We start from the raw sequence: 114,409 nt of genomic DNA, 5'->3' as shown, positions 1-114,409 counted from the left end.
CCATGAGTTATGAGTTCAAGTTATCTTGAAAGGTAATTAGACTGTAAAGAATGTAATAAAGTTAGTTGAACATTAGTTAGAATTACAGTCAGATCAGATACGACGAAATTAGAAAACGTGAGTTTTTTTTTTGTTAAAAAAGAAAGATGTTAATATTTCAACAGCTGCTCATGAAGACTGGATTCAGTTGAGGTAGATTTATTGGCATTCACAAAGACTGCAAACAAACCACCTGGTACCAGGGATACAAGTTTGTCCAGTGGAAGCTACTTGTACCAAAATACCACTAGCTAATGTTCAGACATCCCCTTCTACTGCCACTCCTGCCTTCTCCTTACTAATCAAAATTCAGCTCACGTATTCATTCCGGTGACCTCCAGAAATTTTCCATTATATATAAATGGTCACTGTTTTACCTATATACCTGGTTACCTAAATTTTCCATTATCTTTCAACTTATAGGCCCATTCCTACATCATCAGGCTATAGGCTCATTTCTACATCATCAGGCAATACTGTTTATAAGTTGTCTTCTGTGCTTGTATTCTTTTGCTGAGTCTTTTTCCAACACAACTCTCATTCTGCCATGGGTATGCATAGTCTTCTTTGAACTTGGAAGTTTATTGATTAGCAACATTCTTTCCTATATGATTCTCTTTGTCCTTCCACTGTCCTGCTTATTAAGATAGCATTTAGTGCTGTTGCTACCAGTTGCTTATTAACTGATTGTTTTGAATGTACAGGGACTGTTCATGGTACAGGGTCCGCTTGTGCTTAATGAAATGCACTGAACCTATGTGTTTTTTTTTTTTTCCAGCTGCAATTCCCCCATAGGTTGAGTGATTTCTGGGTAAAGTCGACACTCCTATTCATCCACCTGTTGCTGACATTCTCACTGTAATCACTATTCTTTACACTAAGGATTTGGAGAGTCATGGTCTACTCATTGACTCATCTGTTGCTGAGATTCTTGATGTCTCTACCCAGGCTTCTACTTTTACTACTCAGGCTACTCAATTTTCTCATCCTCATCCACACACAAGCACACAATCTACTCAAGCTCCATGGCATGTTAACAGAAGAACTCAACAAAGTGATGTGTTGTTAAACCTTAAAACCATTTTGGGTACATTTATGTACGTTTATGCTCAACATTGAGCCTTATTTCTGTGTGTGCGTGTTTTTATTCCATAGTGTGTGTGTTGGTGTTTTTTACTTTTCCATATTCATGACTTTTACCTATGTTCTTCTGGGGCCTCCACAAGCTTAATGGTCTGCTTACCGTATAATGTTTAACTACCCTATACCTTATGCTTCTCCTTTACTTTCTCCATACTTCACTCTTTTTCTACTTTATATAATTCTACAAGAAATTTTCCCACAACTATTCTCTGTTTTAGAAGATATTACTAGCAGAAACTCCCAGTCATATCTTCAGGTGAAAATCACTGTGGAGAAATAGGAGTCTTCTTGTCTTTAGGCTCAAACTGGTTCCCTGTCTCTCGAACAAACAAACCAGCTATACAAAGTTGAGGGAGGGATCAACTGTATTATTTCACACAATACTCAACTACATCAATAGAGGTTTTATTTAACCTGTTTGTGAATTAAGTTATTTTGGTATGCAAACATAAGACACGCAAAATCCACATTTATCAAGGACTCAATCCTTCAGAGATTCCATTTAGACCATTCATAGGTACAAACAATTACCAAAAACAAACAAATAACAACAAAGATAATAAAAAAAAAAAATAAGAAAGCACAGCAAGTTTTATAAATGAAAAGAACACTTGTACTTATGGCAAAGTCCAGACACAATGCAAGAAACGTCCCATATGACCTGGCACATCAGGCTCTTCTATAATGACAGCACCTCCAAACTATTCCCACAGCATGCGTTGACATACAAGAAGTGTAGTCCATAAACCAAAAATCCTTCTACAAAAGAAAGTACAAACATTGAGAAAAAAAGGTGTGAAAGACAAACCCTTGCCTCAGAACTACATTCCACACATACACCTCAGCCATGCAAGGCAGAACTATCCAGACTTAATCATTCAGTGGCTACAATCAAATATCTACTTACAATTGAGCAGCAAACAATCAAGTCTCTCGACCAGGATGGTCTCTCAGGGCAGAGAAGGAACACAAGGCACACCATGCTATCCTCTATCTTACTCTACTACCTTCTCACATTTTAATCACACCCAGGGAGCACCTAGAACCCCCTGGTGGTCAGGATGAAAAACTTCAACCATGGAACCCTGTACAGTTCATGACACTGTTACAATATAATACAATACAAATGACTGATAAGGACATTCATTACACTAATTCAATTGCATAAGATTAACCCAAACATACCAGATAATTGTATAAAATGTAAGGAGGAAATTGGCCTTTTCACTGTATGTGGAAATGTTGAGAGTTGCAGGTGTTCTGGAAGGACGTTCTGGAAGTGATCAGTGAAATGACTGGTGGAAATATTCCTTTGGAACCTAAATTGTGTCTATTGCATATATATCCTGTAAGGCCTGTTGTAAATGCAAGCTAACAGAGCTTATAAATTTCAGTTTAATACAATCTAAAGGCGTTAATGCTTTAGCACGGAAAAAAAATTAGAAACCCGCTCAGAGATGTGTGATTATTTATTCCCTAAATATGTTTGTTTGTTTATGCATGTATTACTTTCCTGCTTAAATTTTGTAATTATTAACAGTTTTGCATTCTGTATTGTTCTAAAACAAAATTAACAGTTTGGAACAAAACATATCAGCAGCAAAATGACCATAAACATAGTGGATGAATGGAATTGTGGATGAACAGCTTGTCACCATAATCTCCGTTTCCAATTCCTAAGATCCTTGAGATAGATTATGCTTAAACACACACATACAGTGCATTTTGTATGAGATTCAAAACACATGCAATCATGACAAACAAATAAGAGTATTTTGAGGGTTTATGATTTCCCCACTCTTAACATTATTAATAGAATACAACAGTATATTATGTAATGTACTAATAGTACAATAAAACATGCTGTAATATATGCAAACATAGTAAATACTTCATGCAGGGTCAAGTAATGGGGGTTTCATTTCAAGTATTCAATTAATGTACAATTAAATTAATGTTCAATTATTAAAATGAAATATCAATAAACTATATAAAGATGGCTATGATGGATTTCGGAGCCTTCGAGTTGAGTAAGACTAAAAATTCATTATAATATAGTGATATAGTATTTATATAGTAATGGCACAGGATTTAGATTTTCAATGGCACAGCACAGAAGTACAGAATTAACAAGGTATTAGGAAAAAGAAAAAACAATTCTGACTGTATACAATCATTACTTCTACCTAAATATTAGCATTATCACACTGCTGAAGTACATTTTGCAGATTGTGGTCTAATAAAGTGTAAGTTACTCATTATTAACATTATATCATTATCATCAGGTTTAATCCAATATATTATAATCGTCATCAACATATGGTTAGAAGAGACTACATATCTTGATAAAAGAAAAAAGAATTTAAAAGAATAATAATAAAAAGAAATTAAAGGCAGTCAGCATTATGCATATCATACATCTCTATCTCAGCAAATTACCTTATTAGTCATGGTGCCTGAAACAGAAATCTTCACCACTTCTGGGTTTGTTATTTGATTGATATTCCAATGTGCAACCTTCACCCTGGGATTATAGTTTTTTTTTACTGTAAAGTTTAACATAGCAAAAAATAAGAAATGCTTGCCCTACAGTATGCAACTATAACTAAAATCTAAGGAAGAGAGGAAGCATTGATCAAAATAATCGTGAGAAGAGCGATGCAACAAAACCGACCGCTTTAGGGATGATTCCAGGCACGAACATGGTTGCTGCAGTGCCCAGAGTATCCACTACTTTACTGAGTGTAGAGCGCTTTGACTCGTCCTCTGTCTTCATCTCTCCTTTCAGACTTTCAATCTCTCTATTCATCCGATCCGCTCTGTCCTTAAACCCTTCTTCCAACAGAGCCTTTTGTTCCTGCAACACACACACACACACACACACACACACACACACACACACACACACACACACACACACACACACACAGCTAGACATGTGGCCTCTAAATTCACTTCAACCTTACACTGAGTATATAAAAGCAGATGATGTTATAGACCAAAGCAACAAGGAGACTCAGAAAATAACGGAAAAGAACATTTCTGCTCATCATTTTCCATTTGTCTCAAAGCCATGCAACTGTTACTATGACATAGTAAGACAGAGTGTAATTAAAAATTAGTGTATTATTCATCTGGATGCATCTTAATTGATGATGTTCTGTTATGTTCTATTACCTTGACTTTATATTACTCTAGCCTCAAAGAACTTAACCCACAATCCCTGTACAAGCTGATCAACTAAGGACAAGATTTAACTGATGCTAAAGCAGGACCTTCAACCCGACACCACACTATGTTTAGATGTTCAGCACAATCTTGATAAACAGATCTAAACCACCAAAAGGTCATCATAACTGTCAGGAGTTATTGGGACAGTTTCTGGCCAGATCACTTGAGGGGGATGATTTATTTAACGGTTTGTTTATGTATTATTGTGTTGATTCCCATGCAGGCAGTGCTACACCCTTTTCTAATGTTTTCCTGTTTATTCAGCTGTCCCTTATTTTCCCTTGATGCACGACTCTATGTAAGCTTGTCATTTAGGCTTTATGGTGGTCAGACATTGTTTATGTTTGCATGGTACTGTTGGATGTGTTTTAAGGTTTCTATGATTTTGTTTTGTTTTATTAATCATGTTGTATTTGTCCCATGCTTACTTTTGTTCTTTAATTTACTTTTGTTAATTAAAGCAGAGCTTCTTTTGATACTACATTTGAGTCTGATTCTCTGCATGTGAGTGATTGTGATTACTGTGAGGATCCATGTTTGATCCCCACACGTTACAATAACTATAATGCTTACCTATAAACCATAAATAAATTCTATAAACCTGTAAATGTTGGTGCCCTGTTTGAAAGAGGTATTTTTTTTTATTTTCCCACCTTACACACAATACAGGAATCATCTGGGAACGTAATTTCTATCTAAATATGAGGATTATTCCTGAAGATATTCATGAAGGCAACATAAAGCTGGCACAAGATCTGCCAAGAGATCTGTCAAATATCTGCAGTAACTGTGACAAGAAAAACTATTGTGGATAAATGAATAAAATCCCATTGCTTTGTGATCTTCCCTGCTGTGTGCAATATAACACTGCTGATTAGTTACTGTAATACGATATGGATGTATACTGTATGAATAAATGTAGTGCTGTCACTTCTTACTTTAAGTTTTGCCTCCAGTACTCGTTCATTATCCGCCTTTGCTCTCTCGCTCTCTTGCTTCATGCGTTCCAACAGCTGGGCCACATTCTGCTCATAGGTCTTCTGTTGGTCCTTGAACACCTGCTCTTGAATCTGATTCATCTCCTCTAAAGATTTATTCTTCTGCTCTAGAAGCGCCTTTTGCAAAAGGCTCACTGAGAAATGCATAAACAAATATATATATCATTCATTCATTCATTCATCTTCTACCGCTTATCCGAACTACCTCGGGTCACGGGGAGCCTGTGCCTATCTCAGGCGTCATCGGGCATCAAGGCAGGATACACCCTGGACGGAGTGCCAACCCATCACAGGGCACACACACACACTCATTCACTCACACAATCACACACTAGGGACAATTTTCCAGAGATGCCAAGGAGGAAACCGGAGTACCCGGAGGAAACCCCCGAGGCACGGGGAGAACATGCAAACTCCACACACACAAGGTGGAGGCAGGAATCGAACCCCCAACCCTGGAGGTGTGAGGCGAACGTGCTAACCACTAAGCCACCGTGTCCCTGAGTATATATCAGTACACTTAAAATATATTGCTGAAATATATAGGTATATATTAGTAAACATACTGTATAACATTATTTCCCATTATATTACAATAGGTAATTGTTGCCTAATTTTAGTTAGTGTTCTAACTGATAACAGTCTAATGACAGTCCTGATTTTCTTATATCATGGGTAATCCTTGCTTCATGCCAATCAACCTACCATGCATGTCTTTGGACCGGGGAAGGAAACCGGAGTACCCGGAGGAAACCCCCGAGGCACGGGGAGAACATGCAAACTCCACAGGTGGAGGCGGGAATCGAACCCCGACCCCGACCCCTAACCACTAAGCCACCGTGCCCCCAAATATATATATATATATTTTTTTTTATATAAATATATACGCATATATATATATGTGTGTGTATACACACACACATATATACATACATACACGCATGTGTGTGTGTGTGTGTGTGTGTGTGGTGCATATATATACTATATATTACTATATATATATGCACCACACACACACACACACACACACACACACACACACACACACACACACACAGGCACTGTCCCCGGTTATAATTTGATTGTCCCCTGTAGTGTCACTCTCCTGCTTTCCTGTCACTTGTTGGTTCATTACAGTGTTTATCAACCAAGCAAAATTAATAATAAGTTGCAATACAATGCATTAGCTAATGTTAAGAATTTATCTGTTGCTGAACATTTGTGTCTAATCATTAAAAATCTTAGCTGGTTCTATTAACCAAACCTCTAGCTAACATATATTGAGTAATTAATTGTTTCATTATTGGGGTAATTTGGTAACAACACAACGTGCTGGTTTAGATATTATTGTCTTGTGATGCCCTTTAAAATTTTAATGGTACAAATTGTAATAGACAGCACTTGCTGATCCAAACTGCTGCTTTATATACACACTTACCTTCCTTGTTTCTCTCTGCTTCAGTGAGGCACTGATCACTTAAAAGAATAGTCTTTCCAAACTGATCCTTCTCCTTCAGATACTCACTCAACACTTCCTCACTCTGTAAAAACACACACAAGCACATGTATTTTCATCTATGTACAAAAGAAAGAAGAAAATGAAGTCAAAAGAAAAGTTTTTAGCCATCATACCATCAACTGTTTGTGTGTGCGTGCTTTGTATTCATTTGTTAAGCTCTGGAGTTTATCACGGTATGCTTTGTATCCTCCAGGGAGCATAAATGTGCCGTCATTAATATCCTCATCTAGTGGAGAAAATATCTCGGTCAGCGTCACCTTACAAACATTCAAACACTCCTGTTGATTCTGACCACACAGCTCCTTATACAAAGTCTGGATCTCTTCCTTAAAGGGGGGGAGAGAGAGAGAGAGAGAGAGAGAGAGAGAGAGAGATTGTCTGTGATAGTAAACTAATATAAATGCATTTTTTTGTATAATTAAAGAGACTGATTTGATTTCTCTGTGGATTTGTGTATATTTTGTGTTTGCAGGTTACCATAAGCTTCATCTGTGCTTTTTGCTCAGTGTCATTGAAGGAAGTGCTGATGAAGGCGTCGATCGCTGCCTTCTCTGCATTTATGTGGATATCAGATAGCTCAGATGAGGCAAGTGGAAAGCACACCTTCTCATAAATGGAACTCTGGTAGACCTGCAAGGCCTGTTCCACTGCCCGCTCATTCTGGATCTGGGCCAAAGACACCACTGCATTCTCCAGACAAGGAACCTCACCATTACGAATTGCCCCCACATACACCTCTGCCAGACATGCCAGGGCTGACATAAGAAACAAAACATCCTCGCATTTAAAAAAAAGCAATCTTTGCCATGTTTAACCAGATATTGATTTTATTACAATTATTATCATAATCATTCCAGTGCTGCTGTAATGGGTGAACACTGACCACTGCCAATGAGAATTCGCCCCCCTGTTAAGGTTTTTGGTTTGGCATTGTTAAACACATAGGAGCAGAAGTCATCAGCACGCTGCAGGAACCTTGCATCAAGATCCGTTTCAGATAACTCCTCCATTCTTGACAGATCATCATCTTTAGCTGGCCGTGGAAATACAAAACACCGTCGTTCTGCAAAAAAGTGACGCAGACAGCGCCTGGGGAGGTTGAACTTCTCAACCGCAGGGGAATTACCTAGAAATTTAAAAAGGAATATAAAACAGTTTAAAATGTATAGACTGTACATTTGTATTTGTCATTTTAATCTTATATTTAGTCATTAAGACAGAATTAACTAAAAATATAAACGGTAACACATTTTACAAACATAAAATGCTCAACTCCATTGTGAGCCTTTGCAATAAAAAATTTGAAGCTCTGCTGTGATTTGATGTTAATGGTTAGTTTAATAAGTAATTGTAAAAAGATCACACCAAAGTGAACTTTAAGCCTTGTTATTTGAATGACAGTTACTGTAAAAATTTCATTAAAAACACAAAAAAACAGAAAACATCCTTTACTCCATAAATGCAGGGATATTTATTCACCACAGCACTTGTCATTGCTCACCCGGTTTAAGTTCCAAAGCACTTTCCAGATATTCATCAGCTGTGATGACCTTGCCGTCCTTTTCCAACTTCAGCGTGAAGTCTCGCACAGACCAGATGAAAGAAGGGAAAACTCTCATGAACTCTGCTGACTCGTCATCGTCACCACCTCTCTGTGCTTTCACTCTGATGTGCTCAGTGAGTTCTGTCACATAGCTGCAGGGATTAGTGTTCAAGAAAACATAACCATCATGTGTATCTTGTGTTAGTGTACTGTACATGGTCTATGCTATTTAGTAAAGGATACTGTAGCTTCTCAAGTGCATTGTTGTCTATAACCGAAAGGCTGTTGTAGACCAGAGTGCTGCTGAGCAAGAGAGCCAGGCAGAAGATCCATGTGTCATGCTTCTCATCACCCTGAAACGTCATTAAAACATCCTTTAAGACTATCCTTTCTGCTAAATCATCAATACAAGAAATCATTAAATCCTTCTCATTTTGGTACACCTTCCATTTGATCTTAATTGAAAAAGAAGCCTTACTGTATTAAACACACACACACACACAAAAGAATATATGAAATTCCCTCAATCCTGTTAAAATGACAGGTTTTTAAGTTGTAAAAAAAACTATATAAGATAAATCAGGTTAGCTCTTTTTTCCAACTGTGACTGTGAAAATACAATGTATTTGGGAAAGAAAACAAAAAATAAAAATAAATGTTCTGCACATCCCTAAACTACATTGTCGAATCACCTTTTTCTTCCGACTGAATCTTGTTGGGTAAAAGTCTATCAACATGCTACATGCCAGTGTAGCAATCAAGCATGCTCACACACACACGCACACACGCGCACACGCACACACGCGCACACACTAAAGAGCATGACCTTGAAAGCTGCAAGTCCAGGATGGGGCCGTTTTGGCTGAGTTTTGAACGTGCTGTCGGAATAAACCAGAGGTGAACTAAAAGTCCACCTGTCTCCAAAGACGTTCTCCACACTTTCATGCACTAGGCTCTACACTGATGCAGGAACCCAGCTGCAGTGTGTCAGCCAGACACCCAAAGAGCATCAGTGATGTTGCTGGTCATTGCAGCTCCCTGAAATCAGCCATCCCTTTGTTTACACACAGCAGTTATAAGGCTCCTGTCAATGGTGGTTGATGGCAAAGGACTGGGACATGGAACAGGTAATAAGCTGGTGGTACTGGAGCAATTCTTCAGTCGACTCATGACAGGAATGGTGGCCACCAGCTTTTATATTTAGAAAAAAATTTAAGCTGATAGAGGGAACATTTGAGGGCAATAACTTGTCTAAGCATCTGCTTTTTCCTTCACTCTCTCTCCCACCAACTTGTTCACAAGTCCAAAAACCAGTTGCCCAAACTTGAATGTCCACTAATTGCTAAGTCCAGTTTCATAAACAGTGTTGTCACAGGTGATGTTTTCGGTACTGTGCTCAGTACATTGTCCATACCTTATGCACATCCCCAAGTCCCTCAGTGTCAAGCAGCACCAGAATGTGTCCTGGTTTATTGGGGTGTGGAACGCACCACATCCAGATGCCTTTAGTTTTTGACTCTATGGTGCTGCCCAGAGCAAAGCCTGAAACATTAATAAAACTCTCCTGTAATATTATTCACTAAGTTTAAATATAATAAAATTAAACTTTATTATGAAGACCTCCATACAATCTGTAATAACACTTTATTTGGATAAAATGCTTTAAATACAATCCGGTTGAGAAACCATAATCTAGACTGTTATAACCCAATTTTCAATTTAGAAAATTTCAAGTTTCAAGCTATTTTTCTTAATCTCTCTGTTAGATAATGTGCTCTAATACTTAGAATTCTAAATAATATAAAAAGCTTTTTTTGGCAGATGTCTAGAAAAAATAAAAAAAAAACTACCTAAAAATTGTTGATTATTTGAATCTTTAAAGATTAATATGAGGTCTGTGGTGCCTGTGCTGCAACCTTGGTAAACATGGGCCTCACTTTGTGCACAAGAGGCATTGTCCCCCTTTGTTCTAGTTGGAAAGCATACCAAAACATCCTATAAAATTGCATGCTTACAACTTTGTGGCAACAGTCTGGGAAAGACCTAAATATAGATGTGATGGGCAGGTTTATACAATCCTTTGGCCATATAGTAGATATTGATTTATTCAGTCAGTCATCTTCAGAAACTGCTTTTTTCTGGTCAGGGTTGAAATTGAATCTAGATCCTATTCTGGAAACAGTGGATGTGAGATGCCAATGCACCATGGAAGGGCTCCTAGGCCATTGCATAACACTATTCAGACAAAACAAGAGGCAATTTAGCATAGCCAATCCAACTACTGATATGTATCAGGAGAGAAGAAACATAAAGGAAACCCATAAGAGATAGGAAAACGTAAAATTCCACGCAGACAGTAACCTGAGCTCAGGATCAAACCAGGGATCCGGGAGATCTGGGAGTTAAAGCATTTTTGCAGTGCTTAGAACATGTCTAATGTATAACTTCATTTTTGCATAAACACATTAAAGAGTAACTGTCTGGATTCTGGCAACTTAGCAGTGTTAAATTAACTTAGATTGCTAGTGAGATAATATTATATATTTATATATTTCCCATGTTGATTCTTACCTGTTTGGTGTCCTGCTAGGCGGTTCATGAGGTAAGACTTCCCCGTACGGTACAGCCCCACTACAGACACTACAACAACTGGCTGAATGATCTCATCCAGTATTTGTTTAGCTTCCTTTGCAACGCATAGTTGTCCTTTAGAATCGCTGCTAATCAAACATACTGGTGCATCCATGGCTTTGAACATCTGATCATCACAAAAACACAACAGAACATAATTTTCTTTCTAATACTACACCAAGGAAAAGCTAATTACATTCTACAAATTCTGTATCTCCTTCATACTGTATAACATTTGAAGGCTCTGTCATGTAGGAGTTAGTGTTAAATCTATAATGAACTTTAAGATGTCATGCTAATTTATGAGTTGCTAAGGAGCTCCTGGTTTCTTCACTCCAAATGAATGCATACGATTGCAGAAACTGACATTATTTATAATCAAGAAAAGTGATAAACAAATAAAACCATACCAGGTTACGTATGTAACCCGGTTCCCTGGGAAGGGAACGAGACACTGCGTCAGGGCTGACGCTATAGGAATGCTTCTGTGAGGAAGTTGTGTCTGAAGCTCTGTGTTCACACACGCCAATTTAATGGCTAGGGAAGGACATGTGATGAAGTGATTATGCGCCAGTAAGTACATATAAGGGCATCTACGTCACATTACTCCAGCTTCTATTTGTCTGAAGGAAGCGCGAGAGGACCCCTGGAGCATGGCCAGTGATGCAGCGTCTCATTCTGCATAGGTAACCTGGTGTAGTTCCCTTTTGAGGAAACTAGAATCTTACATGCACTTTTTATACGGTCCCTTACTGTCTAATACAAACCTACACCCCCAATGTCGTAGGGAGAACATATTAAATGTATTAAAATAAAATGTACAAATTGTAGTTGTCTGTCCAGTAAGAATATATACATCTTCTTATTTTATATTTTTTTTTAGAAAAGACAATACCACAGCGACCATGTAGAAAAAAACAACCCAGAAATTTGGGTTAAATGAACGTATGTTAAAAATGTATACTGAAAAAAAAAAGGATGTCAAAATAAAGCAGAAAAAGAAACGCATTGTCACTAATGAAGGTGTATGTGCTGTATGTGTTTACCTGCTTTAGACCCCATACACTGCTAAACAGACCTCAACAGGTTTCAATAGGTTTTTATCTAGGATTTATCTTACAGACTTCACAGAAACCAGTGTACATGCAAGAAATGTGCAAATTCAGTACCACTGCATCTACATCAGCATATTTTATAGTGGAATAAAAGCATATAAACACTGATCAGAGTAGTAAAATAATACAACCGCTTTTTTTAATGCTTATAATAATAACTCATTTGACGCACTTACCTTGGCAGAGGGAACAGATTAATAGTTAGATGATGCTAAAACGTAGCGGCTTTTTTATCCCGCTGTAAAGTGAAAGCTTCAAGCTAGTTTCAGATGTTAACACGAACTGAACGCTTGTGTCTTAAACACGGTCGTTATATAATGCTGGCTGCTCACTAACGCTAGTGAAAGTGAAAGTGCAGACTTGGTTAGTTAATATGGGTTAATGGTTAAGTGCGCACATTTCTAACAATTATAGAACAATTTGTACGCATGATATAAAGAGTTTTATGTTAAAAGAGGAAAAATAAAAAAAAAATCCAAAATTCAAATCCAAATTTCTCAAAGAAACGCTTTAGTTTTGCAGGTTAATGCATGGTGGCAAACAATAGAGCCAGGGCAAAAGGGACTGCCTGGAGGGGGAAAGAAAAGAAGGAAAAAGGGGGAAAAAGGGGGAAAGAGAAAAAAAAAGGAGGGGGTTGTAGTGCACTCACTGTATTTCACCTTATTTTTCCAAAAGCAAGATAATATTCTGTTTTTTTAACAAGAAAATATTTTTAATTAATATTAAATTCTTTGTAGACTTCCATAAAAGTGAAAGATTAACACACAATGCTTATTTCTCCAAACACACGCATTCTGTAATACATGTTATTTCAACAAGCATGCCTTTTAAACAATTTATGTTTTAACTTATTAACAAGACAAGTATTAATAATAACAATATATTTGTTTAATTCAACAATTATTGCTATTTAATTTAATCACAATTATTATATTATACCTACAATAATTATTATAGAAATACTATCACTATAGAGCTTTTCATTTATTACGAAGGTTATAACATAAAAAATGTTAGAATAAATTGCTAGAAAATAAAAGTGATTGAAGTTAAATAAATGTTCTTTGATTGGATTACAAAGAGTCTTTCCCCTGTTCAATGGCCTTCCCAGATGCTGGACAGTACCATTTACCTTTTGAGTATGGCCAGTAAGTTTTTCCTTTGACTGACCAAATAATTTACACTGGTAGTGGTAGCCTTCTTTTGACAGATGCTTTTTTGGTGGCTCCCCTCTTGCCACAAGCTCATTCCATATCTACGTATCCCTATATTATCCTGGATTCGAATGGTCGCTCCACTAAAAAATTGCCTCCTACATGGTGGAAATATCTCAGTCAATGAAGCAGGCTCCAATCTAAACCTCAGTGCAGATATTTTAAACACTTATTCAGCTGATGCCAAGCCTCTGTCCTCTCTTCCTTCCAAACACCAGAGCACTTAACTGGGCCAATTTCATGCCTCCATGCTCAACTGTCCAGTGCCCTGGATTTTGGAGAACTTGTTCAGCTGCAAGCTGAAAAACCCGTCCATACTGTACATTTTTGTTCTTGTCTTCTGACTCCATCCCGACACTCTTGCCTCTGCTGCCTACTGTCGCACGAGCAAAGGCTAAATAGATTCTAAAATGATATTTTCCTTGAAGTCTACTAATTCTGTCTCCTACTAGGGCACCTCAATTACACCATGCATATAACAAAACAAAATGGCTTTTGTTTCTTTTAGACTCTTAGAGCTATCTAAATCCATGCCAAACCTTCATGACAAAATCAATTTAGATTATAGCTGCCTGCTGAACTTTGTACTCGTTTATTTAAAAAAATAGATGTTAATGAATGGATTAATCGACTGATTAATCAGGTCATCATGTGTCATTAAAAATGTTATTCTCCAAGCCACTTCTTTATCTAGTTGCAATAACAATAAAACTTACACTTGGTACCTTTTCAAGAACATGAAATTCTACAAATTTTCAAATCGTGCAGATATGAGCCAACAGCGTCAGTTTGTCTTCCACCCATCAACCGCCAGAATTGGGGGAAAATGTGAACTCAGTTATTTTGAATATGCCATAACTGTTGGTGCCAGAGGGACTTGTTTAAGTTTTTTTTTTATAACTGCTTTACATCCTGGGATTTTCAGGCACAACAGTCTGTACACAGAATGGTTCAATTTAGAAAAAACATCCAATGAGCAGTAGTCTGCTGACAGACATGCCCTATTGATGTGGTCTACAGAAAATTGCCAGAATGTTTAAAGCTGACAACTCAGATAACCAGCACTATGCAACTGTGCAGAGAAGTTCTCTGAAATAGCTCTGTGAACACTGTTGCTAGTTTGTCTGCCCAATTTCAAAGGACCTGATGTGAGATGCCTGGTCCTGTTGTCTTTGTGGTGTTTACTGTCTTAAAACCCTTGTGCACTGAAAAGATGAAGGCATTTCCTGCTCTGACATGCATCCTACCACTAGAACTGTTAACCCTGTGAGCACTGCTAGTGCTGATAGCACTGTTAGTAGTGTTTTACTTTCTAACATCTTTCTTATTGAGATAAAAGTAGTGTGTGATATTTTTTGTGTAACTCTACTTTCACTATTAATACTTCTTTCCAATATCACCCTGAGAGAGACTATGTTCCCTTTTTATTATGGTTACTCTCCAGACGACTTCCTCATGACATCTCATTGAGTTTGTTTCTTTTTGTGATAAAAGGATTGCAGACTGCAAAGAGAGTTATAAGTCACAGAGGTATACAGTGTGTCAGTTTTACAAGGTAGTGAAAAGAATGTCATAGAATTACGGCACAAGTGAAAATAAAGATTCTTCACTCTACACCGATACAAGGGTGCTATTCATAGTTGAGAAAAAATGTAGCATGTATTAGGCTGCTATGAACAGAGGTCATGTTAGATGATTTCCTGTCTTTTGTACTCAAACTTGCTGATGTATTGAATATCACTACCAAGCACAGAAGGTGCTTCGAAATATTGATTTTATTGATTTAGACAATTTTTACACAGTCCATCCTTTTTCAGAGGCTGAAAAGAAATTGGAAAATTCACTAATGAGAAGTTTTATGACCAGGTGTGACAAAATAAAAAGATAAAAGGTCTGAAGATAATTCCAAGTGTTTGAAATCCTAGATATTTTTGGGAACACACAATATGCAATACAAAGTGGCGTTGATGGCAGTAAAGGAGGCCATTATTAGGCTGAAAAGACATATCAAAAAAGAAACTTAGAGAAACTCAGAGTGGCCCAATCAACAATTTACAACATTCTTTAAAAAAGAAATGCTGTGGTGAGCTTCGAAACACCAAAAGACCTGGACGATCTTTGAAGAGATATTGCCTATTGGAAACAATCATGGGTACACTGCATGTGAGGAACACACCCTGAATGGGATGTTAGTGTACACACAGAGAATATACACACAAGTTCTCCATAATCAGTAAACCAGGCTTAATATTGAATCTAGCATCCTGGAGTTGTGCCACCTCATATCAACATATAGTGGACACAATATTTAACATACATTGCAAAGTGTTAGAAGTGATAATTGCCTATTTTAATGCGTGTGTAATATTTGTATATAATTGATCTAAGCCTTAAAATGAAATCTGTTTGGATGCAAAATATATAGATATATATTTTTTTTATAATTTCAGTCTACAGACTGCAGAGAAGATTGTAAACTCCAGAGGAAAAAAACATTATTTATGTCATGAAGTAAACAGCATAAAACTGTAGTATTAGGGCGCAAGTGAAAGTGAAAATAAAACACACTCATTGTGAAATACAAAAATATGCTGCATTGTTAAACAACGTCCCAGCTATTTATGGCTGTCTGACACGATAACATTTCTCAGAAAGGTCCTGACTTCCATCAATTCACCCACGTGATCTCGGTGGACGTGGTTATAGACAAAAACATGTAAATGCAGTCAAATGCCTAGCAACAGCGGCTGCCAAAAAAACCTGTAAAATAAAAGAAAAATATCATCAAAAACTCTACAGAGATGCACTGTTATTGTACAGGCATTTCCCAGATTATTAAGATCAAGCACTTTCAATAAATTGTTGACATGTGTTTAAGATTATAAAATGATTTTATTTTAGAAGCCAAAATAAACAAAACTGTATTAAAGTAATCTTAACTTTTGCATAAAGCATTTAAACATTATACATAAAATTTTAAATAGCACATTTGAACATTAATTCTAAACAATGCAAGATAATGTTACAGGACTAATATTATGCCTTATATAATATACAGTGGTGTGAAAAAGTGTTTGCCCCTTTCCTGATTTTGTATTTTTTTTGCATGTTTCTCACACTTAAATGTTTCAGATCATCAAACAAATTTAAATATTAGTCAAAGTCCACACAAGTAAACACAACATGCAGTTCTTAAATAAAGGTTTTTATTATTATTATTGTTTTTATTATCTTGATTGTGAACAGGTGTGGCAGTAATCAGGCCTGGGTGTGGCTAGAGAAATTGAACTCAGGTGTGATAAACCAGTTAGGTTATGTTTTAACTGGGGGAAAACACTTTTTCACACACCATTATGGTTTGGATTTTGTTTTCTCTTAATAATAAAAACCTTCATTTAAAAACTGCATGTTATGTTTTATCTTTGACTAATATTTAAAATTGTTTGATGACCTGAAACATTAAAGTGTGACAAAAAAATAGGCCAATAGGAACTGTTTCAGCTTGGTAACAGCAACAATTACAGTAAAAGAGAAAAAAAAAACTTTTAAAAATAAAAAAAGAAATCCTCGTGTTTAGCTTTATTTGTAGGCTATGTTACCATACAGGTTGTCTAAATGTTTTTGTTCCATCATGACAACTGCTTGCTGAGGGGCTTCATGTGAACTGTTACTGTAGAATAGTAATGGATTTAGTGTAAGTGAAAGTAAAAGTAACACACTGTGATAAAAACAGACCGCTACACAGTTATTTAACGCCCCGTATCTGCTTTGCTGTGTAAGGCTGCACGGTTTCTCGGAAGGTCCTGATATAAACGAACTCACACACGTGATCTCCTGGGGGCGTCATTTTATATACAGTACGTCTAATATTTAAATTTGTTTGATGACCTGAAACATTAAAGTGTGACACAAATATAGGCCAATAGGAACTGTTTCAGGGGGCACGGTGGCTTAGTGGTTAGCACGTTTGCCTCACACCTCCAGGGTCGGGGTTCGATTCCCGCCTCCACCTTGTGTGTGTGGAGTTTGCATGTTCTCCCCGTGCCTCGGGGGTTTCCTCCGGGTACTCCGGTTTCCTCCCCCGGTCCAAAGACATGCATGGTAGGTTGATTGGCATCTCTGGAAAATTGTCCCTAGTGTGTGATTGCGTAAGTGAATGAGAGTGTGTGTGTGCCCTGCGATGGGTTGGCACTCCGTCCAGGGTGTATCCTGCCCTGATGCCCGATGACGCCTGAGATAGGCACAGGCTCCCCGTGACCCGAGGTAGTTCGGATAAGCGGTAGAAGATGAATGAATGAATGAATGAAGGAACTGTTTCAGCTTGGTAACAGCAACAATTACAGGAAAACAGGAAAAAAAACCTTTTAAAAATAAAAAAAGAAATCCTCATGTTTAGCTTTATTTGTAGGCTGTTATGTTTCATTAATTTTCAAATGGTGTTTTTATCGCAGTGTTTTCATAAAATAATAATAATGTATAATGAATAGAAAATAAAAATAAACACATATATTAACACATAAGTTGTTAAGGACTACTGAGAGGGAAAACAGTTGGTTATTCCATTCCTATATAAGCCTAACAATCAGTTCATCTGTCTCTCAGTCTGTTCACAACTCCATTACACACGCCATTTGCAGGCCCAGTGTTTAGAAGTAGTTCTTTAAACATTATTAATTCTGCAAATATAAAAATTTTTCAGTGTCATTACCTGCACAAGAACCAAAATGAGTACTGACAGTAATGGAGATGGAACAATCAAAAAAATATCTATGAAGGCCTATGAAAAGCTAATGGTTGACATTAGAGTAACATTCATGTGGCCCATAGGATGACCCTCTTGCATTTTAACAAATCCTTGAACTTTCCTTTAGATTCACATTAATGCCAAAACGCTGACTGTGTACACATGACGGTTCCAATTTAGCCTTTTGTGTGCAATGTTACACAAATCAAATCAAATTTTATTTGTCACCTACACATACATACAGGGTACGACATGCAGTGAAATGCTTTTTGCATCTGTCCGGTATATATGCATAAAAAGGAATGCAATTTAGGATAAAAAAAAAAACAAAACCAAAAGGAGATAGATAAATAAAAAAGTATGTGTGCGTGTGTGTACAGTATTTGTGTGTGTGTGTGTGTGTGTGTGTGTGTGTGTGTGTGTGTGTGTGTATGTGTGTGTGTTAGTTAGCTGATGAACTATATTTACATAGTACATGCTAGGACAGTACATGCTAGGATATATTCAAGTACTTTCTAACTTTTTTCTCCATGTACTGCTTTTCCTAGATTTAAATGCTTCACTGTAACTTGCCTCATGATGCCTCACACACTTCTCAAAAAAAGCTAAATTTGTATGCAGAATTGCAGAGTTTGGACGTAAAAATACATCAATATAAAGCTAATAAGATTTACTTTAAAATTACTAAGAAAAATGTTAAATTGTTAGTATGGTCAAAAAACTTTATATAAAGATCAACCTTTTTAAATTAAGAGAATTATTTGAATTTCACATACATTTGCATGTAATAAAAAAAATTGCAGAAAAATACAGAATAAAAAATATAGTACTTTTTTCTGTGGAAATAAATGAGAAAAGAATGTCATTATTAGCAACAACAATATATTGTTAATTGTTGATCAATTGAAAAAAAAAATACAGAAAAATATTCTGTGGGAGAATAGTGATATTTTCCATAAAATTGCAACTGTTTAGCAAGTGAATAAGTATGATTAAGCCATTAAAAAATTAAAAATACATTCATTCATCTTCTACCGCTTATCCGAACTACCTCGTGTCACGGGGAGCCTGTGCCTATCTCAGGCGTCATCGGGCATCAAGGCAGGATACACCCTGGACGGAGTGCCAACCCATCGCAGGGCACACACACACACACACACTCATTCACTCACTAGGGACAATTTTCCAGAGATGCCAATCAACCTACCATGCATGTCTTTGGACCGGGGGAGGAAACCGGAGTACCCGGAGGAAACCCCCGAGGCACGGGGAGAACATGCAAACTCCACACACACAAGGTGGAGGCGGGAATCGAACCCCGACCCTGGAGGTGTGAGGCGAACGTGCTAACCACTAAGGCACCGTGCCCCGCTGCTACACAGTTATTTAACGCCCCGTATCTGCTTTGCTGTGTCAGGCTGCACGGTTTCTCGGAAGGTCCTGGTATACACGAACTCACACACGTGATCTCCTGGGGGCGTCATTTTATATACAGTACGCTTATATATCTAGTTCACTGCATCACTGCATCTCTTCGGTTTGCATCGCTTTAGAAGGTTTCCTGTAAGGTAGGTTTTTGTTTCCTTGCTTTCCTTATTGCCTAATTTTTTACCTTGCAGACGCTCTCTATTCGGTATATTTGTAACACTATTTTTGCTTCATTGAGCACGAGGACAGAAAACATGTGAACTCGACTCTGTTTTTATTTACATGGATGTGATTGGTGAAGTTGACCTGGTGAAGGTAATATTTACTCAATTTTAGCTTTGAAAAGGTCGTCTCTGCTTTAGCTACAGTCACTGGAAGCATGAGACAAATCCTGAGAGCAGTCCACCAATTTGGGGAAATTTCTAAGAGCCCCCTCACATATGCTTACTTTCAGAGTGTCAAAATGTGTGACAATAAAATTTTAGCTGTGGTTACATTAACCATACTTTCAATAAGATTAGCTGGCTAATCAGCCTGCCCCTGCAGACAGTAATAAATGAAGTACTATGGACTCAACAAAAGTTTCATGAATGAACACAGAAGCAGTGAAAAATAAAATTACCTCCCATCCCCTATTTTTTATTACCATGTCCACTTAAGTGCTCTGTAGATATCAAATGCACCACAGTCCTTTGTTATAACTACTGAGGTAGGTTATAAAGGCTGCAGGGATAAGTTGTAACAATTAGACTAAAGAAGAAAAAGCAGCCGCATCCCATGTTATATTCTTTAAAAGAGATTTGATGTCAGAGGCTGGAACAGGAATACAATTAAGTTGTTTAACTGAAGGCGTTCACAAAAACTTTTCAACATTTCTTAGCAAGACTCAGGGCAGGGACTTGCATACAGTAAAAACCAAGGAAAAGACAGAGTAAACACAGGAAAAGCAACTTCCAAAATAGAAAGTACTCAGAGACGCCACCTGGTGGCCAAACAGATTCAGAATACAGTCCACAAACTGACATGGCTTGGATGGCCCAGAAACATCATAAAGCATATTTCTATAGTGCATATTTCCACACTTCCATTTCCATTAAGCCATTTAACAAAAAAAAAAATATTTCAGCGTTTCTGTTCCACATTGAAAAAAGTGTGGTCTGTGTGTTATTGTAGCAATGTCTAACGACTTGCTAACGGCTGCATGTAAATTTACAATGTATTACAACAAGCATATACACTCGACCCTGCAGCATTTACTACTATCAGGAATTCAGTAAAACTGTGACATAAGTAATGTAAGTAATATATATGGGGTAGAATTCAAGTGTAGCTTCCTAGGTGTTACACTGGCTAAATGTAAAACTACTCAGTGAGTTAAAATAGTGCGCAGATTAGCAATGTAAAAAACCTGCAGGGACAAACCATGCACACATCAGGACCATGCACACATCAGGGCCTTCCCACTAGCACCCAGGTCCTGGTTCCAACTAAGGCAGCACTGATGGGGACAGCGGGACCAGGACTATAGCCATTCACTGGTCTGCTTGGCTCCACTGGATAGGGATAAATTTGCATGGATTCCTGTTGAAATTTAGTATTATTCAGGGATACTGTATAATACATTGCTTTACATGGCTTTATTACTGTTACAATTAGCCATGTTAGTGTTTTTTGTCAGGCCTATGCTTTAGGACTTTAAACCATGCTTGCGTTATAGCTGATTGTTTTGTGCACCTGTAATTGAAAGACAATTTTATTTTCAGCATCTATATTGCAGAGGTGGAGAGCATCATGTGCAGCCCAATGCCTGAGCCTATTTGTTTGGTGGAAAATGTAAATGGTGCATTGCATGTAAATCATGCAGCCATAGAGTATCTGAACAGGAATAACCAACCTGTGGTGGTGGTGTCTGTGGTAGGACTGTATCGCACTGGAAAGTCTTATCTCATGAACCGTCTGGCAGGACAACAAACTGGTGAGTTTTGATGAGGGCTTGGTGATTTTTTCCACTTGGAACTTTTTTTTGGAACAACTGGACAGATAAAACCATTGTTGGATTGGATTAATTTTATTTACAAAAAAAAAAATAATAATTTCTTATGGAATTTGTCAGTGGCTGGACCAGTAGAAATCTAAGCACCAAAGACCAAAGTAGCTTCATGAGCAATATGTGAACACTTCTTGTCAGCCCAACATGTCTAGAATACCAAACTTTAATAGAATCTGTGGATGTTTGCAGGCTTCGCTCTGGGGAGCACCATTGAGTCAAAGACTAAAGGTATTTGGATGTGGTGTGTGCCACACCCTATTAAACCACGACACACTCTGGTGTTGCTGGACACTGAGGGACTTGGAGATGTTGACAAGGTGAGGATTCTATAGCAACAGAGTACTTTATTGTAAATGTGTAAATTTACTGCATAAATTAATGTTAAAATAAATACTTGTGTATTTTAAAAGTTTTCTGTAATAATAAAATGCTGGATGGCCTGAATTCAGGGTATTTAATCTGTTGGGGTATACTCTGGTTACTTAGAAGGATTCAGATTTGAAAAAAGACATTTACTTAAGACATCAGAAACAGAAAAGTTTTATAAGCACAATAAAACATCATATCTTTATAAATAATCTGTTGAAATTGATTCATTTGCTCAGGAAAAAGATACCAATGACCAATGTTTTCGATAATAAGTTGCTACTTTTGAAGCCAGACCTGCCCATGGAGTTGGGGCATTTGCATTCTATAGAGGATTTAATTTTTTTTTTTTTTCACATTTTTTTTGCCTTATTGCTGTCCACATGTGTTAATAAGTATAATGTTATGTTTGTTTTGTTTTAGGGAGACTCTAAAAATGATGCCTGGATCTTCTGCCTGGCTGTTCTTCTGAGCAGCACTCTGGTCTATAACAGCCGGGGAACCATCGACAACACTGCAGTGGAAAAACTACAGTATCCTTCCTTGTAAAATATAATTATAAAAAACAGATGTATAGTACAAACAGTCAATTAGGCAGTGCTAAAAAGCCACAGATAAAGTCATGGGGGAAAAAGAAAGTAAACCTTTTTTTTAAACTCGTATTAGACTTGTGTGGTGCTCACCAACCTGTATAAACAAACATATAACCTCAGAAAAAACTCTCAAAAGATTTCAGTATGTAGTCATTTTTCCCAAAACGTATACCAATATTCAGAAGGAGAAAATGTATAGCCTATAATTCAGTAACCACCTTTAGCAACAGTAACGTAAACATTTTCTGTAAGAGTCCCTGTAATCATTGAAATTTGCCCTTGTCTGTTCTCTTTTTTCTGAGATTATTTCTTGATATATGAAGGTTGCTGAGGACCAAACAATTGTTATATTGGCCCTGATACATAAAAAACTGTACTGTCTTTTGCCTATGACTGTATTCCTCATTAGGTCATGAATCCTTAACATGTTGCAGCTATGTCACTGAGCTTGCAGAGCAGATTAAGATCAAATCACCTACATCCGGTGCAGCTGAGACTGATGATGATGAGGCGGAAGACTCTCAGTTTGTGCAGTTTTTTCCTAACTTTATCTGGACAGTGCGTGATTTTTCACTACAGCTGGAGCTTGAGAATAAGGGTCAAGTGACCGAGGATGAGTACCTGGATTTTGCCCTGCAGCTGAAGAAAGGTATAAACAACATTAATACCTGAGATCCAAGATATTGAAAGATCCCTCCTTTTTAATAGCTTGGAACAAATTTTACATTTACTTTTTTTTTTTTACAATTACGTTTAAACATTTACTATAATGTGTACTCTACATTGTAGCACAATAAAACTTCTATTGCAATGTCACACAGATTATCTTTTAACCTCCTGAGTATTTTGCTGAATTTTTAAATCAAACTGTATTGTTCTGTAACTAACATTTTCATTAGGGTGTGTGAATAGATCAAGTATATATTTTTTCTACAATGCAGGTTTTAATAAGAAGGACACTAACTACAACCTTCCAAGGCAGTGTATTCGAAACTATTTTCCACTCCGCAAGTGCTTTGTTTTCCCGTTTCCTACCTCCCAGGAAAAAATGATTATGATTGAAAGTCTGGATGAAAGGGACATTTTTCCCAAATTTCTGTTTGCTACACAGCGTTTCTGTGACTATGTCTTTGATAAAAGCAGAGTTAAAACAGTTAAAGGAGGATACAAAATTACTGGGAGGAGTGAGTACATTTTATCTCCAATGATATAATTCATATGTATAAAATTTCTATTTCAATTGTGTGTCAGTACATATAGATGTGTTAATCTCTGTGCTGTGTTTGTGTTGACAGTGTTTGGTCACCTAGTGCATACCTATGTGGAGACGATCTCTAGTGGGAAAGTCCCTTGTCTGGAGAATGCTGTGGTTGCTATGGCAAGGATTGAAAATGAGGCAGCCGTGCAAGAGGGGCTGAAGCTGTACCAGAGTGAGATGGAACAGGTAACACACACATACCCCAAAACACAGGCAAAACCCACCCACAACATAAATGGCAGTCACACTACTACTACAGTGGTAGTACTTCATACCCCTAGAGTAAATGTATACAATATATCAATATTTACAACACATACAAAATATATGTACTACCAAGGCAGACAAACCAAATCAAGGGCTGGATTACACTCGTAGTCAATATAGACAAAGCTGTAAACCAAAACGGTCATCACCAAAACACCAAAATGAACACAAACACAACCACAATGCTTGGTGTGAACTTGGACCATCCTGCACTTTCATCAAAGTCAGAAGTATACATACACTTCCTTAGTATTTGGTGGAATTGCCCCGAAACTGTTTCACTTGGGCCAAAAGTTTTGGGTATCCTTCCACAAGCTTTCTACAAAAATTAGCTGGAACTCCTCTTGACATAACTGTGTAACTGGGTCAGGTTTGTTGGCCTTCTTGCTTGCACTCGCCTTTTCAGTGCCACCCACAAATGTTCGATGGGATTGAGATCAGGGCTTTGTAATGGCCACTCCAATACCTTGACTTTGTTGTCCTTAAGCCACTTTGTAACTAATTTGGAGGTATGCTTGGGTCATTGTCCATTTGAAAGACCCATTTGCACCCAAGCTTTAACTTCTTGGCTGATGTCTTCAGATGTTGCTTTAATATATCCACATAATTTTCTTTTCTCATGATGCCATCTATTTTGTAAAGTGCACCAGTCCCTTCTGCAGCAAAGCAGCCCCATAACATTATAGTACCACCCCCATACTTCACAGTTGGGATGGTGTTCTGAGGCTTCAAAGCTTCGCCCTTTTTTCCTCCAAATATACCGTTTATCATTATGGAAAAACAGTTCAATTTTTGTTTCGTCAGACCACAGGACATGTCTCCAGAAATTAAGATTTTTTAACACATGTGCAGTTGCAAACTGTAGTCTGGCTTTTTTATGGTGGTTTTGAAGTAATGGCTTTCTCCTACCAAAGTAACCTTTCAGCTCATGGCGGTACAGTATTCATTTTACTGTGGATAATGACACTGTCTTACCAGTTTCAGCAAGCATCTTCACAAGATTTTTTGCTGTTGTCCTGGGGTTGATTCGCACATTTCGCTCCAAAATACGTTCCTCTCTGGGACTCAGAATCCGTTTTCTTCCTGAGCGATATGATGGTTGTACATTCCCATGTTTTTTATACTTGCGTATTATTGTCTGAACGGATGAATGTGGGACCTTCAGGCATCTGGAAATTGACATCTTGGTGGATTTCTCCTGATTTTCTCATGATGTTAAAGAAAGAGGCTCTGTGATTGAGGTGTGCCTTTATATGCATCCACAGGTGTGCCACCAATTAACTCAAATGGAATCAATTAACATATCAGAAGCTTCTTAAGCTCAGAATTGAATCATCTGGAGTTTTTTTTTGTTTAAAGGCACGATAAACTTAGTGTATGTATACTTCTGACTTTGATGAAAGTGATAATAAAAATACATAAAAATTCTCCCTCGCTCGATTCTGACATTTAACAAATGCAAAAAATATGTTAATATTTATTGATTTAAAACAGAAAAAGTTTACTCTGATTTAATGAATGACAGTAAAGAAATAAATGTTTTTGTGTTTTTTTCTGAAGTGTATGTAAATATCTGGTTTCAACTGTACATTAAGATCTGACTCTGATCCAAAGCATTATCAAATGTTGATTCAGGTGAAGAAAATGTTTCCTGTCAGTTTGAATGAAATTTCTGCTGAACACCAGAAGATCAGTGACATGGCCAGCAGCGAGTTTATGAAACGTTCCTTTAAAGACGAAGAAGGGGAATACTTCAAGAAGCTGGCGGTGAGTTCTGAACACATTCCCACACACACAAAAACAAACAGATGCACATTTTACAGTGTCAGTCCTGAGCTCAGTTTTCTCCACTTTCTTTTACCTCACAAAAAAATAATGGTAGATGGATTATTGGATTGGCTATTCTAAGGTTCTCCTAGATATGGAAACAATTGTTGAATGTGTGTGTGCTCTGTGATGGACTACTGTAGTGTCACATCCATGGATTTATTCCTGTTTTGTGTGTGGTGTTCCCAGAATACACTCCATATCCAAGACGACCCTGACCAGGATAATGTGCTAACTGAATATGAAGGAATAAAAAGTAGATTACTTAGAAAGAAATATGTCTACATTATATGTACTACTCTCTAGGTGTAAAAATTACTTTAATAGTTGCAGGCAAAGTAGAAGACCCGTTTTTCTGTTTAATGTTTATTTCTATTACCTGTGTTTATGAACAATGTTATCGTACATGCATTGGTATTTTCAGGAGGCAGTCGATAAGCACTATGCTGATCTAATTGGTCAGAACCTGAAGGCATCAGACGAGAAGTGCAAGCAAATTCTGGCTGATCTCAATAAGGACATGAATCTACATGTGCAGCAGGGGGATTATGCAAAGTCTGGAGGATATCAAGTTTATTGCACAGATAGAGAGAATCTAATTGCAGAGTACCACAGAAAGCCAAACAAGGGAACCCAGGTAAGAATCACCCACTTAAACACACACACATACAGTATATATATATATATATATATATATATGTATGTGTGTGTTCATTGAAAAACACAAAGAATATCAGAAGAGCGCTCCAGAAGAGAGCTCTCTCTCTCTCTCTCTCTCTCTCTCTCTCTCTCTCTATCTCTCTCTCTCTCTTTATCCCTCTCTTACTCTCTCTCGGTATGCTTGATTTCTTGTGTGAAGGCTGAGGAGGTGTTGGAGAGCTTTCTGTGTGAGAAAAGTGTGGAAGCAAAATTAATTCTCCAGACTGATGAACAACTGACTGAAAGGGAGAAACAGCTTCAAGGTAAGCTGGGCATAACCATATCACTAAAATATTCAAATACTGTGTGATAAGAAATGATTGATATTACTCAATTAAACAAAAAACAACCAACTGAAAAAACATCCAACCATAAAAACATTTGTTGGCAACATGCCTACTCACATTTTACAGAGATACTGTAATGATGCTGAAGGATCTATACAGTAGCAAAATCTCCTGGTATGAATACTGGAAAAGAGCCCAGAATACTTAGTGGTGAATGTGAAATTATAAAGACTATTTGGGTAGAGAATGGAAGGTGGTGCTAAATAAATAGATTAAGGGAAGCGAGATATCTATCTCCTAACTGATGGTTTGTAAGAAAAATATTGTAAGGGAGCCAATGAATTACTCAAGCAACAGAAAGGACTCAGTGGATGAAGATTTTTTTGAGTTACTGTTACACAGTGACATCAAACCATAAATGCTAAAGCCAGAATATGCAGAAGAAAGTTGTACCAGCAAGGAGACACACAGATTGCAGCTGTAGGTCAAATTGACACTGAGACGTAAATAATGAATATTAGCATCTACTATAATGTCACTTGGTAATGTTACATGATTTGTGTTAACAACTTTACTAGCCATAATAGTAGACAATATTAGGTACAAGGGCAATGACAAGTATTTGCTGGTAAAAATGGGTTGCTTTTCCTGTCAGAGATCCAGCTTAGTTGATCGGTATTACCAATTAATTCATTACGGATTTGCTGGCACAAAATCCGTGAATTTCACAGTGATTTTCATACTTCACTGATGTGTGAAAACAGGAATCTGAAATAAAATCATGAATCCTGTTTAAAAGCTGAAAGTGTCCAATACAAAAGCATGCAAGAGAATACTACAAACCATGAATGCTTATTAATAACATATATTAATAAACGTTATAATATGTTAAGTATAACACTGTAAGTCGGGTTTTTATACTTTCTCTTTTATATATTTTCTCCTCCTTTGACCATTGATGATGATGCACAGAGGAAAAAGAACAACAAGTTCTCTTAGAGCAGAAGTATAAAGTAGAACATGAAAAAAAGAAGGAGTTGGAGCAACTGATGAACGAGGAAAAAGTGACTAATCAGCAACGGCTGCAGCAGATGGAGAAGAAGTTTGAGGATGAGAAGCATCAGCAAGAGCAGGAGCGGAATATTGCAATGGAAAGCAAACTGGCTGAACAGAGAGACCTCATACAGAAAGGGTTTGATGAGAAAGCTAAGCTGTTGGGCCTGGAGATTGAGCAACTTAAAAAGGAAAAACTAAAGGACAATCCATCTGGTGGTGTTTTTAAGGATTATATCATGCCACTTGTAGACACGGCCAAAGATGTGTTTTCCACAGTCCTTCAGTATAAAATAATGAAGAAAAAATTTGCAAGACTCAAATAATACAAAATATTATTTTTACTAGGGATTAGTAGCTTAGTGGTTAAGGCTTTGGACTACTGATCGGAAGACCATGAGTTCAAATCCCAGGTCCAACAAGCTGCCATTGCTGGGCCCCTGAGCAAGGCCATTAACCCTCAATTTCTCAGTTATATAAATTGAAATAAAAAACTATAATTCACTCTGGATGTCATGCTGTAAATGTACTATTTGATGAAAGTATATATAAAAGAGTTAACTCTTAGAAGCTTGATGTTTTAATTGTTCTACAGTAAATATAGGAATAAATAAGCATGAGCCTCTAAGCCTCAGTGTGTAACATTCACTTCTGACATGAGGTCAGCATGTTCTTCTGATTATACCTGCACATTTTATTGTTTTTCACTGAAGAATCTAAATGAAGTAAGTAATGAATTAAAGCTTTTGTTTAAATGCAACAAAGTGGCATAAATCGCATTGACTTCTGACACAACTGTTGTGAGTGATTAACTATAAACCTTAATGTTATGTGGTACACTGTTAAAACTGATATTGAACATTAAATGCTTATTGAACCACAAAGCTGATATTTCATGTCTGAGTGTTTCATTATAAGAAAAAATATTTTCCATGTTTAATAACATAGAGGATGGAATGAAAAAGTACTTATCTTTTAAATAAAATCTTCTAAAATGCACAAATAGTCTGACACTAAACAGTCACCTATAACACATTACAAATAATTCATGGTAATTCAAACATTTAAATGTGTACAATAAATGAATAATAAACAGAAAATTATACAATAAGACATTAACACACAAATGTACTATACTGTACTGCACAACTAACACAAAGCAACACAGAGCACATTTTGAAAGAACTGAAAAAGATTTTTTCCCCTGCTATTGCTAAGACTTGTATTTAACTATTAGCCCAGAAAGATCTCTTGAATGTGGCTACGATCAAAAAAATAATGTTGAATGGAGCTGGTTAACAATCATTCAAGAAGGAGAGAATACAAAGAAAATACAAAGAGTTTCTATGTACTTTATTAGCTTTCTTTCTTTCTTTCTTTCTTTCTTTCTTTCTTTCTTTCTTTCTTTCTTTCTTTATTTATTTATTTATCTAATATACTGTATATTGCTACATACTGCTGCATATAATGTTCATTATTAGCTGTTTCCTTTAAGCAAAAAGCTTCTTAGAAGTGCAAAGGGTTTAGAAAATATGATGGACATATGAAAATGTTTTATTTTGCACAATAATAAATTCATGAAAATGAAGTGTTTCATGTGTATAAATACTGTGCTAAGTAAATATAATGAGATCACATCAATATGAACAGCAAAAAAAACAGAATTTATTCTTTCAAATAATAAACCAGAATTTAAAAAAATCAATAAAAGGGACATTTTGTAACTGCCATGATTTATGAGTGATTTTATGGTTATGGGCCATGAGTTATGAGTTCAAGTTATCTTGAAAGGTAATTAGACTGTAAAGAATGTAATAAAGTTAGTTGAACATCAGTTAGAATTACAGTCAGATCAAATACAACTTAATAAACCAGAATCCTAGCAGTTATATGAGAAATTAGAAAATGTGAGGTTTTTTGTTAATAAAAATGTATGTAAATGTTTCAACAGCTGCGAATTGCTCATGAAGTCTGGATTCAGTTGAGGTAGTTTTTTTGGCACTCACAAAGACTGCAAACAAACCACCTGGTACCAGGGATACAAGTTTGTCCAGTGGAAGCTACTTGTACCAAAATACCACTGGCTAATGTTCAGACATCCCCTTCTACTGCCACTCCTGCCTTCTCCTTACTAATCAAAATTCAGCTCACGTATTCATTCCGGTGACCTCCAGAAATTTTCCATTATATATAAATGGTCACTGTTTTACCTATATACCTGGTTACCTAAATTTTCCATTATCTTTCAACTTATAGGCCCATTCCTACGTCATCAGGCTATAGGCTCATTTATACATCATCAGGCAATACTGGTTATCAGTTGTCTTCTGTGCTTGTATTCTTTTGCTGAGACTTTTTCCAACACAACTCTCATTCTGCCATGGGTATGTATGGCCACCCTTGAACTTGGAAGTTTAATTATTAGCAAAGTTCTTTCCTATATGATTCTCTTTGTAATTCCACTGTCCTGCTTATTATATAATATATAAGATAGCGTTTAGTGCTGTTGCTACCAGTTGCTTATTAACTGATTGTATTGAATGTACAGGGCCTGTTCATGTGAACAGGGTTCGTATGTGCTTAATGAAATGCACTGAACCCATTTGTTTTTTTTTCCAGCTGCAATTCCCCTATAGGTTGAGTGATTTCTGGGTAAAGTCAACACTCCAATTCCTCCACCTGCTGCTGTCATTCTCACTGTAATCACTATTCTGTACACTAAGGATTTGGAGAGTCATGGTCTACTCATTGACTCATCTGCTGCTGAGAGGGTTGATGTCTTTAGCCAGGCTTCTACTTTTACTACTCAGGCTACTCAAACTTCTCATCCTCATCCACACACAAGCACACAAGCTACTCAAGCTCCATGGCGTGTTAACAGAAGAACTCAATATCCTAAGCGATGTGTTGTTAAGCCTTATTATATAATGAAGAAGTAATTTTGATACATTATTCTTTATTAAAGTTTATGCTCAGCATTGAGCCTTATACATGTGTGTTTATGTGTTTTTATTCCTTAGTGTGTGTGTGTCTGTGTTTTTTACTTTTCCATATTCAGGACTTTTACCTATGTTCTTCTGGGGCCTCCACAAGCTTAATGGTCTGCTTACCGTATAATGTTTAACTACCCTATACCTTATGCTTCTCCTTTACTTTCTCCATACTTCACTCTTTTTCTACTTTATATAATTCTACAAGAAATTTTCCCACAACTATTCTCTGTTTTAGAAGATATTACTAGCAGAAACTCCCAGTCATATCTTCAGGTGAAAATCACTGTGGAGAAATAGGAGTCTTCTTGTCTTTAGGCTCAAACTCAATTCATCAATACTCTGTGAAATATAATACAATACAAATGACTGATAAGGACATTCATTACACTAATTCAACTGCATAAGATTAACCCAAACATACCCAACAATTGTATAAAATGTAAGGAGGAAATTGGCCTTTTCACTGTATGTGGAAATGTTGAGAGTTGCAGGTGTTCTGGAAGGACGTTCTGGAAGTGATCAGTGAAATGACTGGTGGAAATATTCCTTTGGAACCTGTTTCATTGTGTCTATTGCATATATATCCTGTAAGGCCTGTTGTAAATGCAAGCTAACAGAGCTTATAAATTTCAGTTTAATACAATCTAAAGGTATTAAGGTATCTAAAAATATAGATACCAATTAAGGTATCTAAAAATATTTCGAAACCCGCTCAGAGATGTGTGATTATTTATTCCCTTGTTTGTTTGTTTATGTGTGTATTACTTTCCTGCTTTTATTTTGTAATTATTAACAGTTTTGCATTCTGTATTGTTCTAAAACAAAATTAACAGTTTGGAACAAAACATATCAGCAGCAAAATGGCCTTAAACACAGTGGATGAATGGAATAGACGTGACGACACATTTAATTTAATTTAATTTGTCCTTATAAGCAGTGTGTTGTCCCTGTAAGTAGGATTTATTCCCAGCTTGTCATCATAATCTCTATTTCCAATTCCTAAGATCCTTGAAATAGATTATGCTTAAACACACACATACATATAGCTAAACTTTATTTTTAAATGAGTGCATTTTGTATGAGAGTCAAAACACACACAACCGTGACAAACAAACAAAAGTATTTTGGGGTTTATGATTTCCCCACTCATAACATTATTTTTTAAATTTTTTTTTTAAATGTTTTTTTTTTTTTCTAATTTAAGGGGGTTTAAAAATTTTTTAATTTTTAAAAAAAAAATTTAAAATTTTTAAAAAAAAATTTTTTTTTTTTAAAAAAAAAAATTTTTTTAAAAATTTTTAAATTTTTAAAAAAACAAATTTTTTAAAAAAAACTTTTTTTTTTAAAAAAAAAAAATTTTTTTAAATTTTAAAACTTTAAAAATTTAAAAAAAAAATTTAAAAATTTTAAAAAAAATTTTAAAATAAAATTTAAATTTTTTAATTTAAAATAAATTTTTTTAAAAAAATTTTTTTTTTTATTTTTAAAAAAAATTTTTTTTAAAAAAAAAAAATTTTTTTTTTAAAAAAAATTAAAATTTTTTTAAAAAACAAAAAAAAAATACAAAAAAAAAAAAAAAAACCAAAAACCAAAAAAACCCCAAAACCCCCCAACCCCCCTAAAAACCACCCCCCCCCAAAAAAAAAACCCCCCCAAAAAAAAAAAAAAAAAAAAAAAAAAAAAAAAAATTTTTAAAAAATTTTTAAAAAAAAAATTTTTAAAAAAAAAAAAAAAAACAAAAAATTTAATTAAACAAAAAAAAAATTTAAAAAATTAAAAAAAAATTTTAAAAAATTTAAATCCTAAAATAAAAAAAAAAATATTAAAAAAAAATTTTTAAAAAAAATAATTAAAAACCCCCCCTTTTAAAAACCCACCCCCAAAAGTTTTTTTTTTAAAAAAATTTTTTTCCCTTTTTTTCCCCTTTTTTTTTTTAAAATTTTTTTAATTTTCCCTTTTAACCATTTTTTTAAATTTTAAATTTTGTTTTAAAAAATTTTAACCAAATTTTTTTTTTCCAAAAAAATTTTTGTTTGGTTTTAAAATTTTTAAAAAAAATTTTCCCATTTTTAAAAAAAAACCCCCTTTAAATTTATTTTGTTTTAAAAATTTCTATTATTTTTGAAAAAATCTTTCTTTTATTTATTTGCCCACCTTACACACAATACAGGAATCATCTAGGAATGTAATTTCTGGCTAAATACGAGGATTATTCCTGAAGATATTCATGAAGACAACATAAAGCTGGCACAAGATCTGCCAAGAGATCTGTCAAATATCTGCAGTAACTGCGACAAGAAAATCATTTATTTTATTTATTTATTGTGAATAAATAAATAAAATCTCATTGCTTTGTGATCTTCCCTGTTGTGTGCAATATAACACTGCTGATTGGTTACTGTAATACTTGGTATTGACAAACACAAAAAATGTATATGAATAAACGTAGTGCTGTCACTTCTTACTTTAAGTTTTGCCTCCAGCACTCGTTCATTATCCGCCTTTGCTCTCTCGCTCTCTTGCTTCATGCGTTCCAACAGCTGGGTCACATTCTGCTCATAGGTCTTCTGTTGGTCCTTGAACACCTGCTCTTGAATCTTATTCATCTCCTCTAAAGATTTATTCTTCTGCTCTAGAAGCGCCTTTTGCAAATGCTCCACTAAGAAATGCATAAACAAATATATATATATATATACATTTATATATATATATATATATATATATATATATATATATATATAAGAAGAAGAAGAAGAAGAAGAAGAAGAAGAAGAAGAAGAAGAAGAAGAACGGGGCCTAGAAGCCTTTATTATCACCACATGATATCACCACATTATTACAGCACAGTGGAATTCTTTTCTTCACATACCCCAACTGAGGAGGTTGGGGTCAGAGTGCATATATATATATATATATATATATATATATATATATATATATATATATATATATACATTTATATATATGCACCACACGCACACACACACACAGGCACTGTCCCCGGTTATAATTTGATTGTCCCCTGTAGTGTCACTCTCCTGCTTTCCTGTCACTTGTTGGTTCATTACAGTGTTTATCAACCAAGCAAAATTAATAATAAGGTGCAATACAATGCATTAGCTAATGTTAAGAATTTATCTGTTGCTGAACATTTGTGTCTAATCATTAAAAATCTTAGCTGGTTCTATTAACCAAACCTCTAGCTAACATATATTGAGTAATTAATTGTTTCATTATTGGGGTAATTTGGTAACAACACAACATGCTGTTTTAGATATTATTGTCTTGTGATGCCCTTTAAAATTTTAATGGTACAAATTGTAATAGACAGCACTTGCTGATCCAACCTGCTGCTTTATATACACACTTACCTTCCTTGTTTCTCTCTGCTTCAGTGAGGCACTGATCACTTAAAAGAATAGTCTTTCCAAACTGATCCTTCTCCTTCAGATACTCACTCAACACTTCCTCACTCTGTACAAACACACACAAGCACATGTATTTTCATCTATGTACAAAAGAAAGAAGAAAATGAAGTCAAAAGAAAAGTTTTTAGCCATCATACCATCAACTGTTTGTGTGTGCGTGCTTTGTATTCATTTGTTAAGCTCTGGAGTTTATCACGGTATGCTTTGTATCCTCCAGAGAGCATAAATTTGCCGTCATTAATATCCTCATCTAGTGGAGAAAATATCTCGGTCAGCGTCACCTTACAAACATTCAAACACTCCTGTTGATTCTGACCACACAGCTCCTGATACAAAGTCTGGATCTCTTCCTTGAAGTGGGGAGAGAGAGAGAGAGAGAGAGAGAGAGAGAGAGAGAGATTGTATGTGATAGTAAACTAATATAAATGCATTTTTTTATTATTTTAGAGACTGATTTGATTTCTCTGTGGATTTGTGTATATTTTGTGTTTGCAGGTTACCATAAGCTTCAGCTGTGCTTTTTGCTCAGTGTCATTGAAGGAAGTGCTGATGAAGACGTTGATCGCTGCCTTCCCTGCATTTATGTGGATATCAGATAGCTCAGATGGGGCAAGTGGAAAGCACACCTTCTCATAAACGGAACTCTGGTAGAACTGCAAGGCCTGTTCCACCGCCCGCTCATTCTGGATCTGAGCCAAAGTCACCACTGCATTCTCCAGACAAGGAACCTCACCATTACGAATTGCCCCCACATACACCTCTGCCAGACATGCCAGGGCTGACAAAACAAACAAAACATCCTCGCATTTAAAAAAGCAAACTTTGCCATGTTTAACGAGATATTGATTTTATTACAATTATTATTATAATCATTACAGTGCTGCTGTAATGGGTGAACACTGACCACTGCCAATGAGAATTCGCCCCCCTGTTAAGGTTTTTGGTTTGGCATTGTTAAACACATAGGAGCAGAAGTCATCAGCACGCTGCAGGAACCTTGCATCAAGATCCTTTTCAGATAACTCCTCCATTCTTGACAGATCATCATCTTTGGCTGGCCGTGGAAATACAAAACACCGGCGTTCTGCAAAAAAGTAACGCAAACAGCGCCTGGGGAGGTTGAACTTCTCAACCTTAGGGGAAAGACCTAGAAATTAAAAAAGGATTATAAAACAATTTAAAATGTATAGATTGTAAATTTGTATGCGTCATTTTAGTCTTATATTAAGTCATTAAGACAGAATTAACTAAAAATATGAATGGTAACACATTTTACAAACATAAAATGCTCAACTCCATTGTGAGCCTTTGCAATAAAAAATTTGAAGCTCTGCTGTGATTTGATGTTAATGGTTAGTTTAATGTTATAAATAATTGTAAAAAGATCCTTTACATCCATCCAAAAACATCCTTTACTCCATAAATGCAGGGATATTTATTCACCACAGCACTTGTCATTGCTCACCCGGTTGAAGGTCCAAAGCACTTTCCAGATATTCATCAGCTGTGATGGCCCTGCCGTCCTTCTCCAACTTCAGCGTGAAGTCTCGCACAGACCAGATGAAAGAAGGGAAAACTCTCATGAACTCTGCTGACTCGTCATCGTCACCACCTCTCTGTGCTTTCACTCTGATGTGCTCAGTGAGTTCTGTCACATAGCTGCAGGGATTAGTGTTCAAGAAAACATAACCATCACGTGTATCTTGTGTTAGTGTACTGTACATGGTGTGTGTTATTTAGTAAAGGATACTGTAGCTTCTCAAGTGCATTGTTGTCTATAACTGAAAGGCTGTTGTAGACCAGAGTGCTGCTGAGCAAGAGAGCCAGGCAGAAGATCCATGTGTCATGCTTCTCATCACCCTGAAAAATCATTAAAACATATTTGGTGTGCTTAAATGGTCTGACACAAATCACACAAATCATCAAACACTAAATAAGACTATCCTTTCTGCTAAATCATCAATACAAGAAATCATTAAATCCTTCCCATGTTGGTACAACTTCCCTGAAATTCCCCCAATACTGTTAAAACGGTTTTGTAAAAAAAACTATATAAGATAAATCAGGTCAGATCTTTTTTCCAACTGTGACTGTGAAAATACAATGTATATGGGAAAGAAAACAAAAAATAAAAAGAAATGTTCTGCACGTCCCTAAACTACATTGTCGAATCACCTTTTTCTTCCGAATGAATCTTGTTGGGTAAAAGTCTATCAACATGCTACATGCCAGTGTAGCAATCAAGCATGCTCACACACACGCACACACGTACACACACACCAAAGAGCATGACCTTCAAAGCTGCAAGTCCAGGATGGGCCCGTTTCTGCTGAATTTTGAACGTGCTGTCTGAATAAACCAGAGCTGAGCTAAAATTCCACCTGTCTCCAAAGACGTTCTCCACACTTCCATGCACTAGGCTCTACACTGATGCAGGAACCCAGCTGGCCAACAGCTGCTACCACAAATACAGCTGAAGTATTCCAGCAAAATGAGGCAGGTCCTGCAGTGTGTCAGCCGGACACCTAAAGAGCATCAGTGATGTTGCTGGTCACTGCAGCTCCCTGAAATTAGCCATCCCTTTGTTTACACACAGCAGCTACAAGGCTCCTGTCAATGGTGGTTGATGGCAAAGGACTGGGACATGGAACAGATAATAAGCTGGTGGTACTGGAGCAATTCTTCAGTCGACTCAAGACAGGAATGGTGGCCACCAGCTTTTGTCCTTAGAAAAACTTCTCAGATGATGGAGGAAACATTTGAGGGCAATAACTTGTCTAAGCATCTCCTTTTTCTCTTTGAACTTGTTCACAAGTCCAAAAATCAGTTGCACAAACTTGAATGTCTCACCTGTCCACTATTTGCTGGGACATGTTGGCTGGTCCATTTTTGTGTGAACTTTTAAGGAGGCAGTGCTGTGTCTAAATATGATGTACATCAGGGCATACAGTATATGGGGTGTTGATTGGAGCATCAGCCCAGCACTGCCAAGCTGCCACTGTTGGGCCCTTGAACAAGGCCCTTAACCCGCCCTGCTCAAGGAATACTGTATCATGGTTGACCCTGCGCTCTGACCCAACCTCCTTATATTCTATATCTGATGCTTGCACTGATGAACTGCTTGATTAGTTATCTGTGGCTCTTTATTCAACACTGGACTTAACCAAAAGGGTATTGACGATTAACTTCATTACAATATCTTGAGGTAAAAAAACTTTCTCCACTTCATTTGGGCAGCATCAATTTCTCACCCTTGGAAATTATGTTATATGTTATTTATGTTATGAAGGCCCCAGCAATCTTTCAACACCACTTTAACAGAATACTTCACCTAATTATTAACCTGGTTACAGACAAGTTGTTCAATGAAGGACAACCAGTGAACTTCCAGCATGTCTGGCCTGATCCCACAAACAAACGTCTGTAGCACAAATTGCTAAAAAGTTAATGCTAGCTATAATAGTAATGTGTAAGTACACAGTGTGTTTCAGCTAGTTAGACTTGTCAGTGTCCATGCTGATCTTTGACCACTTCCAAAAGTGCCTCAAATGGGCTTTTGAGAATCAGAACTGGGCAATGGAGAAATGAAAGAAGGTGGCCTGGTTTGATGAATCACATTTTTCACAGCATGAGAATACACTATGGGAATTGTCCATTCATGTGGATGTTACCACATACCACCTACAAACTACAGGACATACAAGATCACTATTTACAGAATTTACAGTATTTTTATTAATTTTGTGTATTTTTATTAATTTGTGTAGTGGCATCCATGTAAAAACCTTTTCAACCCCAGTTTCATAAACAGTGTTGTCATAGGTGATGTTTTCGGTACTGTGCTCAGTACATTGTCCATACCTTATGCACATCCCCAAGTCCCTCAGTGTCAAGCAGCACCAGAATGTGTCCTGGTTTATTGGGGTGTGGAACGCACCACATCCAGATGCCTTTAGTTTTTGACTCTATGGTGCTGCCCAGAGCAAAGCCTGAAACATTAAAAAAAAAACAAGTATATTATTACACACGTTAAATACTCCCCTGTAATATTATTCACTAAGTTTAAATATAATAGAAATTAAACTTTATTATGAAGACCTCCATACAATTTGTAGTAACACTTTATTTGGATAAAATGCTTTAGATACTGTCCAGTTGAGAAACCATAATGTAGACCATATGTGTCAAACTCAAGGCCCACGGGTTAAATGTGGCCCGCCACGTCATTTTATGTGAGCTGAAAATGTCTTATTATCTTATAATAAATAAGTCAAAAGGGTGCATTGACCATAAACTACATTTGCCATAATGCATGCTGATCATGTTACCCTTGAAGTGACGGCATCCCACCACTAGATTACAGTGTTTCCACATCAGTGCCATTTTCCGAATTAAGAAATACAATCAATGATTCCAAAATGTCCAGAAAGAGAAAAATTGATGCAGATGGAAGGCTGTTTCAAGAAAGATGGGAAGGCGACTATATGTTTGTGCTTCAAGGAGAAAAACCTGTATGTCTTTTGTGTTATGGGGCAGTGGCGATTGTCAAAGGCATTTTGACACCAAACACGGAGCTAAGTATGCCAAAGTGAGCCTTCAAGAAAAACAACAGATGGTGCAAGAAGTAAAAGGCAAATTGGGATCACAGCAATGGATGAGGACAGGCAGCATCTCCTCAACTTCACCTTAAAACCTGACCAATATAGTTGTGAACTGAGACAACTCTTGTGTTGTTATTTTGAGTTTATTACATATACTACGTTATATGTGTAGCAGTGTATTTAGTGTTTGCAGGTTTATGTGTTTATGCAGACAAATGTTCACTGTAAACAAACCATTAGTTGGATGTTTCCCCTTGCAAGGCTGTGTGCAGGCATTTGTTTATGTAAAATGTCACACGTTCTTAGTAGCTCAAAATTGTTGGTTGGACCATTATTCTGCCCCTCTCAACTATGACAAAAAAGTTTTAAACAAAGTTAATGTCATAACTTGTTATTTATTCTTATTCACTTCGATAGTTTGATTGTTGATTGATGGAGTAATGTGGGTTTCATAAGCTGCCAAATTAAAAGGATTTATGTTATAATAGAGAAACAAGCAAACATTTCTTTTTACATTTATGCAAATACTGTATATATGTAATATTTGTAAGTTGAATAATAAAAATCCAGAGTTATTTAACATTAAGGAGTAGTTGCATTTATTTTAAATTACATTAAGTTACATTTAGCTACATTTATACTGCCTCAAAGTTACATCTGGCCCCTTGAGGGCAACCATTATTCTGATGTGGCCCTCGGTGAAAATGAGTTTGACACCCCGATCTAGACCCTATTCTGGGAAATGTGGATGTGAATGCACCATGGAAGGGATCCTAGGCTATTGCATAACACTATTCACACAAAACAAGATGCAATTTAGCATAGCCAATCCAACTACTGGTATGTTTCAGGAGAGAAGAAACCCAAAGGAAACCCACATTAGAGACAGGCAAAACATGTAAAATTCCACGCAGACAGTAACCAGGATCAAACCAGGGATCCGGGAGATGTTAAAGCATTTTTGCAGTGTTTAGAAAATGTCTAAAGTATAACTTCATTTTGCATAAACACATTAAAGAGTATCTGTCTAGATTCTGGCAACTTTATAATTATGTAAAAGTAGTATTTGGCAGTGTTAAATAAACTTAGATTGCTAGATGAGTTATTATATATTCACAAATTTTATATTTCCCATGTTGATTCTTACCTGTTTGGTGTCCTGCTAGGCGGTTCATGAGGTAAGACTTTCCTGTACGGTAGAGCCCCACTACAGACACTACAACAACTGGCTGAGTGATCTCATCCAGTATTTTTTTAGCTTCCTTCGCAACGCATAGTTGTCCGTTAGAATCGCTGCAAATCAGACATACTGGTGCATCCATGGCTTTGAACATCTAATCATCACCAAAACACAACAGAACATTTTTATTTCTAATACTACACAAAGGAAAAGCTAATTACATTCTACAAATTCTGTATCACCTTCATATAACATTTTAAGGCTCTGTCATGTAGGAGTTAGTGTTAATTCTATAATGAACCTTTAAGATGTCATGCTAATTTATGAGTTGCTCAGGAGCTCCTGGTTTCTTGACTCCAAATGAATGCATACAATTGCAGAAACGGACATTATTTATAATAAAGAAAATTGACAAACATATAAAACCATGCCAGGTTACGTATGTAACCCAGTTCCCTGAGAAGGGAACAAGACACTGCATCAGGGCTGACACGAGTTGTGTCTGAAGCTCTGTGTGCACACACACCAATTTAATGGCTCGGGAAGGACAGGTGATGAAGTGATTATGCACCAGTAAGTCTATATAAGGGCATTTTCTTCACATTACTCGAGCTTCTATTTGTTTGAAGGAAGCAAGAGAGGATGCCCAGGGCATGGCCAGTGATGCAGCATCTCGTTCCGTTCTCTGGGAACCGGGTCACATACGTAACCTGGTGTAGTTCCCTTTTGAGGGAATCAGGCCAGGCTATGGGAACGCAAATACACATGCTGACACTCATGCCTGAGAGAGAAGATCTCTCCTGAAGGTAACCGCCCATGGAGTGATGCCCAGGAGGGAGACTAGGTCTGTGAACCAAACTCTAGATAGCCAAGGAGGAGTAACAAGGAGAAGGTTGACTTGGTCATGGCGCACTCTGTCTAGGACTTGGGGGAGCAGAGCTACCGGGGGAAAGGCGTACAGATGGAGCCTTGGCTCCTTCTGTACCAGGGCCCAGACTCGCTCCTGATGACAGAGCTCCACCTGAGGGTGGAGATGCCACTCCCGGAGCCTCAGCACCTGCCTTGACAGGAAGTTTGCCTCCTGATTTACATGCCCTGGAATGAAAATCGCTCTCAGTGAAAGAAATCTGGTCTCTGTACAGTGCAGAAACTGCTGCACCAACTTGAATAGGGGGTTCCACCTGAACAACTTCCTGTGCTCTGGCAAAATGCCTATGTGTAAATAAGCATTTTTGAGGTCTATCATCACAAGCCAGTCCTCGGGCCTGATCTAGGACATAATAACCTTGAGCATGAGCATGATGCTTGAACTTGTAAGTCTGTAAGTGGGCTGTAAAAGCCGGAGTCCCACTCTGGGAGGGGAACATGTTCCTTTCCTCAGGTGCAAGAGAGGTTCCTCTTGGGAGAACATCGCCTGGTGTTTCTCAACAGTTGTGTGCAACACACCCTGAAAAAGCAGAGGACAGGAGGTAAATTGGATCCTGTAGCCTTTTTCTAGGTATCCACTGAAATACACCTGGCAGAAGTTCCCACGCTGCCTGGGTGATTGAGAGTGGTGTCAACCTTGTGCATATCTCCCAGTTGCCCTGAAACAGTGTACTAGCAGGTACTAACCCAGGGAACAGATATGTGCAAGAAAGAGGAGCAGGCACACACCCTACAACTCCCCAATGTGCCAGAGGCAGCGGTGCAGGCAGTAGGGGAAGTCCACCTGAAAAGGACACTCCTAGAAACCCCAGCCCTCGGGCATAAGGTTTCCTTTTTAGCCCGCCTTGCGGAGATGACAGACGCAAGGTCCCCTCTCACCTGATGGGTCTGGGCCTGGTCACGCTGAAAGGCCTCCCTAGTCTTAGACGGGGGGCATGTGCCTGTCAACGACAGTACTTAGACGGAGGGCACGGGCCGCCACACTTGCCCTTTTTGCTGCTCTGAATGAGCTAGGAGGGGGTTGGGTGCGGCTGGATGATGGCCCAGGCTGCTAAGGTGTAAACTCCCTGAACGCTGCCAACTGGTGTTTCACCTTCTGGTGGCTGTCGACGACAGTACTCACCGCTTCGCCAAACAAGCCCTCAGGTGAAATCGGGGTGACTAGGAGAAAGGACTTATCCTTAATTTTAATTTCTGTTAAGTTGAGCCACAGGTGCCTCTCCATGGCAACCTGCACAGCCATTGAACCGCCTATGGAGCGGGCCGTCTTCTTTGTGGCACGGAGAATCTGCTTTGTCCAACCCCTCACCACCATCGAGCTCTGTCAGCAGGTCAGGTTCTGCTAACTTAACCTGTGAACAAAGCCGCTGATCAAAGCCGCTGCACTGGCTTGGCAGACGCGGAACCCGGACCATGAGGTGCAGCCGAATCTGAAAATGCAGCCAAGCGGGATTGTAGATTGTGCAGAGAGAATGCCTCACAATGCATGCAGCCGGCTCCCTAGAGATCCGACCAGGCATGCTCCTTTCCCAAATTTTTTTTTCTTCCCTGCACTAGACAGACAGGACAGACAATCGACACAAACTTACAAAGAGTAATGTGCTGTAGAAGCTGGAGTAATGTGATGTAGATGCCCTTGTATGGACTTGCACGTAATCACTTCGTCAGGTGTCCTTCCAGAGCCATTAAATTGGTGTGTGCACACAGAGCTTCAGACAGAACTTCCTCACAGAAGCATTCCCATAGTGTCAGCCCTGATGCAGCTTCGAGTTCCCTCGAAGGGGAAATGACTTGAACTTGAATTTAACTGAATTCAAACTATATTGCCAAAAGTTTTGGTACACCCCACCAAATCATTGAATTCAGCTGTTCTGAGTCCTGAGTCCTGACCTTAACCTGATAGAACACCTTTGGGATGAATTAGAGTGGAGCCAGGCCTTCTCATCCACCATCAGTGCTCACAAATGCACTTCTAGAGGAATGTTCAGAAATTTCCATAAACACACTCCTAAACCTTGTGGAAAACCTTCCCAGAAGAATTGAAGCTGTTACAGCTGCAAAGGGTAGGCCAAACCCTACAGATTAAGAAGGAGATGTCATTAAAGTTCATGTGCATGTAAAGGTAGATGTCCCAAAACTTTTAGCAATATAATGTATATGTGAACGCTGTCAACTTCTGCAAAGAAAATGGAATTGTGCTACTGTAGCCATAGGTCAGTGGTTCACAGTACATATCCCCAATTTAAGAAAATGATGATTACTGAAATGGATGGTTGGATAAAGTTGAATCTTGCCAAGATGAAAACTATATATGATATTCCAAGTATTGTGAAGCCTGTTCTGAATACAGCTGCAACACCCAAAAAACACACTTTCCAGCCACACTCTTAATCAGCGCTCCATGCTCCAAAAGAAAGCCAAGGATCAGGATGAAGAGGTAGTATAAGAGACTTACCAATACACCAGTGAAGCAAGCATTGATGGAAGAAGAACATTAAGCAAAAAATAATGAGTACCTAAGGAAAGAACTAACGGATGCAAAAGAAAAAAACAATGTTTTTTTTCAAACATTTTAATAAACCTGTTTTTTAAGCATATCATATGGAGTGGCCCCAGTATTGACACTTTGGTATAATTGTTAAAACCAGTTTTAACAAAGAAACACTGTGTATTTGACACAGGTATGTAATATTCTTGGTTTTAATTTGTGCCATTTTTAGTGAACAAATACTTGGCAGTTCGTCTGTAATATTAGTGTAAAGAGTAGTTTGTGTAACCTACTACTATAACAACCTGAAACTAGATTTGTAAAGTTTGTCATGACAAACTTTGATGTTGGCTTTGACAAAGCAAGTATTCGCAATGGCCGGTGTTTTTTGGAGGCGAGTGGACATAAAGATCAGTGTTACGTTTGGAGGCAAGTGGGCAGAAAGCTAGGATGCCAAAACATTTTTGTCTCCAAAACAAGTGGAGACGAGCATGTGACATCATCCGAATACTCTTGTGGAATTCTTGAGTGTTTTGATATGTCACATGTCCATGTTGTGCTAATTTTTGATTTTCACGTGACGTAAGAATAACCGTGAGGAAGTTCCCCTCATTGTTCTGAGTGTTTTGATATATGACATGTCAATGTTGTAAAAAGTTTTTTGATTTTGCATATTTTGGGGGTGGGGCTGCGGGACAACCGAAAGGCCAGTTGGTACACCAATTTAAAACTTTATTCAGAGTATCACCCTAAAGGAGCTGGCCGAGTTTGGTGTAGATAGTTCGAAAGCTTGCCGAGTTATAAACCTCCAAAGTTTATAATGGGAGTCTATGGGGAAAAAGGCCAATTTGAGACCCGGTACCGGAAGTACCGGTACAGTACTTGCATCGCTTAGAAAAGTAATAGCAGACATGTCAGGGTCCCTTCAGACCAGCGTCTACAACATATCCGAATTTGGTGCATGTGGCTCGAAAGCCCTAGGAGGAGTTACTCTTGATAAATTTTTGTTTAAGCTTAAATAGGAAAACAGAATGTTGGCTTCTACATGTCACAACCGGGATGGAAGGAGACAGACCCGTACGCAGGATAGCTTCAAATGAAGGGGGTTTAATAAATAAAGAAGACATAGACAAAAATGACGATAAATGAAACAATACAACTGACGACATTTAACAGAGACTAGACATGACAAGGGGTACACGCAACTAATGATCCGCGCTGCATTCAGCAACGCGGCTAACTTAAATACAATTAAGACAATGACAACATTAGGAACAGATGAAGAAACAGGGAGGAGCAGACGAAGGCGGGGCAGACACGTGACAACAACAACAGCACATGGCCAAAAGTCCGGGCTGAATCATGACACTACAAAGCCAACATAATAAACATGTAGATTTTTTTGGTAAAACTTCCAATGTCGTAGGGAGAACATATTAAATGTATTAAAATAAAATGTACAAATTGTAGTTGTCTGTCCAGTGAGAATATATACATCTTATTATTTTATATTTTTAGAAAAGACAATACCACAGCGACCATGTATAAAAAACAACCAAGAAATCTGCGTTAAATGAATGTATGTTAAAAATGTATGCTGAAAAAAAGAGGTCAAAATGGAGCAGAAAAAGATATGCATTGTCACTAATGAAGGTGTATGTGCTGTATGTGTTTAGCTTCTTTAGACCCCATACACTGCTAAACAGACTTCAATAGGTTTCAATAGTTTTTTAATCTAGGATTTTATCTTTTATACAGTATCTCACAGACTTGACAGAAACCAGTGTACATGCAAGAAACGTGCAAATTGATTACCACTGCATCTACATCAGCATATTTTATAGTGGAATAAAAGCATATAAACACTGTTCAAAGTAGTAAAATAATACAACCGTTTTTCAATGCTTATAATAATAACTCATTTGACGCACTTACCTTGGCAGAGGGAACAGTTTAATAGTTAGATGATGCTAAAATGTGGCGGCTTTTTTTATCCCGCTGTAAAGTGAAAGCTTCAAGCGAGTTTCAGATGTTAACACGAACTGAACTCTTTTGCCTTATATGGTCGTTATATAATGCTGGCTGCTCGCTAACGCTAGTGAAAGTGAAAGCAAAAGTGCAGACGTGGTTAGTTAGTATGGGTTACTGGTTAAAGGTGGCGTGTACGTTGTTTGAAAGCCAATGTTGACATTTGAAATCACCAAAACAAACACGCCCCTAACCCAAATGGGTCCCACCCCTGTTACTCGAAATAACTCGAAATTCCCAAGTCAATAACTCCTGAGCTAAACTACTACACAAATAACACCTTTTTTATCGTAATAATGTAGAGAGGCAGCTACAACCCAATTTTCCTTAAAATCAGCTTCCCTCCACGGTGGACAAAATACACAAGTCTCTGTGTGCGGATGACTGATGCCCCTTTTCCACCGAGGCAGTTCGAGTGCTGGTTCGGAGCCAGAGCCTAATTTAGAACCAGTTCTTTCTGTTTCGACCGCCAAAGCACCGGCTCTGAACCAGGAAAAGTGGTTCTTAAGTAGCACCAAAACGTTGCTGGTCTAGACTTAAGAACTGCTTGTGTCAGGGGCTGTGGGCGGGGCTACTGTTAGCGCATTTGATAATGTAGCTTAAGTATACTAATGTTTAATACTTTTTTACTTTAAGCACACATGATAGTAAGTAGCTACAAACTTTTTTCTGTGTTAATGAAAAATAACGTTATGTACTTTCTCGGTTTCAACCTCCGTTTATACAGATTACATGGAGCTGCACGTACACGTTGGATTCGCTCCGTTTGGGTGTTAATGTAGGTTCACAAAGCCATGAGCATTAACAGTAAAGCAACATCTGCTATTGTTGATGTGTTTGTGTTTGCCGCTGCTGCGCTAAAGTTGCTGGGATACGTGACACGTATACAGTGATGTCAGACTCGGCTCTCTGATGGCTCTTTAGCCAGTGGAAAGGCAAACCGGTTCTTAGAAGGTTTACCAGTGGAACCAACTTTGAACCAGCACCAGTGCTAGCTCTGAACCAGCACTCGGTTCTTTTTGGTGGAAAAGGGGCATGAGAGACAGATTCCAAGGGACCGTCTGCAAAGTGCAAAACCCGAAAAGCGAATATTACAAAAACAGTCAATAACTTCACTGTAATAAGCCCTATTCGGACAGGACTAGTTTTACAGGGGGTCGTTAGAGAAATTTCGGTTTCACAGACGTACTTTGTGATTTTAATCCTGTCCGAATCTGCCATGTCTGTCTTTTTCTCAAGTCTGTGTCTTCAGCAAAATCGGCGGTCCTCTGAGAAATCTAATCCTGTCTGAATGGGAATGTCTGTGATTGCCGAAAATGTTTTTTTCCAAAACGCGTTTTCTTGTCTGTTTTGGTCAACGTGAACTACCATATTAACCCTAGTGCACCGGTATTTAAGTCTCTCCTTTCTGCACACCAATAATGGATTTAAATGTGTTTGCTACCCTGCGAAGAAATAAAAAAATGAAATCAACAAGAAGAGCCAAATCACGTAAATTGTTAAGACTGGCTACTGTAATATCAGTTTCAGGTAAGAGTACTTTCATTTCTATAGTCAATTACATAACGTGAAAATTATATAAAAAATGTATTTATTCCAGTGGGTTTATAAGAAGTTCTATATAAAACCATATGATGTTAATAAACTATTGATCGGTCATATGACCATACGCAATCCACGCATCCTGGACATGTGGTCTTGTGCAACACCCACATGTAAAACACAGACACTCCTACCTCCGTAATAAACACACAGATGTTAGTCCCATCCGAATCCATACATGAAATGACAGAATTAGTCAAAAAAATTCTAACTCAAACGACGTTTGGAAAACTAGTCCCGTCCGAATAGGGCTATAGTTATACTACAACTTATTTGGGGGAAATGTCTTTTTGTACCATTTTTATGATTTTTTTAAATATGAAAATAATTTCCCCCAAATAAGTGTTGTAGTATGACTATCAGGACATCAGTGATGTGTGAACTGAATTTGGTGACAGTACAGTGTATTACAGTGAAGTTATTGACTGTTTTTGTAGATGCCCTTCCTTACTCAACTCTTCAATTTAATCCAGGTTTGGGAACAGCACTAAGAGATAACTTTTCACTGGCCACAACAACCACCTGGAGCATTACTTACAGTACAAATAAAACTTACTAAAGTAGCGCTGCTACTTTTACTAATTGAACAGTAATTTAAAAAACTTTACTGTCTGATTAGTAAAAATTATTTGTGCAATTCTCATGTCCTCTGGTGGTCCAGCATCAGGCTCCTGTCTCTCATTGCTGCAGTCTGGATTCGGTTCCTGGTCAGGAAAGTAAAACTTTCACTGAAGAGTTAAGCCTTTGTGCTGGTCCCAAGCCTAGATAAAATTGTAATGTCACAAGAGGAAGGACTTGAAAAATATGTGGACCTGCTGATCTGCTGTGGTGACAACAAACAGGGAACTGCAACCTAAAGACACACATTTGTTTTTATATATATATATATATATATATATATATATATATATATATATATATATATATATATATATATATATATTATTGTGTATTAAATTGTTTATTCTTTTTTAAATAATAAAACCACAATCCTATAACATATCACAATATACAATATATGAGTTTTGTTTGTGCTTTTCTGAATGTATCGGTAATTATTGTATTTTCAGGAGACGGTAGATAAGCACTATGCTGAACTAAGTGTTCAGAACTTGGAAGCATCAGAACAGAAGTGCCAGCAGATTCTGTATGATCTATACAGCGAGATGAGAGAGCGTTTGCAGAATAGAGACTTTGCAAAGCCTGGAGGATATAAACTCTACTGCACATACAGAGACAACATTATCATCCAGTACCACAGCCAGCCAAACAAGGGAATCCAGGTACAGTAAGCATCACAGACTTACAGATATACTGTATGCATGTGACCTTCAGTGTTTGAGGCACATACAACTGTGCTAGCTAAGACAAAAATAAAAAAAAGTTAGTTTTGAAGTTTCTTTACTAAAACAGGCCTTTATCACTATATGGCCATGTATGTGTTTTGTGTGTGAAGGCTGAGGATGTGTTGCAGAGGTTTCTAAATGAGAAAGGTTTTGAGGCAAATTTAATTCTTCAGACTGATGAACAACTGACCGAAGCTCAGAAAAAGATTGAAGGTAAGCTGGGAATAACTAATATCAGAAGAATATTCATATAAGAATGAAACTCAACTACTTACTTCTGCACTCAATGTATAAAAAAAGTAATGTTAGTATAATATCTTTGAGGAAGTTTCTAACCAAAATTGTATGATACACTACAGAATTTTTATTGTACTTAATGGGAACACTGTAGACTGTAGACTTTCACTTCCTTACTCTGTCCTTTTCACCTTTTGACCCTTGGTGATTCACAGAGGAAAGAGAACAAGCAGCTCTGTTACAGCAGCAGTGTAAAGTAGAACAAGAGAAAAAGATGGAGACACTTCTTTTTACAAATATTACTATAAGAACTTTGTTAAAACAATAATATACATCCACAGAGCACCTGTACACCTAAATATTCGTGCCAGTTCAGCCATGACACTCTATCCATGCACTGATTGGTTCCTTCAAGACCAGTACCACAGCCTTTTGTCTACAATTCCATATCTACGTATCTCTATATTATCCTGGATTCGAACGGTCACTCCACAAAAAATTGCCTCCTAAATGGTTGAAACGTCTCAGTCAATGAAGCCGGCTCCAATCTAGACCTCGGCGAATAGATTTCAAACAATTCAGCTGATGCCGAGTCTCTGTCCTCTCTTCCTTCCTAACACCAGAGCACTTGACTGGGCCAATTTTATGCCTCCATCTTCAACTGTCCAGTGCCCAGGATTTTGGACTTGTTCAGCTGCAAGCTGAAAAACCCGTTCATAGCATAAAGATTTGCTGACATTTTTGTTCTTGTCTTCTGACTCCATCCCGACACTCTTGCCTCTGCTGCCTACTGTCACCCCAGCAAAGGCTAAATAGATTCTAAAATGATATTTTCCTTTAAGTCTACTTATTCTGTCTCCTACTAAGGCACCTCAATTACACCATGCATATAATTTCACAAGGTCATGTGCTTTTTTTTGACTAAATCCTTGCCAAACCTTCATGACAAAGTCAGTTTAGATCATGGCTACCTGCTGAACTTATGTTTTTGTACTTGCACTTAAAAAACTGGATGTTAATGAATGGATTAATCGACTGATTAATCGGATGCCTCATCCGGACATGTCATTAAAAATGTTGTTCTCCAAGCCACTTCTCTATCTAGTTGTAATAACAATAAAATTACGCTTGCTCTCTTTTCAAATTCAGGAGATAGAATTTTTAAATCATGCAGATATGAGCCAACAGCGTTGGTTTGTCTTCCACCCATCAACCACCAGAATTGGGGAAAAATGTGAACTCAGTTATTTTTAATGTGACATACTGTAACTGTGGGTGCCAGAGGGACTTGTTTAAGTTCTTTTTAATAACTGTCTGTACACAGTATGGTTCAATTTAGAAAAAACATCCAATGAGCAGTAATCTGCTGACAGACATACCTTATTGATGTGGTCTACAGAAAATAGCCAGATTGTTTCAAGCTGACAACTCAGATAACCAGCACTATGCAACTGTGCTGAGCAGTAAAGCATTCAACTTGACTGAGAAGTTGAATAGCTCTGTGAACACTGTTGCTAGTTAGTCAGCCCAATTTCAAAGGACCTGACCTGAGATGCCTGGTCTTGCTGCATTTCTGGTGTTTACTCTCTTAAAACTCTTGTGCTCTGAGAAGATGAAGGCATTTCCTGCTCTGTCATGCCTCCTGCCACTAGTACTGTTAACCCTGTGAGCACTGCTAGTGCTGATAGCACTGTTAGTAGTGTTTTACTTTCTATGCATCTATCTTATTGAGATTAAAGTAGTTTGAGTTTTTTAAATACAGTTATGTAACTCTACTTTTAATACTTCTCTCACTATTAATACTTCTATTCAGTATCACCCAGACAGAGACTGTTTCCTTTTTATTATGGTTACTCTCCAGATGATTTTCTCATGACATCTCATTGAGTTTGCAGACTGCAAAGAGAGTTATAAGTCACAGAGATATACAGTGTGTCAGTTTTGCAAGGAAGTGAAAAGAATGTCCTAGAGTTAATGCACAGGTGAAATTGAAAATAAACATTCTTCTCCTGGATTAATATTAAATAACATTGATACAAGTGTGTTATTCATAGTTGAGAAAAAAACTCAACTATGCTCATAGTAGCAGAGCTCATGTTAGATGATTTCCTGTCTTTTGTGCACAAACTTGCTGATGTATTGAATATCACTACCAAGCACAGAAGGTGCTCAGAAATATTGATTTTATTGATTTAGAAAATTTTTACACAGTCCATCCTTTTTCAAATAATGAAAAGAAAAGGAAAATTCACTAATGAGAAGTTTTATGACCAGGTGTGACAAAATAAAAAGATAAAAGGTCTGAAGATAATTCCAAGTGTTGAATTTGATTCCTAGAATTCCTAGATATTTTTGGATATTTTAGAACACACAATATGCAATACAAAGCACTGATGGCAGTAAAGGAGGCCATCATTAGGCTGGAAAGACATATCAAAGAGAGAAACTTAGAGAAACTCAGAGTGGTCCAGTCAACAATTTACAACATTCTTTAAAAAAGGAATGCAGTGGTGAGCTTCGAAACACCAAAAGAACTGGAAGATCATGGAAGAGATATTGCCTATTGGAGTCAATATTGGGTACACTGCATGTGAGGAACACACCCTGAATGGGATTTGAGTGTACACACATAGAAGGACACAGAAAGAATATACACACAAGTTTTCCTTAATCATTAACCCAGGCTTTAAGTGAAAGTTAAATAAACACACTCATTGTGAAAGATAAAAATATGCTGCACCATTAACAACACAATTTTATGGCTGTCTGACATGATAACATTTCTCGGAAATGTCCTGACTTCCATCAACTCACCCACATGATCTCGGCAGACGTGATTATAGACTGAAAAAAAAAAAACACGCAAATGCAGTCAAATTCATAGCAACAGCGGCTGCCAAAAAAAAAAAAAAAAAACGTAAAATGTCATCAAAAACTCTACAGTGATGCACTGTTATTGTACAGGCATTTGCCAGATTATTAAGTTCAAGCACCTTCAATAAACTGTTGACATGTGTTTAAGTTTGTAAAATGATTTTATTTTAACAAAATTGTATATAACATTAAAATCATCTTAACTTTTACATAAAGCATTTAAACATTATATATCAAACTTTAAATAACACATTTGAACATTAATTCTAAACAATGCAAGATAATGTTATTGTCATGCCCCCGGATACGGATTGGAAGGAGACAGACCCGTACGCAGGATAGCTTCAAATGAAAGGGGTTTAATACATAAGGAAGACAAACAAACATATCCACACGACACGTGGAACTAACGTAACTAATGAATCTGCGGCTCACATATATACACAGACAAGTCAATCACACAATGTGGACCAGGTGTGGAGACAGGGAGGAGCAGACGAAGGTAGGGCAGACACGTGACAAAAACAAACAGACAATAGCACGTGTCCAAAAGTCCGCGCTGATCCCTGACAGATCCGCGCTGATCCCTGACAGAAACCCCCCTTGCCGTCGTCCTTGCTCCCCTCACCTGCCAATCGCCGTGGGCCTCGTGCCCCCCCAACAAATTTTAGTTGAACACCTCTACTGTAGGAGAATAGTGATATTTTCCATCTTTTTTTTTTTAGATTATAAATCTAGCTGCTATCTCAGTCACAGTTTGGTTTCAACTGTTTAGCAAGCGAATGTTAGCCTGCTTCAATTTGATATTTATCAATCTAACAATTGAAAAGCATGCCATATAAAAAATAAAAATACATAAAATTAAAAAAAACATTTCTTGTATCATTCTTTCTCCATTCATACACAATTTTTTTGTCTTAATGTTTCTGTTCCATCATGACAACTGCTTGCTGAGGGCTTCAAGTGAACTGTTACTGTAGTGATATACTGTAGTGAAAGTGAAAATAACACACTGTGGCCTCACAGTGCTGTGTCAGGCTGCAAGGTTTATAGAAAGGTCCTGATATGAACGAACTCACACACATGATCTCCTGGGGGCATCATTTTATATACGCTTATATATCTAGTTCACTGCATCACGGCATCTCTTCGGTTTGCATCTCTTTAGAAGGTTTTTGAAGGTTTTTCCTGTAAGGTAGGTTTTTGTTTCCTTGCTTTCCTTATTACCTAATTTGTTACCTTGCAGATGCTCTCTATTCGGTATATTTGTAACACTATTTTTGCTTCAGTGCCTATGGAGCGTTTTACGGTCAATATTTAAAAGGAATAGCAAAATGTTTGTACATTTGCGTTTTTATCTCCCCATAATATCTGGAAGTGGCGTCATAATCATAATATCAGCCGAGCGCCGTGTTGAGCACGAGGACAGGAAACATGTGAACTCGACTCTATTTTTATTTACATGGATGTGATTGGTAAAGTTGACCTTAGGTAATATTTACTCAGTTTTAGCTTTGAAAAGGTCCTCTCTGCTTCAGCTGTGGTCACTGGAAGCAAGAGACAAATCCTGAGAGCAGTCCACCAATTTGGGGAAATTTCTGAGAGCACCCTCACATATGCTTACTTTCAGAGTGTTAAAAATGTGTGACAATAAAATTTTAGCTGTGGTTACATTAACCATACTTTCAATAAGATTAGCTGGCTAATCAGCCTGCCCCTGCAGACAGTAATAAATGAAGTACTATGGACTCAACCAAAGTTTCATGAACGAACATCCCCTATTACCTCACACCCCCTATTTTCTATTACCATGTCCACTTAAGTGCTCTGTAGATATCAAATGCACCACATTCCTTTGTTATAACTACTGAGGTAGGTTATAAAGGATGCAGGGATGCATATAATGTTATGTTTGTTTTGTTTTAGGGAGACTCTAAAAATGATGCCTGTATCTTCTGCCTGGCTGTTCTTCTGAGCAGCACTCTGAGCACACGGTCTATAACAGCCGGGGAACCATTGACAACACAGCAGTGGAGAAACTACAGTATCCTTCCTTGTAAAATATAATTATAAAAAAACTACACCAGGTTATGTATGTAACCCAGTTCCCTGAGAAGGGAACAAGATGCCACATCAGGGTTGACAGTATGGGAATGCTTCTGTGAGGATGTTGTATCTGAAGCTCTGTGTGCACACACACCAATTTATTGGCTCGGGAAGGACACTTGATGAAGTAATTACGTGCCAGTAAGTCCATATAAGGGCATCTAAGTCACATTACTCCAGCTTCTATTTGTCTGAAGGAAGAGGATGCCCGGGGTGTGGCCAGCGATGCAGCATCTCCTTCCCTTCTCAGGGAACCGGGTTACATACGTAACCTGGTGTAGTTCCCTTTTGAGGGAACTCGATGCTGCGTCAGGGCTGACGCTGTGGGAACGCCAATACTCACGGTCGATGACTGTGCCAGAGGCAGTGAGAGAGCACAAGCAGACTGGGAACAGACCATCAATGGCCCTGCAGGACCTGAGACCCTGGAGTGGGGTCCAAGTCCAGGTTATAGAACCTAATAAAGGTATGCGGAGAGGACCAACCTGCCTCAGAACAAATATCTTCAAGGGGACACCCCTGGCAAAGGCACTGGACGAGGCAATACCCCTAGTAGAGTAAGCCCTGATGCCGAGAGGCGAGGCAAGACCATGCAACTTATAGGCCTGAGTAACGGCCTCCACTACCCAGTGCACCAGGCACTGTTTGGAAACCGGATTACCCCATTCTGTCCCCAAAACAGACAAAAAAAGCAGAGTTACGCCACGAGCAAGAGCAGTGGACATAAGTAGTCAAGACTCTTACTGGGCAAAGCAAATGCAGCCTCTCCTGTTCCGCTGACTCATGGGGTGGGGGACAGTAGGCCTGCAGGATGACTGGACAACCCGCCCTCCTGGGCACCTTAGGGACATATCCCACCCTGGGGGGCAGAATAGCCTTGGACATGCCAAGGGAAAACTCTAGGCAGACGGGGGCAATCAACAAGGCCTGCAAATCACCCACTCTTTAGAGAGGCCAAGGCTAGGAGCCAGTGTTGAAAAGTAACGGAGTACAAATACTTTGTTACTGTACTTAAGTAGAAATTTCACGTATCTGTACTTTACTTTGCTATTTAAATTTGTCAACTTTCACTTTTACTCCACTACATTTTCTAGATAAAATGTATACTTTTACTCCGTTATATTTCCACTAAGCATCTTCGTTACTCGTTACTACAAAATAAAATCAGAAGAAATGTGTGCGACTGCAATAAGGGAGGTTTGGCGAATCACTGCGCCTAGATTGCATTACGCTCCGCACGTTCTACGGAGGCAGACACTTATTTCCAGGGATTTCAGTACAGTATAACAGATATTGCGTCATCGGGTAGGTGTGGCCTATTTGATAATCTAACCCTATCCCTAACCCTAACACTAACCATAACCGGAGTTTTTGGTTGTTTATTTGTTTTCTAAAATCAATCAACCTGTATGACCTGTTTTGTAATTCGTAGTATGCTGTTTTTTTTTGGAAAGAAGGCATTTTTCCAAGACCTCCAGAAACACGGCCACTTTACGTCGTGGTAACGAAACCCCTGGAATTTAGTGCCTGCCCTCTAAAAACGGAGAAGCACAGGCACGCACAGCGTGCACGTGCAGTCAAAGCTGGAGGCATTTATCTACAACGTTAATCGGCGGAAAGCCGCAAAGACGGTAACCAAAAGCAGTGAAATTTGTTGTAAAAGGTAACTTTCACTTCTACCAAAGTCTTTTTCAAGTATGATACTTGTACTTTTACTCAAATATTGCTTTCTAGTACTTAAACAACACTGCTAAGAGCCAACTTCAGGTTCGTGGTTCACAGCGATGGCGGCTACATACACCTTTAAAGTAGACGGGGACAGGCCCTGAGAAAAGCAAGACTGCAGGAACTCCAGCACAGTACCGACCGGTCAGTGAACGGGATCCTGACAGTGTTCATTGCACCAGAGGCGAAAAACCCTCCACTTCAGAGCATACAGCTTCCTGCCTCTAGGAACTGGTCCCTCTCAGGTGCCAGACCCAAAGCTTCCACATCTTGGGGCGGGGGGTGTAGGATTGCCCCCTGCACCTGAGAGAGGATATCCTTCCTGACAAAAACCTCCCATGGAGTGCTGCTTAGGAGGGAGACTAGGTCTGTGAACCAAACTCAAGAGGGCCAACGAGGGGCAACTAAAAGAAGGTTGACTCTGTCATGGCGCACTCTGGCTAGGGCTTGCAGGAGCAGAACTACCGGGGGGAGGCGTTCAGATGGAGCCTGGGCCATGTCTATATCAAGGCATCCAGGCCCAAAGGAGCCGGATGAGAGAGGGAAAACCACAGTGGGCAGTGGGTTGACTCCTTGGAGGCGAACAGATCCACTTCCACCCGGCCGAAAATCTGCCAAAGTTTTGGGGGTGTAGACGCCATTCCCCGGGCCTCAGCACCTGCCTCAAAAGGAAGTCTGCCTCCCGATTTACATGCCCCGTAATAAAAAACGCTCTCTCAGAATCTCTCTGTGATTCTCTGAGAAGGAGAAAGCACAAAATTTCCTGGGTTCAACCTGAGGCCTAGAGACCTCATATGGGCAAGCACAGCATCTTGATGACTACCCATCATAGCCTTTGACTGGGCCAGAATGAGCCAGTCGTCCAGGTAATTCAGCACACGGATGGACTGGAGACGCAACGGTGCCAGGGCAGAATCTGCTGAACGGTGAAAGGGCTAGTCCAAAAGGAAGAACACAATACTGGTACACTTCGCCCCCAAAAGCAAACCTGAGGAACTTAATGTGGTCTGGCAGAATGCTTATGTGAAAATAAGCGTCTTGGAGGTCGATCGTCACGATCGTCTTTGGACTTTATATGGGACACAATAACCTTGAGCGTGAGCATCTTGAACTTGTAAATCTTCAGAGTACAGTTCAGAGCCCGCAGGTCCAAAATCGGATGCAGCCCCCGTCCATCTTGGGGACAAGGAAATATCGGCTGTAAAAGCCGGAGTCCCACTCTGGGAGAGGAACATGTTCTATGGCCCTTTCCTCAGGAATGAGAGAAGTTCCTCTTGGAGGAACACCACCTGGTGCCTGCCAACGATCCCGTCTGCTTTGTGGCACGATGCGCAAAGTCAGTGGCTCGGCGGAGCTCAGATACCACCTGAGGTCCCAACCCCTGGCCACCATCGAGCTCTGTCAGCCTGGTAGGCCTGCAAAAGGGCCTTACCTGCTTGGCCTGCTGCAGTGTAGGCCTTACCCACAAGGGCTGAAGTAGTCTTACAAAGCTTGGATGGAAGGGCAGGTTTCCTCTATGCGGGCGATGTCGGTGAGAGATAGCGTCTCTTCAATCCCAGGCTTCGCCCCATACCCATGGCTTTCAAGCCCTATAATGGCTGAATAGTCAGGCATGGCAGGAGAAAAAATACGCGCTAAAAATGGATTTCTCCAAGACCTCAACACCTCGGCATGGAGGTGTGTGAAGGTGGCTTGCGGCCTGAAGTCAGAAAGCGGTCGTCTAGCTTAGAACGGACGACACTAACTTCCTCTTCACGCCTATCTAAATTTAACCTAGACACAGCGCGTGTCACCACCTCGAGGAGCTCCTCGAACGCCACTGATTGCGTCAGCAGTTCGGAGGGGGAAAGCCCCTCCCCACCTGCACCGAGCTCCTAAGAGCCCGACGTGGAAAAAGCAGCATGTTCTCTTCTGGGTTGGGAGAAATCGCAGCGGATCTCCCTAAACCAAAACCAAAAAGAGGGCATGTCTCTTGCTCCAAGTCTCTTGCTCCAATACCGCTAACTCAAACTGCGAACCCCAGGAACGAAGCCGCTGTGCCGCCTTGGCGGACGCAGGACCCGAACCACGAGGTGCAGCCGAAGCTGAAAACACAGACCTGTATAAGCAAACATATAACCTCAGAAAAAACTCTCAAAAGATTTTGGTATGTAGTCATTTTTCCCAATAAGTATACCAATATTCAGAAGGAAAAAATATATAGCCTATAATTCAGTAACATAGAACCACCTTTAGCAACAGTAATGTAAAGTAAACATTTTCTGTAAGAGTCTTTGTAATCATTTTGGAGAAATTTGGCCCATTCTTGTTTACAACCATTCAGATGTTGATCTACTCGCTGTTCTTGTCATCAATGACAATTGTTCTTGTCATCAATCCACCACCAGTTGGTATGAGGTGTTTGTGGTGACATGCTATGTTTGGTTGTGCTGTGAATAATGACCAAAGCTCTTGGACTCATACATTTTGCAAAAACATCATGCCATATTCTTTTTGTACAACATAAGGGACCTAATAACCCTTCTGTTACTCTGAATGTTGGTTTATATTTTGGAAAAAAAAATACATATTAAAATCTGTTGTCTTTTTTCTGAGATTATTTCTTGATATATGAAGGTTGCTGAGGACCAAACAATTGTTATATTGGCCCTGATACATAAAAAACTGTACTATCTTTTGCCTATGACTGTATTTCTCATTAGGTCACAAATCCTTAACATGTTGCAGCTATGTCACTGAGCTTGCAGAGCAGATTAAGATCAAATCACCTACATCCGTTGCAGCTGAAACTGATGATGATGAGGCGGAAGACTCTCAGTTTGTGCAGATTTTTCCGAACTTTATCTGGACAGTGCGTGATTTTTCACTACAGCTGGAGCTTAAGAATAAGGGTCAAGTGACCGAGGATGAGTATCTGGATTTTGCACTGCAGCTGAAGAAAGGTATAAACAACATTAATGGTTGAGATCCAAGATGTTGAAAGAGCCCTCCTTTTTAATAGCTTGGAACAAATTTTACATTTACTTTTATTTTTTACAGTTACTTTTGAACAATTATTAAAATGTGTACTCTACATTGTAGCACAATAAAACTTCAATTGCAATGTCACACAGATTATCTTTTAACCTCCTGAGTATTTTGTTGCATTTTTAAATCAAACTGTATTGTTCTGTAACAGTAACATTTTCATTAGGGTGTGTGAATAGATCAAGTATATATTTTTTTTCTACAATGCAGGTTTTAGTAAGAAGGACACTAACTACAACCTTCCAAGGCAGTGTATTCAAACCTATTTTCCATTCCGCAAGTGCTTTGTTTTCCCGTTTCCTGCCACCCAGGAAAAAATGATTATGATTGAGAGTCTGGATGAAAGGGACATTTTTCCCAAATTTCTGCTTGCTACACAGCGTTTCTGTGATTATGCCTTTGCTACAAGCAGAGTTAAAACAGTTAAAGGAGGATACAAAATCACAGGCAGAAGTGAGCACTAATTATTTTCTTTCCTGAATATTATTTATCTGTAAAAACAATTCCAATAAATGATGTTCCAATACATATAGAGGTGGTGACTGTGTGTGTTTGTGTTGACAGTGTTCGGTCACCTAGTGCAGACCTATGTGGAGACGATCTCTAGTGGGAAAGTCTGGAGAATGCTGTGGTTGCCATGGCAAGGATTGAAAATGAGGCAGCTGTGCAGGAAGGGTTTAAGCTGTACCAGAGTGAGATGGAACAGGTAACACACACACACACACACACACACACACACACACACACACACACACACACACACACACACACACAATTTCTAATCCTAATTCAAATGTTAATTCAGGTAAAGAAGAGATTTCCTGTCAGTTTTAGTGAAATTTCTGCTGAACATAAGAGAATCAGCTACAGTATATGGCCACCACTGAGTTTTTGAAGCGTTCCTTTAAAGATGAAGAAAGGGAATACTTTAAGAAACACATGGTGAGTTTTGGATGCACACACACACAAACACACAAACACACTCATGCACACACATTGTTCAGTGCTTGGGTTTCCTCCTACATTCCACTACAATTTCCTCCTACATTCCAGAAACAGGAAGAGAAGTAGATCAAAATCCACATATTTGCAGGCTTTATACCAGATGCCCTTCCTGACTCAACCCTTATCCAGGTTTGGGAACAGCACTAAGAGGTATATTTTCACTGGCCACAACAACCACCTGGAGCATTACTTGCAATACAAATAAAACTTACTAAAGTAATGCTGCTACTTTTACTAGTTGACCAGTAATTAAAAAAAAAACAGTTTACTGGCTGATTAGTAAAAATTATTTGTGCAATTCTCATGTCCTCTGGTGGTCCAGCATCAGGCTCCTGTCTCTCATTGCTGCAGTCTGTATTTGATTCCTGGTCAGGAAAGTAAAACCTTCACTGAAGAGTTAACCCGTAGTGCTTGTCCCAAGCCTAGATAAAATTGTAATGTCACAAGAGGAAGGACTTGAAAAATATGTGGACCTGATGATCTGCTGTGGTGACAACAAACAGGGAACTGCAATTTAAAGACAAGTTCTTATATATATAATTATGTATTAAATTGTTGATTCTTTTTTAAACAATTAAACCACAATCCTATAACATGTTTCACAATATACAATATATGTGCAGTATATGCATGAGTTTTGTTTTGGTGCTTTTCTGAATGTGTTGGTAATTATTGTATTTTCAGGAGTCGGTAGTTAAGCACTATGCTGAACTAAGTGTTCAGAACTTAGAAGCATCAGAACAGAAGTGCCAGCAGATTCTGTATGATCTATACAGCGAGGTGAGAGTGTTTGCAGAATAGAGACTTTGCAAAGCCTGGAGGATATGAACTCTACTGCACATACAGAGACAACATTATCATCTAGTACCACAGCCAGCCAAACAAGGGAATCCAGGTAAGCATCACAGACTTACAGATATACTGTATGCATGTGACCTTCAGTGTTTGAGGCACACACAACTGTGCTAGCTAAGACAAAAATAAAAAAAGTTGGTTTTGAAGTTTCTTTACTAAAACAGGCCTTTATCACTATATGGCCATGTACATGTATGTGTTTTGTGTGTGAAGGCTGAGGATGTGTTGCAGAAGTTTCTAAATGAGAAAAGTTCTGAGGCAAATTTAATTCTTCAGACTGATGAACAACTGACCGAAGCTCAGAAAAAGATTCAAGGTAAGCTGGGAATAACTATATAACTGATAGTGTGATTGCAAAAAAAGTGTTATAGGATAATAATATCTTTGAAGAGGTTCCTAACCAAAATTTGATACGACACTACAGAATTTTTCTATTACTTTATGGGAACACTCTAGACTGTAGACTTTCACTTCCTTACTCTGTCCTTTTCAAGTCAAGTCAAGTCAAGTCAAGAAGCTTTTATTGTCATTTCAACCATATATAGCTGTTGCAGTACATAGTGAAATGAGACAACGTTTCTCCAGGATCAAGGTGCTACATAGAAACAAAGACAGGGCTAAAGACTTGTAAGTAGTCTTAGCCACATAAAGTGTAACTGTGCAACCTGGTGCAAACAGTGCAGGACAAGACAAACAAGACAGACAAGACAGTGCAGGACAAAAGACAGTGCAGGACAAAAGACAGTGCAGGACCAGACAGTGCAGGACAAGACAGTGCAGGACAAGACAGTGCAGGACAATGACAGTGCAGACACAAGTTACAAGACAATACAAAAAGTACAAAAAATGCAGTACACAAAAGACAATAAATAGTAAACAGTCACAGAAACAGCGCCGACCGACCAGTGTTAATACTGTATGTGTTAATATAGTATGTGCGAAATGGCTGAGATATTGTACAGTATGTGCAAAAACGGCTGAAATGTTGGGACAGTTTGTGCAAAAAACAGCAGACAAGGTGTGCAAAACAGCATGTAAACAGTTTGCTGGATTGTAAGCAGCATGTAAACAGTATGTTGTGTCAGTGTGTGTGTTTTGTGAGGGTCTATGCAGTCCATACAGATGATGTGTGTGTATGTTGTGCTCAGTACAGTACATTTCAGTTGTTGAGAAGTCTGATGGCTTGTGGGAAGAAACTGTTACACAGTCTGGTCGTGAGGGCCCGAATGCTTCGGTACCTTTTTCCAGATGGCAGGAGGGTGAAGAGTGTGTGTGAGGGGTGTGTGGGGTCATCCACAATGCTGTTGGCTTTGCGGATGCAGCGTGTGGTGTAAGTGACTGTGATAGAGGGAAGAGAGACCCCAATGATCTTCTCCGCTGTCCTCACAATCCGCTGCAGGGTCTTGCGTTCTGGGATGGTGCAGTTCCCGAACCAGACAGTGATGCAGCTGCTCAGGATGCTCTCAATGGTCCCTCTGTAGAACATGGTCAGGATGGGGGGAGGGAGATGTGCCTTCCTCAGCCTTCGTAGGAAGTAGAGACGCTGCTGGGCTTTCCTGGTGATGGCGCTGGTGTGGAGTGACCAGGTGAGGTTCTCCGCTAGATGAACACCAAGAAATTTGGTGCTCTTGACGATCTCCACAGATGATCCGTCGATGTTCAGCGGAGAGTAGTCACTCCGTGCTCTCCTGAAGTCCACAACCATCTCTTTAGTTTTATCCACATTCAGAGAAAGGTTGTTGGCTCTACACCAGGCAGTTAGTTGTTGCACCTCCTCCCTGTATGCTGACTCGTCGTTCTTGTTGATGAGACCCACCACGGTCGTTTCATCGGCGAACTTGATAATATGATTCGATCTGTGCGTTGCTGCACAGTCGTGAGTCAGCAGAGTGAACAGCAGTGGACTGAGCACGCAGCCTTGAGGAGCTCCAGTGTTCAGTGTGCTTTTTCACCTTTTGACCCTGGTAATTCACAGAGGAAAGAGAACAAGCAGCTCTGTTACAGCAGCAGTGTAAACTAGAACAAGAGCAAAAGATGGAGACAGAGCGACTGGTGTAGGAGGAAAAAGAGAGCCATCAGCAGCAACTAGAGCATCTGGAGAAGAAGTTTGAGGAGGAGAAGCATGAGCAACAGCAGGAGCTAGACCAAGCACTAAAAAGCAAACTGACCGAACATAAAGAACTCATTCAGAATGGATTTGATGAGAAAGCCCAGATAATGGCCCTGGGGATTGAGCAGCTTAAAAAAGAAAAAGATAAACTGTCTCAGAATTTTTATATTGATTATTTTATGCCTGCTATAGGTGTTGCTAAAGAATTGGTGTCCATCTATTTCCAGTATAGAGCAATGAAGCAAGGATTACCCATGATATAAGAAAATCAGGACTGTCATTAGACTGTTATCAGTCTACTATAACTAAACTTAGGCAACAGTTACCTATTGTAATATATTGGGAAATAATGTTATACATGTTAGTATGTTTACTAATATATACCTATATATTTAATCAATATATTAAGTGTACTCACAGTAAAAACAGAAGTGTTAATTTAACTCCTAAAGAGTTGAATTTGACTCTGTTTCAGATAACATTTTGTCCCACTCGAAATCAGTGTAAAATTTACTCTTTGGTCAGTGTCAAGTTTTTAGAGTTAATTCTACTCAATATTGTGTAAAAAATAACACTGAAATGTGGTAAAGTATTTAACACTGTAGTATAATCACACTGTTAAGAGTAATGTAATTACACAGTATATAGTTAATTTATCTTCAATTTTACTTGACACTTTAAGTGTAATATTTAATTTTCATTTCTCTAAAGTGTTTTATATATAAAAAAAATATATAAATGTAAAATATATTATGTAAATGTAAAAAAATAAAGCATTTCAATGTCATTGAATTTACATTGCAAACCCATTGCCTTGTGTCTGACAGAAACATGTATAACATCATAAAAATAAGAGAAAGCAATATGGCACGACAAGCAGAGTTGTGTCATTCCCTCCATATGAAATTTTGTATGTCAAAAGGCCTAGGGTAATACAAAAAAAAAAAAAATCCTGCTTTGATCTGATCACCTCATATGCATGGAAATGTTCTTGAAAAGTTACTGTACTTAAAGGCACTGTGGGTAGAAACAGTTTTTCACACATTATCAGAACTGATTCTACTGTATCTGATAATACAAAGGCACTTCAGATTCAACTTTGCCACAGATAACCAAGTTTGGACGATAAACAAACCCATTATGTTTATCCCAAATTAACCTTCATAACCTGAATGCTACTGGGCACTTGTATTGCCATAGCAATTTCAGAACCTCCTTTTACTATATTTAAAGACACCATTTTTCCTGGACCAATGTTTTACTGACTAAAAGTTGTTGAACTTCGCCAACTATATACCTTATGATTCTGAAGCTTTTTTGCCAGCATTTTGGTAATATTTTTAAATATTGAAAGCTGAAAGGATTCTCTAACCCCTTAAAACTCGCCTCAACTTTCTTGCACATTTCCGTTTCTCTTTCAATACTAATTACATGCTTTATCACTGTCTCTTTAGCATGCTGATGGATATCTTGAATAATCTCTTCCATGGAAATCACTACAGAATTCAGTGTACTTTGACCAACACCTGCTGCCTTTAGATCAGAAATTACAGCTGAACAACTATTTACAATGTATGGCGAAGATAACTGTGACTCAGCCTCAAAATATTCAGTCGACTCTTCAACATGAGAAACATTACTTGTATTGACGGTACCTTGAGGATATGAAAGACCATATTCTACAGAATCAACTAAACTGCTTCCATGGCACTTAATAAGATTCTTTCTTAAATCAGAATCAGAATCAGGTTTATTGGCCAAGTGTGTTGACACACACAAGGAATTTGGTTCCAGCTGTTTGTGACTCTCAAAAGTACAGACATAAATAACACTATACTATACAAACTATACAAGACAATGCAGACGATAAGACACAATATAGACAGAATGAGTATTAAATATGAATCTAGAATATGAACGATCAGTTATGTACATAAAGTGTGGGAGTGCAAATAACAATATTGTGCAATATTATGCTTTTTGTACAATATATAGCAGCAGTAATGTGTGTAATATATACAGATGATTTGATGATTGACAGTCCTGATAATGCAGTACTTATTGATATGAAGCAGTGAATATAATTATGGTGAGTTGTTAATCAGGGTGATTGGCTGGGGAAAGAAACTGTTCCTGTGTCTGGCAGTTTTAGTAAGCAGAGTTCTGTAGCGTGTGCCAGAAGGGAGGAGCTGAAAGAGGTTGTGTCCAGGGTGCAAAAGGTCAGTGGTGATTTTTCCTGCCTGTTTTCTGGTTCTTGTGTCGTGCAAGTCCTGGAGAGTGGGCAGGGGGGCACCAATTATTTTTTCTGCTGTTTTTACTGTGCGTTGCAGTCTGTTTCTGTCCTGTTTTGTTTCTGCACCAAACCAGATGGTGATGGATGTGCACAGGACAGATTCAATGACTGCAGTGTAGAACAGCATCAACAGCTCCTGTGGCAGACCATACTTCCTTAATTAATGTAGAAAGTACATCCTCTGTTGGGCCTTTTTGATGATTGAGTTTATGCTGCACTCCCATTTCAGGTCTTGGGAAATGGTAGTGCCCAGAAACTTGAAGGCCTCCACAGATGACACCGGGCTGTTGGATATTTTGAGGGGGACCAACCGTCATTTGGTTTTGATCCTGCAGTGAATGCCGTCAGGGACAAAGACTGCTTAACACACAGGGAAACTGCTTACCACACACATACACACACATTGTTGTAGACCCTATAGAGGAATAATCTATATGATCTACAAAATAATTATAGCTACAGATGATTAAAATGATTTCTATTGCCTTAATTTAAATTTTATATACATGTCCTCTGTCTGACTCCAAAGAAAAGCATGATGTGGATTGATGATTTTTTTCCCCCTAAACTAAATTATGTAAAACAGTGAGTCCAGGCTTTACCTTTTATAAACAGGGTCTCTGTATGTAGGATCATATGGGAAATAAGAAAAAAGAAATGATTTATTTAGCACCTTTTTATTGAGTACGTACTTTCACATTCTCCAATATGTGAGTGATTTACCAAAGAACACTTACCAAAGTTTTTGTTCCTGTTTTTCTTTGGTGTCCATTGCCTAAAATGTATATAAGACTTTTTGTTATAAACGACATACATTTTTTTCAAAACACAACAACAATAAAAATATTAACAAAATATGACTTGATTGTCTTTTAGTCCTCTGAGCATTTTACTTCATTTTGAATTGATCACCATCGTCATTTCATGTCATGTTCACCTGCCACTGAAAAGTCAATGTTGTGGAGACATATTTTAAGCCCTAGAAACAACATGTTCCATCTGCTGCTTCTTCCAGTCCATGTGTGTGGTAGTGAAGGAGTCCAGACCTAATTCCTTTCTTAATGAACACTATAAATTTAAATCAATAAAAATATTTTTCATAAATTTAAAATTATGAAAATGTATATACTATTTTGTGTAAAAGGGACATTCAATCCCTTTTGTATGTCACAATTTGGAAATACATTCTAAAACACAATCTAAAATACAATTTGGAAAAGAAAATGAATATAAATAATCTCTAAAGAGCCCTGAGCTCATTTGACTTGACAGTAAATATTTACACCCTCACTAACAAAAGTATGGATTTGGAGAACTGTAAATAACTGATTGTATAAGTGGGTCTTGTAATATACCCAGATCCAGTAGATGGCAGTGTGCTCCAGGCTAGAAGGATGACCACAATCACAATGACAGTTTCTGAACATCACTGAAAAACCTAGATTGGTTAAATTTGTAGAGTAATACATAATACATGCTGCAGTGCTGTTTGTCTTTAATGTTTTTTGTTTTTTTCAAACAGCAAATGGCAGAATTAATTTAGAGGCAAAGTCGTTAAGAGAAATAACTGCATGACAACTGGGCACATTAACATATTTTTGCTTTGGTTTCAGAGATAGCAATAGTCATTTGTTACTTTAAATCATTGCCATGTTTTAGAAGAAATGCAGGAGAAATAATTATGTCAATACAGTAATGTTTTTATGTCTTCATTCATTCTGCACCAAAGAACCTTTTTCTAAACATTATAGGAAAAAGTGTAGGTTTCACTGACCCTCTTAAGTAACCACTGGACCATGCATTACAAAACACTTTGTACAGGGCTGCATTTGCAACCATGTTAGCTTTAATATGTTACCAACATGTAAAGAAACAACCTATTCTGCACATAGTTCCCATGACCAAATGGGCACATGGGAAAATTCAAATATGGATGAGATGAAGATGAGAGTTCTCATGAAATGTTCAGCGGTGGTAGAGCATTAACTAAAGCTTGTGTAATGTATCTGCTGCATGATTGGCTGATTCTATATCTATGCAATATCATACAAACAAGAGAGTGGTTAAATATTGTCATGACTGTGATTTTGTCTGTATGTAGTCATCCTTATTAATCATTTGTACATTCCTTTCCTCTAGAAGTCCCCGCAAGATGTTTCAAGTGCATGTGTATATTCAGGGGACAGATATATAGTATTTTAAATTTTAAGTTAATCTTTTTTAAATTCAATTTAAACTTTAATTGCATATATTCAATTTTTATCCTTATTTCTTTCTTTTTCTCTCTCTCTTCTGTTTCCATACTTCTGTAAAGCTGCTTTGAGAGAATGTGAATTGTTAAAAGCATATACAAATAAACCGAATTGAACTGAATTGGATTCAGGTGTGAATGCAATAGCCCATAAATCTTATAATAAATACTATGTAAATGGTGTAATATCACCTGTCCATGCAATAATCAAATAACAGGTCTCCGTGAGGTTTTAGCGTAAGGCATCCACATTGACTTTACACACGCTAACATACATTGTATAACTGTTTGTATAACACACGTTGTGCTGGGCTTCATTCACTCGTTCAGCTCCTCGTTACTGATTTGCCCACGCGCACAGCACTCCGTCACTAGCCATGGGTTTCCACGTGAGTTCTAGTCCTGCCTTACATAAATAAACCGACAGCTCTTTTAGCCAATAGTCACCTACGAGCCTTTGCGCCCGCCTACTTTCATTGGAAGCGCAATTTTCCGAGCCGATCTGATTGGTCGAAGAGAGACTTGGCTTGGCGGTGTTTGAATTGAGGTCATCGCTCGCGCTAGAGATTCAGGGCAACAGTGTGAAGAAAGACTGAACCTATACGAGTGCAGTGTGTCAGAGTGCAGAGCTCAGTGACAGCAACGTGAAGAAAAAGTTCACTAAAAAGGTAGGCTGTGTGGTTTTTTTTTTTACTCATTAAAGTGTTCTGATTGTTTTCTACTCAGTGCTGAATGTATAACACTGACATTTCATTGTGTGATGTAGAATGGAAAATTTCCTTATAAGGGCATACTTTTTTATGATGATCCTCCTTGTAATAAGGAACATTATACACTGACGTTATACACTGAGAATATGTGTATGTTTGGGGCGCGTCTTTAACCCACATTGTGTAAACACGCGTGTTGCGTAACTGTGTCACAGAGTGGGTCAGAAGTCTGATACTGTCCTTAAGATCACATCAATAAAAAGAAAAAAATGCATATATACCTTATACGGATCCATTCTTTAATGCTATTTGCATTTAATCACATGATGTATTTTGCCTCTTTACTCCCATGAATAATCTTCCAGTGCAACAAAGTGGGAAACTGGATAATACTTGAGAGCTTGATCCGGTTAGAAAAACGTGTCACAACGAGCTTTCCGTGACACTTCCAGCCCTGTGGGCTCACTATCTGATGGACTGGAAGATCAGAGGTTTCACCGCCTTTCGCACACACTTTGCCCTCTTATACACGGCACATCTTACATGAAAGTAACTTGTTCAAGAGTTACTACATAGTTACAACTATGCAGAGTTCTCGCTTTAATAGATAGATAGATGATAGATAATAAACAGACAGACAGACAGACAGATAGATAGATAGATAGATAGATAGATAGATAGATAGATAGATAGATAGATAGATAGATAGATACAGGTAGATAGATAGATAGATAGATAGATAGATAGATAGATAGATAGATAGATAGATAGATAGATAGATACAACTTGTCATTGCATACTAAAAGTACACAGCAACGAAATGCAGTTTGTCATCTACCAGAAGTATATATAGGTATTTATGTAAAAATATGTAGTGCAGGGCTATTACATTGAAAAAAAAAAGTGCAATCTGTTGTAAAGGAACAAGTAAAAGGTTAAAAGGTTATGGCATTAAAAAATGTGCAAGCTGAATAAACACATCCATTAAATCTCTCTCTCTCTCTCTCTCTCTCTCTCTCTCTCTCTATATATATATATATATATATATATATATATATATATATATATATATATATATATATATATATATATATATACATATATAAACACACATATATATATATATACATACATATATATATATATGTGTATATATATATATATATATATATATATATATATATATATATATATATATATATATATATATATATATATGTATGTGAAATATTAGCATAGCTGTATAATAATTAAATCTGGTGTGTTTCATATAACATCCGTAAGTAAAATATAATATATATATTTTTTTTGCAGAAAAAAGTTTAGAATATTGTAGTAATATTTTTGGATTATGGGTCTGACAGTCTAATTTAAATATTCATTCATTCATTTATTCATTCATTCATTCATTCATTCATTCATCTTAGGTGCCTTGCTTTATCCTAGTCAAGTAATACTAGATGTGACAGGGAAATACACTCTGGATTTATGCCAGTCATTGCAAGGCACCACATACATACAAATTCACACAACTTCCACCTAGGGGCCATGAAGTGTAGCTAATCTACCTAACAGCATGTTTTTTTGGGAAGTAGATGAATACTGGAAATCTGGAGAAAACATTTGCAGAAGATGTGAGAGTCCACACAAACATTGGATACTGTTTATGATTCTTATTTTCTAGATTATTTTGACTTCAGCTGTAAACACTCATATAGAAAACAGCAGTACTTTAGCTAGTTATTTAGCTTGGGGAAATAATAATGAAAGACAAGGGAACTTTGCAAACTATGGCCTTTGCGGGAAGAGTCACTGCAAATCTTGCAAAGTTATTCTGTCTGATCACCTTAATCCTATGAATAAACATTTCAGTCCTGATGGGAGTAGTCTCTCCAGGATGTTCCACCCAACATGCCCAGGGCACAGGAGAATGGTTTAATAGGTATGGAAATAGCCCCTTCCAGCTCCATCGTCAAAACTGCACATGGGGGAATATCTCCTGGAAGAAATATCACCTTGTACAGGTTCAATGTGCACTGAAGCAGATCAAGTGGCTTGTGGTGGACCAACACCTTATTGATTGCTCTCTAATGTGTCACCAGTCTGTGCAACAATTGGTTAAATATACTATATTCAGCTTTCTAGTAAGCTACTTTGAAAGGATTAACTCACAATGAAGAAAAATAGCAGTCTTATAGGTAGCTTACCCTTTACATTACATTGTTATTGGTTGTTGCTGATCACTGTGTTAACTATTTACTGTGTGTGATTTATTGCTAATACTCCTGAGTGTGTGTATGCCTGTGATGTGATGTGTGTGTTTGTGAGCTAATTATTAAAACTGACCTAGTCCTAAATGAGGTGCTCCAAATACCTTAATCTGCCTTTATCCTGTGTGCCTGTGTTTTTGAAACTAATTCAGCAACAACTCCCTTGCCTGCTAATTACTCAGCAATTTTTGGCGATGAATTTTTGTGGTGAAGGAAGCTTTCTTTAGAACACTGATGTTTAGTGGGTTTTTCTTTCTTTAATTTCTTATTTAATTTCTTTCTTTCTTTTTTTTTTTTTTACATATTCAAGCTATTTTTTTTTTTTTTGGTGTCATTAGAATTCCATCCGTGGGCTGTTATTGAAGATAACGATATTGAAGAATGAGTACAAAGACGTTTTCTTTTGAAAAGAAATATATGAGAAAGAACTAATTGCAGACATTCATTCAAGTGCATGGAAACTGGTGGGCGGTTGAGCCATCTGGTGTTTTCTCAATCAAAATTAAGCAGGGACTCGCTTTTAAAGATTTTATCATCTAAATATTTGGGATGATTTTTGGCTCATGTACTCATGTACACTAGAGATATTCTCTCAGCACATCATCATACTTGTACCACACTCCATATCAAGCTACTGTGTTATTTTTGTCTGAAGCTTTTTGCTCTTATCCAACTTCAGTAACTGTTTTATCTTAAATGGCATAAATGTACTTCTGATAGATTTTTTATGTTGATTTCAACAGCTTACAGCACAATTCAAATCCCTTATCTCATTGTGTGGTTTTCTGCACTCACACAGATAGCAGGGAGTTTAGAATCACCAGGGGTTGAATACATGGAAATGTGCACTGGAGAAGAAAGGGTAGATTTTGCCGGCAGTGCTGAAGTGGCGGCTGTGTTATTGCATACCACACAGTTAGGCGTGGAGGAAAGGCTGATGACGCACATTGAGACGGAAAAGCACTTTTTTTTTAGAGAGGCATTCTGGCTATGAGTCACGTACACACATACGCACATACAGTACATGCACAAATGCCTTCTATTTAAATATTTACATGTATATATAATGTATCACTTAAAATAATTTAGCTAATGCTAAAGTTTTGTGTCTTTAAAAATGTTAAAATAAAAAATGTTTTAAGTGGGTTTTTTTTACTTAATAGATTAGATTTTTTTAACTTAAAACATGACATTAGACAAATCTGTAATATACTGTAGTTAGTTATGTTTCTGTCTTTGTTTTTATATCTCCATTTACCTATTACAATGGGCTGTTCTCAGTGTCTCTACCAATTTAATGTGAATAAGTAAATAAGAAGTGATGGAATCAATACATTTATTTTATGTTTAATAAAACTTATTTTAAAATTGAAAAACCTTTCACAGTGTAAAAGACTTCTGATACAAACTATTAGTTTAATCACGTTCACAATTTATTGATAGGTCAAAGAGTAAAGATTATTTGAAAGCTGCAAATCCAGTGGAAAGAGTTAATGTGTTTATCACTGTGCTTGAATAGCCTGGTTTGACCAAGTGACAGCACACACACAGACACACACACACACACACACACACACACTGACATAAATGAGAATTTGCTCAGCTGCTTCTGTCTCAGCAGAATCACTATAACATGACCTGATTTTCCAACACCAATTTACTTGAATTATCAGGACCTTTTAATCTGAAAGTTTCCCAGTGGTAAGAAGGTTTGACTCTCAGTTTTGAATTGTTTTAACATAATGGACATTTTATCAGGACACCAGCAAGAAATTCAGCTGTAGATGACCTTGAAGATATGTTGTATGTGTGTGTGTATACATATATATATATATATATATATATATATATATATATATATATATATATATATATATATATATATATATATATATATACACACATACAACATACAACATATCTTCAAGGTCATCTACAGCTGAATGTGTGTGTGTCTATATATATATATATATATATATATATATATATATATATATATATATATATATATATATATATATACGTATATATGTACATGTGTATATATATATATATATATATATATATATATATATATATATATATATATATATATATATATATATATATATATATTGGGGTCCAGTTGCTGTGGGTTCGTATGACTAATACAAAATTGTCTCTGGAGATTTACGCTCAGCAGATAGTGGGTGGAAATTCAAAAAACAATTTCTTCTTTCACACATCAAGCCAGATCTTGGTAATTAGCATTTAAATCTCCAGGTCTCCAGTGTGCTGAAAACTAAAATAAAACCAGACCCAAAAAATCAAGGTGTGTGTTATTGGCTTTGTGTTTTTGGTATGTGCAAGCTGACTGGAAGAAATTAGGCACTGGGTTACAAATGTAGATTATTAGGTCTTCTACATTGCCAGGGAAATACTGAATAATGGCCTGGAAAAGTGTTGTTGGTTTGTACTTTTCATCTAATGTAACACAGTATGTGGACAAACCATGCTAGACCATGCTTGTATTCATTTTTAAACAGATAAATGTGTTTTGATTACCAACTTCCTGAAACTTAATTTCTTAATTTTCAGTTTGCCTACTAGTTATTTAATCTCTTAACATCTGTGGTAGGGATTTTCTGATTTCTGATCATAAATCTGTTCTGTTTTTTGTTCTTTCTACCAAGAAACTTAACCATTATCCTTCCTTCCTAATAAACATGCATTTGCCATCCTGAGACTAAGCTTTTGCAATATAATGATTTAATCATTGCTTCATGATATTACACTGCCATGATGTCCAGTGACAATTACCTACTTTTACTACTTTTACTGATCGACTCTCTACATTTTGTGCTTCTATTTGAAAGTTCTTTTGCCATGCTGTGAAAGCTACCACTATCCATCTTGATGCTATGCCTAATCCTCTAATTAAAACATGTCTGCTTTTACCATGTCCACTCATAATCCTGCCCTTTCAGTCCTGGCACTATTCCAACCAGCGTGAAACCTGCAGCAATCAAGTTCTTAAAAAGTCAGGGCTTGACCCAGAGCAGCTCAGTAATTACTAGCCTATTTCCAAACAGCCTTTTATGGAAAAGCTACCTATGCTACCACGTGGTAGCATCTTAACCCAAAGAATGCTTTGCCTCAAACACCCTGTGTTTAAAAAGTTTCAGTCATATTTAACCTGTTCTTTTCAGGGTTCAAGCAACTCATTGCTAATTAAAAAGTAATTCTGGGTGGTTGAAAATAGTTGCAAAGAATATCTGAACAACTATTTTTGATATACTATGCCATGACATACTTCTGCAGCTCTCAAAAATGGTCAGACAAATATGTGATGTCCCTGCCTGGATCTAATATTTTCTCTCTGATAGACAGCAGTTGGTTTTAATTGATAGATTTAGGTCAGAATTGTCTTCACACTTTATTATATAAGATTTCCCATGGCTTAGCACATTAATGAAATACTCTACCTTATCAATGTTATCATTTATTGTTATACTAATGATGTTCAGATTTGCATACACACTGAATCCTCACACGGACAGCCTCCTCCAGCCAAAGTTTATAAAGTAAAGCATCTTATCACTTTACACTACTGGTCCAACACTGGTCCAGTAGTGTCATGACAATAATCTCTTCCTCAACGTGGGGAAGACAATAGAAGGAAATTGTCATCTACTTCAGATGAGGACCTCCTCAGCACTCCCAATTAACCATCAACGATGCTGCAGTGGAGAGGGTGAGCAGCACCAAGTTCCTAGAGCTGTATATTTCTGAGGACCTCTCCTGATGACAAACACCTCATCGCTGGCCAAGAAGGCTTAGTCATGCCTTTACTTCCCCCACAAACTAAGGAAAGCACGAGTCCCACCTCCTCTCATGTGCTCCTTCTACCGGGGCAAAATTGAGAGCATCCTCACCAGCTGCATCATGGTGTGGTACATTTAATACAGCCAGCAAGATTATCAGTTTTTCTCTGCCCCCCTTATGGACATCTTTCACACCTCATTAGCAGAGCCATCAGCAGGGCTGCTGATAGGTCACACCCGCCAAACCTCTACTTTAGCCTGCTACCTTCAGGGAGAAGGTACTGGATCCTCCAGGCTCCCTTTACAAGACAGCTTTATCAAACAGCCTTACCCAACAGGCTGTCAGGATGTTGAACTCTGTCCATTACCTCCCCCCTCTCCCACCTACTCCTGAACTCCTGAAAATCTACAGCTCACTCCACACTTCTTCAATGCACATGAGACACTTTACACTCTCTGTAGAACTCTGCACACATGGACCATGGAACATTTGTTCCAAAAGCTTTAAATCTAACACTGTTGCACTTTATACATTAGTCTTTTTGCACTACTGTCATACTGCTGCTATACGTCTTGCACCTTACAAATTCCTTCACACTCAGTATTCAGAATGTTTACATATATTTGGATGTATATTTGCACCTTACAAATTGTTGACATATATTTTGGACGTATAATTGTTAATATATTATCGAATTCACTGTTTATATTTACTCAGATGTATATTCATTCAGATTTAAGAGATTTATTCACTCAGTTTATATATGTCTATTTATTACAAGTACACTGCTGTTTCCTCCATATAAACCTGTTTCTGTATTACACTAACTGCTGATATTCTTATACAAAATTTCTATATTGCATTGACAAAGTAAACACTTGATAAGAGAGAAGAGAAACGATATTTTGATTCCTCTGTATGTCTGCACATATGGTTGCATTGACAATAAAAACTTTACCTTGAACACCAGCTTAAACCTCCTTAAACAAGCCTTGAAGTTACTGAAGTTAATTACACCATGCTGTAGCACAGATGCTTGTCTTTGTGTTTTTCACATCTAGACTCAATTATTATAACACTATTCTTTACAAACCAGAGCACAGACTTTATTAACTTTTATCTAAATGTTTTTCTGGCTTTTCAGCTAGATGCAAATTAAAATTCCCTGAATGGGAAAATATGCAGAGTGTGAAAGATACACATTCACTTCTACTGTAGTAGTTACTTATTAATTAAGTAGTGGTTATAACAGACTGGACTTTTGTCATGATCTACATTGCACAAGAATTGCTGAACATTTTGTACTTGCAACTACAGAGTATATTTGTTCAATCAGTGTACGTGCTACCAATGAAATCTGAATGGCTGCTTGAAAACTTCAACAAGAAAAACGGAATACTTGATAATGGCAGACGTAGTCTCTTATCTGCAGAAAGTGTCGTATCTTTATGTAACTAATTACCATGTTGTAATAATAATAAGGCAATTTCATAATCCTGCTAGGTGACATAAGACAACCACATAATAGGTTTGTGTAAATATTTCTATACTATTATTTATGATGTTTAAATAATTCTATATTTCGGAAATAACACATCTTGTTCTTAATTTATAACGTATAATGACACTATTTTACTTTTGAGAAATAATAGAATTTTAATTAGAGCTATATTTTTTAATATCTATATAGTTTTTAATTCATTCTAGTGCAAGATTCTAGATAGATTCATTTTTAAAATAATATATACTTGTAATGTACAGTGTGAATGAATAGGCAGAAATTAGGCATGCTCTCTCTACTGGAGTATGATAGAGAAGATCTGACTGGAGCGTGGCAATAGTGCCACATGACTACTGGAGTAGATTGGGTTTTCACTGTTGCTGTGGCGGTCATCTGACTGAGAAGACACTAAATTCCATGCTAAGTTCCATCTTTTTCCCACTTTTTTCTCCAAGACTGCCTAGCACTCGGTTTATAATCAGTCAGTGTAGAATGAATGTAGTTGGTGGACCTAACTATCCACCCCACTCTTGCTGGCCTAGCTCTGGTTGGGCCCAGTTCTGAAAACAAATATTATTTTATAACACACACACACACACACACACACACACACACACACACACACACACACACAGAGCATGACTTTAAACTTTGAACTTGAATAGACCACAAGCTGGTGATGGCTACATTTCATCTGGTTTGTTGGTGTTTAGTTTTTAAAGAGTTGCAAAATAAACAGGAGCACGATGTTCTGTAAAGAGCCGCCTGTAACACCAGGGTCTTATCATTGTAATTGTTAACATTTCAAATCTATCTTAACTTTTAAAGCTATTTTACATCCATGTTTAAATGGGCTACAAAATGCTAGTTTGTTCAACAGACCAGTTCTTTAAGGGCTGATTTCACTCCCACACTAGCTTAGGATGTTGTATAAGTATTAGCTTCCAACTAAGGGACTTGGAACTTGATTTATACATAAAGGTTTGGATGACTTAGACATGTCTTTTATTTCAGAGATTTGGGATTTCACTTGAAAAATAAAAGTTATTTTGAATACAAGATTTAAATCTAACATTTTTATAATTTCAGGCCAATTTACAGTATAATTGCTAATTAAAAGCCGTCCATTTATGATTTGTTTATGTTTCTACCTTTTGGGTTTGTAGCTTATGTTCCACTTTTTTCACTGTGGTGTCTCACAGCTTGGATAAGCATGTAATCACTGTGACGTATATTACTCTTCTTTTTGACATTTTGACAATATGACATGGTAGTCTTTAGTAGTAGTTGTAATAGATTTGTTGTTTATTCAAATGCCCATTTCTTGAAGACTCATGAGAAATATCAAACTTTTTCTATACAATCGAATGTGTATTATATAATAGTTTGCATTCTGCAAATACACTAGGTGTAAAAAGTGGGATGAGGTAAACAGTGTATGGCAAATGAAATCCTGGTCAATATATCAGATGAAATCCTGAAAATATTTACTAGATTAAAAAAACCTAATAAGTGACAAAAGCTTGACATATGATTTTTTTTATTATTTTTAAGCTATTTGTAGTATATTTATCCAGATTGGTCCCATCTGATTAGATATTTATTACTCAAATGAATGTGGATTTCCCAGTGTGCGATGGAGAGAATATCTGTGTATGAATGGTGGCCATCTCTTGAGAGTTTTTTTTTTGTTATCATTTTAAATGGTTTAAACAAGCTTTGTTATAACTGTATATTTTAGGGCTGTAACAGCTAGTCAATAAACTAAAAGTCAATAATAAAAATAGCACTGAATATTTTATCAGGTAGTTGGCCTGTGAAGTGAGGCATGCTGTGATGTGCTATATCACTTGACATACACTAAACATTTGATGGCCCATGAAACAGGCTTTTTGTATTCTGTGCTTTATTTTGAGTTGTCCAACATTGCAATACATTATCTTGTGCTTTTTTGTCCAAAGTCATTAGTTTGTTTGACAATGCAGGAGGTTGAAAAATAACATGGTCTCAAATGAATGATTAGAGATTAATGATTAAATGATGATTTCAAATAAATGCTTCTCAGGAAGCATCTGAACTGTACTGTATACATCTGCTCTGCATAACTAGACCAGAAGCTCAGCTTTTCTGATCATTAAAACCTCTCCACCAAATATCTCTCACTGATGTAAAGCGGATCAAGGCGTACTCATGTTGGGGTTGTGCTAGGGTGTAGGTGGAAGCAGGCAGAATTTTATTTTATTAAGCTCCAGGCTTGCTTTTATTTAGTACATGTTTTTCAGTGCACAAGTTTCAGCAAAGCAACATAATAGTTAATGGGTCTGTCCCAGATTTGCAGCTTTTGCTCCATCTGGTTCAAGTTCACACCCCTTGGCGTGTGTGATAAGTAATGACACAAGTGAGAATCAACCCGCGTTGCATGCCGGTTTGACCCGTCACCTCTCCTCACCAGGAAGCGCTATGGAAAGAAGGCAAGCTGGTGGTGGCAGAGAGATATATTTGGATTGGAAACCTTGGGTCCTGGCATTCATGTTGATGTTACATTGTCATGACAACATGCACAATAATATAACTGTAGATCTCAAAATAATGGTTATGACTCCTGTCTTCCTTTTAACAAGGAGGATTTCTATGTAGGAGTCATTTTTGGTTGCATGTGCATGTACTATATTCACATATTACTAATTCACGAACAAGCTTAAATTTGTTACCTGTATGTTTTTCAACTGAGATGTAGTTCTGGCTCATGGGTCTCTTTAGCAGCAATGTTGTTAGAGATATCAGTGTTTGAAGGCTTAAAAATTGTTTGCTACTTTAACTTCTCAATTCTTCTTGCATGTGAAGGTTATAGACGCACGGTGAGAACAAATTTTATCAGCTTAATAATTAACTTAGTTGTTCAGTTGTTCAGTGTATCTATATCACTTGTAAACCATCAAAGGTTGTGTTTGAGAACATTGATGTAGACTTTGCTTTATCTGAGTATTGGTTCTCTAGGTTACTAGGTTACTTTGCATTTCTGGCAGCACATACAGTCTCTTCCTCTGCTATGCTTACAATCACTGGGTACCTTATCTGAAATGCATTGGTTATAAAGGTCTCATAAGAGATATCCCTCTTACATAAACCAGATTTGTCACTTAATTAAAAGGATCTATGTCTTAAGGGTGAATATATTATGTCATTGAGTGGATAGCAGCCTACTTTCCTTTGCTTTTCACTTGCTTCAGTCTAGGACCGTATATACTGTTTAATTATATATTTATATATCATTTTTTATTTTTTGTTAAGCTCTAGAGTCTGTTGTGTGAGAAGATTCCAGGAGATCAGCAGTTTGCAAAATACTCAAAACAATCCATTTTGCACCAACATCCATGCCATGGTGAAAGTCAGAGATTAAATCTTTCAGCATTTTCACCATTCTGATATTTAATGTGAACAATAACTAAAGCTCTTGACGTGTATCTGAATTATTTTATGGATTGTGCTACTGCAACATGATTGTCTAGAATATCTTTATTTGTTGCAGCAGTAGGATTTCCCTTCACAATCTCAACACCTTTGGGATGAATTTTAAAGCTGACTGCACACCAGACCTCTTTGGCTGATATCAGTGCCCAAACTAATGTGCTCTTGTGGTCTACATTCACACTCCAACATCTAGTGGATGGCATTTCAGAAGAGTGGAGGCATTACGCATTAATTTAATTGTAATTAAATTTAAAAAATTGTAAATATAAGGTCTGTTTTTAATATTTGGATGCAAATTCTTTACAATGATTCAGCGACTAATAAAAGTCTGGAACCTCTGGATATCACAGAACATGTGACATTTCCTCCTTTAAGATGCTTTTCCAGGCTTTTACTGCAGCTGCCTTCAGTTGTTGCTTATTAATGGGTCCTTGTTCCTTCAGTTTTAACTGAAAAGTGAAAGTATACTGAGGTCAAGTAACTTTGCCATTTGTGAACATTTAATGTATTTGACCCAGGAGGCTCTTGGGTTGCTTTCGTGATATGTTATGTTTCATTTTCCACCTGTACTGTGAAACATCGTCCTTTGCACCATTTGGCTGAATCTAAACAAAAAGCATAGCTCTATACACTTTACAAATTATCCTGCTACTTCTATCAGCAGTTACATCATCAATGAACACCACTCAACCAGTTCCATGTCCAGGGTTAAAAGTGTTATACAAATAAAACTGAATTGAGTTGAACTGAATAACACCGCCTGAACCAGGTTTGACAGACAATGTGCATCATGAGCCCTTTCTTTCCCTCTCCATACTCTCCTCCACCCATCATTAATTTTGCCTATATCCGAAATTTGTACATATCAAAGTCTAATCTGATCTTTTTGTTCTTGAGTGCTAACAGTAGTTTGCACCACTGCATTCTATATGCCTCTACATTGATGAGGTAGTCTTTGGATTGTACTTTGACAGTGGTACACCTGCCACCTCTAGTGTTCTTGTTTTGCCTAGATCAGGGGTCAGCAACCCGCGGCTCCAGAGCCGCAAGTGGCTCTTTCATCCCTCTGCTGCGGCTCCCTGTAGATTTGGAAAATAAATATTTAAATGAAATTTATTTTATTTTAGTTAGTTAGTTTTTTTAAAAAATGTAATTCTAAATTCTAAGATTATGATACTCTTGTGACATTAAAATAAACCGTGTTTACTTTTTTTGACAATCAAAATATGCGTCATAACTGCCGCCTTGTGAAATCCGACACACAGAAGCAGACACATTTTTGGTTTGGTGCAGCGGGCAAGTTAAAATTTTGATGTCATGAATAAGAAGAGGATTCAATTAGACATTGAACATTTTATTTGAAAGTAACCTTCAACCCAGCGTCTTTTTTGTTAAGGTTAGTTCAAATTGTTCAAAATATTTTTGTTTGCCGGCATAAATAAAATTTTGTTTACTCAGTAGCAGTTCATTGATTTCATAAATGCAACACACTTCAGTTTTTTCTATACTTTCCATAAAGGGAAAAAAACATATATATATGCAGTGTTATCTTCATTTTAGATGTCAAAGGGGTTTTGTGGCTCCCTGTGTATTTTTTCTGTGGGAAACGGGTCCAAATGGCTCTTTGAGTGTTTAAAGTTGCCGACCCCTGGCCTAGATGTTGTGAAGGAGTCTTTTTCACTAAGGAAAGACCTTTGCATCATTCAGTTTAGTTTTCTTCCGTGGTCTTCCAGGCCTTTTGGTGTTGTTGAGCTAAAATGCATTCCTTCTTTTTAGGAATGTACCAAATTGTTCATTTGGCCACTCCTAAATTTTATGCTATCTTTCAGTTAGATCTTGTTTGAGCCTGAGAAAATGTACCGGACATGTGAAAAGATGGTTTTAATATTTTAAAAATTTTTTATATTTTCTTGATAAAGTCCTTGAATGCACATAGGTGAAATTAGAATTGTGTCACAGTTCAAATATTTATGGACTCAACTGTATTTGCAAATGAACTTCAGACTGAATGTTATACCTCGAAAGGAGAGAATGTGGCACAGTGTGGCAGGACAGCAGAGACTTTGGGAGGTAAAACACCAGATCAGTCTTGTCTGATAACCTATAGAACCTGTGAAAAAGCCTAGAGCAAGGCTAAAGGGCAAGGGATACAGCTACAGAGGCTAGACCACATGGTTTATCACCTTTGAAGGCCCAGATAGAGGTTTTGTTTGAGCAAAGCTGATGGAACCCCTAGACTCTTGACCATAGCTAAGCTAAACTGAGCTTTGATGATCTGTGAGCTTCTCTTTTAAGAAGAGCACCAGACAGATGCTGCCCTTTAAGATTATGCTTTTAACCTAGGTCCTTGTAGGGATTTGATTATTCTTTTCTTATCTGTACAGCTCAGGTATAATGTGTTCTTTTTTGTAGCCTCTTTAATGCTGAATGCATCTGAAGTGGGAAAAAAAAATCGTAATCTGTGTCTATAACACAGGAGCAACATTCTTTTTCTGCAGATAAAGCACTGACCAGAGTACATTTTCTCATCAGTAATGCAAATTAAATAAAGATTGGCGTTTGCTGTTTGCCTTCATAATTCACCTTAGCCATGAACGAATAAAACAAAGTGGAGGAGAATTACTTGTGACATGCTATCTGTATCTGTATGCAGTCACATGATGTACAAGAGAATGTCAAAGGAATATTGGAAATGAATTATATTTGATTCAGTATGTAAGACATCTGGTACTCACACACTAGTAAGATTTTGCTTTAGCAAGCTTGAAGCATGATGCTTCTCTAAAAGGCTGAACCTTTGTAAGCCCACTCTTGCCACATCCTACCCACCTTGTGGCTGCTTCTTATTCGATTACATGTAAATCTGTACTAGCGGTTGAGAAGAAAAATGAGAACTACAGAAAAGCTTTTCAGGTTTGACATAAACCAGGTTTTACCACATTTGTTTGTTTAGGTTATGTTTCAAATGTCTAGAAACAAGACATAGACATAGACTTGGATTTTCTTTTCTGTGTTTTATCACCAATGAGGGAAAAAGATTCGGCTATATTCCACAGGAACATAAAAGTAATCTGGTTATTTGTTCATGTACAAGAAGTGGCTAGCATCCTACTGTTCAAGAATATTTATTGCTCTTGTGAATTTACCAACAATATCAGTCAAAACAAACATGCTTACTTCATGCAATAAAACCTTTGAAATGTATTAAAGGTCATGATGTAGCAGGATTCATATGGTCCCAGCGGGTTCCTTGAATAGGCTTTTGTATCATGGACAGTTCTCTATGCTTCCAATTTTCTGTCACTTATGTTTCTTGTATGCTTCTTTGTGTTTTCTCTCAAAGGTTACCCAGGCCTAATTTAATTCCATTGGGTCATAATACCATTGAGACAATGGGGTAATATTTTTAATCACAGCACAAATGCAGAAGCCTGCCTCCATGTCTGAAGACGCAATCTCAAAAAAGTATCTATTTTCCTCTCTGGAGAGCCAGGACGAGGCCTCTGGCTGCAGTTCAATGGCAACGCTTCATCGAATTAGCAGTTTTGCAGAGACAGGAGATCTTGGACTGGCCTCAGAGGGCAGTGACAGCAGCAGTCAGGACCCTTCTGCCTCACCCCATAGTGACGATAAGATGCCACACTCCATGCATGAGGATGTGGAGATGAAGAGCAGTGGTTCCAGTGGAAGTGGCACTGAATCGCAAGGAAATGAGTCACATGGCAACGAGTCACACGGAAACTCATCAAACGGGAACGAATCAACCGGAAGTTCCAATGGGAATAGCAAGGATTCAGCACTTTTGGAATCATCAGGGAGCAACAAGAGGTAATACCATCAACTATTTAATAGTGCATGTAATTTTAAGGTTTTAAGTCTACCCAAAGTTTACTAAGTTCAATATCAAATTTTAGGAATTTGTGGACACCCAAACGTCATTCCAAAACTAATGGACTTTATTTTAGCAAAGGCATTTTGGAGCTCATTATAGAGTTTTGCAACCGAGGATAGATGACAAAGTTTGGCACTCCTATCTGTATATTATAGTGATCTAGTGTTGTCCAGCTGAGCTGTATTTGCTCCTAGATCTAGAATTGTACTCTCCAACAACATCACATTGTGGTGACTAGTGCCATTTTAGCAGTTTGAAAGAAATGTAATGAACATGCTAGATAGTATGATGTGAATTGTCACAGATGACCCAGTCTACCACCACCCTCTATGGAGATCACTTTGGTGGTAGCTGTAGAGACTGAACAGTAATTAGAAGGAGTAGAGTAAAAGGTAATTCTGTTGTTTATTTTTGCAAAGAATTACAAGCTTATATGATAAGTCATTTAAATAGTATACTGTAGCTGTGTTTCTGTCAGGGTGTTCTTTCTGGACAATTAAAGTATGTATTGATATTCCTATTGATACAGTTTTTTATGTTTTTTTTAATCCAGCATTTTAAATACTACATATTAGACTGCTTGGGGTAGTCACATAACAAGAGTGTTTGTTTCCCTTCCCATCCTCCCTAATACAATTAAATCAGCACACAAACCAAATGTCTATTTTTGCTGAAAAATAGACATTTGGTTTGTGTGCTGATTTAATTGAGTGATTGGAATTGTGATTGGAATTGTACACTGGACGCATTTACTTTCCAGAGCCTTAAATGCCCAGCAGTGGGAGTTTGGTGGTTCTAGGATATAAACTCTCATCCTCCCAGGCAGAGTGTACAAGAATAGAGAGCTTTTTTAAGCACTGAAGTTTCCATTGGTGCTGCTGTGTACGTCAGCAACCATGACACCAGGTTAATTAAATTTATTAAGAAAACAGTTAAATTGGGTTAACTTACCTTACTCACACAGCATGCTGAATAAACTAGTATCGATTTGACAGCGCAGACCAACAACACAAAAGGGGTCATGATGCAACCTTCCACCTTGGCTTACTAACAGAATAAGAAAGACCTGACCATCATTTAAGGCATCTAACGTTATCTTTAGACAGATGAGCAATAGAGTTTTGAGAAATCTGTTGTGTCATACCAAAAAAACAGAAGATAGATAGAAGCTAGTCACCTCCTAGTTGTTCTAATATGCATTATTATAACTTTTACTCATAAAAGGCTTATAAACCACCAATACCAACAACTCAGTCCATACTCATTCTAATGAGACCCTGAAGAGCTTTACAGTGTTATAATGAAATTTTCAATTCATGAAAGGACGATAAACAAAGAATCTGACCAGAGGCGTATGCAGCATTACAAATGATCATTTTATTTATGTCAGGTCTGATAGTGATATTTGTAAAAGGAGAGAAGGAGCTTATTTGTGTCTAATGATAGAAAAAACATATCAACATCCTTTCTAATTTCTCAGCATTTGTTGCTTCTCTGTGTCCAGCAGAATACATTTTATTCCCACGCACTTAGAGAGGTATTTCCATGCCAACGTGGCCTTTGCGTATATACATGGGTGTAATTTATTCATGGCCCATTTTCAGTGTTATCGTCTCAAGCCTTTTAACCATTATATTTTGATTCCATTTTCTATTTTTCTCTGCTTCCTGTTTATCAATACTTTATACTCCATTTTTGACATTATTTCAGCTGTTTCTGTGGGAATTTCTTGATGACATATTGATTACATCTGACTGACCATGAAAATTCATCAAAATTGATGACAGGACAAGAAGAATACTTATCAGGGCAGCTGTCAAAAGACCTACACCAACATTAAAGTAGCTGCTGGAATATCTGAAGTATTTTTCAGTCCCTGCTCAAGACAACAGTCTGTTATATACTTCACATATCCAGGCTGGGTAGGGTGAGTGGAGTGTAGCCCAAGCCCACATAGATTTTGGCAAAACATACATGTAATTCAATTCAAAATGTGATATAGTTTGATAAGACCAAGATAGAACATTTTTGTTATAATTTTACACGAAACTTTCTATGCAAAAACAAGTCAGCACCCAGAGACCTCCATAACCATCATGCTATGGGTCTGCTTCTCTTAAGCTGTGACTGGGGCTCTATTCATGGCAGAGAGCATCCTGGATAACTCTAAATACTGTACTTTTGCACAAAGTCTGTAGGCCTCTGGTTGGATAAAGCTGAGGACAAAGAAAAATTCTGAACAGATAACAACCTCAAGACCCAAATCAAAGTAAACAAAAGAAGAAGATTAAAAGAAGGTCAATATTTTGAAATTCATAGAAAGTCATAGAACCATTGAAAACCAGTCAAATGACTTTGAAGAGGCTGTGCACATTTTTGCAGGTCAGTTGAATAGAATTACCAAAACAAGACTCTTACCCAAAGAGGCTGACTTCTGTATGATATTTATAAAATAACAACAAAACAATATGCTATACTTTAAGTGTTTAATAAATAATTGACTATTAATATTTGCTATACACAGTTTTTTTGTATTGCAATGCAGTATGTTAACTTAGCGGCAAAAGACACAAATTAGGGAACTCTATAAACATAACTATAGAATTCTATAAACATAAGCTGTTTTATTGGTTTAAAACCTTTATAGGAAAGGGATTTGCTCTAAAATTCCTAAACGGGATATATAAAGAATCCTATCTGAGATGCATTTAACAATGTACAACCAATGCCTATTTCTGTTGCATTTCTATTTTAGTCAGTATATTTAGCTCATCTGCTTGGATATCCTATTTGTGAACATGCTTTCTATTCCAAGCTCCTTTGGGAGCTATTTATAAAGTCTCTGTTTAATCTTTGAAGAGCCTTAATGTCAACTGCACCTGGACAGGTGCTCTGTTTAGTACTTACAGCCCTAAGCTAATAGGACAAAACAGTGGCCTGGATACGTGCATATTTATACATTCTGTAATCTCTCTTGATCTATCTTTGAGGAGCCTAAATTTCACTTGCACCTGGATGATTACTCGTAGTAATTACTGCACTATGCTGAAAGAAAGCTGAAAAAACAGCAGTGGCCAGCACACACACACACACACACACACACACACACACACACACACACACACACACACACACACACAGAGTTTTGGAAATACATCCCCTCCAAAAACCGGATGAGAATTTTAGCTTTTATTTCCTGATATTTCCCTCTATATGTAAAATGTCATATTTTATTTGAACTCCCACATTGTAAATGATCGAAAACTATTAGAACATATGACTGACACATTGTTATGTTTATGCTCTGTTGTGAGTCGAATACCTATAAATGTCTACTCTTGGCTGCGAGGAGTGAGTTTTATCTATGAAGACTGCATTTGTTGTTTAAAAGAAAAAACAAAGCAACTAACTGCTTATGGAACCAAGTAAGCCAGTCTGAAGCTGGGAAAAGAGGGAAAATTGATCAGAGCCATTGTACAAGCAGTCTTTATAAAATAAACGCATAAGAATTGTCCTTGCAGTTCCAATATTTTCGGAAGGGACAGTATAGAAATTATTCAGATCATATTGCATGTATGGTATGTGGGTTTACATGGTTAACAGTTTCCTGAATTACATAATAGATAATGGTGAAAAGGAGAAATGAGCAAATAGAACAGCTCAGTGAGTTCCTACTTTGTGGCTTTAGGGGTCATTAAAGAACACCAAAAGTTACAGGTTAACCCTTGTACAGAAAAAAAGGAAGAAATGCATGGCATGTTAGGGGTGGTAATTGTATACTTGAGAGAGGTACAAATTGAGAAGGCAGCATGACCATATAAGAAGTGTTTACTTCTTTACTAGCTTTACTTTTGCCACCCCCTTAATGTAGCACAGAAAAGTTGAACAAGGTTATCACCATGCTTATAATGAAACCCCACTTCTAAACATTCACATTTACCTTTGAGATAAATTGCTGATCTTTGCAATTTTGCAGAAGCAGGAAACCTACAATGCTTGACATAGCACAAAGCCATAATTGTGAAAGCAGCAGGCAGAGGAAATTGAAATACAAGAGATGGGAATATCTAATTACCTGAATATAGAATGCCTTGATTAAACCATGACAGAGCATTTGGGGTACATTGTTAGGTTCTCTGGTTCATTTGCTGAAACTTTTTGATGCATCTGCAGCATACTGTGGCAATGATTTATGGATTCCTCCTCTACAGTGGCAGGAACCCAAAAGCTCTTTTGGCTCATTTGGTGCTCTCTATAGTAATACATGTAATACATGTTTCAGCAGCTTTTGTGGGGAATAAATATCATGGCACCACACCTTTTTATGATTAAAATACTGGAGGAGGGGGCACGGTGGCTTAGTGATTAGCAGGTTTGCCTCACACCTCCAGGGTTGGGGTTCCGCCTCCGCCTTGTGTGTGTGGAGTTTGCATTTTCTCCCTGTGTCTCGGGGGTTTCCTCCGGGTACTCCGGTTTCCTCCCCCGGTCCAAAGACATGCATGGTAGGTTGATTGGCATCTCTGGAAAATTGTCCGTAGTGTGATTGCATGAGTGAATGAGAGTGCCCTGCAATGGGTTGGCACTCTGTCCAGGGTGTATCCTGCCTTGATGCCCAATGACGCCTGAGATAGTGACCCGTCACCCGAGGTAGTTCGGATAAAGCGGTAGAAAATGAATGAATGAATGAATGAAATACTGGAGGGCCGTTGAAGGCAAAAAAAAAATCCGTTGACGTAGAAAGCATTTACATAAAAAAAAAGATATCTAATCTTAAATCTAATGAAATATGCCATGACAGATCTTTTTCCAACCTATCGTTGGCTATTAGTTGTTATTTAAAAGAAATTGTTTCAGCTTAATAATGAACAGTTCTAGTTTTCTTGCTGTTCTTATCAGGGGTAGTTATTCAGAATTGTTTCATTTTATTTTGCTTGCAGCTCCAACTCTCACAGTCCTTCACCTCCCAGCAGCTCCAATGCCTTCAGTCTTCTGAGTGCAAGTTCTGAACAGGACAACCCTTCCACTAGTGGATGCAGGTTTGTCAACACTTGTATTTAATTGCAGTACATATAGCACTTACATTCTGGGATTAATACATGTATACACCAGAAAAGACGCTTGCCTGTTGGTGGCTCCCCCCACTATGTGCATGTTCTGTACATTTGCAGTAGTGAAGAGTCTGCCAAGGCAAAAACACAGAAGGAGCTGATAAAAACTCTAAAAGAGCTGAAGCTTCATTTGCCAGCAGATAAAAGGAACAAGGGCAGCAAGTCCACCACTCTGAACACCCTTAAGTATGCTCTTCGCTGTGTCAAACAGGTTGAAGGTGAGTAGAGCTCTTCAATATTGCACCTTTTTGAAGTCCAATTTTACTTGTTTATTACTTTGAAAATGAAATTGAAGCCTCTGAAGATTTCTCTTGAAGTTCTCTATTATTCTCATTGGGCAGGTGGCCAAGGTCACCAATATTTATGTTTGGAAAATGCATATTCAGAGTTCAAAATGCAGCTCAGGTGTAGAAGTGTCTGAGACTGTGTTTTATAGCATCAAGCCTTAAAACGCAAACACTTGATTTAAGTCTAAAACAATAGGGGGACAGAAAATATTGACTGATAAAGTATATAGATCTAAGAATAAATATATATACTGTATATGGTAATGGTAAGTATAAATGTGCAATAATAATGATATTTGGCCAAGTGTTTGTGTATACTTCACACCATTAAACCCATGTGTGCTTTTGAACATCACATTCAACATTTACTGGCCCCTTTTGCTTGTAAGAATTGCTAATAAGGTTTGGACCCCTTATTTCATTGAAGGGAAATTGTAAAGCTGCAGCATACAAAGACATCCTATATTTAGTTCAATTACATTTCATTTGTATAGTGCTATTGTGACAATCAATATTGTCACAATACAGCTTGAAAGAAATATACAAATTCAGGATATAAGTTTGTGGTAATTGCAGTCCAAAGCCAACTTCATGTTTTCCAAGTGGTACTATCCACAGCAATGCCACGTATCTCTAGGATGTCCATCTGGGGTCTGTAGCAGTGAGCAGTCTCCAAGTGTTGAGAATAGGGCATCAAGATGGATCGTAAAGTATATTGCCAAATTATTGCTAGGTTAATGGCGGGAGGCTTAATTTTATGAAATGTATTAATGAAATTATTATTATTAATAAATATGTAAATATATCAATATTATCACACTTATGTATTTGATATCGGCCTCAAATTCTTTTCATTTATTTACATACCAAAACATGAATTTTATTTTATCAATACTAATTGTTAAGTAAAAACTCTGCTCAAAAGTGTTTCAATTTTGATTACTGCTGTGACTTTTATTTCAGCTAATGAAGAGTACTACCAGTTGCTTATGATCAATGACAGCCAGCCATCTGGCCTGGATGTATCCTCATATACGATAGAAGAGATTGACAGCATCACGTCAGAATACACGCTGAAAAATACAGTAAGCTCCACATGTTGATCCTGCTGCTGAAAAAAAAATTATTATAAGTTACTTGTATATATTGTGTCATTTGTTAAGAACAATATGACAATGGTTAGTGAAATCTTAAATCATCAGCTCACTGAGGGCTGTATTCAAAATGCAACAGAAAGTCAAAGTAAAAATTTTCATTTACAGGCTGATCCAACTTGCATGAATTTGATTATGGCAACTCGTATCGTAAATCAGTAGCCTGTATGGCCCCCACCTTCCTGTATACACTCTCGATAACGTCTGGGTATGCTCCTGATGAGATGGCGTCCTGGAAAATCTCCCTAAATACCAGTCCTGCCGGGTTTGTTGCTCTTCTACAGCCCTGTCCATATCTCCTCGTGTAACGGCCCGTGTACGTGCCATCCTGGAGACACTTGACTATCTGTGCAACCTGAATGGTACAAATAGTGACAAGAACGCTAATACAACACAAATCTAGAGACAAATCAGCTAGGGAGGATAAGTAGAGGACAAATGTCTTTGGCAAAATATGCAAAATCATTCCCTTTTTTGGCTTGTCTTGCTGTTTCCTCTCCAGTCCACCTGTTGTCACTTTCATTTGTACTGAAGCAGGTAAAAGTGATCCATAATCACTTACAATTCCTAACTGGACAGATTGATATCGCTGAAGTTTAACTGACTTGGGAGTTATATTGTGACGATTAAGTCTTCCCTTAATTTATTTTTAACAGTTTATATTTAAACTTATATTTATCATGCTGGGAAATATTTTAATTGTAGCTAGTCATGTTTATTTTATAATGTACAGCATAGACCCTATTTTGTGCTGCAGAAAAATGAAGTAGTATTAGAAATTACTCACCCTAAATAAGCTGTGCGAGATAAAATGTGCCATCCACGATTAGTCATCTGAAAGTTTTATGGTAAAATAGCTTATAATAGACAACACAGAGAAGTTAGACTAATTTTTTGTTTTTCTAAAATTTTTAATTTTTTTTATTTTTCATTTATTTATTTGCTGTTGGATTAAAAAAAAAAAAAAGGAAACTTATTGAAACCAGTAAATCACAATATGCATGAATTTGCCGGAAAATAGAAAAACATAACTTAGAGACACTGCTACTGTATGATTAGTTTATTCTCTGCCCTACCTGAGCCATTCATTAGACCAAATTTGTTATATGAACTTTTTTAATCATATTAAAGTGTAATTACCGTGTCATTTATTTCGATTCTTGATTTTTGAGTGTTTAAATGTCCTGGCTAATAATGACACCTAACATTGTTTATGTGTAGGACATCTTTGCAGTGGCAGTATCTCTGATCACGGGAAAGATTGTATACATCTCAGATCAGGCAGCATCCATTCTCAACTGTAAGCGACACGTGTTCAAGAATGCCAAGTTTGTGGAGTTTTTAACACCGCAGGACGTCAGCGTGTTCTACAGCTTCACCACACCATACAGGCTGCCATCTTGGAGCATGTGTACAGGAGCTGGTATGACATGCATATCTTATCCACAGTGTAGATTGCTGCTGCCAGGGCTGCCAACAGCACCCTCACGAAACACACTATCCCACATGATTGCTGATGAATTCACTGAGATTTCCAGAGTGAGTGCGTCATTCTCTCCTGATTCAGTCTACAGAAAACTCTTCTTGTGCCATGGAGTCATTTTTAGAACAGGGAGGCGGAGAGCCAAAGATTAAAAAGCTCAAGTCTGGAGCAGGAATCTCTTTATTGGTTTAGAATGCAACTTGTGTGTGCAATTCACTTTAGTTACTGAAAATAGCAAGATAATTTTAACATAGCTTATCAATGTGTTCCAGGTCACAGCCTGAACAGGATAAAACAAATATTTGTGATTTATTTTAACAGATGGAAACCACATGATGGACAGATGGTGGCTGATGTGACCCTTAAAATAAGTTTTTATCATCATTATAGCATTGTAGCTTTTTTTTAAAACAAACTTTACTTGAACTGTATTAGAACTATGAAGCCAACACAGTGAAGCAGTTATGTGGCCATTTAATAACAAAAAAGACAAACCGTGACTTAAAAAACTTGCATGTATTCAGTTCACACAACAGAGTGTGCTGTTATTGAAAAATAATCAGTGACAAAGCAGTGTGATGCCAATACCACCCAAAGTTGATTTTTTTTTTCCAAAAGACCTCATGCCCCTAATTGTTTTGTTTATCTTATAAATATTTATAAGATAATAATATCTATCTTATTTAGTAATTAGTTCCTTTATATTACACTAGAGCAGCTATAATTCATATTATGTTAATTCTCTGTTTTTCTTTGATTATGACGCATCCATCATACAAGACCCTGTGAATGAGCTTCTACAGAAACGGCGCCATAATGACATAAGAACATTAATAGAAACATGCAATTTGAATTACAGCTTGCACTACTGTGAGAGCTGTGGCGTGAAAGAAAGATTACACACCTTCGTTTCAATAAGATTCAAGAATTCAGCAGCTCTGTGGTATAATGGGTTTCAAACAGCAGCAGTCAGGTTTACATCACTGTAATAACAAACATCTCTGTTTTCCTCCTCACCTTCTTCAGAATCTTCACCTTCTGACTGCATGCAGGAAAAGTCATTCTTCTGCCGCATCAGGTGTGTAAAAGTGTATACTTATATGTATGCATCTGGATGCTTGTCCTTCTGTGTATGTCTTCAGGTCCTCATTGTTTGTACCTTCATACACAAGCAAATGTTTTCCATTCGTTTTGCTGTAGAGAGATAAGTGCAGTTTGGATTTACAGTTTGTGAGCAAAGTTCAATGTGACAAATGAAATACTGTGACAGTATTTGACCAGCTTTGTACAGACAGGGAGGAGAAGCTGATTTCCTGCTTTTTAAGTTATCCAGCTCATATCTATAATGATGGAAGAAAATTACAGCTTGTCCACATACTGTATGAAACAGCTCACCGAGTGATACATTGATAAAGACATTCCTATGAAGCTACGAAGGTGGCTGGTAGATCGCTTTCATACTCACTGCTAATCTACAGTTAACACACCTTGATAAATAGAATATCACTGAGCTGAGAGTTTATCATTTATATAATGCACCCATGTTTGCAGACAGTGAAGTGCAAAATATTTATCATTTAGACAGCCTTAAAGTTACTGAAGGCTGGATGTTATATATATGTTTGTGTGTGTCCACTCACAGATTAAAGGTGACCACAAATTAAAATTGTTCACTTTATATATGTCTGTATTGATCAAAACCTGTCCACCTGTGTTGTAGTGGAGGTAAAGAGAGTGAAGGAGACCTGCAGTACTACCCATTCCGTATGACTCCTTACCTAATGAAGGTGCAGGATACAGCGCACACTGAAGACCAGTTCTGCTGCCTTCTGCTGGCTGAAAGAGTGCATTCTGGCTATGAAGGTCACTATTCAGTTTTTCAAACACTCAACAAACATCCAGGTCTCAATAATGTAAGATAATCAAAAGTGCTTTGGGATTTTTTTAAGGTTCATGACTAAGAGCCCCATCTGTAAAAAAAAAAATACATTATTAATTGATGTAACATAATATACTTGTTTGTACTGGTACAGACCTCATTTATTAATCCTTTCCTTAAAGTTGTGTGCCAAAGTTTACAAATCAAGCTGAAAATCTCCGGTGAATTTGCAAATCGGGAGTTTTGGAAAATGCCGATGTAATTTGCTCTCAGATGTGTATATTGTTGAATAACCCATAAATTACAAAGTAATACACACAATGCACAGCTTTCTTCTGTTGACACCCACAATAATCCATAATAGTAAACAACAAAAATCCATTATTTCCACAGTACGCAGTTGATCATGGACACCAACCACATTACGGTGAACATGCATTTTTTCTCAAAGCAAAGCCTCTTAGCAACTGCCAGTCTCCCTTTTTACACAATTAATGTTTAATTAAATATTTCAGTTTGAAAGACGTGACACGGTTTTTATTAAATGTGTTTAAATTAAATGAATTAGCTATTGAAACTTGAAAGCATAATCTGCAATTAGTCATCTTGCTTTGAAGCTAGGTCTTCTTCTGTGTAAATTGAGCACGAGCAGGTTGTTTTGTTGTTCAGAAAAAATTTTTTTATGAAATTATTCAGACTTCAGGGAAAAAGAAATTCATGTGTAAATGCTAGTAAAGATGATTTGCAAATAAATTTGTTTGTAACCAGTTTGATTAATGAGACCCGATATCAACACAACACAAATCATGATCACAAAACGGTATTAGGATTGCAAGAATGATGTGGACAGAAAAGGAGCAAACAGTAATTCTCCAAACTTCTCTCATATCTGATTTAGCTCACTGTTATTTTTGTCAACAAACATATTAATCTGTGACAATTGTTACCTTCAAGTCGTTTATTTGAATTCACATAGGCTATGTCTAACTCTTTTTTTTCCCCAATTTATTTCACAATGTTTTTTATTTACTGTATTGGGAAAAGAAAATAATTGCTCACTGATTCAGACCTTAAGCAGCGTTGTCACATAATACCCCAAATCTGCTGCCTCATAAACACGAGTGTGTAAGGATGACTTCCTTTACTTAAAAGCAGAATCATTAGGTATTTTTGCACGAGAAGTATAATAGAAAGACTAGCCTATGCCTACGACTACATCATGCCAAATGGCTTTGAATAATGGAAATGCGTCATTGTAGGTTATTGCTAGTATTATAATCTTTTCATGTTTACTTCACAGCTCCAAGGATCCCTACGGATAAACGCATCTTCACCACTACACACACACCAAGCTGTCTGTTTCAGGATGTCGATGAAAGGTCAGGATGTTTTTATGTTTATCTGTTTTGTCTTCTAAATTACGTAATTACATAAGGTGAAAGAAACTAGTTTGAAACTAATCTAGTCACAGGGGCTGCAAACAAGTGATTTTTGTGCCGGTCCCAAGCCCGGATAAATAGAGAGGGTTGTGTCAGGAAGGGCATCTGGCGTAATTTAAACATGTGAGTTACAAAAAGGCTTTCAGTCCCTTCTTGTTTGCTTTGGTGATGGACAGGTTGACAGATGAAGACAGACAGGAATCTGTGTGAAAGTAGGGAGCAAGTGGGGGAACATCTAGAAAGGTGGAGGTCTGCACTGGAAAGAAGAGGAATGAAAGTCAGTTGTAGTAAGTCAGAATACATGTGTTAAAGTAGAAAGGATGAAAGTAGAAGAGCAGGGTTACAGGGGGCTGAGGTCAAGAAGGTGAAGGAGTTTAAGTATTTGGGGTCAACCGTCTAGTGAGACGGAGAGTGTGGAAAAATGGTGAAGAGGTGAAGAAAAGTGTCAGGAGTGTTGTGTGACAGAAGAGTATCAGCAAGAATCAAAGGAAAGGTGTACAAGGCAGTAGTGAGAGCAGCTATGCTGTATGGGTTAGAGACTGTAGCAGTGAGGACAAGACATGAGGCAGAGATGGAAGTAGCAGAGATGAGGATGTTGAGGTTCTCTTTAAGAGTGATAAGTATAGACAGGATTAGGAACGAGTACATCAGAGGGACAGCTCAGGTTGGCTTTTATGGGGACAAGGTAAGAGAGGCTAGATTGAGATGGTTTGGACATGTACAGAGGAGGGAGATAGTTATATTGGTAGAAGGATGTTGGAGATGGAGCTGCCAGGTAAGAGGTCAAGAGGAAGACCAAAGAGGAGATATATGGATGTATTAAATGAGGACATGAAGTTAATTGGTGCGAGAGTAGAGGATCCCGAGGTGGAAACAGATGATTCACTGTGGCATCCATGAAGGGGAAAAGCTGAAAGTAGAAGAAAAAGAAGAAAGGAAACTAATTTGGAAAGAAAATACAGTAGTTAAATCTACTGTGCCCTGGTTATCTTGGCCCCAAGCACACAACACAAGTTTATTTTTTAACAGCTAAGAAATTATGTCTTTAATTATTAGAAAATATTGATAGTAGATTCAGACTTTTGAGCAACAGGGTGCTCTTTTCAACCCTGTGATTTTATCTTTTCATCTTCTAAAAGTTATGTCTCTCTTGGTTAGAACACATGAATAACTTGTGTTTGAATCCTGCACATTCTTCAATACAATACTCAAGTGAATTAGTGAATTATCATTTTGTTTGTATCTCAGAGCTGTCCCATTGCTTGGATATCTACCACAAGACCTGATTGGGACATCAGTACTTCTACACCTGCACCCGAATGATAGGCCACTGATGCTCAGCATTCACAGGAAGAGTAAGTGTCACACCATTAGTTTATACTGCTTAACCCCTATTCTGGCTGGATTAGTTTTACATGCGGAAGTCTGGAAAATTTAATTATTACTAATTTATCTCTTTAATATATACTAATATATCTCTTTAATATATCTTTAATTAAAGGGAATGTAAAGTGTTTAAAAGTCTGAGACTGAAATACTTAAAATGCCTGTAATGCTTCAGGCATGCAGTCTTTGAATAAGTGCAGTAATAGAGAAAAGCAATAGAAAATAAATTTACTTGAATTTAGTAAGTTCTTAGTAAGTGCTTAGTATGTGATAATATTAAACATATTTAGCTAATTTATTTTAAAGATCTGAGGTGTACATTGTATGCATGAAAAATCATAAAGACACTTTCTGTTTTTATAATTTGTACATAAACTTTTATCCTGTCCGGATAGTACTTAGAACTATTTTAACATAAGGTCAGAATATTTGCCAGTGCCTCTAAAAGTTTTTCTAACCCTAATCCTTTACAGTATGGCAACATGGTAAATCAGACATTTTCCTGTAGTCTTGCAGTACGCTGGTCAGCCATTTGACCACTCCTCCATCCGGTTTTGTGCTCGAAATGGAGAGTACATCACCATAGACACCAGCTGGTCCAGCTTCGTCAACCCCTGGAGCCGTAAAGTGTCCTTTGTCATCGCACGACACAAAGTCCGAATGTGAGTGTGGGATATTCTTCATGTACTAAAGCTAACCAGAGTTTGATTTGAAAATATTTGACCTTGTCTGGTATCCTTATCTGGTCCCAATTACATTTACATTTCAATTACAAAGACCTGCATGTTCATATATGTGCATGTGTGTGAGCAAGTGCATACATGTGTGTGTGTGTGTGTGTGCACTGGTGCACTGGACCACAAAGTAAAAAAACATGAGTACTTTGCCAAATTTTACAAAAAAAAAATAAATAAAAAAAAAAATAAAAAAAAATAAAAAGACTGACAATATAAGTGAGAAGATATTAATCCTGGCCTATAGGTTCTAAAGTTCTTGAAGCATATGTAATGCAAAATGTAGTCATTGTGTAATGTTTCTCATGTTTTCACTCAGCTAAATGTATTACATTTCTATTAAATTCATTTCCTCAGATAAATAAAGTATGGTGAAAGAAAAAATAGGTTTGACTGGTTTGTTTTTTTTCCAGGGGTCCAGTAAATGAGGATGTGTTTGCTGCTCCAGTTACAGCTGAGGGGAAGGCAATGGACTCGGATATCCTGGATATCACCGAACAGATTCACCGACTCCTGGTTCAGGTCAGACAGAACAGAAAGAAAACAGAAACAAGCTTCTGTGCCCAGCACAGGTTATTGCCTACAGTAATCATTCTTTCTTGACCTGCTAAATAAGTTCTGGCAATCATAAAATGTAATGATAAATTACACATAGTGTCTAATTTTGAAATTATACTGTTGCAGGGAAATGGGAGTACAAATTCTGACAGCATGCAAGTTATATATAGATACAAGTAATATATAGATGAAATAAAATACACACACACAATTATGTTTTACAATTGCTTATTGCTGTCCGATAAGGTTACTGCGGTGATCTCTGAAATCATTCTGTGCCAGAGATTGTATTGTTTTTGGGTCTGGTCATGTAATTTATTTAGTGAGTTTTACATGAGACATAAATGAGACAGTCACGTCTGTGTGTGTGTGTGTGTGTGTGTGTGTGTGTAGCCAGTACATAATAATGGCTCAAGCAGCTATGGAAACCTGGGCAGTACCGATCATTTGGTGAGTGTGGCCTCATCCACTGACAGCAATGGTAATGGAGCCCACCCACGTGCAGACGATGAAGAGGGTCAAGCCAAACCTGTAAGTCACAATAATTGATGTACTTTATTGCAAATTTTTTTTTGGACACCTGATTATATGGGTCTTCCCCAACTGTTGCCAAAAATATGGAAATACACAATTGTCTTGTATGTACAGTATCTCACAGAAGTGAGTACATCCCTCACATTTTTGTAAATATTTTATTATATCTTTTCATGTGACAACACTGAAGAAATTTAACTTTTCTATATTGTAAAGTAGTGAGTGTACAATTTGTATAGCAGTGTAAATTTGCTGTCTCCTCAAAATACCTCAACACACAGCTGTTAATGTCTAAACCACTGGCCACAAAAGTGAGTACACCACTAAGTGAAAATGTCCAAATGTCTACTACTTCAAAATACATTAACACAAGATATACAATGCGTGCATCTCTAGAATTTTTATAGTTCTGCCACTATAACATATTTCCATGATTTTTAATATCGACCAAATGATGGGGATGAAGCTACAAGCTACTGTACGTTTAAAAGAATCTTCAGTCAACATCTCATATTCACATACATATAAGTGACATTCCAAACAGTCCCCTGCCATATGGCATGGTCATCACATTGAATATTAAATGATGGATCAAACATCCTACTATTCAGCGTTACTTCAGACAAAAAAAATTGGTAATATGTCGCAATTGCAAATTTTCTTATATTTAAATAGGGACCTAAAAATCATGTAGCATTTTGACCATTAAATATTTTAAATATTTAAAAATTCTAAAACTTCCTGTTTATTTCTAATTAGTAAGCCCAGAATTCCAGTGTTAGATTGCATGTATTATAAAATATATTATACTTTTTTATTACATACACTTCATATACAGTTAACAAATATGGGTTTGGCTCAGAGAAATTTTGTTTTGTACTGCAGACAGCCACTAGAGGACATCATAGACATTTTACACTTTACACTTTACATTGCAACTGCTTCCATGTTTGGTCACCATATGCTGCATATGGTCTATAGTGCAGCCTTCTTTCCCCTCATGTTTATTGGGTTTCTTTTCACAGAGAACATTTCATGAGATCTGTAAAGGCGTTCATATGCAGAAGAATCAGGGACAGCAATTTAAAAAGAGTCCAGGCAGTAAGTAAAAATATGCCTCTGCTACTGGGCTTAAATGTAGTGTTTATGTTTAGATGTTTCTACAAATGTAAAAAAGAGTCATTGTAATTGTAACTGCCCTACATCACTCACCCTTTCTCCAGCAGGACTGCCCCAGAAGAGTCCGGTAGTTCGGCCCAAAGACTCAGCATACCCAGTAAACTGGAAAGAGGGTGAGGAGGAGCAGCAGGCCACCTTACAGGAAGAACTCGCATTAAAAGACCAGACTGTCTACTCATACCAGCAGATCAGCTGCCTAGACAGTGTAATTAGGTACAGTGTCATAATAAGCTGTTTTTACTAAACCAAAGAATATTACAAGCAATAAGAATTTGATATATTATAAAAGTATAATTGTTTTGTTTCACTTTTACATGTTGCATTTTAGTTTTTAGTAAAGTTCATTTGCTGATTATTCTATTGTGGCCTGTTTAATGTTTAATTTCAGTCTAATTGTCTAGCTCAGCTTTCCCCAATTTATTTATTTATTTATTTATTTTTACAAAACAATCACAACTTTCAGAACATATCTATTGCAAATACTATTCATCTAAACTATAACATTAAGCTATAACTATACAGTATTATATCTATCTATTAACTATACAGTAATATTTTGGCTGTTGGATCTATATAGGTTTTTCCTATCCCTGCCACTAGGTGGTGGAGTTATGATGTTTTCATTTTGTCCATCCGAATAAGTTTAAGGGGTTAGGTTTTTTTTATGTTTTCCTTCCTTTTTAAAGTATATCTATTATATACACATTTTTTCCTTCATTTTTAAAGTATATTGCATGTTTTTACTCCTGGGTGTCCTATGAGCCCACTTTGAGACCTGGTCTGTTTACATTCACATCTTTTAAAACACTATTTATGGTTTGGAAGTGACATTTTCTCTTGTTAAAGACTCCTTAACCTGTATACCTGTATTTAACATTCTCTGACCTTGACCTGGATGGAACAGTATCTCTATATCTTGTGCCCTGATTCTCTCACTTTCAATCACTGTTTCTCTCTGTGTGTGTTTCTTCCTCTCCATTTTTTTCACTATTTTTCTTTCTTTTTTTTTTTTGCAGGTATTTAGAGAGCTGCAATGTGCCTATTACAGTGAAACGTAAATGCCAGTCTTCTTCCAACACCACTTCCTCTAACTCAGACGAGGACAAACAGAAGGCATCTGAAAGCTCTCTGCAGGTGGCTGAAGGTAGAAAAACATGCACTTCAAACCACTTAACCACTAACCACATTTGCAGAAGTAAAATTGAGTGTTCAGTTCTTTCATTTGAAGTAAACAGAATGTGCTTTCCATATGTTGCTCAAAAATAAGCAACTGCTAATGTATACATCTGATATATGATAATGTATACATCTCTAAATTGCACTGTATCAGTCAAAGCATTTAATTGCAGAGCAGAAGCAGTTAACATGGGCAAAAAAAAATATGCACTGCTTCTGCTTTTGCTCACGCATCCAGTGTGAAACCGGCATTGCCCATTTTACCTGCTTCCTATACTGTATATCAACACAAACTGACAGTTCACTTGCTGCCAATTATATCCCACCCAGTGACAAATACCACATACAACAAGATAATTAATGCTATTCACTTCACTTGTTGTTGGTTTTAATGTTATGGCTGATTGTTGTAGTTTGCTATCTTTACTATCAATACAAAAAAGAATGAATTGTTATACATTATATCAACAGTATTTAATGGTGTTTTATAGTAGTTTTATTTAATCAAATAATTTCAGTGCACTTATATTAACTTAAATATAAGAACAATGAAAACTGATGAAAACAAACTAGTGTCATAATGCTTCACATTACGATACAATACACAAGACTAACCTCATTTGCATTACATTTGTATCATTTAACGCTGAAGTTTTAGCATCAATACCCCGTAAGTAACAGTATAACAGAAGTAACAGGCTGACAGAATATGTGTTGTAATTGATTTTCTTTTCTAATAATAAGCAAAATTAGCCAAATATTCTCCAGTATTCTATTCTTAGTCTCCAATATGACCTCATAATAATATGCCCTAAATTAGTAAAATTATTGGCAAATTTAATTTCTCAGTTTCAAGTAAAGCTGAATAATCGGTTTCAGTTTTTACATTTTAAAACTGAATAATTCATGTTTCAACAACCATGAACATTTATCGTGTAATTATTATTTAACATCCTTATACGAACTTGTGTTATTGCTCATAAATACACAATAAGGTATAAAATGTTATTTTCTTTCCTTTTAATACTTTAGCACCTGGACACTTGAAGTCCCAAGCTGGTCTTTCACCTTTGAATGTGTCAAAGAAGTCGAGCAGCTCAGGCGTGGTGGGCACTTCGCTCACTCCCCTGGCACTGCCAAGCAAAGCTGAGAGTGTGGTGTCCATAACCAGCCAGTGCAGCTACAGTAGCACCATCGTACATGTTGGGGACAAAAAAACCCATCCAGAGTCAGGTAGATAAGGCACATAAGTTAATCAGCAATGCAGTTGTGAACTAGGATATCTGGTAAAGCTGACTAAAAAGTGACTGTTCTTACTGAGTCAAGAAATTCACTCAATCAGTACTGTTGCTATAATGCTAGCTAGCAGTGATCAGGGGTAGGATAGTTTGGGTGAACTATTTTTTCAACTGATCTGGTGTGGTCGGTTGTAGTAGGAGTATCACTTACAGACAACTTTCCTTCAAGTATAACTTTTCCTCATTATGTGTCTGAGTGTACTGATACATCTATAAGGTGCTCTTACTCCGCTATAATCAGCTATGGACAGTATAATATTGTGATCAATGATATAAACTATCTATATAACTACCACTAGGGGGCAAACTCCAGCCATCCTCTCCAGGAACAGTTTCAGTGAAAAAAGTGGCCTACAGCGTTCTAAAGTTTATAGCAAGGATTCAGTGTATAAATAAACTTTTTACATAATGCATGCTGGCACCTGTTAGATTTCATTCATTATTAGCATTGCTTTAGCATGTTTGCCTAAACAAGAACATAGTGGATAGTAATAACAGTCACAAACTACAGAGATGTCTGCTTAATACGGTGAATGAACATGAATTTGATCCAGTTTTTCTTACCTAGAAATCATTGAGGATGGCCCCAGTGCTGGAGATGCAGTAGAAGGCCCCACTCCAGCCATTCCTTCTGCCACAGTTTCACCTCCCAGCCAGGAAAGAGAAGCGTATAAGAAACTAGGCCTGACCAAGCATGTGCTGGCAGCACATACACAGAAAGAAGAGCAAGTCTTTCTGAACCGCTTCAAGGAGCGTTCAAGGGGTGTTCAAACTTTCAAAACAGACTACCTGGAGAAGCAGAAAGGACAGGCCACATTCAATGGTGAGGATAAAATCACCAACTATCCAACTATCATGTCATTAAAGTAAATTCAGTTCAGATTCATTTAGTGTGGCAAAACTTCATCTAGTTCAGCTGACAATCTGTGTCAACTGAGCTGAAAATAAACAGAAGTGAGGAGGCACACAGTTCACACTCTGTAATAATATTGTATAAAACGTCACTGTGAATTTCACTCAGCAAAGCAGTTTTTAACAGAGCTCACTAATTTATTGGATGAGAGAGTCACACTTTGACTAAAGCCCAAATAAGTACATTCCGAGCCCATGTACCAGTGAAAGAGTGGGAGTAGGTGAAGTGCCACCTTGGCAGCAAAAGCCCTGACTCAACATGTTGGCTGTTAGTTTGGCAACACTGTTTTCCTAAATATAGCCTGAGGGAATGAATGAAAGCTAGAAAAGATGGGTTCCTGCTAAACTTATGATCCAGGAAAACTTTTTAAAGGTATAGTAAAGTATAGTATAGTAATCTAGACAATCAGTTAAAGGGGGAATTACAGTCACTACAGTAGGGGTTTTTGTTGATTAAAAGTGAGAGCCTATGATACTTTTTCAGGTAATATTTTAATTCTTCTTTGATCACTGTTTCTTATTGTCTAGCTATTTCTATTGCAAAATCTCAGGTACCAGTATATAGAATTATCACAAATGTTAAGTATAACAATGGGAATTATCCTGAGAGTAAAGAGTAATAGATCTATTAACAGTCTTTTTGTGCAGGTCAAGAACCTGGAATTGGTAATCACCAAACATTAAGATTGTTTCTGTCTGTTATAATGTTTATGGAATGCCACACCAGTCTCTATTATTTCCTCTCTTGAAGTTAGCCAATAAGCCAATACATTTTACTTGCCATTTTATAGAAAGTCTGCTGGAGAATTACATAAATGTTAAATGTATTTCTTGACCAAAAAAAACCTTCCATATCAACAATTACACAACTTTGTTAAATAGCGTGTATTTAATCTGTATATTATAAATGTGTTTGTTATTGGGTTATGTGGCTTGTATGCTGTGCAAATACCTGCGAATGAGTTGTTACTATAGAAATTATTAGGAATTAATACAAACTCATTTATATAAACATATGAATTACAGCCCGCACTGCTGTCAGAGCTGCAGTGAAATAAAATTAATAGACATCTTATGAGCAAGCAGATTTCAGAATTTAATTTATACTGTGATAAGAGTCATTAACTATCTCTGAGTATTTAGTAATAGGCCTGTATTATCCTTATTAAAAGGTGGATATATGACAAACACTTTTCTGTCCTTTCCCATATCTCTTTGTACAGCAGGACCTTCCCGTGTTAATAAGCAGGGGGGAAGAGCAGAACCTGCCACTGGCCGTGGAGGGCGCAACAGAAAATCCAAAACCAAGCGCATCAAACAGAACGAATCATCCGACAGTACCATCTCACATAGGAGGCAGCTGTTCAGACAAGAACTGCAAGGACTGAACCAGACTTCATGGTCTCCTTCAGACACCTCACAGTCTGCTTTTCCCATCGCATACCCAGCTGTTGTGCCTTCATACCCCCATCAGGTGTACCCAGGAACCAATTCCATTCCACCCAGGGTTGATGCCCCTCTTTCAGGATTTGGAAACAGCCAGTGTACTCAGAATCCACGGTTTCCCATGCAACCCATGCAACCCATGCAGCCTCAATTCCCTGCCCCACTTGTCACACCCATGGTGGCACTTGTGCTGCCCAACTATATGTTCCCACAACTAGGAAGTGCCCCTCGGCAGCCCTTCTACCCTGAGCAGGTGACATTCAGCTGTTCAGTTGTCTTTTTCATACCTTCTATTTTAATAGCATTTGTGGATTTTGGAAATGCAGCATATAAATGAAACACCTGATTAGTAAGTAATTAGTAAACATCTGATTTAATAATGAATTTTTTTAATTACTCTCCCACAGGCTTTGTTCCCACCAACTCAGGTTCCATTCCAACCACAGACAACGTTTCCTCTACAGACTCCGTTTGCCCCGCAAAACCCTTTTCCAGCTCAGCCATTTCCTTTCACACCACTGGACAAGCAACCCAAACCTGCAGAACCAGAAACAAGGGAAGAACCTTCACGAAGCTCCACCCCTGAGTCACTCGGTGGTCGGGACCAATCATCTCCACCCTTGTTCCAGTCACGGTGCAGTTCACCTCTGCAACTCAACCTTTTGCAGCTGGAGGAAAGTCAGCGTGTCAATGAAAAACAGGAAGCCACAGCCACCTCTGCTGGTACTCAGGGGAGCACTGCAGTGGAGAAAGGAGCAAACACTGGCACACAGCCCAAGACAGACAAAGATCCAGTATGGACCTGATTTCTCATTTCTATCTTCTCTTGCTCCTGCTCTCTCTCCAGCAGATGGCATTATGTACCTTATTTGCTTGTTTATTTTCTTCTCTAATTTTTTTTGCCTCCATGGATTTTAAGCAATTCATGAAAATTAACAAATGAAAAAGTATTTGCCCCTTAATACATGGAAATCACTATTCCTTTAATCTCTTCCTTTTAAAAGCCAAAAGGCAGTGATTGTGACTTTGGCAATATTGTAAAACAGTCATTGAAGTAAAGTACTTTGTAACTAAAACTGAAAAATGGCCTAATCTGACATGACAATAAGAAGAGTTTTGCCTTGGTATACTTGGTATACTGGTGGTGCTTGGTATAGTGTCTTGCATTAGCTGCAGAAAGGGATTTATTTTTGTTTCACTATGTTTCCATTAAAATATTATGGTTCAATGGATTCCCAGACTTACTGTAACCTTTCCAGACCCTTTTTATGAGTATCAACAAATGTCATCAAAAACAAAATTGATAATAATGCTCTATACAGATATCCTATCTAACATAAAACTTTAAAGTGTTAATCTTAATAACAATAAATAAGGAGGACTTGGAAGTATTTCTAAGCATTGAAAGTTAGCATATGGTAACAATATATGGTGTTTTTCTTGTGTGTTATTTTGCAGGAACTTGCAGACGACCTACACCACTGTGATGCTTTCTCTTCATCCAGTGATCTGTTGGACATCCTCATGCTGGAGGACTCTCGCTCTGGAACAGGGTCAGCCACATCCGGTTCAATGGGTTCTACTTTCAATGGCTGTGGCACATCAGCTTGTGGAAGTGGTGGATCTGCAAGTGGAACTGGTGCGTATTAATCTCAATGCTTTTTTCTCTCTGTTCACAACAATAGAAGCGAAGCCACTCACTTTTGTTAGTATAAGATTTTAACTGTACAATCATTTTACAATCCCTATAATATGCAAAAACAAACACCATTCAGTGCTGGAAAATTCTCGTAATGGCAGTTGTGTGCACATGTATGTGCAAAGAAGAGATCCTGGTAACATGACAGGATTTATAGTTTAGAAATATCTTTACAAAACCCAGTTTGTTTTATGTCACACTAGGCCTTTCTGTTAAGAGTTACCTGAACAGTCTCGACACAAAGAAATATTCTGCAACTAAGCAGGAATTGCTACCTTATGAATGATCCTACTTATTTAATGTGATTATATTTATATATGTTTAGATTATATACTGAAGTTTATTTCTCTGTATTCTGTCTTTTTCTACCATTCATCTCTCTCCCTCTCTTTGTATCTTATACAGGGAGCAGTCACACCAGCAATAACAGCAGTAACTACTTTGGCAGTGTGGACTCGTCACAGAAGTCCCATAAGGCCAAGAGACCAGGAGGTGGCGTTTCAGGATCGTTGGAGATAGAGGACAGTGAGAGTTTGATCAAATATGTCCTGCAGGATCCTCTGTGGCTTCTTGCTGCCAATGTGGACAAGGCTGCAATGATGACATACCAGTTGCCCTCTCGGTAAGTGAGGTGGCTCAAAAAAGCTCAAAAGCACAAAACTGTGCCTTGTCCCTCTTTATAACAACAACATTAATGATCCCTGTCCTTTCATTTGAAAAAGCATACAGGGAGAGAGAAGGGCATGCAATGGGCAAAAGGAAATTAATGTAACACTTCTAAATAATAATAGAGTTATTTTAAAGATTAGATGTGTGTGTAAACTTTTGCTGAATGTAGGAATATGTATATTAACACTTTGTAAAGGAGAGTTTGCATTGGACACATTCAACGTCTGTGTATGCTGGAGTGTGCATTTGTTTGTGTATATCTGCACATATGCTTGTGTCATGAGTATATTTATTTTGTGCTACTGAATAATAGCAGACAAAATTATAAAGTCTTTTCTTATGGGTTAAACAGATTACAACAAGCTTATGAACTTGTGCTGCATTTTCAGTAAAACTAGTTATTACCATTTGCACTTTGAAGATGAACTATGTGTATTGTGGGCCATAGTGATGTATGCCTTATTAGGCTTTGGAATATGATGTCAGGAGTCAGGACACCACATCTCATGGATGACCTGCCATTTCCTCAGGATTAGTCAGACAGCCTAGCTAGTTTTCATACAAATTTTAGTTTTTTAAGAGTCATTATGGTAGGAAACTATTTACAGTGCATCCGGAAAGTATTTTATGTAGCACCATATTCCTGGAGAAACGTTGTCTCATTTCACTGTGTACTGCAACAGCTAGATATGGAATGACAATAATAGCTATATATTGAAATGACAATAAAAGCTTCTTGACTTGACTTGTATTCACAATGCTTCACCTTTTCCACATTATGTTATGTGACAGCATTATTCCACAATGCATTAAATTCATTATTTTCCTTAAAATTCTACAAACAATACCCTATATTGACACAGTGAATGACATTTGAGCAGTGACACTCAAGCTTGAGCTCAGGTGCATCCTGATTCCACTGATCATCCCTGAGATGTTTTTCCAACTTGATTGGAGTCCACCTGTGGTATATTCAGTTGATTAGACATGATGTGGAAAGGCACACGCATGTATATATAAGGTTCCACAGTTAACAGTGCGTATCAGAGCACCAACCAAGCCAGAGACCACCAAGACAGGATGGTATCGATCTGGTGAAGGGTTCAGAAAAAATTTCTGCAGCACTGAAGGCCCCAATAAGCACAGTGGCCTCTATCATCCGTAAAAATTGGAAGAAGTTTGGAACTACCAGAACTCTTCCTAAAGCGGGCCACCCGGTCAGACTGAGATAACGGGAGAAAGGCCTTAGGCAGGGAGATGACAAGAACCAAATGATCACTCTGACAGAGTTCCAGCATTTTCCCCACCTGGATTTTGCCAAAAGGCACCTGAAGGACTCTCAGACCATGAGAAACAAAATTTTCTGGTCTATTAAAACAAACTTTTGAACTCTTTGGCCTTAATGGCAAGCGTCATGTCTGGAGGAAACCAGGCACTGCTCATTACTTGGCCAATACCACCCCTACAGTGAAGCATGGTGGTGGCAGCATCAAGCTGTGGGGATGTATTTTAGTGACAGGAACTGAGAGACTAGTCGGAATCGAAGGGTAAAGATGAATTCAGCAACATACAGAGACATCCTTGATATCAGACTGGGGTAAAGGTTCTTTTTCCAACAGGTGAACGACCCTAAGCACACAGCCAAGATCAAAAAAGGAGATTCTCTGAGATTTTCAGCTCTCAGTGTGTATGTGAAACAAAGAACAAATTTTGCCAAATTTTCCCAAATTTAATAATATGATTGCCTGGTGTTAAGTTGGAAAAAAATGGTTTTATGTGTATTCACAAGATTTTTCTGTCTGTGTTTGTTTCTTCAGTGATATCCAGCAAGTGTTGCAGGATGACCGGGAAAAACTGAAGCAGATGCAGAAGAGTCAGCCACGGTTTTCTGAGGAGCAGAAGAGAGAGCTGGCTGAGGTTCATCCCTGGGTAAGAGGAGGAGGTCTACCCAAAGCCATTAACATTGAGGTGAATACAAAAGCACTTCTCACACAGCCAGATGGGTAACTTATATTTAGTCCAAAAAGCATAATGTAAGTGACAAAAATATAAAGCCAATATATTTAATTTACCTAAAACTTCAAACACTTCTCCCAGTTCTGCATGTTGATAAGTAATATAAGTTGTATATAATATAGAAGAACTGGTAATAATGTTTCTTACTTAGTTAGAATTTAGAAAGCTGAATGTTAACCTTGGTTCAAAAACACATGGTTTCATTTTAAACCTAAATTTCCAAAAGAGGACAAACATTTAACAATTAAATGCTGTTAGAGGAGTCTCTCATCTCTGTTTCAGTATAGGTTTAAAACGCTGCCTTAAATTCTTGTAAATGATGACAGAAAGATAAAAAAAGGGTTATATTTTTCACATTTCTAAGAAACATATGGCATATTTGGTTGTAATTGTTTAAGAAAATTTACAATCAATTTCACTCACATGCAAATCTCACTATAGGGTAATTTTCTGTTTTAAAAAAATCAAGGCTTCTTCTCCTATATTTGTGTGAAAAAAATAAATAAGCTTGACAGTCTATACATGTTCTGTAATTGTTGTGAGGATGTTGGTGTTGGTAAACTAAATGTGTGTTATCTGTTGCCTGTTGTGAAGGCCTGTATTGGGTGTAAAGGAGTCACAGAGACGCTGGTTGAGGAGGAGCTCCCAGACCTCCACATGGGAGAATCTGAAGTCAGTGATGTCACAGCCCCCGCACATGACCAGACGTAATGAAGAGCTTGTACACACACAGTGCTGATCTGAACAGGAAGCTTGTGTTATTTTTTTTATTCCTTTCATATTTCATATATGCTTGTATGTTTAGATGTAAGGAACTTTAGATTTTTTTGATTGAAGAGCATCACTTTTGAGTTCTCTGAGGGGTGTGTGTGCGTGCATGTGTGTGCTTGTGCATGCGTGCGTGCGTGTGTGTGTGTGTGTGTGTGTGTATGTGTGTGTGTAAATGTCTGTTAGTGAAATTCCTAGATTTTTCAGGTTGTTATAAGACAATGTCCTTGTGACTGAAAAATATTTGTTGAACTGTATCTATATTTATCTGTATTTCTTAAATTTATATTTATTTAAATCTTGAAAACTACCAATTCATAGTCATATTTTGTGTTTTATTCATTTTAACCTACAAATGTCCATGAATACCTCAACAACTTGTATTTGTAAAGACGGTCAAGAAGCATTTCTGCTGGAAAAGGAAAAAAATCTTAGTTTCATTTCAACGATTATTAGTAAATGTGTATCTTGTTATCAGCTACGACACTAATCGGGAAAATCAGAGGAGAAAACACAACTTGGCAGCTAAATACTGAAGCTTAAGCTTTATGCCTCATTAAACCCTGAACACAAGAATCTCCATGAAAATAGTTTAGTATATTTTTCTATAAGTTACTGTATATGACTGTCCGTTGAAGAAGATTATAGAGGAACCTGTTTTCAGAGAGTTGTGGTACAGATCAAAAAGGCTTCATTCTTTTCCCCAGGATAGAAGCTAATATATAGGTTTTGAAATAAAAATCTAGCTGAAAATATATTGAATATATTTTTCCTCCCTTATTACCACAGCACTTTTAACACAAAGTCTATATTTTTATTTGGGTGGGGTGGTGCGGGGGGATTGTGGGTCAACTGGTGAGTTTGCTAACAATAGTTATTGATTGATTTTTTTTCTTTTAAGCCACACTTAAACTTAAGACAGTTCACTGTTGGCTAAAGCAAATGTCTTTTACCGTATGTGTCAAGTGTTCTAAAGGAATTGATGGTTTTAAAGAATAAAATGTTATTTTTAAGAGAAAAATATTCTCGTCTTGATTGGAGGTTTTTCGAAGATTTTTTGTTTGCATTTTGCACTTTGTAATCTTTCTGGTACTTTCAATTGTGGTAAGATTCAATGCAATGAAACCAAGACCCAAAGTGAGCTAAGAGTCAGATGATTGAATCAGATGCTGCTGAGGTTACCATTGGAGCTGTGTGTGTGTGTAACTCGAGCCGTTTGGATGCCATATGTTCAAAATGAAGTGTGTAGCTTGCTTTTTTGTGTCTAGCGACATTTCCTAGTATTTTTTTTGTTTGTTTGTTTGTTTTTTTATGACAACGCTGTTCCGGTGTACAGCCTCTTGTCTTTTAGTGGCCCTTTAAGCGTCGCTGAGGGCGCAGAGACTGGACGCGACGTGAAGAGGATGCGGCTGCCTTTGATGAAAGGGACGTGAGTGTCGTTCACACCTCAGCCAATTTGAGGAAGAGGTGTTAAAGTCCGGACGGCACTAAAGTCGGCACCTCACAGACGCCACTATAGTCTTTCCTGATCAGAGGAGTACAAGCTGACAACAGACCGCGAAGATTCTTATGTGGATTTGAAAACGGTTAATACGTTTTTATTCCACACTACAAACTAGTATCCAGTTAATACGCCAGTAGGTCATGATATTAGTTCTTCAGAATCGATTCGATTCGGTTCAAATTTATTTCTATAGCGCTTTTTTTTTTTTTTTTTTACTATCGACATTGTCTCAAAGCAGCTTTACAGAACATAAACATAGAACAAAAGGTTATTATATAATAATATTGATTAATATAATAAAAAAAAATCAAGATTAATGTTAGATATATTTAAATGTGTTTGTTTTTATCCCTAATGAATAAGTCTGAGGTGACTGAGGTATAATAATGACTGTGGGGTCAAAAAACTCCCTTGAATGGTAAAATAAGAAACCTTGAGAGGAACCAGACTCAAAGGGGAACCTCATCCTCATGTGGGTGACAATGGAGGGTGTGATTATAAATATACAGTCTGATGAATGTTGTATTGATGAGGAGATTGTTGTCCTCAAAGACCACAAGGAGTTGGTATCTCCTCTTTAGTATAGAAGTGTCTAACTGGAGCTGGAACATCTCTGGATGCCGCAGGATCCTCACAGAATCGGCCTCATCTCAGTGGAGGTCCAAAATTTTCATGGCACGGAAGACAATCAGAGCTGGTACAATTGGAAAATTACCTGTTACTAAGCCTACTCAGTTTACCATATTAGTGATACCATATTGATGGTATCCATATAAAATATTTGAAAAACAAAGTTTATTTGTACTTGTAAATGTGATCATGCTTTAGTGTTGCTTTGAACTATTAGCCTTTTGTCTGTTTTGAAAACTAAAGTAGGCCTATGTCTGTTTCTGGGTCAGTTTTACCCCTGTGTATGCCTAGGCCCAATTTGGCTTGTTTCATGTATTAATTCATCCCTATAATGGAAGAGATTCGTGTCCGGTTTAGTTCTCTTCTCTCTTTTATATAGTTCTTAACTCTTCATATAAGCTTATCTGTTTTACTGGCCTGAATTCATCCAAAATTATATGCAGTTGATTGAAGTCCTTGGTCTGACCCAGAGAAAGAACAGTGCTGTGAAAATGTAGCTAATGGTGTGTGATTTAATTACAGTATAAGGACATACTCTGAAAAGGATATTGGCTGACATTATGATCCGACTCATAGGTTCTGTTCATCCTGATTTCTATCAAGAATAACACTGATGAAGATTTTAGGTAGCTTACCTGACAGGCAGCTGGCTACCATATAAAATACCTTGTCAAAATAGTTTTAAGCTCCTGTTTAGTGTAGTAGTACGTCGGAAATAGCTCACTTTAATTTATATGCTACTTTTTTCTATTTCCTACAAACCTGTATTATCCATGACCACAGTATTTTATAATGTGTGAGCCAGTCAAGCCCTAAAAGGATCTGAAAGAATGACAGCTGGGTTTGTCAGCTCAGGAGTACAGACAATCAGAGGTGTGGGGTTTCCTGCAAACTCCAAAGAGTACTTTCTCACCTTTAGTCTGCATAAGCAAAGTGTGGGAACGATGCTCCCCATGTGCTCTTGACCTCTGCTTATTTCAATTGTAAATTTTTTTCTGTCAAAGAAGCCTATTCATTAAATTCAGTAGCGGCCAGCAAGTGTGTGAAGTTTGATGACTTTTATTAAGAGCCACACCAGTTCTGTTATGAGATGTCCTTGCTTCTGTTTTTTTTTATTTTACCCCACAGACACTTAGGAGTGCGATAAAAAGTCTACATTTGTCCAACAAGATAATGATTTTAAAAAAGAAATAAATATAAGATATGGGTGTTGATGTTTTTTTAATGAAGAAAACGCATAGCTAATCAATATATCTACAGCAACAATGAAATATTTACATTTTCTTGTCTACAATAATAAGATACAGATAAGCACTTCCAAGAAATACTCATCAAAACAGTGTCGTCTTAATTTAGCTTATACAAAAACATTTAAATACGCTACAAAGATGCTGATGTTGCAGTGTTGTTAGGTTGACAAGAGGCTGTTTCACCATGAAGAGCTTTTCAGAACTGTTAAAAGACATCTCTCATTACAAGCTAAAATCTCACACATGTCCAGTCTTTCTGAGCTACATAATAACTTGTGCACTAACAGCTACACAGGTTCTGTTGCATACATTTCACGGCTGTATCAAGGGTTCTGACCAGCTCTACCAAGGCCTCCAAACAGATTTAGAATAAAATACAGTGGGCAGATTATCCTGATTGTCCCGACTGTCTACGTGACTGTGCTCGGTGTCAGTCTCGTCGATGTCAGAGCACAGATCATCACTTAATGTGCTGGATGGAGATGGAGAGAGATCCGTAGGTCTGCCGTTGGCACTTCCTTCACGTGGGGAAAGCACGGCGTACATCCCCTCGCCCGGCCAAGCACAGTCTCCCATTAAATCAGAAAGCAGATCTTGGAAGCGATCTTCGTCATTCAGAGGCATACACTCCAGCAGATGGTTGAGCAGGTCCGCAGCAATGGTGGCGTCTATACCGGGACAGCTGGACACGAACGTGTGCACTTCATGCATACACTGAATATAACCTGCAGCGAAACGCTCACTCGCCTCACGACTGATGCTGTCAGCTGCTGAAGCAAACACAAACATGTGAAAGTCTGAATATCCAAATCAGTAGATTTCAGGCTTTGATTTAAGACTTGTGCATGCAGTGCCAACTCCATGCCCATCCAGAACTCACCTTTTGCTCTGTTTTGAAGAATACTTTCCACGTGTTTCACGGTCATTTCCAGGACTTCAGCGTTCTCCATCTTTGTATGCGCCTAAGGATGACACAAAGAGCGTGAGCGTAAGTTTGCGTCCTCGTTATGCAGAAAACGAGCTGTCAGGATACGTGTAGGCGTCCAAGTTGATAAAGTGATGAACGTGACTTACGTCTGAGTCTGTTAGTAGCAGGCGCAGCTCCTGTAAACTTTCATTAATGCGGGCGCGCCTCTTTTTCTCCACCAAGGGCTTTCTCGTCTGCACAAATGCAATATTATAATATAGAATTAAGCATCGTTACAAACACCACCAAAAGTCGGGAACGATAGAAAGGTAACACAGAACCGTTCGTACCTTTCGGTCTCCTTTGATCCCACAGTAGTCATCCTCACTCTTGCCATTGCGGGATGCAGGGGCCATATTGCTGTTTCCGATATCCGAGGCAGTGCCGTTAAGACTCCTGAATGGAGGGCAGATGGCTGGCGAGCACAGTCTGAAACAAAGGTCTACACACGGTACTAACAAGCGAGGCGGGTATTGTGCAAAAGTGGGCGACCAAGGGGTGCATTTATGGAGCCTGATTTACATGTGAATGGAGCAGGGACTGCGCGAGAGAGCTGACGGGGAGCTCGCGCATAAAGAGAGCCAATCAACTACAGGGCCTTTGTCTCGCCTTCGAAAACCAACCCACCCTGTAAAATGTGTACTGGAGGGAAACGACTCAATTCCCTGTCCCACAACAGCACTGTTCAGTCATATAGACTGCGTTTGAGTAACTCAAGCAACAACAACAACAATAAAACACTATAACTACAAATACGGTCAACAACAACAACAAAAACAACAACAACAACAACAACAATAATAATAATAATAATAATAATAATAATAATAATAATAATAATAAACATTACAATAGCGGATATTAACCAGTGATTATGTTGCGTATTTTCATTCATTAAAACAGGCTTGGGAATGAAACATCTGTACTGAATGACCAATCAGAACAGAGCATAAATAAACCCCAGGTAAAAGTTAGAGAGTTAAAAGTCATTTCTGGTCATCGACACTAATGTACCTTTTATGTGTCATTCGTGTGCAGCTCATAAACAACACCAATGAGTTTAAACAATACAAGGTTTATTTGAGTTAGAATATTAATAGTGTTTGCTACATATATACCTCTCAGATTAATTATTATTATTATTATTATTTCTATTATTATTAATATTTTTTATCATCATCATCATCATCATCATCATCATCATCATCATCATCATTATTATTGTTATTATTATTGTTATTATTAGTTATTATTATTATTATTATTATTATTACTATTTTGTATTAGTATAATTAATATAAATATTATTATTATTATTATTATTATTATTATTATTATTATTATTATTATTATTATCATCATCATTATTATTATTATTATTATTATTATTATTATTATTATTATTATTATTATCTTTCTAATGAGTTAAACTTTCGCCCTCTGCTGTACACTCTTGGTATATTTTCATGAAATGGAGTCCCAGTTACGTTGCTTTCGAGGACAACCTATTTTTATGTAAGCTATGATGTAAGAAGCCTAATTATCCTGCTGACGCAATTAAACAAACAGGGTGGCTTGAAGATTAACAAGTGCTAAAAAGACAC

General features: G+C 37.5%; 4 protein-coding genes and 1 pseudogene across 11 annotated transcripts; 3 read left to right on the top strand and 2 right to left on the bottom strand.

Moving 5' to 3' along the window:
- Positions 1–2,633: 2,633 nt before the first annotated feature.
- On the bottom strand, positions 2,634–45,707 carry gbp2 (guanylate binding protein 2). Of its 2 annotated transcripts, none has more exons than XM_060871522.1 (11): positions 45,558–45,707; positions 40,175–40,361; positions 38,288–38,415; positions 36,177–36,286; positions 35,892–36,085; positions 35,331–35,573; positions 34,927–35,204; positions 34,564–34,776; positions 34,370–34,472; positions 33,464–33,657; positions 2,634–4,039 (listed from the first exon to the last, which is right to left on the bottom strand). In XM_060871522.1, exons 2-11 carry the CDS (start codon positions 40,359–40,361, stop codon positions 3,818–3,820), a joined length of 1,872 nt encoding a protein of 623 aa, XP_060727505.1. In that variant the 5' UTR covers positions 45,558–45,707; the 3' UTR covers positions 2,634–3,817. The 2 variants fall into 2 exon arrangements, with proteins under 2 accessions (XP_060727505.1, XP_060727498.1); XM_060871515.1 differs by lacking the exons at positions 33,464–33,657; positions 34,370–34,472; positions 34,564–34,776; ... (5 more) ...; positions 40,175–40,361; positions 45,558–45,707 and adding exons at positions 5,352–5,545; positions 6,850–6,952; positions 7,044–7,256; ... (5 more) ...; positions 11,045–11,231; positions 12,396–12,545.
- On the top strand, positions 19,595–28,894 carry LOC132846785 (guanylate-binding protein 1-like). Its single transcript, XM_060871504.1, has 11 exons — positions 19,595–19,745; positions 21,369–21,580; positions 21,845–21,972; positions 22,445–22,554; positions 23,049–23,263; positions 23,556–23,798; positions 23,910–24,058; positions 25,775–25,906; positions 26,391–26,603; positions 26,826–26,928; positions 27,925–28,894. The coding sequence occupies exons 2-11, from the start codon at positions 21,397–21,399 to the stop codon at positions 28,329–28,331; spliced, it is 1,884 nt and encodes a 627-aa protein (XP_060727487.1). The 5' UTR covers positions 19,595–19,745; positions 21,369–21,396; the 3' UTR covers positions 28,332–28,894.
- A 7,336-nt stretch (positions 45,708–53,043) lies between the features above and the next one.
- Positions 53,044–62,869, top strand: LOC132843252 (guanylate-binding protein 1-like; annotated as a pseudogene).
- A 4,728-nt stretch (positions 62,870–67,597) lies between these two features.
- Positions 67,598–109,475, top strand: per2 (period circadian clock 2). 6 transcript variants are annotated; one of them, XM_060871472.1, is made up of 25 exons: positions 67,598–67,749; positions 82,181–82,665; positions 87,667–87,765; positions 87,898–88,055; positions 89,088–89,209; positions 90,500–90,701; positions 91,788–91,839; positions 92,482–92,674; positions 93,034–93,067; positions 93,941–94,019; positions 95,328–95,434; positions 95,974–96,127; positions 96,613–96,721; positions 97,151–97,288; positions 98,317–98,392; positions 98,518–98,683; positions 99,487–99,614; positions 100,679–100,879; positions 101,513–101,767; positions 103,080–103,555; positions 103,710–104,096; positions 104,761–104,941; positions 105,407–105,623; positions 107,488–107,638; positions 108,281–109,475. In XM_060871472.1, the coding sequence occupies exons 2-25, from the start codon at positions 82,259–82,261 to the stop codon at positions 108,395–108,397; spliced, it is 4,209 nt and encodes a 1,402-aa protein (XP_060727455.1). In that variant the 5' UTR covers positions 67,598–67,749; positions 82,181–82,258; the 3' UTR covers positions 108,398–109,475. The 6 variants fall into 6 exon arrangements, with proteins under 6 accessions (XP_060727455.1, XP_060727460.1, XP_060727449.1 ...); XM_060871477.1 differs by having other exon boundaries at positions 98,515–98,683; positions 103,083–103,555; XM_060871466.1 differs by having other exon boundaries at positions 98,515–98,683.
- Positions 109,476–111,877: 2,402 nt separating this feature from the next.
- Positions 111,878–113,355, bottom strand: hes6 (hes family bHLH transcription factor 6). 2 transcript variants are annotated; one of them, XM_060896275.1, is made up of 4 exons: positions 113,096–113,355; positions 112,913–112,999; positions 112,719–112,800; positions 111,878–112,608 (listed from the first exon to the last, which is right to left on the bottom strand). In XM_060896275.1, exons 1-4 carry the CDS (start codon positions 113,159–113,161, stop codon positions 112,181–112,183), a joined length of 663 nt encoding a protein of 220 aa, XP_060752258.1. In that variant the 5' UTR covers positions 113,162–113,355; the 3' UTR covers positions 111,878–112,180. The 2 variants fall into 2 exon arrangements, with proteins under 2 accessions (XP_060752258.1, XP_060752343.1); XM_060896360.1 differs by having other exon boundaries at positions 111,878–112,605.
- Between the last annotated feature and the right edge of the window lie 1,054 nt (positions 113,356–114,409).

Source organism: Tachysurus vachellii, chromosome 1, assembly GCF_030014155.1.
Source record: "Tachysurus vachellii isolate PV-2020 chromosome 1, HZAU_Pvac_v1, whole genome shotgun sequence".
Classification (NCBI taxonomy): Eukaryota; Metazoa; Chordata; class Actinopteri; order Siluriformes; family Bagridae; genus Tachysurus; species Tachysurus vachellii.
The sequence above is the reverse complement of the archived record's forward strand: the minus strand, read 5'-3'. Positions and strand labels throughout refer to the sequence as shown.

Coding starts and splice junctions, on each gene's coding strand:
- LOC132846785 (XM_060871504.1), top strand. CDS start 21,397: ATGTGCAGCCCAATGCCTGAGCCTATTTGTTTGGTGGAAAATGTAAAT. Junction 22,555..23,048: donor ACTGCAGTGGAAAAACTACA/GTATCCTTCCTT, acceptor AACATGTTGCAG/CTATGTCACTGAGCTTGCAG. Junction 24,059..25,774: donor ACCAGAGTGAGATGGAACAG/GTAACACACACA, acceptor ATGTTGATTCAG/GTGAAGAAAATGTTTCCTGT.
- gbp2 (XM_060871522.1), bottom strand. CDS start 40,361: ATGTTCAAAGCCATGGATGCACCAGTATGTCTGATTTGCAGCGATTCT. Junction 35,205..35,330: donor GCGAATTCTCATTGGCAGTG/GTCAGTGTTCAC, acceptor TTGTTTTGTCAG/CCCTGGCATGTCTGGCAGAG. Junction 4,040..33,463: donor TGCTGGAGGCAAAACTTAAA/GTAAGAAGTGAC, acceptor TGTGTGTTGCAG/GAACAAAAGGCTCTGTTGGA.
- per2 (XM_060871466.1), top strand. CDS start 82,259: ATGCAGAAGCCTGCCTCCATGTCTGAAGACGCAATCTCAAAAAAGTAT. Junction 93,068..93,940: donor TGGACACCAACCACATTACG/GTGAACATGCAT, acceptor TTTACTTCACAG/CTCCAAGGATCCCTACGGAT. Junction 96,722..97,150: donor TTCACCGACTCCTGGTTCAG/GTCAGACAGAAC, acceptor GTGTGTGTGTAG/CCAGTACATAATAATGGCTC.
- hes6 (XM_060896275.1), bottom strand. CDS start 113,161: ATGGCCCCTGCATCCCGCAATGGCAAGAGTGAGGATGACTACTGTGGG. Junction 113,000..113,095: donor GGATCAAAGGAGACCGAAAG/GTACGAACGGTT, acceptor GCATTTGTGCAG/ACGAGAAAGCCCTTGGTGGA. Junction 112,801..112,912: donor TGCTACTAACAGACTCAGAC/GTAAGTCACGTT, acceptor TGTCATCCTTAG/GCGCATACAAAGATGGAGAA.